At 39.9% G+C, this 144,179-nt stretch overlaps 1 protein-coding gene across 2 annotated transcripts; it reads left to right on the forward strand.

Annotated features, from left to right (window-relative positions):
* The first annotated feature begins 8,431 nt into the window (after positions 1-8,431).
* Positions 8,432-71,792, forward strand: SPAG6 (sperm associated antigen 6). Of its 2 annotated transcripts, XM_032349605.1 has the most exons (11): positions 8,433-8,616; positions 8,713-8,808; positions 24,932-25,098; positions 28,597-28,780; positions 48,400-48,605; positions 49,492-49,665; positions 50,837-50,989; positions 53,682-53,873; positions 63,499-63,615; positions 68,033-68,178; positions 70,810-71,792. In XM_032349605.1, the coding sequence occupies exons 1-11, from the start codon at positions 8,592-8,594 to the stop codon at positions 70,877-70,879; spliced, it is 1,530 nt and encodes a 509-aa protein (XP_032205496.1). In that variant the 5' UTR covers positions 8,433-8,591; the 3' UTR covers positions 70,880-71,792. The 2 variants fall into 2 exon arrangements, with proteins under 2 accessions (XP_032205497.1, XP_032205496.1); XM_032349606.1 differs by lacking the exon at positions 68,033-68,178 and having other exon boundaries at positions 8,432-8,616.
* The last annotated feature ends 72,387 nt before the right edge of the window (positions 71,793-144,179 follow it).

Below are 144,179 nucleotides of genomic sequence, written 5' to 3' on the forward strand. Positions count from 1 at the left end.
ACCACAGGAAAACGCTACAGTCTTCGGTCTATTTTGTCTACCACGAGTATTTAGCGTTTGTTCCAACATCACGTCCAATTACTTGTTATGCAAAAGTGGATGGAGCATTTCCCTCTCCATTTCATTTGATGAACCACATCAGCTCTTGGCAGTGTAGACAGAGTGGTGTGATGTATTTAAAAAAAAAAAAAAAGATTGACCTTAATCCTCAGGAATCTTTCTGCCTTTCCTAATATCTGTGGTTCTAGGACACTGATTTAATTTTTTTAAGCAGAAACTTTAGTATTTTAAACAGGTTTTTATTGAAGAAAAATCTTCAAAGTATCCAGGTATCCAGCACAGTATTTTATTTAGCTAGTAGGGTAACTTGGGAAATACGTGCATTGCCAAAATTTCTTCACTCTTGATAACTGTCCCTTCTTTGAATAGTCATTAAGTTAGCTGAGTGTTCTTCAAGGATTAAAATTTCATGTAAATCACAGATATGCTGAAATTTCTAAGTTTAAAGCGCCTAGAGGACAAGCACCTGTCTTATAAATCTTTGTGTGCTCCAGAGTCCTTTTAACACAACTCAACAAATATTTAAATTTCCAGAGGATTCCAGAAGTTCGACAACCCTTATTTTTTTAAAAAAAAAATTACTAATAACTACTATAAAGCTTGGATACCTTTAATGAACTCGGTAAAAAGCTTAACATTTTTCCAAGCTAGTGCCATTAATCATATATTCTCATTCATGCATATTTTTACCTAATTTATTTCAAATGTGGTAGGTTGTACTAAAATTATCTGACAAATGTTTCCAGAATTCTAAGGAAAATAATAAATTGTATATAAGAACTAGTAACTTTGGTATTTTCTCACTTAAGTGTCTGAGAATTGGTTAAATAGCCATATGCAAGATGAGATTTTAAAGTGGCTTTCATAGTTTCACATGGCACAAGCATGACATTAACTTTCTTCATAATTCAACAGGAATACTTAAGGGGCTAGTATGGGATGTTGCAAATCTATCAAGGCAATCAGTGCATCTTGAAATATCCTTTTTAATTTAAATCAGCTTTAAAACATACTGAAAGTAGTTAATATGTCTTAATTATATCTGATGGTAAACTTAAACCAACACACATCTTCAAATGACTCTTAGGTATGATGTTTTAAAAGGGGTTCACTTTCAAGCTCCACAAAATGTCAAGTTCTTAAATAAGACAGTTTACTTCAAAGAAGAAAGTTAGCACTACTTGGTTCCTGGAGGCAACATAATGACCTGTAGCTAGCCCAAACACCCCACCACCACCTTAAAAATAGGAAAGCAAGGCTTTAGTGAAAAGTTCCCTTCTACGGTCTTTCAGGAAAGAAAAGCTCCAACAACTTGCTCTGGACCAAGTTAAAGAGATTATCTCCCTTTTTCATTACAACTGTGTCTTTCAGTGAATTGAAGGATAAGATCAAAGTGCATTCATATTCATGTGAATTATCGCTATTGACTTGAATAATGATGGATTTCATTGTTTTATTTAAACTGAAACCAGGAATGCTGCTTTTGAGTCTACACCCCTAAGGCTGTAGAATTTCTTCTGTGAGGACTCAAAAACCAAGCAATTAGGTCTGACAACCACGTCATTTCCATAATGTACTTCCGTACAGAGGGTTATTTATTGGAATTGGTTACATTTCTATAGAATCTTACCACGCAATTTTTGACTCCTTCCCAACCTTCTGGGTGTGGGGGAGAAACCCTAAGTTTAATAAACATACTACCAAAATACTTAAGTGTAAATCGTACTGGGAAGATAAAGTGATGTTGAGAAAGCATTGAGTTCATGAGTCAGAAAATTAACGTTATCAGTAATTAACTCAGGACCGTGTTTTTGCATTGAACATGATTCATTACAGTTTGTTTTCTAATGTAACTGAAGAACTTGGTCAGAGTAAGCTTGGGAAAATGTGTTTACCAGCTGCTTTCTAAATATGCCTCGTGACATTTTTTCCTTTGGAGAAAAAGGTTATGAGATGCAAAGGACCCCACTCACTTTTACCAAATGCTCATTCTACTCATTCACCTATTAAAATTCTTATCATTCTGGAGGACACCCCTAAGGAAATTAATTACAATAAAGTAAGTTTACAACAGAATAATATAAGCATTCTTTAAAATAGACTTAAAAATGTATTTCATGGACTTTAATATACCCAATTCATATAGGTTCTCTAAACTGAAGGAGAGACTCTAGTGCAATGCAGTCTACTATATTACCATGGTCTGCAGTGGGTTCTGGGGATATCCTTTCCCACAAAGATAACTGATACCAGTTTCTTGGTATCACTCTAAGTTCTTGCCTTACATTTAAAGCATCATGCATAAGCATCACTTTTAAAAATCAATGTTTTTTAATCTAACTGTGCTGTGAGAAGTCTCTATCTTCACTGTCCCCATTTGGTGTCCATAGTATTGCAAGACACTCTTTAAGCCAAAAGTTTGCTAGTAAGTTTGTTTCTATTTGGGATTTGGCCATAAACATTCTGGCATTATTTGTATACTTCTAAGTTTATTTGTAAACTTTCAAGAACTTTACTCTTGATTTATAAAATGATAAGCAATCACATATTCTTTCACCATAGGCTCTATTCACTTCTAGAATAAAAAGCATTTCTTTATAATTCATTTTCTATCTTGCTAATGGGAAAGGTACTGGTATTTTCTTCATATAGGTGGTCATTAATCTTCCATGTTATCCATATGAAACCTTTATTCTTCACTTAAAAATAAATATGGGGTAACGTCTGAGTAAAAGGCAAATTAAAATAACCCAGCCTTAGCAATATTCAGGTTTTTCTCTGGAAGTTCAAGAAATAAGATGACAGGAGTTGTATTTTATAGCTTACTCCGGCTAACGAGAATGCAAATTTTAGTGCAATTATCTCTTCTTAAAGAATGAGATGCTGTGCCACCGCGTCTTACAACCTAGTCTATGTTTTAGCGGAGCTCACTCTCAGCTCTGATAATCTCTGTAGGGGAAACCGACAGGCAGAGTGGATAAACAGCCTATGCCATTTTTGTAAAAGCAGAAACCTTGAACTTTTTCTCTCATTACTTTTGCAGTATTTTTGAGGGGTCAGAGCATACAGTTAGTTATTCTTCAGAGTAATCAATGAGCAGAAGTTTTGGCTCCGGACTTGATATAACAAAATGACGTCAAAAATTTTAAAAAAATGAGGCTCGCACATGCGCAGTGAGGTATGGCTTTTTTCCCCCCCAAATAAGCTTTTGGCTCTTCCACCGGCCTCTGGGATTTGGCCTGCACCACGGGCTCTACGGAGCTGGCTGAAGTAAGGTGGTGCAGGGTTCCCACACCCCACTCGTGGCAAAAAGAGTCCGAACGTCCTTGCTCCCCGCAACGGGGGCGGGGGGAACTCCCTTTAGAACTCCCGGTAGGAGAAAGTCAGGGAGAAGCAGGGCCGACCGGAGCGGCCACGGCGAGTTTTTCCGGCTGCGCCAGCGCTGCGGGGCCTCGGCTCCGGGGTTCAGGTCTCCGCCCGCTCCCGGCAGGCCCCCGAGAGTTGGCCACACCATTCCTGGGCCCATGGGTCAGTCGCACCGCGCGGAGGTTCGGCCGGGACCTCTCCGTGAGAGCCTGTGTGGCGGTGCGGTTCTTGCTGGAAGCCTGGCCCGGGGAAGCAAAACGAAAGGATAGAGGCCTTCTTTTTCCTGCAACCTGCCCCCCCGCAGACGCGGGTTCTGCTAGACCCGCGGCCCCTTCCCTCAAGATACCCGGGCCCGCGGCCCGCGGAGCTGTGAGGATGCACACAGAGTGAGACTCCCCCCACCCCGCCCCCACGTCGCTCGCACCCCTGGGCTTCGCAGCCGCGGAGCGCGCAGCTGGCCCCGGGAGGCCCCGCGGTAGGGAAGCAGCCGCGCCGAGCCTGCGCCGCGCTTCCGCACTCGCGCCCTCGGGCGGGACGCCCCCGCCTCTTCCTCCCGCCTGCACCCCGGAGCCTGATTCCCCGCGTCCCCTTTTCCGCCTATCTCAGCGATTGACGGCGGGGCCCTCGAGGGCTTCTGAGCCAAAATACGGCCTGACCCCAGCCCCAATCGGTTCCCGGCTCCCCCTCCCTCGTTAGAAACCGAGCAGAGGGGCTCTTTGGAGTTAGAGAAATTGGGACTAAAGCCGAGAAGGTCCCGGAGTACTGCATTCTTCTTTCCCCCTAGGACCCCAACACCCCATCAACGCTGAATACAGTTGCCTGCCGGGACCAGCGCCGTCGAGCCGGGAACCCGGCGTCCACCCGCCTGTGTCCAGTTATGCGGTGCCAGCCAAAAACCTTCAGCTCCTGGCTGGCGGAGCAGCGGCGCAGCCGTGGCTGGACCCGCACCTGAGGGGTGCATGGGCCGAGTCCTCCCAGGTCCTGGACCGCATGCAGGCGGGGTGGGCTCCTGGGGTCCTTTCCTACGTGACACTTTACATTTTTGTCTACTGTAGCCCGTTCTAATAAAAAGGTGGTTTAGAACTGTATCTACCTTTTCTGAGACAAGTGCAACAACACCAAGATTTTAGAGATGGGGGAGGGGCGCATGTTGAGAGGGAGTGGCTGACAGACATCTATGCCAGGGCGCTTAGAGTTTTCTATCTGGTGATGCGGGGTTTGGGTACAATTTTTAAGGAAAACTCACTTCCTTAAAAAAGTATTCACATCACGCACACACACAGGTACACACACCAAGCAGCAATAATTTGTTCTTTTTTAATGCATGTCCCAGTGCCTATTTCAGAATTCTACATTAATAGCATCCATTTTTAGTATCAATCACTTTGTGCTATAGGGTACCTTTGGAAGCGAAATTATTTGTGCATGCAATCCCCCTAAGCATTGTTTACTTTGAGAGTGGAAAAGATGAGTTCAATCTTTGCATCCATTGAATTACTGGAAAATAAAACATGTACAGGTGTCTCCTTAGAACTTTGGGCCAGTTCCATCACCGTCATCTTAACATCTTATCGACCTTAACACTAAACCTTAAGCACTTTAAAGTTTAAAATGCAAAGAAATTATTTTAAAGGACTTGAAAAAACGAAGAATAGGACATAAGACAAATACAACCCAAGCATAGAAATGTTAATCTTCCCTTCCTGGATAGGACTGTTGGAGTATCTTCTGCAGCTGACAGACCTGATAGCACAAACGAATGGTCTGCTGAGAACTAAATGCAAAATCCTGATGTTTCTCCCCAAAAGAGTGCCAAAGCAACATTTAAGAGTCATATGTTTGCTCCCATCATTATAGATAATGTTTTGAGTCCACTAATTTGGTTATGGGGTATGTAGTGTTTTTACTTTTAATTCAAGTATGAAATATAGAGTTGTTACAATAATTTTAGATTTGTTTTTTTGCAAAGTGATTATTGTATTCTATAACTTAAATAATAATTACATTCAATTGGCAAATGAATGCCTATTTAAATGCTAATACTATATTTTAATTATTTGGGGGAGGAGGAAAGGAGATTTCATATCTAGATAAAACCCAGCTAATTTTTCTCAAAAACAAGAATCCTTTTATTATTCAAGTGATGTAGATATTCTCATTTTCTTCATGTTGGTTACCCTATATCCCTTGTCTTTGCTTCCAACGCACTTACATGGTTTAGAGCAATTATAGCTCTTAAAACACAGGCAGGTGGTGGTATACACTTGTTGAATGAATTAGTACTTTGTTTACAAGTCTTTCTCCCACTGGATTTCATGTGCTAGAAGACAGGCACATTCTGTTATTAGCCAAGTGTCTGGCATACTTTGATACTTAATATGTGTTTGGCTTGATAGAGGAATATATATATAGACTTGATTCACCTCAACAATTTTTAAAATGTGTATGTTACTATCTAATCAGCACATGTAAAGCCTTAACTTTTAAGTTATTCAGCTAGAAGCTGAAGAAAAAAAAATACATGTATGGTAAAATTAGCAAAATTTCTTTTAGGCATATGTAAAATATATTCCCATGATAATGAGATTTTTCTGAATTCCCAAACCAGATTTTAGAGAAGTAGAACAGGATATTTAAACTGGCTTTATAAATGTTGCCTTTTTAAAGTCTAATTTTCATAAGTAAAAAAATTAAATGCAAAAGTGATTTTAAAGTTACACGTGGCTAGCTTTCTACAAAAGGAGCCAAAGTCATCCAAACAAATCTTTTATAGAAACACTTTTGCAATTTGTTCAGATAATGTGTTTCATCCTCAATCAAATGTATATTTTAATAGGTCAAGTACATTGTACAATAGCTGGTACTTTAAGAATAGTAATCTTAAATAGCACTTTAAAAAGAACCCTGAAATATCCCTTTAAACAGTTTTCTTTCTCACTACTTGTTACAGTTGTATATGTGATCATGGGGCATTCAATTAACTTTGTAAAACAGAATGGTATTTTACTTTGAAGTTAGTAAATTGAAAAGTGGGTCAGAAAATATAGATTGGCTTTCTTGTCAGTAAAAGTAATCTGCCATTTTTTGTATTTGAATTGCTGATAAAGATAATTCATTATATGTATTATAATCATTCTGCTGCATTTTTCTATTTAATTTTAAATACTTTTTCCCCAAAAATCTAGAATAAAGAGCAAAGATCTAGCTTCTTTAATGTGTCCAATTTCAGATATAAAGTAGGAATCCTATATTATGCTTTATCAGGAATACAATTTAACCCACAGACATTGTTAATGATAGATATTCAGAATCTATTGTTAAAAATAGTTTACATACCATTTGAACTTAGGTTTTTAAACTTTGCAGCATTCCATAAGTAGACCTGTATAAGTAATATGTTTATAGGTTTAGACATCCTTTCCACTATCAATCTCCTATCTCAACACTTTTAAAGTAGAAAATCATAGTAAAGCAATTACTAAAAATGACAGCTTGGGTAACTTAGGAGTGTGAGTTGTTCAAGGACTGAAACCAAATATGGAACCTCTTAGTTTTAAGGGGATTTTTAAAAAATTATTCAACAAGGAACTGAAAACAAAATTACAATGAAGGTTTTATTTGCCACTTTAATTATTTGCTCAATCTGTTTCCCCCCACATCTCTAAATGGGAACATACAATAACTTTAATTTTAAAAGACCTGTTTCCTTAGAGAAATGTGGAGATCATTGTGTGAAACGTTGGAGTTAGGGAAAGGAATTGTATTACTGGCTTCTGAACTGCGGAGCAGAAGACATGCACCTGTTCTGAGGGGTAGCAGGGACTTGACTGAACACACTTACTCCCCTATTTTATTGCTGGTCCATTCCCCAACTATCTGGGGCTCCACCAAATATCAGGATTTCATCAGAGAGCTCAAGTCAGAGTGAGAGCTTAAAGATTATTATATAGGACTCACTCCAAATATGAGAACCCGCTAAGTTTGCATAATCCTTTCTACTGAAGAAGAGATATCAAGAGGTTTCTTTCCTGTCTTGGCACTACTCAGCAGCAGCTGTGGCTATCTATTCCCTTGACACCTGGTGGAATTGGACGTTCTCATGGAGAAACACTTAAAGTTGACACCTGTCATTGAAACATTTGTACAGTTTTCAGGCAAGCTAGAAACTGGTGATAGACTAAGTACTTAATTTCTGCTAAAAGACTCTGGGTAAAAATTTAAACTTACAAGGAAGTCTGGTTAAGATAATGTGAATCAAAACTTTCCAGGTAAAGATTCTCCTTCCCTTTCTTTTGGAAATGTCATTTAGCAACAACATGAAGCTTAAGTTTAAATGACAAGGACAAATGTTTAAAAATCACAGAAGTGAGGAAACAAGCAAAGTTGGTGGTTAGGTAGAACAAAGTCACAGAAGACAGGACATTTACCATATTGTTCCCCGTCTACTTTTCTCATTGAATCTCTAGGAGTGCTTATTAAATCCTTTTAAAGCAATATGCCTAAGTTAGGAGTATAGTTGTCTTCACCCTCCAGGAATCCTGAAACCAGAATTGTCCGGTCCATGACAGCTGGATTAAAGGGGAAAACCCATTCGGCGTTGAGGACATTGACAGCGCATACTCTCAGATCACACCATGTGCTCTGGGAGATGTCTTTTGACCGTCTAAGCCAGGACGACTCCACTGACGTCGTTTGCTAGCCTCGTCGCGCTTTAACGGGTCTCTCCGGGGGTGAGGAGGAGCTCCCCCTCGCCCGGACCGAGTCCACGGCGCCGCCCGGAGACCTCGCGGGGGCGGGCTCGGTTTGCAAAGGGCCCTAGGCTCCCGGCGGACGCCCCGGACGCCCGGCAGGACCGACGGTGCCCGATTCTCGCGGCGGCGCGGCGACCCCGGGAGCCCCTGCGGGCGTTGATCCCCCGGGGCTGGCCGCCTTCGCCCGACGCCGGGTGCCGCGGCCGTGACGTCACGCCCGGGACCGGCCGTTGCCGCGAGACGGCCGCGTTCCGGTTCCGGTCGGTTGCCCGGGAGACGCGGGTACACAGAGAGAAACGGCTGCCGTCGGAGGCCGAGTCGTCGCCGCGGTCGCCCCCTCGGCGTTCTCGCAGGCCGGGAGCGGACGGGCCGCGTCGGCGCCGAGCTGGTCGCGGGCGGAGAGCTGCCGGCGCCATGAGTCAGAGGCAGGTGTTGCAAGGTGAGGCCCGGGGCGGGCGGCGCCCCGACGGGCGGGCGGCGGGAGCCGCGGGGGCACCGGGCCGCCTGCTCCTCCGTGTGTCTGTCTCGCCCGCAGTGTTCGAGCAGTACCAGAAAGCCCGGACGCAGTTCGTGCAGATGGTGGCGGAGCTGGCAACCAGACCCCAAAACATCGAGACGCTGCAGAACGCGGGTGAGTCCGCACCGATTCCGCGTGGCTCAGGGCCCCTCGAGCCGCTTGGCCCGTCGCTCCGCACCCCCGGCCCTGCCCCGCCTCTTCCTGCACCTCGGGCTCCTAGCCACCCCGGGTGCGCAGCCGTCTCGCCCCTTACCTCCTTCCCCACAGCCCGGCCTTCCCCCGGCTCGCTGTCGCCCGGCTCCCCAGCCGACTGAGCTTCTGGAGAGGGGCAGGGTGGCGTCGGCAGGACGGCGTCCCTAAGTTCTTCCCATCCGCCGCGGAGACCGCGGAAGCAATCATCCTTTTTAGCGGGTCTTTTTGGGTGTGAGGCCAAGAGGGTGAAGCTTCCAGATTGGTGTGAGAGGGGCCCGACATCCCTATTTCCATCTTTACCGCAACCAGGCAAATGTCAAGTTGAAAGTTAAGGCCAGAAGAATTGCCTGGAAGTCATTTTACGTGAATGGGAATCTACCTTAATCAGACCCATTTTATCCGGGTGCCCTTGCTTGTCACCCTGCCTTTGATCACCTTCGACTTCCTCACACCAAAGGAATTCCAGAGCGGTTGACACATTATTTCTCGCCTTGCATTAGTGAAAGGGCAAAGATTTGCTTGAATAATTTCTAAGACATTCAAAGTAGGTAAAGTGCTAGCCTTTAGAAGTTCTTATGGTGCTGTCATTCCCCCTCCTCAGTCCGAAATCATGCATACTCTAGAAAGAGGAAGAGAGAGTGTGTGATTTGCTTCTTATCAATTAACATAAACAGATGGAGAAGATAATGGGGGATTAAGGACGATTCCACCGCCATCTGAACTCAAAGTCAGGCAGCATTTCATCACTACTGTGTCATAAGAAGTGTTCAACTTGTAGTTTATAATCTTTAAAACTCATTTAAATTAACACGGAATTAAAAGAAATTTAAGGACACATTGACAGGGCAAGAATGTTTAGAAATAATGTTTGCTCTGGTTTCTTTGAGGAGAATTACTACTGCACCTAAATGAAAATTTTTTGTGTTGCTGAGAGGGATTTTGGTGTTTATTCTTTGTATGTTTCTCTTGGAGGGGAGTATATTTATAAAAAGTGTATTTGATAATCGTGTTTTAAAACTTATTTTGAGATAATTATAGATTTACATGTGTTGTTAGACATAATACAGAGATTCCTCTGTACCTCAAAAATGTGGCATGATATCACAACCAGGATATTGACACTGATAAAAATCCATCCATTTAATTCAGGTTTCCCCAGTTCTGCTTGTACTTACTTGTGTGTGTGTATGTATAGTTCTATACATTTTTATCCTGTGTGTATCTACCATCACTATACTTAAGATACACAACACTTTCATTACTGCAAGGATCACTTTTATTGTCCTTTTATAACCACACCTACCTTCCTCTTGTCCCTAACCCTGGACAGCCACTAATTTATTCTCCTTTTGGAAATTATAAGTTGATCATCTTTTGTTCTGCAGTTGTTTCATGTGGATTAATTACCTTTCTTCTGCATGTATGTATGTGCTTACGTGCATGGATATATATACTCCCCAAACTACCCAGAACAATGCTGGACACAAGGTTTCATATGTATAAGTTTATTAAAGAAAATATAAATTTATTAGAGCATATTACATTTTTAAAATTCACTTAACTTTTAGTTCTTCCCCCCACTCAGTCCTACTCGTCAACGGCTTTTGTGAATGAACACTTATTATTTACAAATATTTAATTTCTGAACTATAGGTAAACAGCTAAACTAAAACTTTTTAAAAGATTTTATTTATTTATTTAACAGAGAGAAAAGGAGAGCCAGAGAGTGTGCACAAGCAGGGGGAACAGCAGGCAGAGCAGGCAGAGGGAGAAGCAGGCTGTCCGCTGAGCCCTATGCCTGACTCCATCCCAGGACCCTAGGATCATGACCTGAGCTGAAGGCAACCGCTTAACTGACTGAGCCACCCAGTCATCCCTAAAACATTTTTTTAAAGGGGAAAATGAGGGGCGCCTTGGTGGCTCAGTTTCTCAGTGCTTTTGGCTCAGGTCATGATCCCAGGGTCCTGGGATCAAGCCCTGCATCGAGCTCCCTGTTCAGTGGGGAGTCTGCCTCTCCCTCTCCTTCTGCCCCCTCCCCTACTTGTTCTCTTTCTCTCTCAAATAAATAAAATCTTAAAAAAAATAAAAAGGGAAATGACTGACATTTAAAAAAAATTTGATACTGTAGTATGGGGGTATAAGTAATACTTAAGATACAGGATATCACGTTTTAGTATAATGGTAACAGGTTATCTCTTCCTGTAAGTGTACAATGTAGAATGTAGTGTGGAATTTAATCAATCCAAACCATTAGGCTAAATGATCACCAAAGTATAAGGGACCTACATGTGACATCTTGAATAGCCACCTATTTCCACTTATGGTCTGGTTTATGAAGGAATTGAATACAATAGTAATATAACAATGTTTTGAAGTTGTCTGTACTTGACCAATGTTGACAGAATGCTAAGATTTTTCTTTTCTTGAGGAACTTATTTCAACATATTTCATGTTATCTAGATTTGATTTAAGCACGCCTTTAATAATTTTAAATAGATATAGCTAATGAATATTCCAGTGTATTCTTTTGATTAGAATAATCCTTCAGCTTTGTTATGAAAACTTAATAGCCTATAAACTATTGAAATGGTTTGTTCCTAAAAAAAAGACAAAACCAACATGGATTTAAAAATACTTTTGAATGAGCCATAATATGGCTTTTTTCAGTCAGATGACTTCATTTTGATAACATAAAATACTAATGCATTTTATTTCTGACTTTGACATACTCTCTACATCCCTGGGAAGGTTTTGTTTTGTTTTCTCATTTATCTCCCTAATAAACTGCTTAAGTAAATATGTATCATGGATCTGAGATCAGGGGGAAAACATTTTCCATATAGGCATCATGATAAATCAGTAATTCACTTGTTAAGAATTTTTTAAGTCATTCACTGTGAGAGGAACCTCAAAGGTGAAAATTACCAATGGAGTTTTATTTCATTTTAAACCTCTGATCTTGTCCATTATATTTTTGATGTGCTAATAAGAATATTTGCTTTATTACATATGCCCAAAGTAATTACTAAAGCAAACAAAGCATTGCATGATATCACCATCAGAGTATTTGGACAAAAGAAGTTTGATTTCTAGCCAGAATTGTTACTAGAAAGAACAGTGTAAAATGTGTCTATAACCTGGAGTTATTTTTTTCTTACTGAGGTTTTACTCCTTCTAAATCAAATATGTACAGGAATTAAAAAGTTTAGTGTTTGTTATAAAATCTCTTTATGCACCCTCCAACCCTGTACTCTTGAACCATTACATCTTGCAGCTATTTAAAAATAAATTTTGATACGTTCCCTCTTTTAATAATCAGTAATACATATAATGCATTGTAAATAGTAGAGATAATACATTATTACTTCTAGCATTGTAGAATTTCAGCAAATAGAGGTGATTGTTTAGTTATATAATGTAAGTAATATGTTTTGTGGCATATTGGACAATCAGGCTCTCCTAGGTTGTTTAGAAAATCTTTTATAATAAGCTAATATTAAAAAGTCCAAGAAATTTGTTTTTAAACTGTTTAGCTATATAAAATGAACTTTCTGAAGCAGCTGTTTGTGTAAAAAAAAATTAGGGTAAAATTTAAATTAACACTTTGTAATATTTAACATAAAACCTATAGCAGAACAAAAAACATGGCTAAGCACTAGAATAGTAGGGAGAGAGAAAACTGCATAACCCTTTAAATATGCATCTCTATGAAGCCAATTTGCAAATTTAGGCTATTTAATGAGTTTACAATTCAAGAAAATAATATACACTGACAAAATTATCTTAAGTTACATGTGTCTGGGGCAGGGTGAATGTGTTCAGATTAATGATTTAGCACCTCAGTTTGCTGAGAAGGAAAAGTCTGTGGTAAGCATTTATAATATATTTAAAACATAGCCTGGTAGATACAAGTACCATGATTCTCTCACAAAACCCCACTGTTCCAAGGGATATTGAAACTGAAAAGATAATTAGTAGAGCAACTTCAAAAAAACTTAACCAAATATGCTATTTAAATTTCATGAATATAAAAGGAATCTTGGACTTGTGAATGCACGATAATTAAAGTACTGATCTTTTTTTAAAAGATAGGGATAGTGGGTTTTATATTTTGTTTGTTTGTTTTACATATGCTTCAGCGGAAAACATTTGAGGGAACTATAAAAATTCTGAACTTGTATGCACCTAATAATATGTCCTAAAAACAAGATCATTCAGAATTTTATTCTGTGTTCCCAATCGTTGTTCCTGCATGGACATTTATAATATAGCCAGGGCTAGGATGTTCTTGTTTTCTTAGGGAAAAACATGATGATTAAAAAGGGAAAATCTAAGCTATGGATGAGCCTATAAGAGTGGGACTTAGAAATGGCAAGTTTGTGTGGGTTATATTTTAATGTGACAATTTAAAGTTTTTGAAAAGTTATTTAAATTTACTTCCTAATCCTCTTCACGTTTCAGTGTTTTTTTTCATGGCTTTTGCTCCTCTGACTAGAACCTTTTTTTGTACTTCTTTGTCTAATTAATTTCTACTCATTCTTTATGGCTCTGTTTAGATGTTGATTCCTCAGGGAAATCTTCCTTGAGCCCTCTCAGTAAGTTAAGTCTCTTGATTTATGCTTTCCTTGCTCCTAATATTTCTCTTTCATGATACGCATTACAGTTGTCATGATTTAGTTTCTGTTTACCCCACAAACTGTAAATCCCATTCCTAGCATAATTCTTAGTATAGAGCAGATATTCAACATATTTAAATAGAATGAAAGAAGGAGTAATTATTATTTTTTAAGATTTAATTTTTTTTAAGTAATCTCTATCCCCAACATAGGGCTCGAACTAATAGCCCCAAGATCAAGAGTCACATGCTTTACCAACTGAGCCAACAGGTGCCCCAGAAATAATTACTTTTCTAAGTGTTTTCACATCTCTTAAAAAATTAGATTCTTATAACAGCTCAGATAGATAGAATAGGTATCTTCCTTCTTTCTTTCTTTTTTTTTTAAGATTTTATTTATTTATTTGACAGACAGAGATCACAGGTAGGCAGAGAAACAGTTAGAGAGAGAGGAGGAAGCAGGCTCCCTGCTGAGCAAAGAACCTGATGCAGGGCTCCATCCAAGGACCCTGGGATCATGACCTGAGCAGAGGCTTTAATCCACTGAGCCACCCAGGTGCCCGAATAGGTATCTTCTTAAGCCCAAGAAAGGCTAGATAGTTGCCCTCATCACAGAGTTAGTCCTGGCCAGACTGGGACTAGATGTTTAATTGCTGTCTGACATTGCACTCTTTCTCTGTCACCTTGTAGGTATTAGTTAGCTATTTCTAGATGGTTCTAGGAGTTCCTAATGAATCATAATGTTAACCTATTAAAACAAGTCATCTCTTTAGGCTTTTGGGTACCAAAGGCTATCTCATAATTGTGTGTAATTGGCTTTTGAGGTGCCCTTGAAAACCATTATGGGAGCTTGAGTGAAGGCCAGATGCAGAGAACTAACTTTAATTGATAAGTATCTGGAGGTTTGAGGGAGTGGGAGTTGTATTTAGGGCGTACACTGGACTCAGAACTCTAGAGGACCTTCAGCTTCCTTTGACTTCTGAGGAAGCCTTATCAAGCCAAGAGCTCTTTAAAAGGATCCAGGGAAAAGTGTATAATCCACTGGAAGTCTCAAACTCAGATAATACTTCAGAGAGTTGTTGGACTGAGTCCCTGCTGAGATCAGGGAGAGTGCAGGGGAGGCTTCCTCAGAGCGCAAGGTAGTTAGCTGCCCTGTGACTGCTTTTTTTTTTTTTTTTTTTTTAGAGCATGGGGGAGGCACTGGATATTTGTTGGTTGATTTTATGTATGTCCCTTTGTTTTTTACTTAATCATGCTTTGTGTGAATAACTTTTACTCCATGTTCATTGAGGTCTGAACTTTGGGATTTCTTTTGAGTAGATGTACTGGCCCTAGCAGGAAGTCCAGCACCACCCTTGAGAAAAAATTTGGTCTTGCCTTGTAGTGGGTGGGATGGCCCCTCTGAATATGTCAGACTTCCCTAATTTTCAAAGTGACATACTGGTTTTGCCATATACTCCATCCTTTTTGTCATGAGGGTGGCTCAATTTTAAAGTTATTTTTTATTCAAGGGGCGCCTGAGTGGCTCAGAGGGTTAAAGCCTCTTCCTTCAGCTCAGGTCATGATCCCAGGGTCCTGGGATCAAGTCCCGCATCGGTCTCTCTCCTTGGTGGGGAGCCTGCTTCCTCCTCTCTCTCTCTGCCTGCCTCTCTGCCTACCTGTGATCTCTCTCTGTTGAATAAATAAATAAAATGTTTTAAAAATAAGTTATTTTTTATTCAAGTTTTGTTATAAGTCTAGGTAAAAAGAAGTGATATTTGTGGTGTATGTATGTGTGCATCTGTCTTCAAAGAAAATTATTTTTATCCGCTTTTCTGTATATTCTATTCCTGTGTCATTAGAATCACTAGTAAGATATATATAGACTAGCTTACATTAGTTTTCTATAGAATTGTCTTTGTAGAATTAATCTAATAATATGCCCTTTTTTGAGGGCTTATTAAAAAATACATAAATTTCCCTATAGCTTCTTTAAATCTATCATCGTTGCCCATTTTGATGTTAACAAAATGTTTTTTATATAAAGATACTCTCTTTTAGCCGACCAATTTTTATTAATTATTATGTGTCAGGCTAGGCCTACTTATGAAATTTCATGAAAAAATTTGTCCCTACTTTATTTCACAAAGTGGTTCCCTTTTTACTTTTGCTTCCAAGAAACTCAGTGATATGTTTAGAGTTCAGAATTGCAGCAGCTATTCTTAACCCATATTTTTGATAAAATTATTAGTTCCCATCCCTCTACTATATGGCTCTTTTTTTTTTTTTTGAGATTTTATTTATTTATTTGACAGAGAGAAAGAGAGGGAGCACAAGCAAGGGGAGAGGGAGAGGGAGAAGCAGATGAGCAGGGAGCCTGATGAGGGGCTCAACCCCAGGACCTTGGGATCATGACCTGAACTGAAGGCAGACCCTGGACAGACTGAGCCGCCCAGGAGCTCCTACTAGATGGTTATATCTTTGTGTATATATCTTTTAGAGAAAATTATCTCTAAAATTTTTAGAGTAAGTAGAGTATGAATAAAATATTTTATGTGAAGAAAGAATTTGATTACCTTCCAAAAGTGACCACTTTAAATACTAACCATGAAAACTCTTGGAGCAGATAATCCTTTTATAATTGCTATATTTATTCTCTACTTACCCCATTCATGAACATTCCAATTTTCTGCAGGCAGGTGGGTATTATAGGTATAAATCATCAAAGAGAAGTCACATTGACAAAAGAAGACAGGACTAATTTAATATTTGTAGTTCTCTAGAAGACTTCCAATTAAGATACAATTGTATCTATTTGGGGTACTACCAGGTAAAGGGTCAGTTTAAATGACCCATATACCAAAAAAAGAAACATGAACCTGTATTAACCATTGTTATTTTGTTATTTTTTATTTTTAAAAAGTTTCTAAAAAATCACCTTATTGAGATATAATTCACCTACCATACAATTCACACATTTAAGTGCAAAATTCAGTGGTTTTTGGTACACTGTTAATTTTTTTAGTACTCTTTTTTTTTTTTTTTTTTAATTTAAGAATCTCTACACCCACCATGGAGCTTGAACTCATGCACCTGAGATCAAGAGCGACAGGCTGTTTTCACTGAGCCAGCCAGGCACCGTAATGCATTGTTAATTCCTTAAAATTGTGATAAAATTTAACAACATTTGCCGTTTTAGCCGTTTTTTTTTTTTTTAAATTTTATTTATTTGACAGACAGAGATCACGAGTAGGCAGAGAGGCAGGCAGAGAGAGAGAGAGGAAGGGAAGCAGGCTCCCCGCTGAGCAGAGATCCTGACACAGGGTGGCTCCTCAAGACCCCGGAGCCATGACCTGAGCCGAAGGCAGAGGCTTAACCCACTGAGCCACCCAGGCGCCCCCATTTTAGTTGTTTTTAAGTGTGTAATTCAGTGGTATTAATTACATTCCTAATGTTATGCAGCCAGCACCACTAACTCCAGAACTTTTAAAAAGTCACCCCAAACAGAAGCTCATTTTGTTTTTATTTTAACTAAAATTTGCCTAAAAAGAGAAAATTGCACATCAAATTTCACAATTTGTTCATTTATCATTCAACATTTATTGAGGGTCCAAGGGCCAGATGGATACTTAGATGCTGATCGTGCAAAAATAGAAGGCATAGACTTCTTAAGCTTCCTTAAGGAGCTTATTTGCTGAAGGAGCGATATGTAAATACTGTTTGATAAGTGTCTATTGCATAGACATATGGAGCACACATGAAGGGTGCCTAACTCAAGCTTTGGAGGGGTACTTTCATGGGAGACTTCCTGAAGGATATATTATCTGGCTGAATTTTGTAGGAGTTAGCTAGATGAAGAAAACTGTATTCAGGTGGAGGGAACATTATGTGCAAAGGCACAGAGGCAAGAGGAAAGGTGGTGCTTGATAGAAAAGTCGAATGTTTAGATAAGGCAGGAGCCTCTTGGGATAATAGGGCTACAGAGGGGCCAGGCAATGGCTGGAGAGGAAAACAGGTTTACTTCTGAAGGACCTCATCCAAAGTTGGATTGATCCTGGAATTGATAGAAAGCCATTGAAAAGCTCTTATCAGAGAAATGAAGGGATCCATTTTGTGTTTCTGAGAGATGACTTTCACAGCAGTGTGGACAATTGATTGGAGGGAATTAAAACAGGATCGGGAAGACCCTGTGCCCATATTTGTTATAGCAGTCATGCCACTTAACAGATGTGTAGGATTTGTGACTTAGTAGAATGGGTGGGGCAGGTGAGGTGAGGGGAGTTCAGGGGGCCTCACAGTCTTCTGGTTGCCATTCATTAATGGAGAAGAGATAGAAAAAGCGGAGGAAAATAGTGATTTCATTCCCTAATAGTGTTGAAGTTGAAGTGTCTGGGATATCTACGTGCCAGTGACTAAAGTGAGCGATTTGTCTATGTAGGGCTCTGGAGCTCACGAGAGTGATCTTGGCTTGGAAAGAAATGTTTGGACATGTGGAATTTACATGTTCCTTTGAAAACTATTTTAAAGGTCCATCTTATATTTCTTCATGTTATTATAAACATGTAAGTTCCAATCATTTTATCTAAAGTATCATGTGAATTGAGCATGCCATAATGTTTGTGATCTGCGTACTTAGTTGAAATCTCACATATAGACAGTGGTGGCTATGACCTAGTCAGATAATTGCACTGGAAGAATGAATGAAATTTTGGTTTAATGCAGTAATCATGGAAGAGAACTACAGTAATGTTAATGGTAGAATTAAGTGAATTCAACAGATTATACCCTTTTTATGCATTTGAAACCTGGCACATACAGGCTATTTTTCATTGGCAAATGGACTGTGATTGATATTGGGGAGGAGAAACAGGAGGGCATAGATGCTAGAGTTATAAAATATTATCTATTTCCTAGGATTGTAATGAAGATTGATTGGTTAATATTTTAAATTTCTTAGGGAAGTCCCTGGTACATGATAAATGCCATGTAAGTGTATGTTAGATCAGTTAAGAAATACCTACTGTGGGAGGTGCTTTGGTGTCTCGGTCAGTTAAGGGTCTGCTTTCGGCTCAGGTCATGATCCCAGAATCCTGGGATCAAGCCCCTCATCAGGCTCCCTCCCACTTTGCATTTCAGGCTGGTGTGAATTTATCATGGCTTCTTCAACAGTCTGCAATAATCATGCATCTTTTGTCCAAGCCAGAAACTTGGAAGTATCACTTATTCCTCCCTCTTCTTTACAGTAATCAATTTGTCTTGTAAATATCTAGACCTTTCACTTTTTTCTTTCCCTTTGCCGTTAGTATTCTCCAGCCTATGCTCACATCTGGCCTACATTTGTACAATAGCTTCCTAAGTGGTCTTCCTGCTTCCCAGGTTGTCTCTTTTCACCCTTTCTTCCTAGGGTAATCAGTGATCCTTCTTTACAAAGTACAAAAACACTGACGTTAATGTTCAGATTAATTTCAAAATCCTTAAGATAGTTAACTGGGCTCTTCAGTACTTTTGTCTCTGTTAATCTCCTAGCATTCTTTCCTGACTCTGCTCCCCTCTTGTACTATGGTCATACTGCATTCTCAGTTTTGTCAATGTATCAAACTCTCTTGATTCTGAGCTTCATTAATACAGTTCCTTCTGGTTGGAAAACTCTCCAGTCCTTCTCTTCTACATTCCCTCCAGTCATTTGAGCAGACGATCTGTGATCTGCCTGAGAACCTTCAGATCTCCACTTAGATGTCCCTTTCACCTTGGGTGCCTTCCTTGTGTCTGTCAAGGCCTAGGTTGGATGCTCCACTGTATATTTGCAAAGCACCCGCTACTTCCCTTTAGTTGCATGTATCATGTGTTACATTTATTCATTTCTCTTGACCACTTTATAAGTTCCTTGAGGTCAAGGATAATTGGGTTTTCAATACCTTGTATTTTTTTTTTAAGATTTTATTTATTTATTTGACAGACAGAGATCACAAGCAGGCAGAGAGGCAGATAGAGAGAGAGGGGGAAGCAGGTTCCCTCCTGAGCAGAGAGCCTGATGCAGGGCTTGATCCAAGCACCCTGGGATCACAACCTGAGCCGAAGGCAGAGGCTCCAACCCACTGAGCCACCCAGGCGCCCCTGTACCTTGTATATTCTTAACAGATATTTCTTGAACAATGAATAATTATTCATTCCATAGTAATTCTAAAATACATGGTAGAAAGGGGGAAAGGGGAAGTTATAGAGTATTTATTAGGGGACAATGAAAAGTTCTGGAATTGATAGTCGTGAATGTTTGATCAATTGTACTTAATGCATACCTTATTGTACACTTAAAAATGGTTAAGATGATCAATTTTGTTATGTATATTTTGCCACAATAAAACAAAAATTTTAAAGATTAAAAAGCAAGGTGAAGAGGTATCCACAGTAAGCAGAAATCTTTACGAAGACTTATGTGGATCCAAAGGCCCAGTTTGCAGGTACCTGTTTTTAAAGAAACAAAGTTGGGATGTTAACTATCTTTATAAAGCACAGCAGATTGAGGTAATATGTATATAAACTACAGACATGTAATATGAGAATGGGAGTTTTTTGCTCTTGGAAATGTTTGATATTTCCTTCCTGATTTATGTCTATAGTTGGTATACACAATCAAAGTAATCAGGCCTATGTTGTGTTAAAAGAAATTAAAGAGTTGTGATTATTTTGAGGCTTTTTTATAATCTCTTCCACTAGATTATTAGTTTCTTGAGGGAAGGAACTGCCTTTGCTCAGGTGTGTAATGCTATTGCTTGCCAGTTGATAAACAATGATCTATTTTTCAAATGAATGTCTGGGGACAGGGTCAGCAAGGTTGTTTTGTTGTTGTTTTTGTAACTGGATTGAAATGTAGATATTACAAGCAATGTGTCCAATATTGGCACCGAACCAAGAAAGTAGAAAAGAAACTCAGAGCTATAAAGTTGGAGGGGAGAGAGATTTATCGAAGTTTCAGAAACACTTTCACACCATTTGATCAGTTTTTACAGAAGAAACAATTGTTATATAGATATGAGAGTATGATATGTAAATTATTATTTTTAATATTTGTACCTGGTGGCTTCTTCAATAGAGACATCACTGAGGTCACTAGCTGTCACTAGAGACCTTGCTTATCAGATATTGTAGTAGCCACTATTCAAAGTGCTGTAATTCATGGACTCTAAATTTTCATGCATTCATTCACCAAGGATCAATCACCATGGATTCCTAATGGACCAGCAGGTAAGGAAAAAATATTTTTTATGTTATATATGCTTCTTCTCTGCCTTCTCCCTTCCATGCTCCCTCAGTATTACCTTCCTTCCTTCCTTCATTCCTCTTGTATCATTATCTCTTATTTTTAGGATAGACTTGTAATTAGAATAACAAGGTCTCCAATGCTTAATCTGTGTAAGAGATAAAAACATGTCCTTGGGGACTGATACGTATGAAGCACTAAGAGGCAATTCAAGGGCAAGACATTTGGGCAATATTTTCTCTAATAAAGATGACCTATTCAAACAAAGATATATATTTTTTAAAGATTTACTTATTTTATTTTATTTATTATTTATTTCTTTTATTGTGAGAGAGAGAGAGAGCACAAGCAGGGGGAGTGACAGAGGGAGAGGGAGAAGCAGGCTCCCCGCTGAGCAAGGAGCCTGAAATGGAACTTGATCCAGGACCCTGAGACCATGACTTGAGCTGAAGGCAGATGCTTAACAGACTGAGCCACCCAGGTGTCCCTATTTGTTTATTTTAGAGAGAGAGAGAGAGCTTGAGCAGGGGAAGGGTCAGAGAGAGAGGGGGGAAGAAGCAGACTCCCTGTGGAGCACAGAGCCTGACAGGGGACTGGATCTCACAATCCTGAGATCACACATGAGCCAAAATCAAGAGTTAGAGGCTTAACTGACTGAGCCACCCAGGTTCTCCCAAACAAAGATATTTTATTATTATTATTTTTAAAGATTTTATTTATTTATTTGAGAGAGAGAGATCACAATAAGCAGAGAGTCACGTGGAGAGAAAGAGAAGAGGAAGCAGGCTCCCCACCGAGCAGAGAACCTGATGTGGGGCTCCATCCCAGGACCCTGAGATCATGACCTGATTCGAAGGCAGAGGCTTTAACCCACTGAGCCACCCAGGCGCCCCCCAAACAAAGATATTTTAAACTGGAACTTTAGCTTTTACTTTTTTTGAATTTTTGAACAGTCTTACTATGCTACTGTCTAAACTAAGGAATGTAGGAAAAGAATGATAGAACAGAGGCATCTGCATAGAGGCCTAACTTTGATATTAAATACAGGGATAAAAGGAAAGGAATTGTGTGTCATTTTACTGATCTTATTTTTCCGGGGCGAGATGTAGTGAAAAAATGGAGAAGAAAATATGTAAAGCAAAATATTCCTTTGAATGTATGGACAGGTGAAATACCTGTAAGGTGGTAAAATATTTTACTGCTAAAACTGCAAGTTGAAATTTTCCAAACTTGGGAGACTTATGGTATATTAGCTAAATACTATAACTAATAACAAACACTTATAATTAAAGTAAACATTATAGGCCCAGATAGATGAATTCATTCTTCAACTTCTTAGCATAGAAGTTCAAAGTTTTTGAGATTTAATTCAAAATGTCCAGGATGTATTACCCAGTATAGACTGATTTTCCAATTATATTTCAAAAGACAATAAGTCACTGCCATCATACACAGACACACACACACACACATATATATCAAATGAGGGGGAATAAAGAATAAAGGAAATACCAGAATCATCAGGGAAAAATAACATGAACCATAATTGTAATTGTTTTAAACTATTTGAAGCATACTTATTATACTTTATATTTTTTGACCTTGTTAATGTATTTATTATGAAATTCAAGTATATGTTAACAAATTTAGCTCTTATTTTTTAGATTGACTTATTTTTACTTAAAATCATTCATGTTTTTTTATAAAAATTGTTATATTCAGCAACAACCAAAATCAACCCAATTTAAAAATGAGCAGAGGAATGTGGTGCATAAACAATGAATTCTGGAACACTGAAAAGAAATAAAAAAATAAATAAAAATTTAAATAAAATGAGCAGAGGACTTGAATAGACATTTCAACAAAGAACATGTACAAATGGCCAATATAAGCACATAAAAAGACATTCATTGACATAAGTGCTAGGTAAATGAAAATCAAATCCAAGATGAGATACCACTTCATACCATTAGGGTGGCCATATTTCAAAAACAAAAGACAAAAAATAATGAGTGTTGGTAAGGATGTGGAGAAATTTGAACCTTGGTACTTTGTTGGTAAGAATGTAAAATGGTGTAGCTTCTGTGGAAAACAGTCCAGTTTCTAGATAGTGGTGCCGATTATACTAAGTTGTACATTAAAAAATGTTTAAAATGGTATTTTTTGTTATGTGTACCACAATTAAAAAAACTAAAAAAAGAAATCAAGTAATAAAGCAACTACAAAGAAGAAATCAACAAATTATTTTAAATCCAACCTTCTAGAAAGAGCCCATGTTAACATTTGCTAGTTATTCTAATACCTATTCTGTATTTTAAACTTTTTGTTGTGAGGTAATTCAGAAATTATCACTATAAAAAGCGTAGATAGTAATATTAGCAACACTTATGAGTATAGACTTGTTGATTTGCTGAACATGAGCTATGACCTAGCCATGAGTAGAAGTGCCGTGTGCCTGCAAAGTTAACCAGGATTCAGACTTGCAACTGTGGTCTTATGTAAGATGATCTCATCAAGCCACCCTAGCCATAAACACGATCACTAAATGAAATTGGAAACTGTGAAAAGCCATGGGTCACATCATTACATGTATCTATGATAAGCATCATTATTCTCTGCTTATGTTATTGGTAGTACTATTTATCTTAATTTGGTCTATCCATAATTTGGCTATTGTGGACATTGCCGCTATAAACGAATGGGCTAATCCTAAGTGTTATTATAAATGTTTTCCTTTTATTCTATTTCAAATGTTTCTGCATATAACATTATAAAAGCATATTGATAATATTTGCTTTTCTAGATCACTGTGGTATGTTTTTAAAGAAAAGATGTAATAACATCTAGTTGAATAGCCGCCTGCAAATTAAGTAAAGTTTAGAAAGTCAAGGGATGTTTTGTTCCAGTTCGAACTCTGTCATTACCTTTCTTGTAACCTTAGACTAAAACAGCATCATTAAAGCCCAAATAGCAGTTGACTATTTTGGATATTTTATAGTAAGACAAAGGTACTGTAAAGAGTTGGAATAGCTAGATGACTAAAATGTATTTTTTTTATCTCTCTTTCCCCACCTCCTCAACTTTCAGTATGTATTATTTATTTAGCAATTATTAATGAAGAATATCTGAATTTCTAACCGTGCTCCATTTTTTTATTAGTTCTGTGATGATTTCTTAACCTTTCTCGGCCTCCATTTCCTCATCTGTAAAATATACATAATAATAGGGCCAACTTCATAGTTTTTTTATGACAGTTCAGTGAATTAATATGGAAAATAAGTCCTTAAAACAAGATACATGTATAATAAGTCTCGATAAATATAAACTAACTTTTACTATTGTTGCTATGAGGATGATAGACCTATTATGTATTCAACCCTAGAGTGAATATTATACGAGCTAGTAATATAAAATACTAATCTCAAAGAATTTTTTTTTAAGATTTTATTTATTTATTTGACAGAGAGAGACATGGTGAGAGAGGGAACACAAGCAGGGGGAGAGGGAGAGGCAGGCTTCCCACTCAGCAGGGAGATCGATGCAGGGCTCAGTCTCAGGCCTCCGGGATTATGACCTGAGCGAAGGCAGATGAGTCACCCAGGTGCCCCAAAGATTTTGTTTCTTTGGAATAATATCAGCAATCTAAATTTGCTTCCCTTCATGAATGTGAGAACTTAGACTGTTGAAATCACAGAAAAGATCCAACAGTTGGAATCAGAGGGGGGAAAAATGAACAAAATAAACGGAAGACTCTGTAGAGATGAAAGGACCCAAACTGAGCCCTGAAAGATAGGGTTTGCAAAGGTTGGGGGAAACTATACCCAATTTCCTTCTACCCCTTTCCATATGCTAGGTATGCATTAAACTGTGTGTTCTACAGTCTTTCCCTGCATTCCTCATGACTGCCCTATCAGGTCACATAGTGACTATTTGCCAAATCAGGGATTTAAACTAACCTAACTCCAAAGCGTTTCTTGTCATGCTATGTTCTTGCTTTGATAATCACAGGTTGTATTATTCTTTGTCTTGGCCAGTTAGATGATTCTGAATATACCTCTAGTTTTTAGTGGATAATTTTTTTTTGTCTTTACTGATTTTTCCCTACAATTTTCTTATCTGCATATATGCTGAATTGTATATTTGCTTTTCCATTTAAATTTTGCTGATTTCTGTTCTTTCATAACTACACTCAGGTGTAATGTCTTTGCTGCGGCCTCTTCTTCTGGATGTGGTCCCAACAATTCAACAGACTGCTGCATTGGCTCTTGGGAGACTGGCTAATTATAACGATGACCTAGCAGAAGCAGTGGTGAAGGGTGACATTCTTCCACAGCTTGTTTATTCATTGGCAGAACAGAATGTAAGGTTTTTGAAAAAATTAATTATATATTTTTTTGTTTTAGATTTTTAAAAATCTGCTAGTTTGGGTACAGTTGCAAGCTTATAAGCATTAGAATTTCAGGATGTTAATACAAGCTTTAAGTCTTTGAACTGCACATAATAATACCTTTAGGGTATTTTATCTTGGGAGTGATGGGCAGCTTTTTTCCATTACTGTTAATATAAGAAAACAGATTATAAATTTTTAGTGGGATTATGTATAAAGCAGTATTTCTGTTTATGAGAGTCTTAAACCTGTAGGATCAGTCTTAGAGAGCTGTATGGAGCCTTAGGCAAATAAAAAGTTGTTTTCAGCAATCCATATATGCAGGTGAAATCTGGTTAGTGGAAACTGTAAGAGACAGTTTGGAAGCAAGGAGGGAGGGAGGGAAGCATACAAAAGGAAGGAGAATACATGTAATAGAAGGTTTGATAAAGCATTTTATACCAAGTATGTAAGCATGGCAGTCCTTTTAAGGGTCATCTAAGAGTGCCCCAATTTTTCCCCTTCCTGTCCAGTTCTACTCTATATTTCTGTACAGCACCACCTAGCAATAGCTAAGGACATTCCTATAGATAGGGTCTGTTTATTCCATTCTGTTAGTTTATGATAATTTAAGGATATATATTTCTTGACATATTTTTAAGATTAAATTCCTACTTGTGTAACCAAATGACAACTGATCCAACTTAAAAATGGGCAGAAGACTTGAAGAGACATTTATACACATACAAAGAAGATACACAATGGCCAATGAAGATGAAAAGATGTTCAGTGGCATAAGTCATTAGGAAATGCAAATCAGAACCACAGGAAGATATTACTTTACCTACTAGAATGGCCATGATAAAAAAAAAAAAAAAGAAAGAAAGAAAAGAAAAAAATAATGAGTGTTAGTGAAGATTTGGAGAAATTGGAGCCCTCGTACACTGCTGATAGGAGTGTAAAATGGCGCAGCTGCTGTAGAAAACAGTCTGGCAGTCAAGTGAAATATAACTACCACATGACCCAGCAATGCGACTCCTACTTAGATTTCCCCCCAAAATTGGAAACAGGTGTTTAAACAAAACTTGTACACAAATGTTTATAGCAGCATTATTCACTATAACAAAAGAATGACTGGATAAACAAAATGTTGGACATCCATATCTTGGAATATTATCAGTCGTAAAAAGGAATGAAGTGCTGACACATGCTACAACATGGATTAAACCTTGAAAATGTTACACTAAGAGAAAGAAGCCAGATACGAAGGCTGCATGTTGTATGAGTCCACTTATAGGAAATATATAGAACATGCAGATCCATAGAGACAGAAGTGGATTAGTGATTGCCAGGGGCTAGGGGGAGAGGAGAAAGAAGGGTGACTCCTTAACGTGTGTGAGGTTTCTTGTTGGGCTAATGAGAATATTCTGGAACTGGATGGTGATGTTTGCACAACACCATGAATGTGCTAAATGCCATTGAGTTATACACTTTAAAATGGTTAAAGTAGTAAATGTTACATATATTTTACCAGAATTAAAAAAAAATCCCAATTGTTAAAAATTTTGTCCTATTTTTATACATTGGAGAGTCCTTTACAGACTGTCTTATCTCTGAGGAGTCTCAGAAATTTTATTTTTCTTGCAGGTGTTCCTTTTGTTATCAAATACTGTTAGACTTTGTTCTTCCTGGACTCTTAGCTCCTTCTTTCCAGGGCAGGGTCTGTGTTTTGGTATCCGACCAAGAAGGTGCTCAGTAGATCTAAATGTGAATGAGTGTCCATTAGTTGTAAAGAGACAAAAAAGCGCTAGGGCAGAAGTGAGGAGAAAGTGAGAATGTGAGTCAGTATTCCCAGGCTTCTGTTTCCTTCATCTATTAGTCCTTTAACTCATTCCTCACAGGATTTAATCTCTTCTTTATGAGGTACAAAGTCCCTGGCGTAGCTTTTTTTTTTTTTTTTTTTTTAAGGCAATTCTTTTGGCGAGGAATGGGAGAGAAGAGAGGAATTTGGAGAAATGGAAAGTAGGAGAAAGGGGAAATGAGATCAGACAGTGTGAATTATAGGCATTGTAGTTAGCAGTGACTATCGATGGCCAGTAAATTGTGAATTTGAAAATTCTGCCATATAAACAGTCACCTTAGCTTAAGGTGATGACAGGAAATGTATCACCAGTATTTTTCCATGATTGTAAGAAAATAATGCAAAGCTACTTTAAAACTCTCAGTTTTATAGTAAGTTAGTAGATATTTGGTTACCGACATAAAATTAACCTTTATAACAAATATTTTAATATCTGTATATGTTAACATTTATGAAACTAAAGAAATAAATCAAAACATCATTATTGACATACAGTATTTCTTATATCATTAACATATACCAATTTTTGAGATATAATATGTTAAAATATACTTGATGTATTTTTTTCTCGCTCCTATAATCTTTGTTGTATCTTAATCTTTTAGCCAGAGTAAATAATGTACTTTCAAAACAGATGCCATAGTCACCTAGTCATTCTTAGTAGTCACTGTAAAGAAACAGAAGCTTGGAATCTATAATAGGGGGTTATCTCAGTTCTACTAATAAGGGACAGAGACTGTTACTGTGTCATTAGACTAATCTTGAAACAATAGTGAGTGTTATAGTCAAATACTTCCTAATACATTTAATTTTTTTAGTTATATGAAGAAAAACATGTTAATCTTGTGTTTCAGTTTTATTATTTCTCAATCTGATAAAATTTTGTATAAAAATTTGTATAAAAATTTTGTATATAAAATTTTGTATAAAAATTTTATAAGTGTGAAACATTACTTAACATTCACCTAACAGTAAGTCATTTGTATTTATTGTTTTAAAAAAGCATTTCCTAGAGGGGATAAATAACACGTCTCCTTGTTTGGTTAGTTTATTTACCAGGAAAGGTTTTGAAAAGGTATCACGGGTGTTTCGCCTTTATGTTTATTCAACAATTGGTAGTGCATTTTGAAACATGGTTGTTATTTCAGGATAACTTGGGACACCAAAAGATTAGTTGAGGTCATGAAAGGCCTACATGCTTAGAGACTGAGGGCAAGTAAAGGAAATGAATTTGTCAGTGGAAAGTTCTGTTGCACATGCTAACAATCTAAGAGTTCCCATGGGTCAAACAAATACTTCTCAGTGTGATACAGATACAGAAAATTTCATTATTTTATGAATTGGTAGGAAATACAATGTTTTAATTCATTTCATATAATTTCCAAATGAATGTTTCAGAATAAAACATTTGAAATGTCATTTAAGACATATTATTTCAGTTTAGTTACTGAACAAAAGCAGTGGGGAAACATCAAAAAATGATTTTGCAGGGTGTTTTTCATCCTTTGGATTTAAAAGCTGTTGAGCTTTATTTATATTAATGTCATTTTTATGTTGGTCTTGGTCTATTTTAACTTTTGGTTTTATAAGTGCCTAACTCACTTTGAGTTTTATCTATTTTATCATTGTAGCGTTTTTACAAGAAAGCAGCTGCCTTTGTGTTACGAGCAGTTGGTAAACATTCTCCTCAACTAGCTCAGGCGATAGTTGACTGTGGAGCACTGGATACGCTGGTGATATGCTTGGAAGATTTTGACCCTGGAGTCAAGGAGGCTGCAGCTTGGGCACTTGGATATATTGCAAGACATAATGCAGGTAATGGAGCATATCTGAAAACAGGATTATTAAAATTTAGATTTATTAGGTAAATCTGGTTTTGCTTAGTGAACTATGGATACAGTTTTAATGATGTTTCCATACATTATGGGAGATAAGTTTTGAATGATGGCCAAGTTATTTGGATCACAAATTTACAAAAACCTACACATTTCAGTCTTGGAAGAAGATATATGCAAATGACATATCTGATTAAGGGTTAATATCCAAAATCTATAAAGAATTTATCAAACTTAACACCCCAAAACCCAAATTATCCAGTTAATAAGTGGGCAGAAGACACGAATAGACATTTTTCCGAAGAAGACATCCAGATGGCTAACAGACACGTGAAGGGATGCTCACCATCACTCATCATCAGGAAAATACCAATCAAAACCACGATGAGATACCACCCCACACCTGTCAGAACGCTAAAATTAACAACACAGGAAACAACAGATGTTGATGAAGATGTGGAGAAAGGGGAACCCTCTTTCTCCAACAGTGTTGGTGGGAATGCACACTAGTTCAGTCACTCTGGAAAACAGTATGGAGTTTCCTAAAGAAGTTAAAAATAGAACTACCCTATGATCTAGCAATTGCACTACTAAGTATTTACCCATGGGACACAAAAATACTGATTTGAAGGGGCACACGTACCCTGGTGTTTATAGCAGCATGATTAACAATAGTCAAATTGTGGAAAGAACCCAAATATCCATCAACTGGTGAATGGATAAAGAAGATTTGGTATATTTCTGGAGGGAGATGGGTGAACAAAGGGGGGTAATTGGGTAGTGGGCATTAAGGAGGGCACTTAATGTAATGAGCGCTAGGGGTTATATACAAGTGATGAACCACTAAATTCTACCCCTGAAACTAATAATAAGTGTATATGTTAACTAACTTGGATTTAAATAAAATCTATAAATAAGTAAAATATAATACAAATCTACTAATATATATACATATATATCTTATGTGTACATATATAATGGAATGTTACTTGGCCATCAAAAAAAATGAAGAATGAAATTTTGCCATTTGCTCTTAAAAAAAGGGGGGGTGGCACCTGGGTGGCTCAGTGGGTTAAGCCTCTGCCTTCAGCTCAGGTCATGATCCCAGGTCCCTGGGATGGAGCCCCGCATCGCATCAGGCTCCTGCTCAGCAGGGAGCCTGCTTCCTCCTCTCTCTCTGCCTGCTTCTCTGCCCACTTGTAATCTCTGTCTGTCAAATAAATAAATAAAATCTTAAAAAAAAAAAGAAATTTTGCCATTTGCAGTGAAGTAGATGGAGCTAGAGAGTATTATGCTAAGCAAAATAAGTCAGTCAGAGAAAGACAAATACCATATGATTTCACTCATATGTGGAATTTAAGAAACAAAACATAAACATAGGGGAAGGGAAGAAAAAGAGAAGGAAGCAAACCATAAGCATCTCTAAACTATTGAGAACAACTGAGGGTTGCTGAGGGGAGGTGGGTTGGTGATGGGCTAAATGGACAGTAGGTATTAAGGAAGGCACTTGTGATTAGCACTGGGTGTTACATGTAAGTCATGAATCACTAAATTCTACTCCTGAAACCAATATTACACTATATTTTAACTAAAAATTCAAATAAAAATTTGAAAAGAAAAAAACCCTACCCATTTTAGTCCTTATCCTAGTTATTAGAAGAGAAATTTGAAGATAGAAAGAGACAGGTAGTGGGGAGTAAGGAGAGTGAGATATTGATGAATTCTCAAAGACGTTGGTAAATCGGTTTTCATGATAGGGGTGTTCTAAACCAGGCAGGAGACTTAGCACATGAATGAATAATGAACAATGAATAATAATGAAGAGATATGGACATGATAACCTTATAGAATATATTTGTATTGAGCCCATATTGGGTAAAAGGGAGGAGAAAGAGGAGTACTTCCTCTTATAAATTGACAGCTCAATGAAGTCATCAAGAAGGACATGGACCTCTTGAGTGAAGTTCATGCTGACACACCTGATTGGTAAAGAATATAGAGGGAACAAAATTGCCCCCACCACTTTACAGAAGTTGCTAAATAATATGAACAAATAATACAACAAGAAAATACAATTTTAAAACAAATCTATGTAAAAATGATCAACTTTGCTATTAAAACATCAGTGAAGATGTCTTTCCCCACTTATTATTTTTTAATAAAAATATCTTTATTTTTATTAAAAGTGAAAAAAGAGTAAAGCTGAAATATAGCCAAATGATTAAGAGCACTGTGGCATTAGACAGGATCTGAGTTTGAGTCCAAGTTCTACCACTTAGTTTCTGTATAACCTTGGACCTGGCTTTTAAACTTCCTGAACATTAACTTCCTCATCTGCAAAAGATGGTACCTAAAAGTGGATGTTTCAGAAATCTGTTGTGTGGGCGCCTGGGTGGCTCAGTGGGTTAAGCCGCTGCCTTCGGCTCAGGTCATGATCTCAGGGTCCTGGGATCGAGTCCCGCATCGGGCTCTCTGCTCAGCAGGGAGCCTGCTTCCTCCTCTCTCTGCCTGCCTCTCTGCCTACTTGTGATCTCTCTCTGTCAAATAAATAAATAAAATCTTTAAAAAAAAAAAAAAAAGAAATCTGTTGTGAGCTCAATGAGACAATATATGCAGAGCACTTAGACCAGTACTTGGTATATGGTAAATATTCAATAAATATAAAATTTAGTATTAATACTGAAGGTTAGAGAAGACGTGATGTTTATGGCTATTGGTGGAGGCATTACAATTGTTCAAAGTTGTGGAAGGCAGTTTGGCGTAACTAATCTAAGTCATGAAAGAGTTCGTGGTTACTCTAAAAAGCCTAGTTTGGGAATTCATTCTAAGGGAAGAATCCCACAGAATGAGAAACTTATATTCATGCAAATGTTATTATAGTATTATTTGTAATATCAAAACCCCTCAAATATTTGGCAGGACTTTAGCGGTTAAATTATGGTGGTTTTTACTTAATGGAATTTCACTTGGCAAATTAAAAAGATAATTATGAATCCTACATGGTAATACAGAAACATGATTGTAATGTAAAAAAAGAGATAAAATTATATATTGCAATATAATAATGTAAAATTCGTGTGAACGTCAATTACAAAGAAATACATGTTTGTGTTACCAGGGTGATAGAATTATGGATATATTTTCTTTGCTTTCCAGATTTTTCAATATATGTGTGTATATGTAAGACAATAGCTACCACTTATGGAGTACTTACTTTGTGCCTGGCTCTGTGCAGTATGCTTCTGATATATTATCTCATTTTGATTATAACTACCCATAGCATATGAAAGAAAATGGTACAAAAATAAATGGAGGAAGAAAACTATTGTCATGCTTAGAATGCTTCTGAATTAGTATATTAAAATGATTTCCTTAATATCTGGATTTTGGTTTTCCAAATAGGATCACCTTAGGACTATTGTTTAATATACGTTTATAGAGGAAACTAAGGCAGTTTTTCCTTTTTGAGATTCATGTATTTGTTTGAGAGAGAGAGAATGGGGGAGGAAGGGGCAGAGAGAGAGAGAGAATCTCAAGCAGACTCCCCACTGAGCGTGGAGCCAACAGGGGGCTTGCTTCCACGACCCCAAGATTATGACCTGAGCCCAAATCAGGAGTTGGATGCTTAACCAACTGATCCACCCAGACGTCACTAAGGCAGTGTTTTAAATCAGAAGCTGGTATCACAGGAAGCTGGTTATCATATTTAGTTTTGGGTTTTTGTTGTTGTTATTGTTCCTTTTGTTCAGAGGACTTTATTGCAAACAGATTATAACATGAGTATTTCAAAAGGTGCTGCAAAGGAGCTTTGAGGGACTGCCGTACAGATATACTCTCAGGCAGGTGCCTATAGATAACCTTTCTATATCTCCCTTTTGTTGAGTCTGAGGCTAAATGATTATAGTTCATAAATAGGATCCGTGTTAAGGATTTCATTCCAATTTCTTGCTATAATCTGGCTCTCACATGGGATTCCCACTGTAATTTCAATATTTCACAGTAGTTAGGGATCTGGGACCCAGAAGCTCCCAGAAGAGATTACTGCATAGATTTCTCTGAAGGAAAGGGAATTGATGCCCAGTAGGCAATAAAAGAAATCATCGTTCACATCCTGAATCAGTGAGAATAAAGGGTTTACCTCTAAATAACCTGATTTCTTTTTCAATGATTTCCTAAAGATACAATATGTTAGATTAATGGGAGGACCTTCATTCAGTGTTTTGTTCTTAGTATTAAAAGAATGTTTTATTTGGCAGTTCAAGAAATAGAACCCTTAAATGGAAATGCAAAAGAAATAAAGTATACCTTTAAGGGCAATAGAAGGAAAAGGTTTTGTGTCTAGGAAACAAAAATAAAGTGTGCAGTTAGTAGAAGAGAAAAATCAATAGGCACCATCTGTCTTGTTTTTATTTGAACAATTCAATTTCTGAAAGTTTCTTCTATGTGTAGATTTTAAAGCATTTTATATAATCAAAGGGATCTAGGGATTAACAACCCAAAATGGTGTGGGGTTTCTTTTCTTTTTAAACTCCGTATAAATCGTGTCATTAAATTTCTATGGTTAAATCACCAGTCACTGAATATTCTTGATTTAGGTACCTCTTACTTTGAAGGTAAATAAGATATTTCTTTATATTTTCTCTGGCTTTTTAAATAAAAGCTGAAGTGACTTCTCCTACTGGTTCTTCTTCCTTCTTGCTGGGTTCTCCCACTCCACAGCATTATTCTGTTAACATATTTACCTCATCAATGTCACCCTCTCTCATTGTTTCTGAGGATTATTCTTGCTTTTGGAGATACAAGGGATGAGGCACAGAGCTGTGTGGACCGGAAGTGTGAGGGGTGAGGAAGAAGGAACCATGGGTCTCTGCAGGTGCAGCGTTTCCATGTGGAGGAGCCCAGAGAGGCACTTCGCCCTCTCCAGGCCCTGCTCCCCACTGGCAGCCTTTCTCTTGGTTCCACACTGTGTAGAGTACAGCAGCCTCTCCAATGACCTTGTAGCCGGGGGTGTGGCAGCAGTGAGTGTAGAACTTGGGACTAAGGTGAGAGCAATAGCCTGGCTGGAGGGATGAGGAAGGAGGAGCCATACAAGGGTTTTGTAGGAATAATTTTCCACATTAGGGCTCAAAAATAAGTTTTAAGTGTTTCTTGTGGGAGCTTTGGCTGGATATGTCATCTCTTAGAAACTTTTGCTGTCTCAGAGTAAACTTTGTTCTCAAGCCTGGCAAAGAGGAATACAGTACATTTGGTTAGGTATTCTAAAACATTTTAATCATTAATATAATTGTCATATTATATAGATGAGGGAGCTGAAGTAGAGAGGGGAAATATATATTCTGGCCAGGCAACGATTTATAGTGTAACTGCTTGGCAATTACTCAAAATCTTTCAGAGATTCTTCCTTTTTATAGTGTGAGAAAGTAAAGTGTATGAGAGCCCATCATTCTTCATTTTAAGCTCCTTGTTGTATCTGAAAGTCTTGCCAGATACCTCTGTTTTTAATCCCTGATGGCTGGTTTCCACATGTGTGACTATCCTTTCTCCTATAGACTTGATTGATGTCCACAGGACTAAATCAAATGAGAGATTTCCATCCCAGCTCAATGGCAGTCAGGAGATGAGAGTGCCAAGATGAGCAGTGCTGACAGGAATTGGCTGGTTTGGACACTACAGAAACATTTAGTAGATTATATTCTGTTTGCTAAACAGATAATATAAAGAAAGAATCCAGATTGAGCTGGCCAGCCTGGTTCTTTTATGTCTTGTATAGAATGATGACATGATAAAAAGAAAAGAACATTTTAAAATTCAGAATTTTTGCGAATATTCTTCTCATGTCACCCATCTATAAATACCAATAGGCTAAATCATGTGGAACAGGCTTAAGAAGCAGTAATTAACTTTTGAAAAATCCACATATTCATGACAAATATCTGACATAACAAGGGACCTTGTGTTGTGGGAATGAAGGGGTGAAGGGGACTACAGCCTGGTAATGAAAAATTATTTTAAAAGCCCTGCAGCCAGCTGTCTTTACTGATGCCTGTAGATAATAATGTTGATTTTTTTTTACTGACTTTTTGTTTTTACAACTTCTTTCATCTTGGAGGGGTTGAGGAACACATAAGCATAGAAGCAAATGAGGTATATGGGATTATATGTATTACATGTTACACCTCTTTTGATCCTAACATTGATTTTCACAAATAAATCTTATATAAAGGTGAAGTGAAAATAAATGTTTCATCTATGTTCTTTCGGCATGGAAACCAAATGTGTGAAACAAAGTAACAGTGTAATTATAACTACTCATTTAACTAATCATTATTGTACTACTCTTTTAACTACATAACTACTCAGTGTAATTATAACTACTCATAGTTATCTCATTTGTTAGTCATTTTTAGGGTGTTTGTGCACTAGTAGAAGAAAAAATACATTGTCAGTTCTTCTGTATTTTTATTTATTGTGATTTTTAAAGTTATAAATTCTTGGTTGATAAAATCTTCTGAGGTTATTTTTGTGCATGTTCTTTTAGAATTCAGAATATAGAACAATACCATATAATCTTGTAATCTCAAATTCCCAAATCACTGAGACTATAAGCTTTATGTATGAGGCCAGTGAACAATTTCTTTATTGCCGCCATCATCATCATTATAATCATCAAAAAGTATCTGAGGCACTTATGTGTGTGTTACCGTGTCTTCAAAGTAAAATAATTTGACTAATATCTTATCTCTAGGATTTTACAGTCTAAGATAGAAAAATTGATAGAGAGGAGCATAAAAGTCATCTGCACAGCTGGGCACATCAGGCATTTCTTAAGACAGAAATACTATGCTGTCTTAAGAGTACATATATAGTATACTGGGTGATTCTAAGTTGAACCAAGTGAAAAATGAATTACGAGTGAAGCTTTTTGTACCATCGCGGGAAGGGAAATCTTTATATTATTCTTAAGAACCTAGTTACCTCCAGGTAACCGCTGGACAGACTTTGGGCATAGAAATAAAAAGAAGTGACATTGATAGTGCAGTTATAGGAAAAAGGAAAGCCCTCTACCCACTAAAATAGTTTGTCTACCTGATGCCACCTAATATTCTTTTAGCCTGAGGCTTTGTTTTCTGTCTGGTGCACAAGAAATGTCGCGAAATGGTGTGCTGAGTAGATCCAGAGAAGGGTGTTTTTATCCCACTAGTTCAGAAATAAATCAAGTTTAAACAGTGGATCATAACACATTTTGGGGGTTTGAATTTGGTTTATTTTTTCCAATCACTAGTGTATAAAACCTTCTAAAACACCTTTTAGATATTGAAGGGGGGAACTCTTTATTTACATTTGAATTTCTAGAAGTGCATTAGTCATAGCGTATTTGACTGAAATTCAAAAGTACTGCAATTAAGCATTTCACAAACATCCATGGACAAAAGAATTTCCTTCTTAAAAGCTTGGGATTTTGTTAGCATAAGAATCTTTGAGGGTGCCTAGGTGGTGCAGTCCATTGAGACTTCCCCTCTTGGTTTCTTGGTTTCTGCTCAGGTTGTGAGGGGTGATGAGGTCGAGCCCCATGTCACGCTCTATGCTCAGCCGGGAGTCCGCTTGAGACTCCCTCTCTCTGCCCCTCCCTGCCACCTAAAAAAAAAAAAAAGGATTGTACTTTGAAGTAAGCCATGTTCATCATCTTATTATCTTATAAATCTTAAAATCCATTGCCAACAGGGAAAATAGTTATTGCTTAATTACCATGTTATCGGGCTGATTTTGCAGTTAACTTTTGGCCTACTTTGCTCTCATCTGTGACTGTAGATGAATGAACCAACTTGCTCTAAAAATGTAGTGTAAGTTAATTGCATCAAAGCATTTTGCTCAAGAAAGGACCTCTGACCTTGAAAAGGTATTAACTGAAGTTATTTAACTACCTGTGCAATAATTCTATTACTAGCCATTTATTTGTATCTCCTTTGATTTTAACATGTAGTCACATGTTACTGTCACATACTTGAATGGGGACTAGGGGATCTGAGGAACTAAGTTGTTATCTACTTCTAATATAAATTTAAAAATTGATAAACTAGTGCAATTACTGGAGATTTTTTAGGTATGATCAAAGCAACCTGAGTGTAAATCTACTTTCTTAGCTATAGACTTTTTGAAATCTAAATACGGATTGAGTATTTCCAGTGAAGATTTAGCAGCCAAACTGAGATGTACCATAAGTGCAAAACACACACTAGATTTCCAAGAATTGATATGAAAAAAAGAATGTGAAATATCTCATTAAATTTTTTGAATATTGATTGCATGTTGAAATGATATTTTGAATATATTGTGTTAAATAATGTATTTATTAAAATTTATTTCTCCTATTTTTGCTTTTTAATTGTAGCTATTAGAATTAGCATGCCAGTGCTTTGTGTTTATTTATTTTTTATTTATTTTTTAAAGATTTTATTTATTTATTTGACAGAGAGAGAGAGATCACAAGTAGGCAGAGAGAGAGAGGCAGAGTGAGAGGAAGGGAAGCAGGCTCCCTGCCCAGCAGAGAGCTGGATGCGGGGCTCGATCCCAGGACCCTGTGATCATGACCTGAGCGGAAGGCAGAGGCTTTAACCCACTGAGCCACCCAGGTGCCCCGCTTTGTGTTTATTTGTTAAAAGGCGATATAGTGGTAATGCTATGGTCTTAAAAAGTCATTCATAATATTCATGTTTATTAATCATTATAACTGAACTGTAGTATGCAGTAAGTTAGGAATTTGGAACTAAAAATACTATTTGGGGAGAAGTAAATGGTGATTCAACTTTGAGCAGTCTCTTACTATATGTAAGGACTAACATGCACTTTATATGTAAAGTGACCAGACTGCCAGACTCACACATGATGAGACATGATGGTAGAGATATCTACTTATAAAATAACCAATTCTGCAGTCCATATTAGGTTGGTGTACATTAGTTGACCTACATGCAGTCACCTATATTCAATTGGTTTTGATTTAACAAAAATAGCAGTTTCACATGGTTTAACCTAAAAATAGCAAGAACTTCAAAAAATGTCAACACTCTCCCCCTTAGTAATTGTAGCTCTGAGCCGCTATCATAAGTAGATACAAACATGAATGTGTGTTTGTATAACCAGTGGAGTTCTAGCTTACCCAGTGGTAGTCAGCGTCCAAGATGCCCCATAGAGTTCCTTGTGTCCTCATATTCACACCCTTGTATGGGCCCCTCCAACATCATACCAGGATCGGTCTATGTGGCATGTAGAATACGGCAGCAGTGATGGCAGGTTACTTCTGAGGATAGGTGACCAGATAAAAAAGACTGAGGTATCTGTCCCAGGGTGGTTCTCCCTTTGCTGTCTCTCATTACTTGTTCTGGGGAAAGCCAGCTGCTATGACACGAGGATAGTTAGACAACCTAGGGAAAGGCCCATGTGGTAAGGAGCTGAGTTTCCAACAACCAGTAAGAAACTGGAGCTCCCCAAGTTTGAAGCTGCTGAGTTGGGTCATTTTTTACACAGCAATAGATAACTAATACATAATCTTAATGCACAAAGAGGTTCACTACACTGTACTTCATAATGGCCCAAACCATAATCAAACAAAACAATTAAATGTTCTAAAGCAGGGGAATGGTTTAGTAAATTATGGCATATATTTACTCAGTGGGATATTATGCAATTATTAAAATGTTGAGCTGAATTCATCCTCAGGAATAAATGTGGGCAGTGGAAGCCTGCAGGAAGCTTCTAGGAACCACTCAGAGGGAGTCACACCAAGAACCTTGGACCAGGGGTCACTTTTATAAAAGAACCTGACAAGCTTTCTAATCATCTGGTGTTTCATTTATCTCCCTTTTCTGTTTCCTCTTGTGGTGTGTTCCTGCAGAGAGTTCAGCAGAGCCCCAGCCACCCTTGACTGTCCAGCCTTCTCCTGCTGCCCTTGCCTGAGCAGCTCGAAGGCAGGGACTTAAAATTGGGCTGGAGCAAAGAAAGTGTGCCAGGGATGTCGCAATCATAAAAGGCACCCTTTCCACTTCAGTTTACTCTTTTTGAAGCAGCATGCCAAACTGTAGGCAGAGTGAAGCTGCAGCCGTGGCTGCAGTATTATATGCTCATCTAGCAACTGGAAAACAAAATGAAAACATTTCTAGGTACAAAAAGCAAATTTTGTAAAAGATCTGATTCCCAGTAGTTAATCATCAGTCTCTTCGTGGGTGGAGTGCCACGGACCCTCTTCGTAGTTTTTGCCTCCTTCTATTCAGCTTAGTCTTAGCTGTGAAGTCATTATAAGTTGAAAACAAAAAAAAGTGCCAAAATTTGGGTGTTTTAAAAATTGCTCTAGATCTTATGTTACCTATTAACTTCCAAGGCCATCCCCAAGTCTCTCATTTCCCACATTTCTCTTTCTCTTGTCTCCACTACTTCTCCTTAACCATATTTTGAAGCTGCTTTTTATACTTGAGCCCTGTAAGTGCGTCGTCCGTCCCAGCTGATTGTAATTTCTTACTAGGGCACCATTAACTCCAGATCAATGGCTTCCTTGACTCCCTTGACTTTTTAAAGGAGCCAGAATTATTTAACCTTCAAAGCATACGTATGGATGTTAACCCTTCATCTCTCAAACTCTGAACCCACATGTACAAGTTAGACCGATAGCTCTGAGGACTGGAGGGATGTAGTGTGGAAGTAACGAGAGCAGGAAAAATGACATCTGTGGAGTGGGGGAAATAAATAAAAATAATATAGTAGACTTTTTCATTATACTATGCAAATTCTCTTCCCACCCTTTTCTCACCCTGCAACTGGAGATGTCTGTCTCTCAGCTCAGAATTATAGAAGACTTGTTGGGGCGCCTGGGTGGCTCAGTGGGTTAAGCCTCTGCCTTCGGCTCAGGTCATGATCTCAGGGTCCTGGGATCGAGCCCCGCATCAGGCTCTCTGCTTGGCGGGGAGCCTGCTTCTCTCTCTCTGCCTGCCTCTCTGCCTACTTGTGATCTCTCTCTCTCTGTGTCAAATAAATAAAATCTTTTAAAAAAAATTATAGAGGACTTGTTACCTACAGAGGGATGTTGCCTCAGGTGTGTTGGTGAAGAATAAAGCCAGCTTCTGTGATGGCCTCTCAACCTCCAATGATGCCCACCTCCTCCTAGTCACATCCTCGTGTAGCCTCCTCCTACATTTTCTCAGTGAGATATAGCAGAAGGGATGGTATGTGACTTCTGAGGTTAGATTATGAAAGCCTGCAGGCTTTGTCTTGGATTCTGTCTTTTGGATGCCTGTCCCTCACTTTGGGGGAGGCCTCATCATAAGGAACCTATGGGAGGGCTCCAGAAATGGGGAGGATCTGATGAAGGCTTCTTCCAACATTCCTGTCAGTGTGCTTAGAAGCAGATCCTCTAGACCCAATGGAGACCTGGATAACTGCCCTAATGGACATTCCATTTCAACTGCAGCCTAGTGCAAGGCCCCAGCCTGAACCACCCAGCTGAGCTGCTCCCAGATTCCTGACCTACAGAAACCCAACATAGTAAATGTTTCCTGTTTGAAGCAGCTAAGTTGGTGTGATTTGTTATACAGCAATAGATAACTAAGCAGTAGGTTTACTGGGTTAGACTAAAAACAGGACAGATTCCTTCCACTTTGAAAGTGACATTCCCAAACTCATACTGGAGTACAGTCAGTATAATAACTAGCTTTAGCAATTGCAACACCGTATTTGACTTTTACTATAATTTTACCAAATCATGAAAAGTCTGATTGAATGGAGTAACTTTTATAACATAAGATTAACATCTTTAGTGTGTAGCCAAGTTTTAAAGGTATCTTTTACCTGCTTTACTCAAAAAGGTTTTGAAGTGATGATATATTTTACAACCAGATGCAAAAACCTCCTATCTTTAAATGGCTAAACAGAGAAATGATGATTCATGATGTTCTTTTAGTTTTTAGTTTAACTTGTCATAGGGCTTGGAGACTGATTAAAAATGGTGTTTGAAAAAATAATTTAAAAAGCAATAAAGTTAAAAGAAATTAGAGTTCCTGAGGTGCTCGATTTACCTATTGATTTCTGTGTTAAATTCATAGTATTTTTTTCCTTTTTTATTTTTGAAGAGCCTCTTCATTTTGAGTCCTTTTTATGAATTCTCCGGATAGATCACTTAACTTTGCTTAAAGTCTTTGCTCCTACATCTCCATTATGAGCAGAAAAATTAGCTAAGTATCATAATATATATTTAGATTAATTCTTTTTTTGCAGGCCAATACTTTTAGGTTTTCATCAGTTTATTGAAATTTGCTGCTGAAATTTTTATATTTTATTTTCCTTTAATTTATTTATTTTTAGATTTTATTTATTTATTTGACAGATAGATCACAACTAGGCAGAGAGGCAGACAGAGAGAGAGGTGGAAGCAGGATCCTTGCTGAGCAGAGAGCCTGATGTGGGGCTCGATCCCAGGATCCTGAGATCATGACCTGAGCTGAAGGCAGAGGCTTAAACCACTGAGCCAACCAGGCGCCCCTATATTTTATTTTAATTTATTTTATTTACAGTGGTTCTTTTATGACTCCAAAACATGACTTCAAGAATCAAAGGTAGATTCCACATCCAGAGCCTCCCACAGGTCATTTTACAAGGTATAAATTTTAAGCCCAGTGTTGTGAAGTGCTGGTTGGAAGCTGTAGCTGGCCCACGGATGGATGTGGGATGTGTTTTATTTGGCCTGCACTGTATTGTCTCATGGTGTTCTAAAAAAAAAAAAAAGTTGCCGACATTTAAAAAACCAGGTGATTTCACATTAAAAATCAGATTTCTGGCTTCTCAAAACATGATAAAATCTGACAGCAGCCGGCCTATGTTCCTACATGGCAACACCAGGCTCAAGCTAAGTCGTTGCTGCTGCTTTTAGTTGGTGCATGTACTTCTCCAGTTTTCTACTGCCCCTCTCATTGTTTTTCTTACACTCTCTGACTTCACTTACTTGAATTACTTGCCTGGGCCCTGTGGAGATTTGAGTTTACCATTCCAGCTTGAAACAAACAACCCGCCACAGCAATTAAGAGGAGGGGTCCAAGCCGCTGTGAGCACTGTAAAAGCAAAATCCCTGTTCCCTGACTTCCCTGTTTTACCTGTTACAGCCATGCCTATTATACACTGATGGACATTTCTGTCCTCTTCTAGTCAACATAAAGTCATTTCTAGTATTCCATTCAACCAATTCTAGATAGTACTAATTTTATGAGTGGTGGTGTTTTTATAAGTCCTCCCTTTATGCCGTGTCTTTTTGTTTTAAAATTAAAGTGTCTCCTTGATCCATTCATCTGTTGATGGACATCTAGGTTCTTTCCATAGTTTGGCTATTGTGGACATTGCTGCTGTAAACATTCGGGTGCACGTGCCCCTTTGGATCACTACGTTTGTATCTTTAGGGTAAATGGGAGGGAGACAAACCATAAGTGACTCTTAATCTCACACAAACTGAGGGTTGCTCGGGGGAGGGGGTTTGGGAGAAGGGGGTGGGATTATGGACATTGGGGAGGGTATGTGCTTTGGTGAGTGCTGTGAAATGTGTAAACCTGGTGATTCACAGACCTGTACCCCTGGGGATAAAAATATATGTTTATAAAAAATAAAAAAATTAAAAAAAATAAATAAATTTAAAAAAAATTAAAGTGTCTCGAGCATTTTTAATTTTTCTGTGTTAAAGGTTTTGATCCACTGAAGTTGTAATCCTTCACACCTCTTAGTAAGAGAGTACTACAAGTTCAGCCTTTATTTTGTTAGGAAAACATAAACAAAAACACAAACCCAGGTCCCAAGAACAGCACAGAATAAAATTCTTAAGAAAAGGCAACTGTGTGAGAAGCAGTGAGTTCTCACCCAAATTTTCATATTAAGAATATTCAAAGAACTTTATGCACATAATGCTCGTGGAAAGGATCATGGAAAACCTGAGAGAGGCAGAGAGAAGTGACAGGTGACCACTCTTGTCACAGTCCCATGGAGGACGCTGTTTTCCTTCCTTCACTCAACAGTGAGTATTCATGAGGCCCAACAGGACCAGCTATTCCCTTACTGAAAACAGCTGACCAGCAAGTCTGAGAACTGTATAGTTAGTTGTCTACATGTCTGCCGTAAATGACCTTCATTATTATTTATGAAAAAGAAAGTGCTATTGGATAGTTGTAGTCCCTCTGACAATTTGCAGTCTAAAAAATGATTACAAATGAATAATGCTTCACATTTTTAAAATATAATATTTTAACTTAAATGTAATAAGGGCATACATTAAGGCAAGAGGGCAAGTGTGAAAAAGTAAATGGATAATATTTCTATTATATATTAATAATTTTCAAAAGATTTAAAATTTTCAGAATGCTTAAAGGAGACATACATTCCCATCATTTTTTTTGGAAGATTTTATTTATTTATTTGACAGAGATCACAGGTAGGCAGAGAGGCAGGTAGAGAGAGAGGGGGAAGCAGGCTCCCTGCTTAGGCAGGGAGCCTGATGTGGGGCTCGATCCCATGACCCTGGGATCATGATCTGAGCTGAAGGCAGAGGCCTTAACCCACTGAGCCACCCAGGTGCCCCCTCATCATTTTTTAAAATAAGAAAATTCCCTTCATCATAAAAAATAAGCTAAAATGTTTATATTTATTTTTCCTTTATAATATAATACTAGTATAGTTAGCACAGCAGTAGCTGTATGTATGGACAAAAGACATGCTCACATTTCTTTTTAAAAAATTTGTAATCGCATCAAAGAAAATTTGCCAAATTGAGAAGAAAAGTACATCAGCAATAGTACCATCAATCCACTATAAATTCTTAGCATGTTGTTATAATATATAACCTTCTTTCTCTGCATTTTTCTTTGTATAACTACTAATCTTGTTATCTAACAGTAATGATTATGTCAAATGTTATTGCATAAGAGATTTGTTTTCTAAAAACTAATTTTTGAAGATTTATTTAAAATTTAAAATGAAGCTATTTTCAGGCACTAAGATAAATTTCTTGACTCACTGCTTTTCTTTGGTCAAAACCTGTAATGAGCATCTCAATCTGTATCAGTCTTGGATTTCATAAGTATCAAAATTAATTGAACAACCAAAACTCATTTTCAAATTACAGTTAGAAATGAACTCCATGAGATTTCTGTTACGGGAAGTAATTTTTAAATGTACCCGAATTTGTATGTGCTTTGGTTACCGTTACATTTTCCCAAATAGAGAAGTGTAGGACACGGGAAGGGGAGAAGCAGGTAATATGGGAAACACTGCCCTGCGTATGCTTTTCCCTCGCACTCCACAGCCGTGACTCCTCGCTTTTCCTTGGTGTACCTTCACCCCAAGCCAGCTCTGCTACAACAAAATAATTTTACTCTATTCTGCTTCCCCAAGATCTAGCCAGGTTTCTAGGACATAGTAAGCACTTTTGAACACCCAGTGACCAAAGGAAGAGAGGAAAAGATGTAAGTAGACCGAACATGAGAGAGGACAGGATTATACCAGGATATTTTTGACTGTAAGTTACAGAATATCAGATACTAATAGCTTAAAAATAAGGACATTTTAAATTTTACATGACACATAAGCTCAGAGTCAGGGCAGTTCCAAGGTTGGTTATGCAGCTGAACAGTGTCATGGAGGACCCAGATGTTTTTCATTTTTGTACTCAGCCATCCTCAGAATATTGGTGATTTCTTCCATTATCATTGCAGGATGGATGTAGGAGTTCCAGATGTCATTCATACACTTGACCATGTCAGCAAAGAGTCAGAGTTTCTTTCTGTATCTATGGACGACAAAGAAAAAACCCTATCAACAGATGCTTCTAGTTGACTTCTACTCATGCCTTGGCTGACAAAGGCTACTGGGTAGATACCAACAGTGACTGGCACAGAAATGCCAGAGGAAGCAACCATAGGGAAGGGGAGAAAGATATGCCATAGGAAAAAGAGGAGCAACAGAGGCAGGAGGAAATAATCTGTAGTAAGTGTAATGTAGTATGGTGTGCATTCTGTACACCTCCTGTATCCTTACCTGTACATACACTGCTTTATACCTTGGATGTGTATCAAGGTAATAGAATGCCATCATTTATAAAGAACACTGTGTTTCTTTCTTTTTTTTTTTAAGATTTAATTAATTTATTTGACACAGAGAGAGAGATCACAAGTAGGCAGAGAGGCAGGCAGAGAGAGAGGGGGAAGCATGCTCCCTGCTGAGCAGAAAGTCTGATGGGGGGCTCGATCCCAGGACCCTGAGATCACGACCTGAGCTGAAGGCAGAGGCTTAAGCCACTGAGCCACCCAAGCACCCCAAGCAGTGTGTTTCTGATCCTAGTTTTTATAGGACCATATAAATCTAGAGATGTGATGTATATGAAATCTTAAGTACAGAATTGGTAAGTCCAACCCATGTTCTTGGAAGCTTCATTACCTTCACAGTAAGTCTTTCTCCAGCCATCCCTAGCCTTCCCCTCATTTACCATCACTTCTCTGGAGAGAATAGAAAACAGCTGAGGCTGGGATACGGTAACAAGTCAGCAGAACAGAGTTTGCTTTCTTATTAACATTATAGAGTTCAGGAAAAGGAGGATACAGCATTCTAACAGTTATTCAAGGAAAGGATAAAATGCATGGGAATTACAAAGATAATAGATTTTTTTAAAAAAAGAACCTAAGTTTTTATTAACAGTAATTTTATTTTTTAAAAATATTTTGACAGAGAGAGCACAAGCAAGGGGAGCGACAGAGGGAGAAGTAGGTTCCCTGTTGAGCAGGGAGCCTGATATGGGGCTCAATCCCAGGACTCTGGGATCATGACCTGAGCCACCCAGGCCCTCCTATTAATAGTACTTAGGGGTGCCTGGGTGGCTCAGTGGGTTAAAGCCTTTGCCTTCGGCTCAGGTCATGATCTCAGGGTCCTGGGATGGAGCCCCACATCCAGCCCTGTATTTGATATCTGCTCAGCAGGGAGCCTGCTTCCTCCTCTCTCTCTGCCAGCTTCTCTGCCTAATTGTGATCTCTGTCAAACAAATAAATAAAATCTCTAAAAAAAAAAAGTTCTTTTAAACAGTTGTAGTTTACTGTACTGTACTCTTACCTCTTAGAAAATATAAATGAAAATGAGTAAACATACATAGATGAACTAATCTTTATACTCTCTCAAAATAAATGCAGCTCATCAGAGATCTCACTCAGTTTACAATAGGATTATATCCCGGTAAATCCATTGTAAACTGACAATATCTCAAGTTGAAAATGCATTTGCTACACCTACCTACTGACAGTGTAGCTTAGCCTAGCCTACCTGAAACGTGCTCAAAACACTTCCATTAGCCTGCGGTTGGGCAAAGTCATCTAACATAGAACCCAGTTTATAGTAAAGTGCTGAATATGTCAAGTAATTTATTGAATACTGCACCAAAAGTGAAAAACAGAATGGCTGTGTGGGTGCAGCATAATTGTAAGTGTATTGGTTGTTTAGCCTCGTGATCATGTGGTTGGCGGAGCTAAGGCTCGGGGCCGCTGCCCAGCATCACCAGAGAATATTGTGTGGTGTATGTATCACTAGCCTGGGAAAAGATCCAAGTTTCTGCTGAATGTATATTGCTTTTGCACCATCATAAAGTTGAAAAATATTAAGCCAAACCATCCTATGTCTGGACTGTCTGTGTTTATGTTCTAGGTCCCCTTAAATATGTACACATAAAAAGTTGATATTATCATACAACACATGTATAATTTGGACTGAGCTGAATTAAGTTACTATTATATTATCTTACTAATTAACATAAAATATGAAAATTGTTTCTATAAATTACATAAAATACCGCACTTTATGCTTTCTTTCCATTTCCCTTGGGTGGGGGTGGTAGGAGAGATACAGTAATCACCGGTTTCACCTGCTGTCTTATTGATCTTAAGGCAATTGCAGCAGAATCCAAGAGAAGCTTCTGAGGAATCTGTTATATTGGGAGGTTGAGATTCCAGTCTGTTGCTGTTGTCTTTTTTTTTTTTTTTTTCCAAACCATCGTCCTTTTATCTGCCTCTTGTTCTTCAGATACATATTAACTTCCCAATGTATTTCATATTTCACATTAGATTTTTTAAATTGAAATACAGTTGCTAATCATTGTAGCGTTAATTTGTAGAAGTGTGTCACCTGCACTAGAGTTGAATGAGTCTAGCGCCTATAACCTTTCATTGATACATGTTTAATAAAAGGATGAGTGAACCATTCACATGATACTAGAACTTCTAAGATAATTATAATAGTTAAAGGAAAACAAATATCAGACTCTATAACCTGTATTTTCTAACATTATTCCCTTTTAGAAAATGTGATATCACCAATCTTTTGAAAAATTGAACACTGTATTTTTTTAATTTTTTAATTTTTATTTTTTCAAAGATTTTATTTATTTATTTGACAGAGATCACAAGTAGGCAGAGAAGCAGGCAGAGGGATAGGAGGAAGCAGGCTCCCTGCTGAGCAGAGAGCCTGATGCGGGGCTTGATCCCAGGACCCTGGGATCATGACCTAAGCCAAAGGCAGAGGCTTTAACCCACTGAGCCACCCAGGTGCCCCTATTTTTTTTTTTAATTGAAGACTTTAAGTGATATGCTAAATAGATAGCTTGGCTATGAAGACATAAATTGCCAAGGCACTACAAATCTGGGAAAATGAGAACATAATTTGAAAGGAAGAGATTCTAGAAATGGGTATATGTGATTTAGTAAGAGGCCATGAATACAACGAGGGGAGAATCTGTAACTAGGTATGGTGTTTTATGCTTCTCAAAAGACATTTTTTGCGTATATATTTTATGGGTCTGCCCGCTTGTTTCCAATTCTCTGTAATTTAAAATGTGTTATTTTTATAGCTGTTTGTCTTGGACATGTGAACAAATAAACATGTATATTCAAAAGATTTTATTTCTGACATGGAATGGTTAAGATAAATTTATTCCTTTATCTTTACATTAACATTTGCATACAAAATATGTTGTTCAGTTGTAGATCTCATTTTATATGTACAGTGAAAATTCACCTTTTAATCCTGAGTAAGTTAAAAAAATCTTTTAAAAGTACTATAAGATGAAAAGAATTTAAAAATTGACATTATTGGCACAAGATTCATGTTAATGTTTACTCATGTAAATAGCACAAAATACTGCCTAATTAGTGTGGTTGGTAAATTTTTGGTACTTTAATTTTCTCTGTTATTGTAAACCATGCATAAAATGCTTGCCTATTGAGAAGTGCAGAATTGTCAGAGCTTAAACAGCTGACATCTGCTTACTCTCTTAAAAAAAAAAAAAAAAGAATAACAAGCCATTTCAGCCTAATCTACCTCAAATGTGTTCATGTAAATGGAGGTCCGTCTATTGACCTGTATTCTTTTCAGCTCAGGATTGGTCCACATGGTTTATGAAACCAGGAAGGCTGATTTGAAATGCAGATGTCGAGACAGTGAAGTACACCCTCCCCTTTTTTCTTTGCTGTATCTGTCAGGGTGAAAAATGGCTTGCACAAGGGTCAGTCACCCATACTCACTTAATTACTTTTCTTGGACCCACAGAACTGTCACAAGCTGTGGTGGATGCGGGAGCTGTTCCTCTTTTAGTACTCTGTATCCAGGAGCCAGAAATTGCTTTGAAAAGGATTGCTGCTTCAGCCCTCAGTGATATTTCAAAGCATTCTCCGGAGTTAGCGCAGACGGTAGTGGACGCAGGAGCTATTGCTCACTTAGCCCAGATGATCCTGAACCCTGATTCTAAATTAAAGGTACTTAAAAATAAAGTTAAAAAACAAACAAATCAGGCTTCTGATTACCTCAGAAAATAGAAATGTGTGTAGATTAATATTATGCATTTAAAAATAATTAGAAAATTTATCATTGAAAGCAGATATGGGTATGTTATGTATTTGATCTTTTAATATGTAAGCCTTATGCTGTAAAAATCAGACAGTGGACCTATCTGGTTAAAATATGTGCAACGCTGAAAACTAGAAGTAACACTGGTATTAACATTAATCATGAAAATAAGGAATTATGTAATGACTGAATCTCAGGGTTGGAAGACCTAAAGGTCTTCTAGTCTGCCACTGTTATATTTTAAGATTCCATGAAAATTGCCGTATTTATCTTAGCCTTTTTTTAATAGCTCCCTAAAATTTTTTGATTCTCAGCTAATGGTTAATTGTACTTTCCCATTCTAGTAGTTACATTGTATAAGATTCTAAAATTGTTAACATTAACTAAATAATGGTAAGTTCTTTGAAATGTTATCAGCATGATGCCAAAAATAAGATGCTACTTCTGCTTGATCCTTTTTGTACTATATGTATCATTAAGTAAGTATTAATTAAGAAATACTATCATCCAAAGGTCATATTCTTTGATGATCTGCATAGATAAGAGATTTAAAGAGTCCACAAAAGAATGAAGGCATTTAATTTGGGAATTAGGGAATTTAAGTTCTAGTATCATTTTTAAGTGTCTCGGTATAAGACTAGGAATTGACAGTCTCAAGACTCCTAAAGTTCTGTCAGAAAAGTAATTGTTTTTTTCCTTCTTATAAAGGGATTTGAGTGTGTATAAAGCTGTTTGAATCAGAACTCTGCAGCGAGCTCTATATCATGTATTTTTATTTTGGTTTTTGCTTAATAGCGTCAGGTCCTTTCAGCTCTTAGTCAGATTGCAAAGCATTCTGTGGATCTGGCAGAAATGGTTGTGGAAGCGGAGATTTTCCCAGTTGTACTTACCTGCCTGAAGGACAAAGATGAATACGTGAAGAAAAATGCTTCTACTTTAATTAGAGAGATTGCAAAACATACACCTGAGGTAAGTAAAAAAAAAAAATTAAAATTAAGTTTTAAAAATACAGTAATATTTAGCTAGTTTTAGTTTTTAAGCAAAACATCAACTTGTTTGCAGGGCTCAAGTGCTGTGCCACAGAATCTGGTTAGCTCAGGGCTTCTCATCCTCAGCACTGTGGACGTTTTAGACTAGGTAACTGTTTGTCGTGGGGGGGCTGTCCTCTACAGGACAGGGTGGATGGTCAGCAGCATCCCTGGCCTCTCCCCAATGGACTCCAGTAGCACCCCTGACCCTATCCTGATAAACATGTCTCCATATATGGGCCAGATGTTTCCCAGGGGACAAAAGGGTCCCTAGTTGTGAACCACTGGGTTATATCAATAGAATTTCAGCCTAAAATCTCAGTTTCTAATAATTTCCTGCTTTTGATTCCTAGACAGTGGGTGGCATGGACTTCTGTCATCCTTGTCATTCTGGGTCAGCTGGGAGTAGTGAGAGACAGCATGCCTTCAGGTCTGAAGAGACCACCAGGCTCACAGCCTAGTATAACCCCTCTGCTAAGTGCTTGAGCTCTCAGATGCTGAAGGAGAAGAGATGAAGCAAATCTGGGTGGATTCTGAAGTTGCATCTTTTTCTGTGTATATTTTGACTAATCAATTTCATTTCACAAAATTCATTCTTGATGTCACCTAGCGTCTTCATTTGGTTGAGATTTTTCAAGATTGAAGTGCAATCAGCTAGTAGTCATTGCTAGCAAAGGGGAGATAATTAGGCTAGAATGGTTCAAGTCTGACACTGTCTTTTAGCACTCAGTGATTAATGTGCTTCATATTCACACACTGTGATTGGGAGCTTCAGTGTTAACTGGTTATGAACTCGCCCTAGACTTGATGTCTAAGTGAGGAATTTTAACATCTATTGCAATAAGGATAAAAGTCGTGCTATTGATGCATGAACAACTGAACCCCAGAGTGGCTCCTTGCAATGAGTATGTCTGCACATTTGAAGTAGCAGGATTATTCTACTTAATCTATTCCTTAATGAATACAACAGTCTCACTAAATGATATTTCAGATTTCACCAGATGGTTTTTTAGGTCCTAAATTAAAAAAAAAAAATGGGCAAGGTTCAAGTGAGATTTAAAGGTAATCTCGTGCTTCATCGTCACAATGCTCTGATTCTCCTCCCCTCCTAGCTTTCGCAGTTGATCGTTAATGCCGGTGGAGTGGCTGCCGTGATTGATTGTATTGGGTCCTGCAAAGGGAACATAAGACTGCCTGGCATCATGATGCTTGGTTATGTAGCAGCTCATTCTGAGAACCTGGCAATGGCGGTGATCATTTCCAAGGTCTGTGCTTGTTTCATTTCCTCTGATTATTGCAGTGAGATGTACTAAGACAGAACCACACACGAATGCCCTTCCACAGAGTGTAAGATTGAACTGACCAGAGTGAAAGAATTATCTCAAGAAATTTTCAGCTTTTTTTTTTTCAAGGTTTGTTAATAAGTTTCCCAAAGCAATGCTTGAAGTAAGGTTTACTTTGCAGAAGTTTAACGTTTTTGCCAGTGTTTAATATTGACAAACTATCAACACTTCTGAGGTTTAGTATTATCTGTACTTAAATATTACGTATCTATCTCAAAGGATTGACTACATATTTATAGACATATAAAGCACACTTTGATTCAAAACAATTGTTATAGAGGCACCTGGGTGGCGCAATTGGTTGAGTGTCTGACTCTTGGTTTCAGCTCAGGTCATGATCTTGGGGTCCTGGGATTGAGCCCCACATCAGGCTCTATGCTCAGTGGGTAGTCAGTCTGCTGGGTGACGCTCTCCCTCGCCCTCTGCCCCTCCTCTGCCCCTGCTTGTGCATGCGTTCTCTCTAAAATAAATAAATAGATCTTTAAAAAAAAATACAACTGTTATAAATGACATGCCTGGTACTCATTTTCATTGTTCTCTGAGGTCTATACATTATCCCCTTTTCTGTCATTTGGGTAAGAGATGACAAGCCTAGCACATCCTTTCTTTATCTACCTTCTCTCCCTCAGCTTTCATGAACTGATTTCTCTTCTTAGGTGGAGGAAATTCAGAGCACACATCAGATAGTAATGTTTTTGTGTCCTTGCTCTAGGGATTTGGCCTTATCTCAACTCGGTATTAACCCATCATGGAGTGTAGCCTTGGCACATAGTAGGTGCTCAAAAAATATTTGTTGAATGAATAAATATTGATCTCCCAAAGAATGCTTCAAAGGCTGTATGCTTACAGTGTCTCTGGCAACCCTCTAGGGTGTGGGTTTCTTATCAGCATAGAAAACCTGCTGTGTGTTAAACAGAAGTGCGAGTTTTTTTGTTTTTTTCTTTTTTTATCCCTTGCTAATCCTCAGAATAAAAAGGAACCTCAGATCTTTATTTTCTACCAATTCCTTGATAATTCTTTGCTTCACTCCCTTTTTATCCTGCGCTTTTCCTTTTGTTCTTCTATTACCAAAGACTATGATAGTGACTAGAGCAGTAGTGCTTTCTGAAGGGTCGCCATGGGGATATTATTGGGATTTTTGATTTGCAGTTCTTTTGTGCATAGAAAGCTTACACATAGGAAGAAGGATGAAAGAAGCAATTACTTTTGCTTCCTGTATTTCTTCCCTCAACTAACCAGGAGGTGCTCCCCTCCTTTGGTCTAGGGTTGCCACTGGCCTCTCCCACCTAGTTTGCCTTTCAGTTAGTGAAGATTGGGGTGGTGGCAGCAGCAGTTTGAGGCACACCTCCAGGGCTGCATGATTCTTTCCTTGTCCTGTGCAGCCCCGTAAGGACCAGTAACCACAGCTTCCATTTACACAATACTTTATAATTCTCCAAGCACATTCATGTTCCTTATCTCATTTGATAGTCATAACAATGGAGACCCATAGGTCAGAATTTGGAGGGTGGGGATAAAAGTGCCTTGTCTTCCTCCTGCCTTCATTCTTGATATATCCCGGAAGTATGGGGTTTCTGGAAAGTTGCCTTATTCTGGAAACAGATCTGACCTTTTTTGTTTTGTCAGACACACATTTTCAGTTATAAGAAAGAAGCTGATGAAGAGATATGGCCAGTTTCTTTAGGCAGTTAGTCTTACTGAAAACTGAATTTTAAGGTGGACAAAGAGAAAATATACATAATCATTTGTTTTTTGCTATGGTAGCCTGACCTTTTGATACTGGCTTTTGTGATACTAAATTTAAGGTGATAATTATTATAGTCTCAAATTCATTACAAAATTATGCCTATATAGAATCTGGAATAATAATTTGATTTAGTTATTTGAGTCTTCCTTGGGAATATAAAATGTGGTGTATTTGAGACCCTTTAGTTAATTCTGTTTTTATTATTGAGATAAAATTGAAGCCTGTGCAGCATATAAGTACATGATATCTGGGTAACAAAAGTAATCATTGCTATTTTGATATTTTAATCATGTTAAAATGGGCAAAACTATCATTTAAAAGTTGGCCAAAATAAATGAAAATTATTTACTATTTCAGGAAAGGTTTTAGTGAATCTATTTCATCTAAATTTACTTAAATAGGGTTCTTGCTCATTCGTTTGATTTTGGATAGTAGTTATTTTGTTCTCAGATCTATTATACTTGGTAAAGGGCATTTTTTTAAAAAGGATTCTAAATTAACTTTTTAAACAAAGGACAATAAAAGGTTTAAAATCCTAAACAATTTTATTTTGTCACAGTGGAATCTAGTTTTGCCTGTAATATACTAGTCTGGGGCATCTGTTATTTGGTTAAATGCCTCTCTATTTGGGGAGTAAATGCTAGCAGAGATAGTTTAGTTGGATTGTTACAGACAATTAAGGTAAATTAGTTCTAGTCATTTTATTGACTTGAAAAATGACAGCCCCTGTGATGTGCTCATTTATTGAACCGTTTAGGAAAAAAGGGATCAAGGACAAAATGATTTCTTCTAATGTTTGAGAGACATGGAAGACTCTTTAATCCTGCTCTAGATTCATAACACTTGCTCTTTTGATCAACGCTGCAGGGTGTGCCCCAGTTGTCAGTCTGCTTGTCAGAAGAACCAGAAGATCATATTAAGGCTGCTGCGGCTTGGGCCTTAGGACAGATTGGGAGACACACTCCAGAGCACGCCCGGGCTGTTGCAGTCACAAACACCTTGCCGGTTCTGCTTTCATTGTATATGTCAACAGAAAGTTCCGAGGATCTTCAAGTAAAAGTAAGTGGTTAATCTTAAACAGTTGTACTAAGATTTGTTAGATTTGACTCATTCTTAAAAATACGTAATCTTAAATGTTTTCATTATCATTATGGGTAATATTGATTTTTTTAGTCAAGAAATATAAATATAGGGGCGCCTGGGTAGCTCAGTGGGTTAAAACCTCTGCTTTCAGCTCAGGTATTGATCCCGGGGTCCTGGGATCGAGTCTCGCATCGGGCTCTCTGCGGGAGAGCCTGCTCTCATCGGGAGCCTGCTTCCTCCTCTCTCTCTTTGCCTGCATCTCTCCTACTTATGATCTCTGTCAAATAAATAAATAAATAAATACATACATACATACATACATACAAATATATCAGAAGAACTGAGGTAGCTTTTCTTTGCAGTCAAATGCTCTACCACTGAGCTATACCCCCACAGTAGCTTTTCTTTGAAAATGGGTTATCCTTATCTCTAACAGTGACATATTTTAAAGTTCTCTGTAGGTGCATAGTGGTTTGTAAAATGAATGTCTGGTTTTTCATTCTATATTCATATTGACTTTCCTTATGGAATAGGAATTGAATAGCAGGAGTTTGGAGGTGAATTAAAACTTTAGTCCAGTTAACATTTAAAAACTGCGTCCAGAGGAATTTAAGGTGCTTTTGAAAGGCATAATGGTCAGAGGGTATTCCTGAAGCTATGATCTACCTCTCCTAAGTCTGTTTGATCATTTAATTGTATGTTTTATGTTTGTTCCTTAAAAGAAAAATGTCCATAAATTCACTAAGTTAAAAATTTTAAAATCATGTGTTTTTTTAAGAAGGAAGGTTTCTTAAAAAAATATTAATGGCTACGAGAATGATTCACAAAACATAAATTTAATTAGGATGGGTTTTTAAATAATTTTAGAATTTCAAAGAAAGAAAAAAATGTTTCCCAGCATAACTCCCTTAAGAAAACATGTACCTTTCTTTGAAAGTAGTTTTTAGAATTGACTTGGACTGAGGAAAGAGGACAGAAAAGATAATAATAATTCAAAATAAAATTAACAAGAGTAAGTTAAATGACATTTAAATTTAGTTAAAACAATAAATTAGCAAATAAGAAAGCACATTTGCTGAAGCAATGTTTTTATTTTATTTTATTTTTTGGTTTTCTTTTTTTTTTTTTTTTAAAGATTTTATTTATTTATTTGACAGAGAGAGATCACAAGTAGGCAGAGAGGCAGGCAGAGAGAGAGGAGAAAGCAGGCTTCCTGCCAAGCAGAGAGACCGATGCAGGACTCAATCCCAGGACCCTGAGGTCATGACCTGAGCCAAAGGCAGAGGCTTAACCCACTGAACCACCCAGGTGCCCTGCTGAAGCAATTTTAGATGGTATAGTAAGGCAGGAAGTTTATTTGAACTATATAGCTGAGGAACTCTGAAAGTTTTATAGTGAGTCATCTATTGGATTTATAAATTTTATAGAAATGAATTTATGTTTATTTGGTTATGTTTACAGGTTATTTTTCTATAGCTTCATTGAGGGAATTTCTAACATTAGCATTTTTTCAATTTTTGTAAGACTTTCTAGATCAATGACTTAATAGATTTGAGGCTTCCCTTACATTTCTCCACAGTGTTCAGTGTATTCCTTTGCAAAGTTTGGTAGAGAATAAGTTGACAATATGTTAAGGCTTTTCCCTGTTTAACAATTCTGTGATTCTTTGGCTTTCTGGTGAGAAACCACAATTACATTTCCAGTTTTGAGTTGTCCAAGTAAAACTGATTTACATACATATAATTTTAACTTATTTATGTAGTTCACTTTTGCCTCATATTTCTTTAACCCATTTATCATGCTTGCCTTTTCAACCTCCCTCACTTCCCTCTTCATTCCCGCCCACCCCCCTCGTTCCTCCTCCCTCCTTTCTCTGGTGGTCCAATGACTGTGGTCTCCTCTGCAGGGTCTCTGCAGGTATAAGCTGTGCACAAAATAGAATAGTAATCATATTCAACTTCTAGATTATCAGGAGGTAAATTATTAATAGTCTCTATCACTTTCAGATTCCTGTGTGTAACAACTTCTATTTTCCTTGAAGTTTTAGAAAATAAAGGAATATATCAACTATAGCATGAATAATTAATACTGGAATCAATAGTAATTACAGTTTTTTTTTAAAGATTTTATTTATTTATTTGACAGAGAGAGATCACAAGTAGGCAGAGAGAGAGAGGAGGAAGCAAGGAAGTAGGCTCCCTGTGGAGCAGAGAGCCAGATGCGGGGCTCGATCCCAGGACCATGGGATCATGACCTGAGCCAAAGGCAGAGGCTTTAACCCACTGAGACACCCAGGCACCCCTGATAATTACAGTTCGAGAAACTCTTGCAAATGGTGTCTTAGGTAGCACTAAATGCTTTTTATATACTACTAAGTTTATGTAACTTGGTTTTTAATGAATTATTATGCTGTTTTGTCATATAAATATCATAGAGTAAAATAAGTTTGAAAACTTCACCTTTTGAAGTAAGATCATTTTTATTGTGTTTAAGTTTAACAAAAGTAGTTTTACTAAAACATTCAGGTTTACTAATAAAAGTTAAGATTCCGTCTGTCTATATTTGATAAAATATTTACTTCCAGGAAATATAGTGGGTAGTAAATTAAAAAGTGGGATCTTTATTAATCATTATCCTGTCAGCAATCCTTCCAAGGCTTTAAGTCCATCCAAATATTTTCTTATTGTAGGGACTCGATTATTATTTTTGCTTCCCCAAGGTTTCTTGGATTCTAACGTTTGTTGTTTTAAAGGCTTTAGAGTGAAAGCCCAAGTCTGTTTGATTTGACATTATCTCAGTAGGGAAAAATGTATCCAAGAGCTTTAGGAACTGTCTAATGGTATTTCTCATTTGTCATTCTGTGGCAGCTTTCAAATTAAAGGCCATGTTGAAGTTCATTTTGTCCCAAAGGCATGTCAGCTTCTGTAAGCATTCTCTAATTGGTTCTGATCCAGGAGAACCAATGAGCAGTCCCTTGGAATTGCTTGCATGTTTTCACATAGCTTTATATCTGCCTGCGCCTTATTGAAAATGGGGGAAAAAAATCCATCTTTTATCTAATAAGCTCACCTACATATATTTGAATATTTTCACACAATTGCATTTTCATTTATTTTGATTTAGAGGCATCATATTGAAATGGTCTATCTTAGTTTGGCATTTGAGTAAGTTCATTCTATTACCTTAGTTATGAAAGTATTTCTAAGATTATTTGATTTAATAATTGTGTTCTTGTCATCATGGTTGCTTCCCTTCATTTTTTAACAGCTTTATTGACATGTAGTTCATATGCCATACTGTTCACCCCCTTAAAGTGTATAATTCAATGGTTTTAGTATATTCACAGATGCAACCCTTGCCACAATCTAATTTTAGAACCTTTTCATCGCCCCCCCAGCAGTCACTCCATACCTTCCCTGCTTAGCCCCAGGCAGCCATTAATTTACTTTCTGTCTTTGGGGATTTGCCTCTTCTGGACATTTCATTTAAACAGAATCATACATTATAAGTGGTCTTTTGTGGCTGGCTTCTTTTCACTTAGTGTAAGTTTCAAGGTTCACCCATGTTGTAGCGTATTTCAGTATTTTGTTCCTTTTTATTGCCAAATAATATTCCATTGTATGACTATACTACATTTTGTTTACCCATAGACCAGTTGATGGACATTTGGACTGTTTCTACTCTTTTGATTATGATAAATAATGCTGCTATGAACATATTTGTACAGGTTTTTGTGTGGATGTATGTGGATGTACATTTTCATTTCTCTTGGGTACAAACCTAGGAGTAGGATGACTAGGTCAAACAATAACTCTTTTTAATATTTTGAGCAACCACCAAACTGTTTTCCAATGTGACTGTACCATTTATATTCCCTCTAGCAATGTATGAGGGTTCCAATTTTTCCATATTCTTGTCGAGACTTGTTATTGCCTTTTTATAAAAAATTGTAGCCAGGCTAGTGGGTGTGAATTGGCATTTCACTGTGATTTTGATTTGCATTTCCTTGATGGTTAATGATGTTGAAAAATCTTTTCATGTGCTTATTGGCCATTTGTATATCTCCTTTGGAGAAATGTCTAATCAGACCCTTTGTCCATTTTTAATTTGGGCTATTCTGTTTTTATTATTGAGTTGTAAGTGTTCTTTATATATTTTGAATACAAATCTTCATCAGATGTATAACTTATGACCATTTTCTTCCATTCAATGGGTTATTATCACTTTATTGATCGTATTATACGTAGCAAAAATCTTTAAAATTGTAAAAGTTACAATTTATTTATTTTTTCTTTTGTTGCTTGTACTTTTGGAGCTTTATCTAAAAAGACTTTGCTTAACCCAAAGTCGTGAAGATTTATTCTGATGTTCACCCTTCCTTTTATTTTTAATTTTAAATTTTTGGGGGGGGGTCTTTGAAAGGAAGAGAAGGATCATCTTTTTTTTTTTTTTTAAGTTTTTATTTATTTATTTGACAGAGAGAGAGAATACAAGCAGAGGGAGAGGCAGGCTTCCTGCTGAGCAGGGAGCCCTATGGGGAACTCAATCCCAGGATGCTGGGATCATGACCTGAGTCAAAGGCAGATGCTTAACGTCTGAGCCACCCAGGTGCCCTGAGAGAGATAATCTTAAGCAGGCTCCATGCCCAGCAAAGAGCCCCATTCAGACCTTGATCTTACCACCCTGAGATCATGACTTGAGCCAAAATCAATAGATCCTTAACCAACTGAGCCACCCTGGTGCTGCACCTCCCTTTCCTTTTAATAAGTGTAACTCTTTGGGCCAGAATGCTTTCAGAGCAAAATTAACTTTTCAATAAGAAACATTCATTGTGGGCAGTTTTCATTAAAGATCATCCATTAAGGCAAGCAACAATGGATAAGTTTTGTTATTTCTTTCATTTTCTGTAAAAAACAATTGAAATCATACCAAGTATTTGCATCGTATTAACACTTTTAGTTTGTTAATTTCTATTCTTATGTGTGTCGAGAGATTAAAAAATAGTGTTGCTAGTTACTTAACGTGATTTTTACAATCTCTTTTATCAAAGTGGAAAGAGTCACTTTTCAGAAATGACAGAAAATGAATGAATGTAGAGCTTACATGCTATGATACTTTATAGGAAAACCAGGCTAAACCCAAGTTGCCCTGAATAGACAGCTCGTAACTCCTTCTGTGACATCATCATTTATTTATACATATCTAAGGATAAAGACTAACTACTAAATGCTATGACAATTAGAAAAATTCATAATTTGTTATTATTTCAAAGTAATATATTACTTGATTTACTGAAATAGGAGAATAAAAGGGTGTGTTTACCCCATATAAATTCTCTATGAAATTGTAAGAACTGTTTTATTTTGCTCAGTGCCTTAAATAACCAAACATAAGGCACATTTTCTAAAGGCTAATAAATTTTAAACCCAACATATGACATGATCTTATGTATAGAAAATCCTAAGGAATACAGACACACATGTACAAAATTACCAGAATTACTGAGAGTTCAGGATTACCAGATATATGATCAATATAAAAAATCTGTCATATTTTCATATGCTGGTAATGAACAATTCAAACATGTGTGGTGCCAGGCTGGTTTAGTCAGTAGAACATGCAACTTTTAGTCTCAGGGTCATGAATTCCAACTCTATGTTGGGTGTAGAGATTATAAATAAGTAAACTGTAAAAAAACAAATATGAAATTAAGATAATAGTTTCATTCACAATAGCATCAACAAATACTTAAGAATAAATTTAATAAGAAATATAGGCTTATACACTGAAAACTATAAAACATTGCTAAAAAATGTTAAAGAAGGTCTGAATAATGGAAGGACACTGCATGTTCATGGACTGGAAGATTCAATATTGTTAAGATGGCAATACTTCCCAAATTGATCTATGTATTCAATACAATCTCTGTCATAATCCCAACTGGCTTCCCTCCCCGCAAACTGGAGAGGCTGATCCCAAAATTCATATGGAAATGGCAAGGACCCAGACCAGTGAAAACAATCTTGTAAAGGAACTTATACTGCCCAATTTTAAAACTTACTACAAAGCTATAGCTATCAAGATAGTGTGGAACTTGCTTACATAAAGAGATATATATATATATATATATATATATATATATATATATATACCAATGTAACTGAATTTTGAAAGTCTGAAATAGACCCTTTTCTGATTTTTCACAAAAGTTCCAAGGCAATTTAATGTGAAAAGGATAGTGTTTTCAGCAAATGGAATTGGGACAATTAGAACATTCTCAAACAAAAATACTAATTTGGAACATTATACCATATACCAGAAGTAGCTAAAAATGGATCATAGATCTAAATATAAGGGTTAAGTGAACAAAACTCTTAGGAGAAAATGAACAAGTCCTTGAAACCTTGGATTAGGCATTTATTTCTTAGAAATGAACCTAAAGCTCAAGTGGTAAATGAAAACATTCATAAGTTGGGTTTCATCATGATATGCTTTAAAAGACTTCATTAAGAAAACCAAAAGACATGCCACAGACTTGAATTATTTGCAAATAATATGTTCAAGAAAGGTTTATATTCAAAAATATATGCAGAGCTCCTATAACTCAATAATATGAAGACAACCCAATTAAACAATGGGCAAACCATTTGAATAAACATTTCATCAGCAAATGATCCATCAGTATAAGAAAAAATATTCAACGTCATTAGTCACTAGAGAGATGTGAATCAAAACCTGCATCATGCCCACAAGAATGGTTATAGTTAATAAGACAGATAATAACAAGTGTTGATAATCATATGGAGAATTTTGAACCTTCTTACATTACTGGTCGAAATGTAAAATGTTGCAGTCCCATTGAAAAACAGTTTGGCAATTTCTCAAAATAGTAAACATAAATTTACCATCATCACCCAACAACTTCACTCCTAGGTATCTTCCCAAGAGAAATGAAAACATCTAAAAATATCTACACAAAGACTTGTATATGAATCTCCATAGCAGAATTATTCAAAATCACCCTAAGTGGAAACAACCCAAATGTTTATCAACTGGTAATGGATAAACAAAATGTGATAATATCTGTATAATGGATTACTATTTGACAATGAAAGGAATGAGGCACTGATACATGCTATAACATGGATGAACCCCCAAAACATTATACTTAGTGAAAGAAATCAGACTCAAAAGTTCCCTTACTGTATGATTCCATCTACATGAATTGTCCATATATAGAGACAGAAAGTAGGTTGGCAGTTGCCCAGGGCTGGTGGGGGTGTGACTACAGATCGAATGATGTTCCTTGTTGGAATGATGAAGATGTGCTAAAATTAGGTTGTGGTGATAGTTGCACAACTTTGTAAGTTTACTAAAAAGCCATTGAATTGTGTACTTAAAATGAATGAATTTATGGTATGTAGATTATATCTCAATAAGGTTGTTAAAAAAATCTTAAGCCCATGGGGTGGCTCAGTGGGTTAGCCTCTGCCTTGGGCTCAGGTCTTGAACCCAGGGTCCTGGGATCCAGGCCCCCATCAGGCTCTCTGCTCAGCAGGGAGCCTACTTCCCCCTCTCTCTCTGCCTGCCTCTCTGCTTACTTGTGATCTCTGTCTGTCAAATAAATAAATAAAATCTTTAAAAAAAAATCTTAAGCCCAGAAATTGACCAGTAAATAAAATCTTAACTAATATACTAATATTTCTTTCATGTTGGGAAATATAGCTGATTATTAATCATGAAATACATTCCTATCTAGAAGTCAATGTAGTAATAAATCACGTATATTTCCTTTTTTTTTTTTTTTTTTTTTTAAAAGATTTATTTATTTATTTATTTATTTGACAGAGAGAGAGAGAGAGAGATCACAAGTAGGCAGAGAGGCAGGCAGAGAGAGAGGAAGGGAAGCAGGCTCCCTGCTGAGCAGAGAGCCCGATGTGGGACTCGATCCCAGGGCCCTGAGATCATGACCTGAGCCGAAGGCAGCGGCTTAACCCACTGAGCCACCCAGGCGCCCCACGTATATTTCCTTTTTAAAAAAAAGATTTTATTTATTTGACAAACAGTGATCACAAGTAGACAGAGAGACAGGCAGAGAGAGAGAGGGGGAAGCAGGCTCCCTGCTGAGGAGAGAGCCCGACGTGAGGCTCAATCCCAGGACCCTGAGATCATGACCTGAGCCAAAGGCAGAGGCTTAACACTCTGAGTCACCCAGGTGCCCCATAAATCAAGTATATTTCTTGACAAAGGATAGTAAAACTCAGTAATCTGTAGGATCATTAGACTCTTTTCTGGAGTTCTTAATTAATAACTTGACAGTACATCACCATGGCATGGTGATGTGATCTGTGTGATACAATTAGTAGACCTTATCACCAATAACAGTTAAGTTAAATTTGCAGACCTGCTAAGGTCACCGTGACCCGAAGATGACTCACAAAGATATAACTAGGTATGCTGGGGATTGGTAGTTTAATTTCAATGTAGGTTTACTACTGTGGAAGAAAGTTGAGCTGCATTTCTTACATTCCTTATTTTATTTCATTTAGTTTGTGAAACAATATTTGAGGACAAATGTGCCAAGAGATAAGCCTGAGTCTCTGGGAAACCGTGAAATTAAAGAGCCTTTCCTCATAGCACAAATGTGATCAAAGTTTTTCCTGAATCCATTTGCCAACTGTAAAATTCATGATGTGAAAATCAAAATGCTCTTGGAAACAAAACACCAAAATGCTCTTTGACATTTCAAAAGCACTGCTAAACATTCATCATACAAGCAAAACCACACACAAAACACACACACACAAAACCACATACAAGCAGGTATGGAATTCCATTGGAAAACAGCTGTAGACAAACCCAGCTGTGAGCCTTCCAAAGTGAAGAGGACAGGCTTGAAGACCAGGACGCTGAGGCACAGTGAGCTATGGCCCGAGAGCTGGTTGCAGTCACATCAGGATCCTCCTTCTGTCACACCCGGAGGCACTGTGAAATACAGAGTGCTGGGGAGAGTGGAGAGGTGCCTGTGGTGTTGCTTGCGGGTGACACACTTCCTGTTGCTTTACCTGTGAATGGGGCAGTTTCTCCCATGAGCTATAGGAGCATATCTGCACATGTTCACCAAATAATGAACATAGTAGGATCTTCCTGATTATATACCTGTAAGCCATGAAACCTTTTGGAGAATACACAATGTTTGATAATGACTTTCTACAACAAACTAGTTTCTATTTGTTGATTGGAAGGAGTAGGACATGTTGGTTATCTCACAGTTTATATAATTTATACTAATAAAATATAATATATATTAATTTTAAGTCTATAGCTTTATGCTTTTTAATATTACTTTACTCATGGGTAATTTTAAGATATCAGTAATACACTGTATATTCTAAAATTTCACATGAAGACAACTGGCAGGGTATTCTATGATAAAACCAATGCCAGATAGAAGTTTTTCTGACAACTGTTTTAAACAATGAAACAACTGCAGGTTAGACCTGGAAATTCATTTCATTTTCACATTCTAGGAATATGAGGCATGGATTTTGGTCAAGCTTGATTGCTTCTTTGGTCTATATTTTGCTTTGTATTTCAACAGAGTAAAAAAGCCATAAAGAATATCCTACAAAAATGCACCTATTTACCAGCCCTTGAGCCATTTCTGTATGATGCCCCTCCCAATATCCTGAAGCACGTGGTTGGACAGTTCAGTAAGGTAAGAAATGCTCTCTTTTCTAGAAGTGGGGAAAGAAAATTTAAATGACTTGTTAACTTTTTTCTGTTGGGTCAATGTCTTCTGAAAGATGGGCACAGGCATTTACTTCTTAACTCTCACTGACTGTAGTGACAGGAAGGGTAACAAGTTAATAAAATTAACATGAGTTAATAAAATTCACATTTAAATGATTCACACTTCCTTCTTCCTCACATTTTCATTACAGCCTCCATACTGTCTTTTCCAGTGTTCTTGGGTAGTAGATAGTATATGAATCTATAAACACTTCATAATGCAGGTAATTTATATTCATAAGTAATTTAGTAGTTATCTGTTAATCTCACTTACTTGGGCACAGTGCAAAGATCTTATAAAGGAAAATAAAAAAGTTCACTGAATCATTTATGACAGAGTCCATGCACTTTACTGGAGATGCTTTCAGTCATTTGGAGTTTACTGACTTATTTTATGAACAGTTTTTTAACAAATATAGCCATCAAATTTCTTAGATCATTGCAGAGTAAAAGTAGTAAGGTAGAAAGGTCAAGCTGCTGGATATGGGCTTAGCCAGCAGGATCGACTGTTGATAGCAAAGGCTGAGAAAGAATGACTGTATCCCCACAGCCATTGATGGCCAGGGTGGCAACACTAAGCTATAAAGAACTGGTTACATTGTGATCAGGAGATTTGATTTAAGAAAATGGGGTCTTTGAAAGTAGTATCCCATAATGGTTATGGTTATGAGCTCAGGCTCTGGAATTAGGGTGCCTGGATTTCCCATGTATCAACTGTAATATCTTTTTTTTTTTTTTTTAGAGATTTTATTTATTTGACAGACAGAGATCACAAGTAGGCAGAGAGAGAGGAGGAAGCAGGCTCCCTGTTGAGCAGAGAGCCCGATGAGAGGCTCGATCCCAGGACCCTGGGATCATGACCCCAGCCAAAGACAGAGGCTTTAACCTCTGAGCCACCCAGGTGCCTTTTTTTTTTTTTTTAATATTTTCTTTATTTGTCAGAGAGTGAGCGAGCTCAAGGAGGGGGAGAGGCAGGCAGAGGGAGAAGCAGCCTCCCTACTGAGCAAGGAGCCCAATGCAGGACTCAATCCGAAGACCCCGGAATAATCATGACCTAAGCCGAAGGCAGATGATCAACATACTGAGCCACCCAGGCATCCCTACGACCTGTAGTATCTTTAGCAAAGTCTTGATGTCTGCAAACCTTAGTATGACTACCAATAAAATGGAGGTAATAAGAATTCCTATTTTATAAGGTCACTGTAAAGATTAAATGGGATATTATTTGTAAAGGGTTTAGCTTAATCCCAGGCATGTATTAAGCATTCAAATCCCCTCTCTCCACTGAAAAACCTAAAATGTTGTTTTTAAGAAATAAAACATAAACGTGGTTAAGGTTAATTTCTTAAAAATTAATAAAAATGGGGGCACCTGGGTGGCTCAGTGGGTTAAGCCGCTGCCTTCGGCTCAGGTCATGATTTCAGGGTCCTGGGATCGAGTCCCGCATCGGGCTCTCTGCTCAGCAGGGAGCCTGCTTCCTCCTCTCTCTCTCTGCCTGCCTCTCTGCCTACTTGTAATCTCTCTCTGTCAAATAAATTCTTTAAAAAAATTTAATAAAAATGAGTAGGGGGCAAATTCATGTGAATAGTTAGGTATAATGCTATATAAAGGAGGTGTTACTATTTGTATACTATATTTCTATAAACAATGAGCAAAAATTACATATTGTTACAACTTTTAAACTAGGCCCTGCAGTTATTAGGTCCATTTTCAGGTACTCATCTGAAAGATATTACTATCTGCTAATAGCCTTCAGTTATCTGTCTTCCATGATCTTCAGCAGCTTGGTTGGCTCCCAAGCACCATAGTCACGGGATAGCAGAAGGTTTTACATGGCTGAGGCTGCCTTGGGATATAGTTCTGGGTATCAACACTTGGGTTCTGTCCTCCCCTTCTAGGAAAATAATCAAACCTTTTTTCCCTCTTTGGGTACTAGATAAGAAATCGAGCAGCCAGTTTGGTCAACTAAAAGGGAGAGGGAGGGAATTGTTGAGTGGTTCATCTACAAGTCATCAGCTCTTGAAAATAAGTAGCTGACCTTATTTCTGAAAGCTTTATTTTATGGTCTGATCTTTTATACTACTGAGTGAGGTATTCTAGTTTATTGAACTCACTGTGAAAATACTAACCTGAACTGAGTTCAAAATAAATTACTAGAGTAAACCAGAGGGATTTGTGGATGTTAGACAGCCGAGATAAAATACAGTACTACAGATGATAGACTCTAACAAATGTGCCTTTGTTTTGCTTCAGGCAGAATTTTGTGTTTTTTTAATTTAAGGATACCAGAGCACTAGAAGGAGATGAGAAAGCAAGGCAGTAGGTAAAAAGACGTTAGTTTAGTGTGGCTGGGGTCAGAGATAGGAGGTAATGAAAACTCTCCAGGCCAAACAAAGTATTTAGAAAATATGTATCTGTAGGCTTATTTCACTTTTTAGAAATATATTCTAGTATCTTTTTATTTTTAAGAACGAGAATGCAAGTGTGTGTGTGAGCTCAGGGGCGTGGGGAAGTGCAGAGGGAGAGAGAGAATCTTAACCAGGCTCCATGCTGAGAACACAGAGCCCCATGCAGGGCTCTGTCTCACAACCCTGAGATCATGATCTGAGCTGAAATCAAGAGTCAGACACTTAACTGAGCCACCTAGGTGCCCCACTAGTGTCATCTTTTATTGTCCAGTTGATGTGTATTATCATTCTATTAGCAAGATCCTTTTGCAAATTTAAGTATTTGCTAAATGCCTACATGTACCTAATACTCTGTTAAACACTGGGGGATAGACCAAAAAAAATTAAAAAAAGATCTTCTTCGAAGAACTTTTATAATCTAGCTGGAAGACCAGACAAAGCAATTAGAAAGCACTTCAATGTACTAGATTTCATGATAAACTTTTTTTTTTAATTTAAAAAGGAATAAATAAATGCAATCTGAAGTATTCAGAGAGGCCTTCAACGGAGGAACTGCAAGGAAATAAAGCTGGTCTTTGAAGAAAGAGAAAGAATGGACAGGGAAAGAAAGGGTGTTTCTGTCAGAGAGCATAGTAGCAATGACCAAAGAAGGGAGCAGGGATTCCCATAATGCAAAACCACCCCCTCTCCAGGACCTTTCTCATCTGATCAGTGATTGCTGTCTTGCATAATTTATTTCTTCATCTCCACTGGCTGTTTCCCCTCAACAGAAGAACATCCACTGTCAAATCTAGTGACTTTTTAAAGTTCTCATTGGTTGCTTCTTAAAATCTTCTCTTGGAGAGTGCCTGGGTGGCTTAGATGATTAAGCATCTGCCTTCAGCTCAGGTCATGATCCCAGGGTCCTGGGATCAAGTCCCACATTGGGCTCCCTGCTCAGCGGGAAGCCTGCTTCCCCTCTCTCTCTGCTCCTCCCCCTGCTTGTGCTCTCTTGCTCTGTCAAATAAATAAATAAAATATTTTAAAAAAATCTTCTCTTGGATATTTGGATTCCTTATTTTTCTGATTTTTCTTGCCTTTTTAACATCTCCTCAATTTCCTTTTCCTGCTTAGTATTTTCTTTCATTTGTTAAACATTTATTGAGCATCTGTTAGGCACCAGGCACTAGAGGAATGAATGAATGTATAATTTCTGTCTCCAATGACATTTATGTGTGACAGACATAGAAGCTGACAGTTAAAATATTATGCAGCAGGTGCACTGACAGTGGTTCAACAGAACGCTGTAAGAGAAGAAAAGTTATCTACCTCATCCAGGGATACGAGGGTAGGTAGGAATGTCCCAGAGAAATTTTCTTAAAGGAGAGGATGCCTGGGCTGAATCTTAAAAGATGAGTAAGAGCCAAACAAATGTGGGGAGAAGCATGGAGGGGAAGGGCATTCTGGGAAGAGGAAATAGCATAGGCAAAGGCAAGAAATGGCCCAACATGCACCTGCTGAGCTTACTGAAATGAAATTTAGGATAGCGATTGGTAGGGAAGGAAGCTGGAGAGGTACTTAGGACCTGAGTCACAAAAGGCTCTCTGTCTGTGCCTGCTGAAGAATGTTGCTTTTAATTTTGTGGGTAGAGGAGAGACCCTGAATGGGTGTAAGCAAATGAGGGACACTGCTTTGCTTTTACATATATGAGTGGATCCCCATTACCTTTGCTCATGTTCAAGGCCTTTATTCCATTTCCACAACATAAAAAGCTAATACATTTCTAAAGAGACTACATTTTACTTCTAATCATCAGCAAATTTAGGCTCATTTTGTTATAGATATAGTGCACATAAATTCTCCTTTACACTTCCTCAGGTAGATTATTTGTTTTCACCAACTATAATCCCACTTAGAAAAGAAAAGCTGACATTTTTGTGTGCTTGACTTTTCAAGGTACTACCACATGACAGCAAAGCTCGACGACTTTTTGTAACAAGTGGTGGACTTAAAAAGGTTCAAGAGATAAAAGCAGAGCCTGGATCTCTCCTTCAAGAATACATCAACAGTATTAACAACTGTTACCCAGAGGAAATAGTAAGGTGGGAAAAATGGACTTTGAGTAGTTCAAAATTATAATGTAGTTTTTCTGTCTTTAAATCTAGATTTTATATCCACTGTGTCCAAGTGTGGCCTTGAAATACTCCATAACACCAATGTATACATTTACTTCTCCTGTGATCTCTTTTCCCCCACAAATTTAATAATGTTCAGATGGACACACACCTCTCCAAATCAAGCTGGAATATTGTTTGAGACATATCTATACTAATCCAATACACACGCTACCAAAGTGTGCCTGCATACAGAGTGCAAGTTAAATTAGCAATTTTTAATGTGACCATGATTTAGAAAGGGCCTGTAGATTCTGATTTTCATAGTTACGTGCATATTATTTTTCAGCCTTATGCTCACATTTATATAAACAGGAGTATTGCAAATAGGAAAGAGATGTTGAGTGGCAAAAAGAAAGTTACTATATTTGAAGAAAAAATAATGTTTGTGTTATGCAGGTGCCTCATAATAAAGTAATAGGAAGTTCTTTTCAAAATGTAGTTTTTTAAATAAGGTTGATTTGCAGAGCATTAAACCTAAGCCTCAGTCCTTATAAGTCTAAAGAAAAACTATACCACTGAACCCAAAATAAATAAAAGCAAATTTACCAAGAAAAGATAGAATGATTTAAACAACTGAATCTTGAAAAATGCCAGTAAAACATTCAGAATTAAAGGCCATATTTATCCATATTTGTCTAATAGCTTATTTTATCACTTCCAGTTCCTTTCAATTCAGATGCTAAATTTTATTAGAAATACTTACCTGTATTTGGACTATATAAAGTTTACAGTTGAAAAGGTAGATTTATAAGTTGTTCCAAAGACACCTGAAAGTTTTACCTAGGGGCACCTGTGTGGCTCAGTGGGTTAAGTGCCTGACTCTTGATTTTTGGCTCAGGTCACAATCTCAGGGTTGTCAGACTGAGTCCCATGTGGGCTGGGTGTGGGCCTGCTTAAAATTCTCTTTCTCCCTCTTCCTCTGCCCCTCCCCCCACTCATACATGCACATGTGCATGTGCGCTCTCTCTTTTAAAAAGTTTCACTGAAAATAACTGAATTGAATATCAGTTTATTTATTTATCTATTTATTTGACAGACAGAGATTACAAGTAGGCAGAGAGGCAGTCAGAGAGAGGAGGAAGCAGGCTCCCTGCTGAGCAGAGAGCCCGATGTGGGGCTTGATTCCAGGACCCTGGGATCATGACCTGAGCTGAAGGCAGAGGCTTTAACCCACTGAGTCACCCAGGTGCCCCTGAATATCAGTTTTTACATTTTTATTACAATTAAATACAAAATTCAGTTCTTTAGTCACACTAGCCATATTTCTAATGCTCGATAATCACATGTAGCTAGTGGCTACCACATGAAACAGCACAATTTTTTAAGTTTTTATTTTTCCAAATCTACTTCTTACCATTTATATAAAAATACCTATCTCATATCTGACACATTTATCAGACCTAGTCGGGTGAGGCCTGTTTTAAAATTTGTGACTAACTCAGAGAAACAGTTGTGACTTCCTCAATGAAAGAGTACTTCAAAGAGACCCACTCTTGAAGGACAGTTTTTTCAAGGGTAGGATGCCCTTAGAGGAGAAACTTTTTTAGGGTAAGTTTTATGTATGTATGCATGTGTCTTTTTAATTATGCCTGCCTATAAATACACTATTGAGAAAATACTGTTCTGTTTTGTTCACCTCCACTTGACAAATTGTAGGAAAAATTAGTGTAATATAAATTGTGAGTTTTTAAGTCAAAATCTGAGAATAAGTAAAGATTATTAACAAGGACAAAGCAAATCATTAGATTTTATCTGCACCTTAGGAAGTTTAATTGTTTTGAGTGTTTTGAAAAATTTTAGATTATACTTAGATTTTTTTGTTTATTCTAGAATGGCTGCCAAATTTTATTTGACATACTTTTATGTGCATATAAATTCTTCCCATAAGTATGAAGCATTCCACAGTGCATTAATCAATATATTTAATACTTTTATACTATCTATTTTATAAATGTTCAATTTATAAATAATACATTTTAGTACTACAGATGCCCCAAATCAATGAAAATGACTAATTTCCTAAGTTTGTATGATGGGATATTTGTAACCATTTATTAAATAGTTCTTTAATGTGAATTATACTCCCAGAAATTTTTGTTTTTATTGATGACCTGATCTGATTGAGATATATACTGAGAATAACCTGTAAGGCATTCAGAATGCAGTCATTGATTAGTAATGTCTAATTTATTTAAAAAGTCTATAAGCTATGATCACTAAAACAACATCAGTCATATGACATAATAAAAACAGTCTCTGTAATAAAATATTGTCATTGGATCCAAGTATCTTGCTTTGAAAAGACCTCTTCTGCGCCACTGCTTTAATAGCCCTTCAGTGTTTTGCTCTTTATCTAGCACAGTCTCGTGTGTTGGCATTCTTTTCCTTGAGAGTCTCTAACCCTATGCAGAGAGCATTACTGGAGCATAACTATTCAGAGTGTATTTGAGGTTTCACTGATAGAATTAATTTAGATAAATACTGTGTATTGAATCTTTTGTGCCTACCATGTTGAATCTTTTCATAAGTATCTAACAGAAAAATTTTCTCTTTCAGGTATTATTCCCCTGGATATTCAGATACACTTCTGCAGAGAGTGGACAGCTATCAACCACTTACTAACTAAGCGAAGTTCCATCTTTATTCTCTGATTCACAACGGAGTATTTATGAATGGCAGTTGTTAAAGCTCTTTCTAAATATTTGAACTCAGTACATTCTAGATTTATTCAGTGTGAAATACCTTTGGATAATATTTTCTAAACTTATGTAATACTTTAAGAAATTAGTGGCCTGAATAGATGAAAAACTACTGGTCATTTGCTTAGGATTTGCTCGCAGGGTAAATTTTTAGAAGACACTAAAGGGTGTTAAGGCATTTGTTATTGTTCTATTAAACCCCTCTCTACAGCCCCCAAACACTCACACCTCCAACTATATATAGATGAAACTTTCAGTTATTTTGGCCAGTTCCTCCTAGACACAGACAAGGAAAACTGGCCTTGCAAATTCCTCAGCAGGACATAGAAGGGAAATAGCCAAAAGAGGAAACTAATGACAGAAGTCCAGGGCACCTGAAGAGATTCTGATGCTCTTTACATCAATGCATTATCCAAACACCGGAATCTACGGATAACCTGCCAGGTTCTCCTAGTAACTTAGGAAGCTCTCCTTGTCATGCCAAATTTTCTAAGCCCTTTTCTCACCTCCCTGAAACTGTTCCTTATCTTTCATGGGGCTGAAGAGAGAGGAAATCATTATTAAGCATTATTCCACTACAGACATGCTTCCCATTTCATTGAAAGGTTTCCGAGTCTAGCCCTGCTCATGAATAAACAAGGAAGCAGGCAAATGAAATGGGTCCTTAGTATTCCTTGTCTTTGCTTCACTTCCCCAAGTTTCAAAAGCCACATTTTCAGGGATTTAAGAAATAATTTAAAAAGAATACAACCAGACTTAGACTTTGCATGCATTTTCACTTAGAGAGCTGAAAGGGGGTGAGAGGGAGTTTCAGTAAAATTTTAAATAAAAACAACATTCAAATCTTCTTTGCATTTTTTTTTCTTGTGGTGTACTTCTGACCTTGGGGATTACATGGTTAGTTGATGTGTCTGTGTATATGTGTGTGTGTCTTTTGATTTACAAGGACATTCCTTACAGTGATCTTCCCTGGAGGCCTAGAGAGGAGGTGACTGATAACCAGAGAGCCCCTAGGCCACAGTGCTCCCAACCCGGCCAGCTTTCAGGTTTCCTTCTTGGTTTTTTTTCCCCCTACCCCCAAAAAGAACCTACCCATCTATTTTTGGTATTTTCTGGATTCATCTCTGTCATTGTTTCCTAACAGTGCCTAACTTCGTTGCATCTTTTTAAATTAAACTTCATCATACCCAAGATCGTCCCATTTCTTTTTGCCTTATATCAGCCTAGGATTACTTGCAATATGACTTTTTAATACCTTCTGGACCCTACTTTATTTCTTTGCAGTAATTTCTTGGATGTATTGCATAAGAAAATAACTTTTATTCTCAGTTGTGTAGCTTTCCATTCTCTTCATGCCAGCCCAACTTCTCTTCCAAATCTTTTAACAATATGAGAAAATAAAGATAGTTTTCATGTTTCTTCCTTAGTGCAGTTTTTCTTCTATGGCCATATTGATGATGACAAAAACTAGTCTATCTGGAATGAAACCTGGCCAGCTCTTTTGGGAATGGTGACTTTCCTAATTACGATTTCTTACCATTGTATGTTGATGTAGTTGAAGTTTTTCACTTCATACATCATTTCATACCTATCAAATAGTATTAAATTGACAAAGAAATAAAATGTTTAATAGTGTTTAGATGAGTGCTATAGTTTTATCATGAAATTTGGAAAATATATGCTATGAAATGTTTCTTAATTTAAAATACTTAAAGCAAAATGAAGCTTGCTTTATTTTTAGAAAAGTCTACTGTGAGACTTTTTAAAAAAAAAAACTAAAAAAAATTTTCTACTGTGCTAGAACAAAACAGTGTCTCTCATTGATGATGTTCTCTTTTGATATCACTCCTGGTTTGAGTTTTTGACGATTCTCCAGGCAGACCAACACTGTCTCACTTCTCTCTCTCCCCCTGCAGTTGATATAAAATTCAACTATCATTAGGATATCTCATTTAGCTTATATTAACAGCACTTTATTTTTAGGACTTCAGATCAGGAATAGGATATTTGAATCTTATTATTGGTTGAAACTTATTATTCATACAGTTCACTTGTTATGAAAACAGGTGCATATCAGTGGTGTTTAAAATCTAGGTTCTAGTCTATTACATAGTAAGAGGTGATAATACTTGTTCAGCTTACTCATAAGATGCTTATGAATTAACCTCCAATGATACAGGTGACAGTTTTGTAAACTGCACCATTCTGTGCAAATTGGTCCATGATCTAAGGGAAATCCTGACAGTCAATAACAGATCACACATTTCAGCCGGCAACTGGGCACACCAGGCCACATCCTTTTAGGTAAGTGGAGTTGATACCAGATGATTATGATAAAGAAAAGCTACATTGTCTGCCCTCATGGAGTTTTCTAATATAAACACATTTGTCCAGACCCAAGGAGTAAAATACGCATGAGACGCTGAACACAAAACAGGCATATTTCTTATAAAAGCAAATGACATTTTCATATTTACAGGAGGTTGTCCTGTTTTTCTTTTCAAGTTTTGTTGTTGTTGTTGTTGTTTTGGGGGTGGGGGTTTTTTTGCATTTTTTATTGTGTTTTGTTAGTTACTGTACAATACATTAGTTTTTGATGTAGTGTTCCAAGACTCACTGTTCAAGTTTTTAATTCTAGTTGCTTTTGACCTGTTTTTCTAATCTTTTCCTCTCAAACTACCCCCTTAAAGGATAAAAGATTTGCTCATTTCTAATCTTTATTTGAGGTCCTGCTCATAAACCCTGACCTTAAACTCCTGGGTGAGACCATCCCCATTCCAAGTTATCAAGAGCTGACCTTGAAAGAATGATTTGTCTGTTTTCAAATTGCCAACTCTTTGATTAAGTTAGTTGATAGTGAATGTTGAGGCTGGTGGATACTGTAGCTTATTTTGCCACAAATTCACTGTCTAGAGAATATTGACTTGTGGCTATTCTGTTTCAGGGATTAAAAGGATTAAATGACAGTCATAACTATAACTATTCTATTTACTAGTCCATTAAGGGACTTTGAACTTCTAAAATATGATTTGTTTATGCAATTATCTTTCTAGAGTTATGAATACTTAGGTTTTTTTTTTTTAAGATTTATTTGAAAGAGAGAGAGAGAGAAAGAGCAAGAGTGGGAAGGGAAAGGCAGAGGGAGAGGGAGAAGCAATTTTTTAAGCAGTCTCCGAGCACAGAGCCCCACACAGGGCTCAATCTTACCATGCCCCAGATAACGACCTGAGCCAAAATGAGGTGATGCTTAATCAACTGCACCACTTGGTGAGGTGCCCCACTTATTTTTTTGTTTTTAAGAGGACTTCCTAGGGCATAAAATTAGGTAGTATTCAGTGATACTGCTTTAAAGAATGGTAAGTTTCATTGTATTTGAGTAAGTAGTCTTTTTAAAAACTTAGGCAATATAGGAAAGAATAAAGAAGCAAAAACATCACTCCAAATCTCATAACCCAGAAAATAATTGTCATTAACAAGCTGACATTATCCTAGATACCTCCCTGAGCCTTTATTGCTAAAAAAAACTTTTTTAGGAAAGTGTATTCATGGGGCGCCTGGGTGGCTCCGTGGGTTAAATAAAGCCTCTACCTTTGGCTCAGGTCATGATCCCGGGGTTCTGGGATCGAGCCCCGCATGGGGCTCTCTGCTCAGCGGGGAGCCTGCTTCCCTCTCTCTCTCTGCCTACTTGTGATCTCTCTCTCTGTCAAATAAATAAATAAAATCTTAAAAAAAAAAGGAAAGTGTATTCATGTTATCCATGCTATTTTAAAATAAAAAGCAAAAGATATAATACCTTGTTTCACAGAAAATGGAGGTTTTTCACTTTTTTTATTCATTGGGTCTAATAGGGGAAAGGTCTCCTTGGTGGTAAATTAAGGGTCAATGTAAAATATTTATAAATGAGCTCCCTTTATTAATGATTGACTAGTATTTGTGATAGAGATTTTTATCTTTTATATTTTTAGCAGACATTTTATTTCATAATTTCATAAGTGATTCTATGAAACAGACCATGAAGTTTAAAGTCTTTTCTTTTCATACTTGAAGTTATAACTTTGGAGAGGGAGACAGATAATCTTAAACAGAGTGCAACGTGAGGCTTGATCTCATGACCCTAAGATCATAACCTTAGCTGAAATCAAGACTTGGACATTTAACTAACTGAGCCATTCAGGTACCCCAAATGCCACAGAGATTTTAAATTGAGTACTATTTATGGCTTATCAGTTTTACAACACGGGATCAAGAATATTACACTGAAAATATATAATTTTGCAAGGTGGGTTGGTGTATATATTCATATATTAAAACTTATAATTTTTCCCATGTATACAGAATTGGTGGTAATGCACTCCTGCTAAAATTTATATTAAAGTATAAAATGTACACATTATCGATGGTATTTACTCAAAGTATTTTTGGACATAAAGAAGTCCAGTCCTTTGAGAACTACCGTAAACTATATTGACTTCTCTGCTTTTCGAATTTCTGTAGCACGTATAATTTAAATCACACAAATGTAATTAAAATCCCAAAGAGAATGTCATCATTCTCCCATTATTTTCTCTTCATGAACTCAAGTATGACCTTTTTCTTGGCTGAAAGAAAAAGGCACCCTGCACCGTGCTGAGCCTGCGGTAGCACTGGTGGGCGGCTGGGCTGAGCCTCAGGGCTGTGCAGCTCTCTGTTGGCCATGTATCTTCATGTCCCTATACCTTACTTTTCTGACATTTATTTAATTTATTTGACAGAGAGCATAAGCAGGGGAAGCAACAGACAGAGGGAGAGGAGCAGGAGAAGCAGGCTCTCTGTTGAGCAGGAAGCCCAACATGGGAAGACCCCAGGATTGTGACCTGAGCCAAAGGCAGATGCTTAACCAACTGAGCCACTTAGGTGCCTTTGACAGACCATCATTTAGTGCAGAAGAGCACAAGCTCTAGAGTTAGAGACTCATTTTAGAATCTCAAAACTGCTCTACCCTGACTCAGCGGCCTTCAGCAAGTTACCAGTAGTACCCATAGGATCCTGAGGATTAAACAGGGTGAATGAGCACAGGGCTTGGCATGTAGTAAGAAGTGACAGCACTAACTATATGGTATCTTTGTGTAATTAGAAAAAGATGCACTGTCCTCAAGACACTTTACTTTCATCTGGCAGAAATTGTTGTAATATTCTGATTTTTGGACTAAGACACTTTACTGCCATCTGCTGGAAAATTCTCTTAGTAAATATGCAAATCCATGATTTCTATGATGTGAACCACATCCCTTAAATGTGCAGGTGCCCTTGTGCAGTACACAACCTGCACAACTGTGCACATAAGTGCTCAGTAGGTCACACTTGCTACTCTTCTTTTCACTTTTGTAAATGGGGTTTGGAAGAGAATTCCAGATAAACAATGGTATTGTATGAAGCAATTTATTTAAAAGAAATCAAGAAGTCAAAGTCAATCTCTATGGATATTTCCTCTCTATTTTGTTACAAAACCTGGAAACATTTGAGCTTACTACTTCTCTTGCTTCCTACTTCCCACACAGAAAAGTATGTTCTACAGTAAAATCTGCAATTTAAGTTAGCAGAGCTACTAATTAAGCCATTATTCTGGTACTTATAAAAACCAAAAGACCAAATAGGGGTTGTATATATGCAAAGTCAAAATATGTTCTGGAATAATCCATATTGCATTTTAACCTTGATTTTAAAAATTGGTTCCAGAATATGACATCGTTACTGTAAGATGGTGGATCTCTCAAAAGCAGCTCTGCTGGGGCTCTGTTCACTTTTCTTCATCCCAGAACCTGGGCTGGGATATATGATATATGACTCTCTCTTCTAGCCAAATAGCCTTCATTAAAGGGATCATTGTGGGGCATCTTTGTACACAAAAGGCAAAAACTTGGCTCATTTTCATACTTAGCAGTACAGTCATGAAGATTGACTTCAGTAAGGAAAGGTTTATTGATAATGGGAACACACTCCCAAGATACAGGGTTTATCTCCTTGGCAAGGACCTAAGTGCTGGGATGGCTCTTGGAAGCTTGGAGGAAACGACTTTCCATAATAAGTGACTTCCCATAATAAGTGAAGTGGAAATGGTGCAACTGCCATTGACAACAGGAAGAAGATATCAGATGACTAGGAGGATAGATGTGCTGCTGCGTAATCCCTAGATAGGGCTGCAACCCTCATCCCTCAGCAGACTCTGTTCTAAGAGAACACATCATTTACCAAGATGGTAAGAAATGCACTCTTAAGGGGGTAACAACCATCGAGAATCTCAGTGGTAATGCTCTTCCTATGCCAGGGTTGACTGGTGGTGACAACGTTATAAAACTGAGCTCCTTAATGGGGATAATGGGGTCCTGAAGGAATAGAGGCCAGGGGAATACTTCGCTATCAGAAGCAAGGTATGTGCGATTATTGCAATGAGCTACAAAACTCGAGTGGCAACCAGGGATCCAATCCTGAGACAGCCATGAAGACATTTAAAGGAACTCAGTGTTTCTAGAGGTAGTAAGGGTATCACGTTATAAAATAAAAATAAATGAAAAATGGATGTTCAGTAGGCTAAAGACAGCTTAGTCACCATCACTTGCCCAGTTTCCAGACCTGAGTCAGGTCTCAGATCTGGAACCAGCTGACTGAAGGACAGGCTGGTCACAATGAGGAGGGAGACTGGAAGGACTCACTAAGTGTGTTCAGTGGCTTTTTCCCACACACTTCACAATACTGCCCACAACATTTTACTGGGTGACAGGACATTGCAGCAGGGCTAGGCCCCAGGGCAAGAAGCCCTGCCAGACCACTCAGCAGGCCTTGTGATATTAGAGGGATCTGTGGTGGGAAAAGATTCTGTGCAGAGTTACTGCTAATCCCAATAGGGGAACCACAGCATAGGCTTCTGGGAATTGGGAGCAAGGCCATGCCATCTATATAAAGAACTTTACACCATTTGAAAAGAAGTTCTTATAGACTGATGGCCCTGATTGAGACAGAGCAACTGACCATGGAATATCAAGTAACTTTGCAACCAGAGGTAATCATAGGCTAGGTTCTATCAGACCCAGCAGGTCATAATTTGGGTGGGCCCAGCAGCAATCTGTCATAAAATAGGAGTATAAGATCCAGGACCAGGCATGGGCAGGAGGGCCAGAGGGCAAAGTCAGTTGTTCCGGGTGGTGGCCCAGATCTCCGTGTCTTCTACCACTACTCTACTGGCATTCACAACTATGGGTTCACAAATAGCTCACAACTGTGAGCTACATGGGGATGTTTCTTATGGCTAACTGACCCAAGGGGAGAAAGGCCAACATTCGCTTACAGATGGGTTGGCTCAGCACAAGAGTGAAAGCCAAAGAGAGAGGCTATAGCCTACTTGGGGGACCCGGCAACAGAGGAGTGAGGGCAAGTTTCTGGTAATGCACCTGGTGGTCTGCTTTGTGTGGAAACAAGATTAGTTCAAGGTAAGAATATACACGGGCTCATGGACAGTGGTAAATGGGTGGCAATGGCAATTTTGTCTTGGAAGGAGAAATACTGGAATATCATGGATAAGGTATGGACACAAAGTGTGAAGAATACTGTGTCCCAAGTTCATGCATATCAAAGTGCCATTATCAGAAAGGCACTAAACAGTGTTCATGACCCAGCCAGGGACATCACCCAGTCTCCCACCAGCTACTGTAGTGCTGGCTCAATGGGTACTTGAGTAGCCACGGTGGCCATGAATGGGGCTTCAACTCACCAAGCCTGATCCAGCCACTGGTGCTACCAAATATCCATCCCGTCATTCAGAGAAATGGATGCTGACCTCCCAGTTCCAGCACCATCCCTCACAGCAATCAACCAACCAACTGGAGGTAAACCGACTCCAGTGGAACCTCTTTTACTCTGGAAGAAGCAGGTATTCATCTTATCTAAGAAAGAGTTTCCCTTTCCTATCCACAGGATCCAGCCAACATCACCATCTGAGAAGTAAGAATGTTTGATCTATTGATGCAAGTTCCCACACAACACTGTTTGGACCCAGGAGTACACTGGTAGAACGGCCTCTTAAAGACACAGTTGAGGCTCCAGCCAGGAAATTATCTATCTTGACATTGAGATGCCACCTAAATCAGTAACCATTAAATGGTACTGCATCCCCAAGTGGTAGAATATATGGGTCCAGGAACTATGGGAAAGTAGGTGGCATTCCCGGAGGTATATTTGGAAAGTTTGTACTTCCTGTCCCCAAAACTTTAGACTCTGAGGGTCAAGAGGTTTTCTTCTTAGAGGAGTAATGTTTCATCAGTGGACACAGAGTCCCACTGTGCTTTATACTATAGCTGCAACTCAAGTCACTTCAGTCTCCCTACACCAAGAGACCAGCAGGAAGGAAAAGAGTGACTACACTAGGAGAGATCATTGATCCTGATCCTCAGGAGAAGGTAGAGATCCATTACAGAATGCAGAGAGGGAACCATGTTTGGCATACAAATGATCCAGGGGAATCTCCTGATGCTATCACACCTAGTTTTAACAGTAAACAGACAAGAACAGAAGACATGATCTAAGATGGGAATGATGACCAGGTCTTAAAACTCTTGGAGATGAGGGTCTCCAAGACTCTACCAGGCAATATGCCTAGACTGACATGGGAGCTAGCTGAGGCAAATCTAGAATGGGTCATGGGAAGGAAATAAAGTATCAGCTACTGAAAGCTTGAGACCCACTGCAGCTGTAACAACTGTAGTTTTCCCACGGACCTGCTTGTAAGTTTCACCAGTAAGGCCAACCAGAATCCTAGAGTTCCGGGTCATTAGATGGATTAACTTACTATGAGAAACAGTTGGTGGCACACGAAAAGATGCTCAACATCACTCATCATCAGGGAAATGCAAATCAAAACCACAATGAGCTATCACCTTACACCTGTCAGAATGACTAGAAACAAAAGGACAAGAAATAGCAAGTGTTGGTGAGGATGTGGAGAAAAAAATAACTTTTGTGCATGGTTGGTGGGGAGTATAAACTGGTGCAATCACTGTGCAAGACGGTATGGAGGTTCTTCAAAAAATTAAAAGTAGAAATACCATAGGATCCAGTAATTCCACTACTGGGTAGTTACCTTCCAAAAATGAAAATATTAATTTGAAAAGATATATATACCCCTATGTTTACTGCAACATTGTTTACAAAAGCCAAGATATGGAAACCACCCAAGTGTTCATCAATATGTAAATCAATAAAGAAAATGTGGAGTGTGTGTGTATATATATATTATATATTTATATATAAATATATATTATATATTATATATAAATAATGTATTTATAAATATATTTATATATTATATATGTAATATATATTGTAAGCAAAATATAATATAAATATATTTATATTTTATAATTATTTATATAATATATAAATATATTATATATAATATATAATATAAAATATATATTTATATATATTATATATATACACACACACATATAAACACACACGCTGGAATATTACTCAGGTATAAAAAAGAATAAAATCTTGCCAATTGTGAAAACATGGATAGACCTAGAGAGTATTACGCTAAGTGAAATAAGATAAAGACAAATACCACATGATTTCACTTATACAGAGAATCTAAAGAACAAAACCAATGAACAAAGAAACACACAAAAAACAGAAATAGACCCATAAATGCAGAGAACAAACTGATAGTTGCCAAAAAGTAGAAGGGTGAAGGTCTGGGCAAAATGGGTGAAGGTGAGTGGAAGGTCCAGGCTTCCAGTTATGGAATGAACAAGTCACAGGGAGGAAAGGTAGAGCACAGGGAGTATAGTCAGTGGTACTTAATAGCGTGGATGGGGACAGATGGTGGTACACCTGTGGTGAGCACAGCCTAAGGTAGAGCAGTGCTGAATCATGGGGTTGTACACCTGAAACTAATATAACACAAAGTGTCAACTACACTTGAGTAAAACAAGAAAAGAAGCAGCAGTTGGATCTAAGCAGCACAAGGGATGGATGGTAATGGATGCTCCTCTACAAGGCCAAGGGCCAACGCACCCATTCCCCAGCTGCAGCTCTTCCCTAGGCAGATCTTTTCTAACCTTACCACAAATATGAATTGAATTAAATACTCAACCCACAACCGGAATGAGCCTTAATAATTTGCTAGCTCTTAAAATTAACACCTTAAGTCAACCTCCCCAAATTTAAGAACACTTAGGCAGCTAGTTTAAATTGGAATCAAACCAAACCAGAACATCAAATTTTCTTAGATCTAAACCCAAACCACAGTTTCAGACACTTTGCACATTTAACACTGCCTAGCCTCTCTTGGGCCTTAGTAGCTCTTGGTAATGAGAAGCTCCTAACTTACTCAGATGGGAAAGAAAACATTAGTTGTATTTCCAAAAGTAATTCCACACCCACGCAACATTATACCCACTCCCCCGCCCCGCCCCCCCCCGAGTCACATCCTACAAGTAAGTGACCCTTGGCTGTGGCTAATTGCAAAGTCATCTCGGTTCTCCTTGAGTTAGCCTAACAAAGGCTCTGAATATAAGGGGTGAAATCGTAACCTCGTTTATGATGTGGTTGCCTCACAGCTCAGGTAAAAATCTTTGGGTTTCTCATCCAGGGGAAGGGGTGGGGGTAGAGTAGGGGGGTAGTTAAACAGTATTCACGTGGAAATTTATTCTTAGAAGTCTTCAGACTGCTGCTCACAGGAGAGATACAGGCATGAGGTCAGGAACCATTCATCTCTGTATCCGACCTATCACTCAGCACGGCTGGCTGGCGCTCAGTAGATCAGTACATAGCGGGGCAGAGCTCCTTCGAGCCTTGCTGGGACTTTGGCCAGGACACTCGGGAAGCAGCCTGGCCGAGCGGGAACAGGCTCTCTCCAAGCTGCGCTCTGTCGGGGCTGCTGCCGTGCTGTTTACGCTGGGCAGTGGCATCTGGCTCTGTTGGCCACGGCCACTCAGCCCAGGCTAGTGCGGCCTGGAGTAGGTCTTCTCAGGACTTCAAGATGAGAGCAGAAAGGACTGAACCCATACTCAGAATAATTCTCAGAGTTTATTAAACCGTGTGAGCTCGAATACAGACTCCGTGCGTGTGAGTCAAACTCTACGGGGAATTTTGGGTTTGACAAAGAGAAACACTGAGCGGGAGCTGGTGGCTGAGTGGCTGATGCTGGACTTCGGAGGAACCCGTGGCCTCCCAGAGGAAGGCTTGGTGGGTCCCGTCTTCTCTGGACTCCCCAAGGTCCTGAGCATCCTTCCAGTAAACTTATACTTGGACTTAGGTTCTCTCTGGTTAGTTTCTGAACAGAAGAACAGAAGAAAAGCCCTGTAGGGGAAACCAGTGTCCAGCTTAAATGCTGGTGTCACCAAAGGACGCAGCGGGGTGCAGGCAGGGGAGCTGGATGGAAAGCTGGGGTGAAGGCTCCAGAAAGAATCCTCTTTCTTCAGCTACAGGCTGCACATGGACTGCGGACGGACCAGCTCAGCAAGGCCTGCAAAGGGCAGTGCCCTGGAAGGGTGGATTTTTTTTTTTTTTTTAAGATTTTATGTATTTATTTGACAGAGAGAAATCACAAGTAGATGGAGAGGCAGGCGGAGAGAGAGAGAGGGAAGCAGGCTCCCCGCTGAGCAGAGAGCCCGATGCGGGACTCGATCCCAGGACCCTGAGATCATGACCCGAGCCGAAGGCAACGGCTTAACCCACTGAGCACCCAGGCGCCCCGGAAGGGTGGATTTTAAATATTCGTCCTAAAAGCTGCGTGTCTTCTCTTCCTCTCCTGTCTGCCTAGGCGTCTCTCGGACAGTTCTCGGTCCAGCTCCTCGTTTTCAGTCTCCCTCCCTCAGCTTCGTTTCTTTCCAAGGTGTTAACTAACTGCCAATAAACGGGCCACAGAATTCTTTTGATTTCCAGGATTATTTCTCCGAATGACGGGCCGTTTTCATTGAGCCCGAGGAAGGACCTGGAACAGTGACGGAATCCCTGCCCCTTCCCTTCTCTCCATCTTCCCAAGCATCTCATTGTGAAAATGTGGAAGTTGAATCCTGCCGCTGGCTCAAGCCATTACCTTAGATGATTTTTACTGGCCCTGGCAGGAAGCGCGGGCTGAATTAGGAAAGGGAAGAGAGCTGTGAATTTAAGAGAAAACTACACCAGATCTGTGTGGGAGGAGGGAAGGAAGAGAGGAGGAATTTGGACCATTTATTTGCAGCATGTCTTACTGACAGTTAAATACAGTGGTTTGTTCTGTTTTCTGCCACTCGAGGGTTATTTAATTAAATTCATGACCTAGGATGCTAACCAGCCCCACATCTAAAATAATTGCTTCTCTGTTGGTGAGATGTAAAGCCGGGATTGATTTTCCCCTGGCCGATAGCTCTCCTTTCTGAGTCATGAATGTCATCTCCACTCTCCTCCCCACGTAATTTGATCTCTGTATTTGATCCCTATTTAGTAGTACACTTCGCTAAACAGATGTCTGAGTAATTAAAATCCCACATGGGCACACTCGTCCGTAAGTTACATCTATTTAATAGCCAGCTCGGAAACTTTTCACCCTCGGCTTTTCTGCCATCCTGGTGTCCTATGTCACTGGCCTTTAGCGGGCTTCAAATATTAGAGTTCCAGCCGGCTATGTTGGTTTTCCTCCATTCTCAGAGCCTCTCTTCCGTTTCTGACTGAATTTTCTCACAAATCCCTCATCTCTTTCTCCTTCAACTCACCTGGATTTTCTGCACAGTTTTCCACCAGCGTTCAAATTCTCATGAGATGAATCATCCTACATTTCATTCATGCCAGCACCCGCAATTAAAAAAAAAAAACCAGAACAATGTTGTTAAAACCATGGATTAAGAGAGCCTTTTATTTTTTTCCCTTGAGGCATAGCCAAATATTTTAGTTGAACAATCCCCGCATTTTTTTTTTTTAATTATTTGAGATGAAATACTGGAAACCTGTTTGGTTGCTACAGGTCACTGACTGAAATATTTTGGCCAAAAATTATGGATGAATGTGTGTTTGGAGCAGGAAAGGGAAGTTAGGAAGGACTTATTACATGGGATTTACTCACTTTTGAGAGATGATTTAGATGGAAATTTATTTATGAAAATATAAAGAGATAATGTTCTTAAGACAAATTTTATGATACCAATATAACATCATATAAAACTTGAGGTTAATACTGTACTTTAGAATTGGTAAAAAGACTTTCCCCTGTAGCTGACGGTACCTATTGACTTTAAGAATATTTTGAAATGAGTTTAGTATATATTGATCTTTTTTGATACCTATCAACTCAAACTTGAACAAAATCAGATAAGATGAGAGTCATATAGCAAAAGAATTCTTTATTTTCCTACTTTCAAATGCAGTTCCAGTGTATTTAACATGAATTATTTTATAAAAGTTTCTCAGAACATGCATGCTTCTTGTGAAGTTCCTTTGTATTTGCAACATTGCAAAATAAAAAATAATGAACAAGTTCAGAAGTTAACTAATACCATTTTGGTTATAGGTAAAGAAATTCTAAAAGTATTTATCTGAACTTTATTATCATGATCGTATTTAAAAACCAGGTGAAAATCCTATTGTGCAATGATAGCTTTGTTTGAATGGTTTACACAACTTCTAGCCTTGTTATCTGAACTAGCAAAGGCCAGGTACATAAACAGAGACATAAATTAACAACAGGATTCTTAGACCAGCAGTGACATGGAGTAGGAGCTAGTATTTCAGGAAGGTAGACGAGTTCAACATGATGGATGTGATTTCTTTCGCTATTTATCATCTAGCATCGTTATAAGCCTGATGGGTCCTGAGCTGGCTGTGCTCAGGATAACCTCCCCTTGCCTGTTCCCAGCTCCCTTCCCATTGATGCAGCTTGTACTTTGTTTACTTAAAGTTTAGGGCACTTCTTTCTCTGATCCAAGCCTTCTAAGGCTAGTTTTCCCTGCAGTCATTTCTTATCACATGCTCATCCTTGTTCTGCTGTCAGCTTCCCTAAGATCATTAAAAAAAAAAAAAAATTACTAATTCCAATAACCTATTTATTTCTGGCTTCCCACTGCCTTAGTGTAAACTATGGAGAGTTTTTCCTGACTTCACAAAGTAGTGAGGGTCAAATGAACTTCTGTGGATGAAAGGACTTTAAGGACTTTATTCGTGGTTACATGTGGCTGCAGAGCTTGGGCTCCAGCTCTGCCTGCCCGGCTCAAATACGATTTTCCAGCTGGGAGAACATTAGCAAGCTACTTAACTTTTTTGGACTTCAGTTTCCTAACGTGGGAAATGGACATTATAAAAGTACCTAAATCCTGGGGTTGTTTGGTGGTGGTTACATGAGACAATTCATGCATATCACGAGGTCAGAACATACCTGGAACAGTCCTTGTTTTAAGCCCCCTGTAAGTATTAACACAAATGCAGACGTCTCTTCCTGGGCCTTCAGGGACCTGTCCCCAATTAGGAAACGTGGAATGCTAGGCTATATCTCTTGGGGATGGTCTGTGACAGCTAAGGTTGCAGCAGGATGTAAGAATGCAGGCTGAGGGGCACCTGGGTGGTTCAGCGGGTTAAGCCTCTGCCTTCAGCTCAGGTCATGGTCTCAGGGTCCTGGGATCGAGGCCCCCATCGGGCTCTCTGCTCAGCAGGGAGCCTGCTTCCCCCCCTCTCTCTGCCTGCCTCTCTGCCTACTTGTAATCTCTCTCTCTATCAAATAAATAAATAAGCAAATATCTTAAAGAAAAAAAAAAAAAAGAAACCTGGCTGAGCATACATATAAACTGGCAGGTATTTTTAACAGCTGCCTCTTTCTTTAATATTGTTCACTTGCCTTGGCTTCTCCAATGACTGTTTCGAATGATTTGTTTACCTCGATATTTCAGTTTGCTGCCTGTTTGTACTTGCAGGCACAAAGATAAACCGTCCCTAATCTGGAAAATGGGGAGAGTAAGAGTAACTGCCCCTGGGATCGTAATGAGATAAGTCGAGTGGACCTCTTTCAGAGGAGTCAGGAAGCACAGTATTCTAGGGGCATTTTTGAAAAAGAGAGTGGGCAAAAAGCATTTGTAATCCAATTATCATTACATGAAACGACATGGAAACAAACAAAACAAAACATATAAGCAACAAAAGCCTAGCTTTCTAAAAATGGGATAAATGATTCTTCCAAATGAACTTTCTTCTCCAAAGTAGTTCCATCTGAAACCGTAATACATAAACACACAATTCACAGTATAAGAATGTTGCTATCACCTAAAAGCTGATAGGATTTCTTTTTTGAAAAGGTTTTTAAGGGTCTTGGTACAAATACGAACTCTGCCATTTTATGATAATTATGACAAATATCTTTCTACTTCTCAACTTATTACATGTAAGTTTTGATATAATAGATGTTCTCAATGCTTAAGCAAATATAACTATATGATGTCTTCCATTGTTTTTTTAAAATTTTTTTTAAATTTATTTATTTGACGGACAGAGATCACAAGTAGGCAGAGAGGCAGGCAGAGAAAGAGGAAGGGAAGCAGGCTCCCCGCTGAGCAGAGAGCCGGATTCGAGGCTCCATCCCAGCCGAGATCATGACCAGAACCGAAGGCAGAGGCTTCAACCTACTGAGCCACCCAGGCGCCCCATATTCCATTGTTTTGTGGTTAGTTTCTTCCCATCCAAAATCACTTATTCGCTTTTTTTTTTTTTTTTAAGTACATTAACAGCTTCATTTTTGCATTTGTCTCCTTACTCTATCTGGGATATATTTCAGTACATAGCATGAAATGAGCATCTAATTGATTTTTTTTTTCTCCCAGATGACTGGCCAGTTTTGCTAGTACCAGTTATTGAATAATCTATGTTCTCCTCATTGCTTGATGTGTCATTTATTGGTATGTTGAATTTTCTTTCATGGCTCTCTTTTCTGAAATATTAATCTATTTGTCAATCTTTTCTCAGTAGTTCAAAATCATTGTAATTATCACAGTTTTATAGCATGTATTAACATCTGGTGCAATGAATCTCCTGTTACTACTCTTCCTTTTCTAAGTAGTCTGGCTACTCCTATTTTTTTCCTCCAAATGGAAATTATTTTTTTTTTCATCTTAAAAAAAATCCTATTGGGATTTTGATTAAAGTGGCAAATAAAGGAAAAGATACGTTTCTCTAGGACCATAATAGATTTCTCAATCTATTCAAATCTTCTTGCTTTTGTGTTGTGTTTGTTTGTTTTTGTAGAGACCCTTTCTAGTTCTTGCCAATGTGATTTATATGTAAATAGATCTTAAAAAAATACATATATACCAATAGGTTATTGCTGGATCACTGAAAAATTTACTGATTTTTAATACTTGTTGTTATGACAGCTTTTCAATCGAGTTTCTTGAGTTTTCAAGGCAAAACTATCATCTACAAATAAAGGTAAGTTTCTCCTGCTTTTCAATATTTTACTTATTATTTGTTTCTTGCCTTATTACAGAATTATTTCAGCATAATTTTAAAGAACAGTGCCGATAGCAGGCATCTTTTTACCTGATTTTAATGAAAATGCCTCTCATCATATCATTAAGCACTGAAATTTTAAAACACACATAAAAGTAGACTGAATAGTAAAATAAACTCTCATGTTCCTGTCACCTAGCCTCAATAATTATCAGTGTTTTTGCATATACTCTTATGTATATCATATAATCTTATAAATTAATCTAGCCTTCCTAGATGCTAATTTGCAAATATCTATCCAAAAATGGGTCCACCAATTCCATTGCTAGGCATTAATCCTACACCAGCACCAACATGCAGAGGTATTCAAGAAGGCTCACTGTAACTGTATATAATTGTGAAAAACTAGACAAAATGCTCCCAGTAAGTAAGTGAAAAATTATGGTATATTCACTAACTCAGCATTATGTAAAATTTTGGTAGACCTATGGGCTAATGTGGAAAGATGTCCAGGGTATTTTATACGATGAAAATAGCAAGCACGTAACAATATGTAGAATGTGATTTTGTTTTTTTTCAAAGGGGATGGTCATATGCTTTTATGTGCAAGGAAATTTCTGGAAGGATATGTAAGAAACTGTTAATAGAAGTCACCTCTGGAAAAGAGAATAAGGAGTGGTAGTAATGGGAGGTTGAGGAATTAATTTTCTTTCTCTTCTTCCTTACAATTTGAAAGTCTTACCCTTAGAATTATTATTTTTATAAAACTTTATTAAAGGATATGATGTTAGCTATTGGTTTAGTATTTGCCAGGAAGTTTTAAAAATTTATTGTTATTATCAGGAGTGTTGGTTTTTTATCACCTATTAAGATGACAGGGGTTTTCATATGTGGCCCCAATGTATGATTTCTTACTTTAATTATGGTATTATTAAAATACCTGACATTTCAAGGACAAAATCTACCCGATCATGTTAAAAATTACTAAGCTTCATTGAATATAATTTGTTAATATTTTCTTTTTTTTAAAGATTTTATTTATTTTTAAAGATTTGAGAGAGACAGAGAGAGCATGTTGGGAGGGGCAGACAAAAAGGAAAGAGAATCCTCAAGCAAATACTCTGCTGAGTGTGGAACCCAATACAGGGTTCAATTCCGCGACCTTGAGATCATGACCCGAGCTAAAAGCAAGAGTTGGACACTTAACCAACTGAGCCACCCAGGCACTGTCAAGATTTTGTTACTATTATTATTTTTTTTTTTAAGATTTTTAAAGATTTTATTTATTTATTTGACAGACAAAGATCACAAGTAGGCTGAGAGGCAGAGGCTTTAACCCATTGAGCCACTCAGGTGCCCCAAGATTTTATTATTTTTTTAAAGTAATCTCTACACCCAGTGTGGGGCTCGAGCTCACAACCCCCAGATCAAGAGTCACATGCTCTATCAATGGAGCCAGTCAAATGTCCCTGGTTTTGTCATATTTTCAAGGGGAATTTTGGCATTAAAATTTCTTATGAATTTGTATTTTGAGTGTACTTTTTGTAATATTTTTGACAGGCTTTACATAATTATATTTACTTCATAAATGGGTTAAATTGTTGTATTTATGTAGTTAGAAAGGGGATTATACTTGTCCTTAAAAATTTGCAAAGATTTGCCCATGGGGCTGAGCCTTTTTTGATTTCTTCTCTGGTTTTGATCTACTTATTTTGTTCTATTTCTTGATTCAGTGTGGGTGATTTATGTTTTTATAGGAAAAAAAAAACAGCATATAGCTAACTACACATAGTATTCTCATATAATTAAAAAAAAAAAACACCTTTCCATAGCTATTATGTCTCCTTTCTAATTTATACCTTCTCTTTTTAAAAAATAGGTTTGACAGATATTTCCCTGCTTTCTTCCTATTTTTTACAAAAAAAAATACTTTTGGAATTGGTCAATAATTGTGTTTTTTGTTTGTTTTCTAATTCACTGATTTCTGCTTCAATGTTTCCTTAATTCTCCTTTTCTCAAAGTTAATTTAAGCATTACTTGTTTTTGTTGTTTCTTGTTGAATTTTCTCCTGCTAAACAATGTTACTAAGGTTGGTCTGGTTTCAAATGACTTTTGGGTATTTCTAAAAGTTAAATATAATCTCAGAAGAGGAAGATTTTTCTATCTCTGATGGAATGATGTCATTTAAAGAACTGTGACTCAGTCTCTTGTGGCAAATTTCTAAAGACTTTTTTAAATGTTTGAGTAATGGAAATACAATTGCGGCAAGCTTATGACCTATTCTGAAGGGCCCAATGCCTAGTTGTATATATAAAACCAAATCCTGTGCATTTGCTAGAACATCATCTGCCTTTATATATTTGAAAAGAATTAAGTGCTAAGACTTAGAGTAGCTCGCATTTGCTTAATGGGATGTTGTCTGATATGGCATACTGTAACTGAAGATATGTTTAAATGATTTTCTGTTTTGTGAAAATGTGTTTACATCCCTTCCGTGTATAGCCTGGCTCCATATTTGCTTGTAATTGAAACTAATCCTAAATAGAAATGCAGATTTTTCAAATATAAAGGTTAAAAATTGTTCACATGACGACAAAATTTTCTCTACAAAAATCAATTTACTATGATGATGTAGATGATGGCAGAACATATTTTCTTTTTTTTTTTTTTATTTCCAGCATAACAGTATTCATTATTTTTGCACCACACCCCGTGCTCCATGCAATCCGTGCCTTCTATAATACCCACCACCTGGTACCCCAACCTCCCACCCCCCGTCCCTTCAAAACCCTTTTCAGAGTCCATAGTCTCTCATGGTTCACCCAGAACATATTTTCTAAAATAATTTTTTAACACTCTGATAGGCCACATTATAAGCAATAAAAAGAAGTAATAAAAAATACTGTGCCAAGAGAAAGGCAGATTTGGAAGTGTGACCTTTGCCAACACATGTAGCAGAAGACCATCAGATCCACGTGTTTGTAGACTATGTAACAGTATTTAAGTGATCAGGAAAGGAAGAATTTTGTGGTCAAGAAAGTGGAAATGTCTTTTTTAACATATGACCCTGGCCAGTCCCATCTCAAGTAACTATTGATCAAGTTACAGATGGTTGGCAAGCCAGGTGGGAGGGAAGAAAAAGATCTGACAAAGTTGCAAAACACAGGCCACAAAGCAAGTGGCTATTATCATTAAAAATACAAACTTACTGAAGTTTTCAATATTTAAAATAATGCAAAGACAAATTGTTTTGTAAAGCATTCCAGAAAAAGTTGCTTCAAGAGGTTTTACATAAAATTTTAGAGAAGACAGAACATGGCTTTAGGAATAAACCAAAAACTAACTAGACACCTCCCCAATCTAGTAACTTCATGATTATGATGGAAAACATTTTTTGAATATATATATTTGAAATACACATATCTTTCTTTTGCACCTACATGCATTTCAAGTTTTTTAAGTTTTTAGTTTCCAAATGTTTAAAACATGTGTCTGTGCTCTAGGAATTTACTTTGAGACATTAGGAACCAATAAATGGAAAAGCAAACTTTTATCTCTACCAACTTTAAACAAAGGCATGTATATATAAATTTATGTATTCAGTATTGGTCTTAACTGGTTGCCTTTTAAAGTAGCAGTGTAGGGTTAACAAGACAGTAAGCCAGAGCCGAAAATAACCCTAATTTTGTTTGTTGTTATGGCTGTGAAATTTTCAGTAAAGCACAGACCTAAAGCCCAAATGCTGCTAAAGGATTACCTAGAAAGTAGAGCCTGAGGCCAAGTTTAAGTGCTAAGATTTTATTAGGAGGTACAATCCCAGGGCAGCAAGGGTAAGGGGAAATGCAAAGGAAGCAAATACAAGGCAGTACATCACTGAGCTGAAAACAACTTCACAAGAAAGTAGAGCTGATTGCTCAATCCCAAAGGAAAGCTTTCAGACAAACCATACAAAACGATCTTGAGACCTACGGAGAAAAAGGGGGAAGAATTTATATGCTGGCTACTTCTTGCTTTCTGTCCTTTTTGGCTCACATTTGCCCCCTGAGGCTCTAATGCACCACTCTTCTGCGTATGCGACAGGACCTCTCCAGGCTATTGCCTGGGACGCAAGAGCCTGTGGAACCTCAAGCTTTTTCTCCTGAGTCTGGGACTGATGGGAGAAGCCAGAGGCTCCTACCTCAGAACCGTGTTATGGGAGGCAGCGCTGAAGCCGGACCCTCAACCTGGGGGAGGCGAAGCTAAGAGGAAGCCACAGAAGCAGAGGCCAGGCCGCTGCATTGAGCAAGAAGTTAAGTTGGGGGGGGGGGCGGTGAGGGTGGGACTGAGCAAATCTAAGGAGGTGCATAAACTGGGTCCGGTATAGTGTATCCTTCTAGGACTTGAGCTAGTCCTAGTGGTAGTGGTCACTGATTCTTACGGGAGGAGGAGCCCTTTAATCCAGAAAGAGCACACATTGAGGTCCTAGATCTTGTAAACTAACGCGTCCCTTAATCCTCAACTACCTCTAGCAACTACCTTAACTGTTCCCCACCCTCCTTTTTTTGACATGTAATTTAGATATACCACAATTCATCCATTCAGGGACAACGGTGAGATAAATTTTGTCAACTAACTTGTCTTGTAACCAGCACTCCTATCAAGATGCGGAATTGTTCCATCACGCCCCAAGAGTTGCCTTCTGCTCCTTTGCGTTCCATCCCAAGCCCACTGCCTTCCGTCACCCCAGTTTTGCCTCTTGCAGAATTTCATATACCTGGAATCATACAGACTAAGGCCTTTTTGTGTTTACTTCTCCCCCATAGCACAACGTTTTTCAGATCCTCCATGGGGCTCCATGCATGAAGAGTGTGTCCCTTTAATTCCCATTTTGGAGAACTCACTCTGAATGCTAAATATGGGGCATTTATCTCACCTGGGATCCTCACCACCATCCTGCTTCCCAGTGGAGGGACCCAAGGCTCAGGGAGCCCAGGTGGAGTTTGAGAAGGGGCCCCAGGCCTACGCCCAGAGGTCACTCAGCCTGGCGGCTCCGCACAGCATGCTCCGGCGCCCGGCCGGTGACACCTGCTGTCCAGCTCCAGCGGGCAAATGGGGCCTGGCCTTGCACAGGCTGGGCCAGACAGCTCGGGACTTAGGCCCCGCGGAGACCCTCCGATGTCCCAGCCACCGCCCCTTCGGCCGTCCCCGGGGCGGCGTGCTCCAGCCGAGCTGCCAGCCTGGGACCATTTCCAGGAGCGGAGGGGGGGCCGCCGCGGAGCGCCGGAGCCACCGCGGCTGCACTGAGCTGAGGGCCGCGCGGCCGCGTTTGTGCGGAGGCGTCACGGCGAGGGCTCCCGATCGGCCGCGTGCCTGGGCGTTTCACCTCGCGCCGCCCGGACGTTTCCCTCCGCGCGCGCGGACGGCGCTACTTCCCGCCACGGCCTCCGGGCCTGGGAGATGAGAGGCGGGTGCCGAGTCGTCGGCGTGAGCGCGGCGTCAACCGTCGCCGCCGCGCTGCCTGCTCCGGCCTAGGGGAGAGGGCGAAGCGCGCGGGTGGCACGCCGCGTCCGCCACTTCCAGGGCTGGCCGCCACGTCCCTGCCCCCAGAAAGGACGGTGGGCCGGAGTCGTTCTCTCCGCCTCCACGTCCTCCTCGCTGCGATAATATCTGGAGACTTCATTTTAGGGATGCAGTGGAAACAAAGATGATGGTGTTTTGCCCTGTGGCGTGGAGCGGCCCGCCCGCCGCTATTGTCTGGCTGCCTGACGGGAGCAGCAGCGCTATTTTTCTTACTCGGAACGTGGTTATTCGGGGGCAGCGGAGGGACTTACAAGGAGGCTTTGTCTGCAGTAAAAGAGCTGTTGCGAAACGGCCTCTCCTGAATGGCCGCCGGGCCGCCTTCCGCGGGGACCGCGCGGGGCACCGCTGGCAATTTTTTCCATATCAATTAAAGGAAAAATCTGCATTTTCCTCCGCACGTTTTCATTCAGATTTGAGCCCTAGTGTCTGCCGCCCGTAAAGAGCTACCATCCGCCTTAATCTCCTTTAATATTTTAGTCTTCAGCTACTCTAAAATTTTTCATGTAACCGAGTGGTTTGGGGACCCTTAGAACAGTCTTTGCTCGCTCAGAAATAATTGGAAGACTGCGGAGGTGGGCGATGCTCACACACAGGGAGAGCCCGCGTTTGTTTTGTTGAACCCACCCGGGGGCCTCCGACGCAGGCCCTGACAGAATCAGCGGGGCTGAGGCTGAGGAGCGAGGAGATGGGGGGAGGGGCGGGAGGGAACGGGGGCGGGGAGGGGCGGGAAGGGGGGGCAGGGCTGTTGAAGGTTCAGGTTATTTGGGGATCCCAAAATTGTGTGGCTTTTTTATGAATATGCAACGAAAGTGCCTGGTGGGAGAAGGTGAGGGGCAACTGGACGTAAGAAAGGGGCTTGCGGTCAGCTGAGAAACCTCTATTGTGTGATCACACAACAACCCGCCATGACCAGAGAGGGGAGCAGAGTCTGTTCTGAGAGCACCAAAGTTTGGATTTTCCACTCGTTCCCGCTTATCTCCCATACTCCCTCTTTTATTTCTCTTCAGAGCATTTATACATAACCACCTGATAATGTGTATTTTACGCGTTTATTGGCGTCTCTCCCCACTGGATAGAAACCTATTGGGAGCTGGGAGTTTACTGTTTACTGTTGTTCCCTGGAGCCTAGTATGGTACCTGGCAAAGTACTTGGGGCTTTGTAAATATTTACTGAAATCAGTGATTACCAAACAGACATGGCACGTGATTTAAAGGCATCGGGAGAGAAACAAACCCGAAAGCCACATGACACAAGGAAAACCGATCTCTTCAAACCTGCTCTTTTCGTTGTGGAGCAACAATTGATAAGGAAGAGCCAAAAGAAGGTCACACCACCATTCCATTTTCCAAAGAAGAATAGGAAAATAAAAGAGTTTGCACTTCCAGGTCGCTTTTCCTTCATTCTAGGGATTGATTTTCTGAGGTGAGCCTACCAAAAGTCTGTGAGGAAAATGAGGCCCTTTCTTACTATTCCTGTGTAACCCTCTGCACATGCTCACCTCTGTCTGGGAGTCTGATGAGCAAGACATGGGGCTTCCAGACATTCCGAGCACAAGGTTTTTTGTCAACGTTCCATAAATATTTTTCTGTTCTTCAGTCTTTATGTCATATATAGTACACATCTGGGGAGTGTGTTTCACAGGAGAATTAGCTGGCTAAATCCTTTTTACTACCTGAACACCCTTTCAAAAATGGCCCCGAAGGATGATGATTAATAAAGGATGGGTTAGGTTTTTTTTTTTAAAAAATATTTATTTCACAGCGAGAGTGTGCATGCGTTCACATGAGGGAGGGGTGTTTGCTAGTGGGTGAGTAAGAGGAAAAAACACTCTGTGCTGACAGGGAGCTGGTGCAAGGCTGGACCTCACTACCCTGAGATCATGACCGGAGCCGAAATCAAGAGTCCAGTATTTAACCGGCTGAGCCTCTCAGGCTCAGTTTTGAAGGAAGTGAAAGTGCAGTGTTTGACAGTGAAGAGAATCAGAATAGCTAGCTCCTTTGAGGAATTATCCCTGTCTCAACCTCCTTTTCTTTGGAACTTTGGTTAGGAAAGGACCACAATCATGCCTTGGGTAGGAAAGTTTATAATGCCTGGCAGAGTATACCTATAAGGTTGGAAAGTTTCTTCATAAAATATAAATTTAAGATTTTATATCAATGCCTCAGTCATCCAGTAATCATGGCATCCTGGTATGCAAAACCAGAGGTACCTTGGGAAAGCATTCATTCATTCAACAAATATACTATGTTTATTGACTATTGTCTGTCAGGCATTGTTCCAGATGCTGTAGAGATAGCAGAAAAACAAAACAAAACCCCAACAAAAATCTCTCCCCTGTTTTATATTGTTCAACTTCCAGATCCCTTCTTTCCATCTTTTCACTGCATCTTTTAAACATCAAGTCCCTTTAAAACCCTAACTTTTGGCCAAAAAAATCATTTCCCAAATTTTCTTTTTATGGATATAATTTTTTAAAGTTTAAAAGTGACTTTCCTGGATTCCTCCAGTTAGCTATGATACAAGTGAAGATAATTACTCCCCAATCAGCTTTCACCCTTCCATGAGAATGTTTCCTTCACCTACACTTTATCTGACCATACCGATCTTATAGTAGCATACAATAGAACATAATATGGAGAATAACAATATTAAATTTTTAAAAACAGAGGTATTCCTTTCTCAGAATTTTATTTTTTTTAGGGTGTAAACTAAATGCTGTTGTAGAGACTCAGAAAATAAAATGAAGAACAGGTTTTTTTTTTTTTAATTTATTTATTTGACAGAGAAACAGCGAGAAAGGGAACACAAGCAGGGGGGGAGTGGGAGAGGGAGAATCAGTCTTCCTGTTGAGCAGGGAGCCCGATGCGGGGCTCCATCCCAGGACCCTGGGATCATGACCTGAGCTGAAGGCAGATGCATAATGTTACCCAGGCGCCCCAAGAACAGGGTTTTAGTGCACAACATAATACCGGTAAGAATTTCAAGCCTGTATTATCATAGTTGTACTAACTCTGCTCTTCATCACCAATTTTCCTTAAATTTTCTTCTTTTCATTCAGTCTAAAATCCTCACACATAGGAGTATGGCTTAACTACTAACTATGGCCTTCACATTTAAATGTGTTATAGTTCAAATTTGCTTAAACGTTCTTCTGAACTATCCTATGTTCCTGCTCTTTCTCTTCAGCCTGAACTGAGGAAGCAAACCTCCTCTCTGTCCTTCCTTTCTTCATCTTCCTCCCCACCGGTTGCTCAAGCCTAGGAATTACAGCTGTATTCCCCAGTGTGCTTGTTTTTCTCAACCCTGGTTAGCATGTTAGAGTCACCTGGGAGACTTAAAAAAATACTGGCTTCTGGAGCCTGCCCCTGATCAATGAATTAGAATCAGTAGAGGTAGAGTCTCAACACTTGCATTTTTATAAAGCTCTCAAGAAATGTGAATGAGGGCGCCTAGGTGGCTCAGTGGATTAAGCTGCTGCCTTCAGCTCAGGTCATGATCTCAGGGTTCATGGGATCGAGTCCCACATCGGGCTCTCTGCTCAGCAGGGAGCCTGCTTCCCTCTCTCTCTCTCTGCCTGCCTCTCTGCCTACTTGTGATCTCTGTCTGTCAAATAAATAAATAAATAAATCTTTAAAAAAAAAAAATGTGAATGAAAGCCAGTCTGAGAAACAGTGCAGTGGGCAGCTCAAGTATCTAAGGCAGTGTTTCTCAAATTTCAGTACTTCAGACTCACCTGAAAAGGCTTGTTAAAATACAGATTGTTGGGGCGCCTGGGTGGCTCAGTGGGTTAAAGCCTCTGCCTTCGGCTCAGGTCATGATCCCAGCATCCCAGGATCGAGCCCCACATCCGGCTCTCGGCAGGGACCCTGCTTCCTCCTCTCTCTCTGCCTGTCTCTCTGTCTACTTGTGATCTCTGCCTGTCAAATAAATAAACAAAATCTTAAAAAAACAAAAACAAACCACACAGATTGTTAGGTCCTTATACCCAGAGTTTCTGATTCAGTAGATTAGGGGTTGGGGCCAAGAATTAGCACTTCACTTCTAACAAGTTTACAGGTGATGCTACTGCTGCTATCATGATATAGCTCCCCAAACAGGGACACCATAAAACAAAGAAAAAGAAATCAGAAAAATTGTATTTGCTATTTTAAACAAAGCTTCAAAGTTAACTATCATGGTGCAGATCAGAAACTCTTGGGCTTCTTTACCTTTATTTTATGGTTTATAAGATTTTTGATTTAGGATTGTATTTAGGGAGAGAGGTGTGACTCCCATAATTTTTCCACTGCTGGGTGTGGCTTCTAAAAATCTTAAGCCTTAAGTCTCCCACGAACTAATGCATCTCTTCCTGTAAACCTCAGCTTTCATCCTTCCGTGAGAACATTTTCTTCACCAGATTTTACCTGAGCATCACAAGTCATAATGGCCCACAACAAAACATTATATAAAGAAAAGTAAGGTAAAACACACACACACACACACACACACACACACACCCATATACACAGGCACATCTCTCATTTCTCATTAAGACAGAAATAGTGTTTATCTTGTCTTCTAGGCAATGGTGAATGTATCTTGTGCGTTTAATTCTATGACAGAGAACTTGACACATGGAGGGCATACAAATATCATTGCAGAAGGACTGTCAGAGTTATGGAAATGAAAAATACTTTTGCTTTCAAATAACTTTCCCATCTGTTTTCGCAGTTTATCTTCCCTCTACCAACCCATGAGATAGCTTATATGGAGAAAATCAGGTGCAGGAGGATTTTAAACTTGCCCTGAACCATACATCTCATTAGGTATGAAGTGAATGCTCTTGGCTCTCAAACTCGGCATTCTTTTCTCTAGAACATGCTGTAAATCAAATGCCAGACAGTGAATCTGAAGGGAAGAGGGAAAGAATTTGAGATTTTCTTTTAACCCTGCAGAAGTGAAATCTAAGAAAAACTCAAAACAACAACAACAAAACCAAAACACCTTACAATTTTCAAGCCCACGTAAGTAAGAGGGTTATCGTTTAGCTAGCATGTAGTGCAATTTATGAAACTTGAGGGAAGAATAATATGAAAAGGTAGCAAGACAGCAAGGACAGACCTCAAGGGCATTATGCTTAATGAGATAGGTCATGCAGAGAAAGACAAATATTGTGAGATCTCACCTATATATGGAATCTGAAAACAAAAAGAAAAACAAAAAAACCCAAGCTCATAGAGAACAAAGTGGTAGTTGCCTGAGGGGGTGGGGGCCCAAATAGATGAAGGGGGTCAAAGGGTACAAACTTCCAGCTATTAAAATAAATAAGTTCTGGGGATGTAATATACAGCATGACAACTATAGTTAATCATACTATATTGTGTATTTGAAACTTGCTAAGAGAGGAAATTTTAGAAGTTTTCATCACACACACAATTCTGTAACTGTGTGTGGTGATGGATGTTAGCTAGACTTATTATGGTGGTCATTTTATTTTATTTCATAGTATATCAATTTTGAATCTATGTCTGAAACAATGTGTGTCAATTATACCTCAATTTCAAATAAGAAAAGGGAGTAAGAGAAATGCAAACGATTTAAGGTAAAACATTTGCATAGTTAGCAAATAGTCCAGGGGTCGGAAAGAAATCTGATTGACCTTTAAAGAAAGCAGGGCAGAAGACTCATTGTTTCAATTAACTAAGTTACTGAAGTTACAAGCCACCCCCAAATTCCCTGACTTAACAAAGACCATTTTATTTGCTCACAAGTCTTTGGGTTGGGAATTCAAGCAGGGCTCAGTGAGAATGGCTCTTCTCTGCTCCATTCTTGACTGGGGTACCTCAACTGGTGCTAGAGATCCAAGGTGGCCTTATCCCCATGTCTTGTTCCCCTCCACGTGTCTCTCCTTCCCTCTCCCTCTCCGTGTGGTATTACATAATTTAGTAGCCTAGCTCAAACATATTTACATGGTGGCTGTCCTCCAAGGGGGTAGAAGGGATCACACAAACATTATTCCGCCTATATTCTTTTTATTTTTTTAATTTTTTTTTATTTTATTTATTTATTTGACAGATAGAAATCACAAGTAGGCAGAGTAGCAGGCAGAGAGAAAGAGAGAGAGGAGGAAGCAGGCTCCCTGTGGAGCACAGAGCCTGATGTGGGGCTCGATCCCAGGACCCTGGGAACACGACCTGAGCCGGAGGCAGAGGCTTTAACCCACTGAGCCACCCAGGCGCCTCTATTCTGCCTATATTCTATTGGTCAAAGCAAGGCATAGGGCCAGCATGGATTCAAGAGATTGAGAAATAGATCCTGCTCTTGATGGGAGCAGGATCACATTGCAAAACAGATGTGGTTATGCTGAGTTAAAGAAGACTGGCACAAAAGAGTACATTCTGTGTGATTCTATTTATATGAAATTCTAGAAAAGGCAAACTAATCTAGAGTGACAGAAAGCAGCACATCACTGGTTGCCTGGGGCTGGAGGGTGGAGGTTGGCAGCGAAACGGCGTGAGGGAACCTGTTGGGGTGATAGATATGTCCCGTACCTTGATTGTGGTGGTGTACACATAGGTGTATACATTTGTCAAAATGTGTGCACTTTATTATGATTATTAGATAAAGTTTTTTAAAGAACAGGAAATAGGAAGTAGGAGGGACTGTTGTGATTATTCTCAGAAATAATCTACTGTACATAAAAACTTCGATCTGAAAGAACATTTGAAGATTATTTGGTTCAATATCTTCACTTTACAGATAAAGGAAAGTGAGGTCAAGAAAGAGGAACTTGCTAGTTAGTAAAAAAAAACCAGAACTGGAACCCAGACTCCTGACCACAGGCTTCCTGTCACTCCTCCCCTCCCACAGCTTCTTAGAAGGTTGGAGAAAAGGATGCCCTGAGCCTCTGTTTTCCTGAGATTCACTTATATGTGGGTATATATGGAAATGAGGACTGGACTACGAGAGCTGTCACATCCCTTAGTACTCTAGAAGTTTCTAGGGTTCAGTAGTCAGCATGAAAAGTCAAGAGCAAGGGTTCTGTGCTCTGTTTCTAGTTTTGAGAGACTATGGACAAGTTCCTGTAACTATTCCATAAGTCGCTGTCTAAAATAAAGGTGGATGGAGCAATATTTATAAATAGAACTGAGCACTGCATGTGTGGGGGAGGATTTGGACTATGTCACAGCACCTGTTGTCTGCCATGCTATCTTTGGGTTATCTAAGAGGTTACTGGTGGGAAAGGACAAGGAGAGCTATGGAACTATTGAAACATTATTTACTTAGGTTTTTCCAAGTTAACAAGACCACCTTTTAGGCTGAGGTAATAATTATTGATAGCTTTCATAAAGTGCTCCATAGAGTAAGATAGAGTTGAAATAATAATACATAGTTTTGCAACCTATAGTAATAGGGAAACATCAAAATATATTTAGAAAATTTGGAAAGTGGACACTGTCAGTTCTCTATGTTTAGTATACTGTCTTTCCCCAGAAAAAAATGAATTCGAACCTTGTCCAAAGTGTCCCAGACATTTATCAGATGTGTTCATCTGATAATGCTCAGTGTTATTAAGTAATACCCTCTGATCTTGGGCAATTACACAGAGAACTATGGACTTCAACTATGGATGGAATCTGGACTTTTTGCTAACATCAACTCACCTTATTTTTTTATTTTAAAGATTTTATTTATTTACTTGAGAGAGAGAGAGAGAGCACGAGAGGGGAGAAGGTCAGAGGGAGAAGCAGACTCCCCACACAGCTGGGAGCCCGATGTGGGACTGCCACCCAGGACTCAGGGATCATGACCTGAACCAAAGGCAGTGACCCAACCGACTGAGCCACCTAGGCACCCAAATCACCTTTGAAAATAGTCACCAAAACACTAAAAAAAAAAAAAAAAAAGAATGATTCAACAACAAGTTTTTTTTTTTTTTTCCCAAAGAACATCGCTCTGATAGATTTCTGAATCTTGGGGTTTTTTTGTGTTTTTTTTTTTTTTTTAATTTATTTGACAGACAGAGATCACAAGTAGGCAGAGAGGCAGGCAGAGAGAGAGGAAGGAAAGCAGGCTTCCTGCAGAGCAGGGAGCCCAATGCGGGCCTCAATCCCACGACCCTGGGTTCATGACCTGAGTAGAAAGCAGAGGCTTTTTAACCCACTGACCCACCCAGGCGCCCCTGAATCTTGGGTTTTTCTTCATTTTAGTTTTAGATGGTTATTATCTCCCCAATTTTGTGATACCTATTATCTTTTTTTTAAAGGTGTTTTATTTATTTATTTTCTTTTAATTCCAGTGTAGTTCACATATAGTGTTATATTAGTTTCAAGTGTGCAATATAGTAATTCATCATACATCACCCTGTGCTCACCAAGACAAGTTTACTCTTAATCCCCTTCACCTATTTTACCGGTCCCCCCAACCCACCTCCCCTCTGGTAACCATCTGTTTGTTCTTTGTAGTTAAGAATCTGCTTTTTGGTTTGTCTCCCCTTTTTCCCCCTTTGTTCTCTGTTTTGTTTCTTAAATTCATGTATGAGTGAAATCATATGGTATTTGTCTTTCTCTAACTGGCATATTTCGCTTAGCATTATATTTTCTAGCGCCAGCCATGTTGTTGCAAATGGCAAGAATTCATTCTTTTTTTAGTGACTGAATAATATTCCATTGTGTATATGTATATGTGTGTGTGTGTGTGTGTGTGTGTGTGTGTGTGTGTGTGTGTGCATAGTCCATGAGCAGGCAATGCCTTCCCATTTCTTTGCATCTTCTTCAATTTCTTTCAACAATGTTTTCTAATACCTGTGTCTTAAAAATTACTATAAGGTAAACAACATATTAAATGAAGGGACACTGCTTTGTGTCTTGAAGTTGTGGTTTCTGTCTCAAATCTGCTGATTAGAAGGATCCTGTTCTTTCACAAACTTGAAATGTAGTTTCAGAATAACTCTCCCAACCCAACACTAATGCCAGGCGGAAAGTGAGGCCTTTATGCAAACAATTCAAACCAAAGATATCTACTCTTGTTTGGATTACCTCAGCTGGGCAGTGCTTTGATTCTGAATTGATTCCCCTTTGGATTAAGTTGGGTTAAAGAGGGAAAAGCAATGCCATATAAGGAAATTAGCCGAGGGCTCTCTCAGAGTTTAACCTTCAGCAATCCTTGAAATTTACCTTGGTTTAAGCCAGATTTTCTCAACCAAAGACCTTTTTAAAAATTACAATTCCAGAGGCACCTGGGTGGCTCAGTCAGTTAAACATCTGCCTTTGGCTCAGGTCATGATCCCGGGGTCCTGGGATCCAGCCACATATTGGGCTCCCTGCTGCAGGGAGCCTGCTCCTTCCCTCTCCCTCTGCCCCTCTCCCCTGCTTGTGCTCTCTCTGTCTCTTTCTCAAATAAATAAATCTTTTTAAAAAAGTTAAACCTCTGGGGCGCCTGGGTGGCTCAGTGGGTTAAGCCGCTGCCTTCGGCTCAGGTCATGATCTCAGGGTCCTGGGATCGAGTCCCGCGTCGGGTTCTCTGCTCCGCGGGGAGCCTGCTTCCTCCTCTCTCTCTCTCTCTGCCTGCCTCTCTGCCTACTTGTGATCTCTCTGTGTCAAATGAATAAATAAAATCTTTAAAAAAAAAATAAAATAAAAATAAAAAAGTTAAACCTCTTTCTCAAATAAATATATAAAATCTTATAAAAAACTTACATTTCCACTCCATGGCTGCCATGTTTTGAAATAGCTGGACTATATAACATGTAGTGTTTATCATTCATATCCTTTGTAGGCTTTACTCAGATATGTGGTGCCCATTTTCTTAAGTTTTTATCAGTAGCATTGGGAAGCCCAAACAGATCTCCAATCCTACCTCAGGAACTCAGAAACCCAACATGACATGAAACTCACAAGGGGGATGAATCAGGACTCTCATTCAGGTGAGATCCCTGCCAATCCGGCTCTCACTTTCCACTATCACTGCTGTCCTTCTAGAACTGATGGTTGTTTTAATTACCTCCTATTCATACCATTGGTGAGGGAGGGATTTACCACCCTAGAGTTTTGGGGAATGCCAAACACACATCTGACACTGGAGAGATGAGTTTGACAGCAATTTGTTCATCATCTATACTGACAGCCAGGGAGAGGAGGGCACCACATTCAGGGCCGGTCTTCCCTGGGGAACAGAATGAACAACCAGGAGCTGTTGGGGACAGACTTACTTGTAGTCTCAAGAGGGTGGGGTGCCCCTGGCTCCCATGGGAGGAGGTTTTCGACTAGTTTGAATTTCGAGGGCTCGGAGGGAACCGAAACCCAGTAACAGGGATAAACAGGAGTGGCACCTGATCTGTTTGATAGGGAGGGTTGTTTGGCCAGGGCACCTTATCCTCTGGAGCGGAGTGGGGAGGGGAACTTGCATGTAGGTCATTCACAATATCCCAGTTTTCCCTAGATGTCAAGACATAAATAAGAGTGGGCCTTACTTTTAAACCTTAAACCACAATAGTAAAGTCAGGACATTATTTCTAGATCACTATCTGTAATACCCTCTGATAACCAGGAGAAAAAAAAAAAAGAGTGAGGCAAAGGATGCAGGCCACCCCTTTCTAGCTAATACTTTCAGTTAGTCACATAGCAAATGTTTACTGAATATCTTTGTGTGCCTAGGCTAGGCATGGAGACTAACAGGTGAATGGAACGTGGTCCCGATACTGAAAGAGGCAAATGGAACAGAAATGGAGGTTCTAAGCAGATAGTCACAGTGAAGAGTGGTGGGCAGAGAAACAAAGATCTGTACACATGCTGTGCGAGCACTGGGATGGGAGCAGTTCTTCCAGCCTGGACACAGTGGAAGGCTCCATAAGGACAAGGGGCAGTGGCTCCTCAGCTGGCCTTAAAGGATGAGTAGAAGTTGGCCAGTCAGAGAGGGGAGAGGTGGGAGCGATCAGCATAACCAAAGGTGAAAGTGATCACAGTGGGTCAAAATAAAATAAGATAAAAACAGAGAAGGAGGCAAACCATAAGAGACTCTTAACTGTAGAGAACAAACTGAGGGTTGCTGGAGGGGAGGAGGGTGGGGGCAGTGGGCTAAATGGGTGACGGGCATTAAGAAGGGCACTCGTCATGAACATTGGGTGTTACACGTAAGTGATCAATCACTAAATTCTACTCCTGAAACTAATACTATACAATATATGTTAAATAACTTGAATGTAGATAAAATCTTTAAAAATTAAAAAAAAATGAAAGATAAGAAAATAATGGAAAAAAATAAAGTGTCAGGTAGTCCAGCAGGGGTTGGAGATAGGGGATCCTATGTGGTTAGCTCAGGATTTGAGATGGGGATTGACACCGTGTCAGAGAGGGCACCCTGGGATAATCAGGAAATTTGTGCCAGGAAGGCTGCCCTCGGACATTTCTGCTTCTCTTACCCCTACGTCCTACATTTGCCTCCAGTTCTTTCTACTCCAGGCATCTTCTCATATTGGCAGAATCAGACTCTGTCCTTCTATTAATACAGGCGGGAGGGGGGAAGGAAGGAGGAGGGGGAGATGAGAGATGAGAGGAGATGAGAACGGAGTGCTAAGGGGGCTGAGGAAATGACAAGAATAAACTTTACTCACTTGACCTTCTTCCCAAAGGCTGTCTCAGAACACAAGTATAGAATCTTATGCCCGTCCCTGAACCTGCCAAAGGCCGCAGCCACAGGCCAAGGCTAGCTGGGCACTACCCAGAGTTCATCACGAGTGCTCAGATCCCCTGACCTTTTATCTCCGCTTACTCCTTCTCTGTTGCTCTTGAATCGTCTCCATACACTGCTTCTGCTCCCCTTGAGCAAGACTATCAACTCTATAGAAGCCACAAACTTCTCTAGACACTGAGAAGGAAGGAACTAGGAACTGGTTTTCCTGACGTAGAAATAGGAGAGAGTGAGCTAAAGATATTTTAGGCAGTTTGGGAACAGTGCCATCAGTTTTCCTACCTTAGGTAGATCTTTGAGCTGTACTTATTTTCTTATATAATTTTCTGCCTTAACCTGTGCTGATCTCTTAGATTAGACATGGCTTCTTCTTCCTCTCTTCCTGTGTTCTTTTTTTTTTTTTAATTTATTTTTTATTTATTTTCGGCATAACAGTATTCATTATTTTTTCACCACACCCAGTGCTCCATGCAATCCGTGCCCTCTCTAATACCCACCACCTGGTACCCCAACCTCCCACCCCCCCCGCCCCTTCAAAACCCTCAGATTGTTTTTCAGAGTCCATAGTCTCTCATGGTTCACCTCCCCTTCCAATTTCCCCCTAAATCCCTTCTCCTCTCTATCTTCTTATGTTCTTATCTGGAAAACTCCTAACCATCTTTCAAAACCTAGTTTGAAAGTCACCTCCTCAGAGAAGCCTCCCTTGGTAAGTTAATTTCTACCTCTTTGGGGCTTCTTTAGCAGTTATCTTAAAAACACTGAACACACTGATTAAAATTCTGTTTGCATGCATTTTCTTCACTCTTATCTAAATTCCTGAGGCATCTTTGTTTCCATAGCAGCCCTCCATCGCAGACACATAGTAGGTATTCAGTAACACTTGAATGAATGAAAAGGGATGAAAGCCAAAGAAAACACTTAAAAACTATACATATGGATCAAGCTTCCGACTACCAATTTACAGAAAACAGTACAGAAAAAATGCTAAATGCCACCCAAGGATACAATCAGAAAAACCTTGAGAGAGGAAACTTTAGGACAAACAACATAGTTTATTGAAAAATAAATTGCAAGGGTGTAAAAGAAGGATGGAGGAGGACCGAGAATTTAAAAGAGACTTAGAAGATCTATCAGCCAACTGCGAAGCAAGGACTTTATTTGGATCTTGATTTTTAAAAATATTAAATTATGACATGGATGAGACTTTGGAAATTTGATCATTGACTAGATATTTGGTGACTTTAAGGGCTGGTTATTGTTTTAGATGGGGGAATAGTGTTGTGTTTATTTGGAAACAGTAGACTGTACTTTAGAAATAAGTACTGAAATATTGATAGATGAGATTATATAATGTCTGGAATTTGCTTCAAAATATTATAGGTGGGAGGAAGTGGATGGGAGTGTGAATAGGGCAGGGTTGGCCTTGGGGTTGGTGGTTGCAGAGGCTGAGCAATGGGCACAGAAAGAATCACCATATACATATTTTAGTGTAAGCTTGAAATGTTTATAGCATTGTTTACAAAAAATAGAAAGTTTTTTTTTAAAAAACCTTATGTTTCACATTCACATTTTATGGTACAATAACGATTTTATTTATTTATTTACTTACTTATTTACTTATTTATTTATTTAGAGAGCCAGGGGAGGGGCAGAGAGAATCTCAAGCAGATGAGGCACTGATCATGAAGTGAGGAGCCCCTAACCTGAGTTGAAATCAAGAGTACGATGCTTAACGAGCTGAGCCATGCAGGTGTCTCATATGGTACCATAACTATTTTAATAACAGAATTAAAATGATTACTTCTCATCTCAGTGTGAAAAGTTTTCAAATGTAGTGTGTGCATATGTGTGGTTTTATTATTTATCTGTGCTAGAACATTTTCTAAAGGAACATCTTTATTTAAAAAAAAAAATAAGGGGCACCTGGGCGGCTCCGTTGGTTAAGCATCTGACCCTTGGTTTTGGCTCAGGTCTTGATCTCATGGGTTGTAAGATTGTGCCCCACATGAGGCTCTGTGCTCAGTGGAGTCTCATTATGATTCTCACTCCTCTTCCTCTTTCCCTTCCCTACCCCTTTCATTTTTTTTTTTTTTTTTTTTAAAGATTTTATTTATTTATTTGACAGAGAACACAAGTAGGCAGAGAGGCAGGCAGAGAGAGAGGAGGAAGCAGGCTCCCTGCTGAGCAGAGAGCCCGATGCGGGACTTGATCCCAGGACCCTGAGATCATGACCTGAGCCGAAGGCAGCGGCTTAACCCACTGAGCCACCCAGGCGCCCTCCCTACCCCTTTCAAATAAATAAATAAATCTTTAAAAAATTAAAAATTAAGTAAAACCAGTTAGAAAATAGAGACTTTATATTTAGACATTCACTCTTTTAGCCAATTTGTAGGCGCACACATTTCTTCAAAGGGCTATCTGTAGTGGTAACTAGCTTAATCTATCAACTAGTAAGCTGAAGCATTTTTAGTATTATTACCATTTGCAGACAGCTTTTAGTTGCCAAGCAAATTTGGGGAAAAGTTTTCTAAGCAGAGTCACCAACAACATTAACAATAAGTAGATTTTGAAGTTTGTTCACTTCCACAAAGTCCAAAGTTCCATGAGTTAAACAGTGAGTTTCCAAGGGTGCTTATCACTGTGGTTAAACAAGGCGTGGTGATACCCTTGAGAGCAGTGCTTTTGAGAAAACATAAACTTCATTTAATCAGTTTGTACAATATTGGTTACTTAGAATCTTTTATTATCTGTATCTTCAACTTAACATTGCCCTAGATGATTTTTATGATAAATATCTTCTTCTTTTTTTTTTTTTTAAAGATTTTATTTATTTATTTGACAAAGAGAGAGATCACAAATAGGCAGAGAGGCAGTTAGAGAGAGGAGGAAGCAGGCTCCCTGCTGAGCAGAGAGCCTGATGCAGTTCTCGATCCCAGGACCCTGGGATCATGACCTGAGGGGAAGGCAGAGGCTTTAACCCACTGAGCCACCCAGGCGCCCCATATGATAAATATCTTCTAAAGTTTAAAGAGTATGTATCAAAACTTGTATTTTCTTTTGTTAGTCTTGCCCAGTGTAATCTGAGGATGAGGGGGCTCATTATCCTGAACCACCCCCAACCCAGAACTCTCATCCTGTGACATGTGGACACTGAATCAGTTGGTCTTTGGAACTGATGGTTGCCATTGAATGTGCACATTTAATTGATATAACAATGTTATATGTAGAAATTTAATTAAAATATTTCTGTTTAATGAAAAATATTTCTTTTAAATGTATCTCGAGATTTTTTTTTAAGGTGTGTGTGAGTGTTGCTGTATAACTGGAAGTAGGGATGGAGGGTAAGAACCAACCCTTATTGAAAGTCTACGATGCCAGCTAACACGCTAAGTGCTTTTCAGATATGGTTGCATTTACTCCTCCCAATTGACAGTCAAGAAGAATTTTACTATTTCCACTTGAAGACGAGGAAGGTAAAGCTCAGAAAAGATAAGGAACTTGGCCAAGGTCACAGAACTTGTAAGCAGTGGAGCAGGGAGGGAAATATTACTTACCTTGGTTTATACTCTTTTCCCCTGTGCTCTGTTTATTTATTTTCACCTCAAGATTGTGAGCCTCTCAAGAACAGTATTTCATTAATCTTTGGGACTTCATGGTTTCTTGATGCAAGTGGATGTTTAATAAATATTTCTTAGATAATCTCAGCAAATCATTCAAGTGTCAGAGTCGTACAGCCATAACCTCCTTAGGCCTGGAGTTTAAGGTGATTTGCCCATATTTCCCAAGCCTACTTTTGGGCTTGGCTATGTACAATTATCCAATAACCACTTAGGAAAAATATTTGAGAACACAGCTGAAGGCATAAAGCTATATGAAGAAAAAATGGGGAAAGGAATAATGCCAGAGGCCAAGTTCAAGCTTGAGAAAAAGTGATCTAAATTCGGAAAATGACAAACCAACCAGAAAGGTTGAGGCAGCTTGGGCTTCACTATTCATTCATTCCTGCTTCAGAACAAGTAGAGAAATTAACAACCCACAGAAGAAAATTTCTAGAACACTGAGACTACGTCAAAACACCTGAGGTTCTGGAAGACTGAATTTTCAGAGATAAAAACACAACCAGATCATTCATTGAACTCCCTTCCCTCAACCCACAGCTGTCTGCCTGACTTTTTCTGGCCATAAAGGAGTTTTTCCCTGATGTGACCTCATCCAGTATCAGTGCAACCTCACCAGAAATGAGGCATCTAGGGGCCCCTGGGTGGCTTAGTCATTAAGCGTCTGCCTTCAGCTCTGGTCATGATCCCAGAGTTCTGAGATTGGGCCCCACATCAGGCTCCTTGGCAGGAAGTCTGCTTCTCCCTCTCCTTCTCCCATTCCCCCTGCTGTGTTCCCCCTTTCGCTGTCTCTCTCTATATAAATAAATAAAATCTTAAAAAAAAAAAAAAAAAAGAAATGACCCATCTAATTCAAACTGCCTTATGATTTGACAAGCACGATAGTTAATTTTATGTGTCAACTTGACTAGGCCATAGGGTGCCGGATATTTGGTTAAACATTTTGGATGTGTCTGTGAGGGTGTTTTAGATTAGCATTTGAATCTATAGACTGGATAAAGCAAATGGCCTTCCCCAGTATGAGTGCGCCTCATCCAATCCACTGACGGCCTGAATAGAACAAAAAGGCAGGGGAAGAAAGAATTCTCTGTCTTTGAGCTGTGACATTGGTCTTTTCTTCTTGCCTTCAGATTTGGAATCAGACCGGAACTACACCCTTGGCTTTCCTGGGTGCCCCACTTGCAGACTGTGGATCTTGGGGCTTTTCAACCTGCATAATTTTGTGAGCCAATTAGTTATGACGAATCTCTACCCCCGCCCCCCACCATCTCGCCATCTCTGTCTCTGTCTCTTTCTCTATATATTCTATTGGTTCTATTTTTTGGAGAACCCAGACTAATACACCAGGTGAGATGTTAAATAACAGCTAATAATATTATCTATCACTTATTATGTGTATGTTCAATGTTTGCTAGGGGCAGTATTAAATATTTTACACAAGTTATCTAATTTAATCCTCCGAGAACCAACTGAAGACGCTCAGGAAGCTATGATTTTGCAGATAGAAGTTTCAAAAACTCGTCTGTTGAACTCTGAACCTCCGTTGTGTTCTCAGAGGTGTTATGCCAGGAAAGGATGGCCAGGAGTGTCAGGAAAGTAGATTTGTGTTTAATGACTTCTTGTGGCAAAAGTCTGTAAGTATTCAGAGTTACCAAGGAGCAGTATCCTAGAAATGTAGAGAGAACCATGAAAGCCATAGAGGGGCCCAGCAATGCAGGGCTGGCCCAAGACGCCCAAGGGAATCTTTAGCAGAAACCTAGTATTTAGCATTCAAAATACAAAGCCAAAAAGTAAACTCACTTTAATTGAGAGTCTGAATTTTCAGAGAAAGGAAACTCACTTTTAAGGAGATGGAAAGTGAGTAGGTGAAACCATTGGAAATTTTGCCTCACTGTTTCTAGCACCTGCTCTTCTACGTCTAGACACAGAGCACCTCCCTGTTTCACTTCCTCCCTGATCCAGTTGGCTGTGCCCAGCATGGTTGGCTGCCAGAGACCCCCTCCCAAGGCATCAGGGTTTCTTATTGTAAACTGTGTGAGGGCAGGTCCAGGATTCCTGACAAGGCTCCAATGCGGGAGCCGCTAAGCAAATATCTGTGAACTGTCCCAGGGATTAGAGTGCATGATGCTACGGGAGCATCCTCAGTGAGAACTAGGGCTGTTTCCAGAATCTCCTCTCTCTCCTCTTGCCAAAGGAGCTCAGCCAGGAATGCGTGGGGACTGTGGTGGCTATGATGTCACGCTAGTCCCTTCCGCACTTCTCCTGCAGACAGATCGACCTGGCCTACGAGGCCACGTACAAGGAGAGGCTTAGCCTTCCCCAGTGTCGTCATTCATAAGATTCTTTATTTTTACTTTTCTTAAAATGTTCTGTGGGAGAATGGCTAGAATGAGAAAGGTGTATAATATCAAGGGTTGGTGAGGATGTGGAGCAACTGGAATGATCATACTTTACATACTCTAGTAGGAGGGTAAAGTAGTGCAACCACTTTGGAAAATTGGGAACATCTACTTTTTTTTTTTTTTTAAGATTTTTACTTTATTTATTTGACAAACATTGATCACAAGTAGGCAGAGAGGCAGGCAGAGAGAGAGAGAGAGAGAGAGGAGGAAGCAGGTTCCCTGCCAAACAGAGCCCGATGCAGGGCTCAATCCCAGGACCTTGGGATCATGACCTGAGCCGAAGGCAGAGGCTTTAACCCACTGAGCCACCCAGGCACTCCTGGGAACATCTACTTAAAGCCAAACACAGAAAGCTCTATACCCAGCAATTCCCCCCTTAGGCGTATAGCCTACATGAAAGTGTGGATGTGTACTAGAATCCTCACAGCAGTATGCTCTATTAGTCCCAGACTAGAAGCAGTCACAAAGTCTATCTACAGCAGAATGGATAAGAACTCATGGCAAATTGATACAAGGGGATACTACACAGCAGCGACAGGAAACCTTAGCTGTGTGCAACAGGGTACATCAACGGGGTGGGCAAAGAAGTGACGCACAAGAGAGGCCACACCATATGATTCCATTTGTATCAAAGTAGATGCTTCTATTAAAATACAAGAACAGGGGCGCCTGAGTGGCTCAGTGGGTTAAAGCCTCTGCCTTCAGCTCAGGTCATGTTCTCAGGGTCCTGGGATCAAGCCCCGTATCAGGCTCTCTGCTAGGTGGGGAGCCTGCTTCCCTTCCTCTTTCTTCCCTTACCTCTCTGCCGACTTGTGATCTCTGTCTGTCAAATGAATAAATAAAATCTTTAAAAAAATAAATAAAATACAAGAACATTCTCTAAAGATAGGCTAGCCTGCTATATTAAAAATCAGGACTGGAGTTAAGCGAGGGCAGGACTGGGCGTGGTGGGGCCCTGTGATATTGGTAACGTTCTGCTTCTTGATAAAGCTGTTCATTACACAGGTTTGTATTCTTGGTGGAAATTCATCAGGCTGTGCACTTAACGATCTGTCTCCTGAGCCACTCAGGAGCCCCAGTGATCCATTTTAAATTAATTTTTATGCAGGTGAGGAAAGGGTCAATGTTCATGCCTTTGCATGTGGATGGCCACTTGTCCCAGCACCATTTGTTGAATAAATTTTACTTTTTTAAATTCTTTTTTAAAGGTTTTATTGAAAGATTTTATTTTATTTATTTATTTGAGAGAGAGAACGAAACGGAGGCATAACTGAGGGAGAGGGAGAAGTAGGCTCCTTGCTTGATGTGGGGCTTAATCCCATGGTCCTGGGATCTAGTCATGTGTAGGGCTCCCTGCCCATTGGGGAGGCTGCTGTTCCCTCTCCCTCTGCTGCTCCCCCTGCTTGTGTTCTCTTGCTTTGTCAGATAAATACAGTCTTAAAAGGAATAAAAAAAAAAAAATCTGTATGTATGTTACAGATGCATACAATTTACCAAAAAAATGCAGAGAGTGAAACTTCTCTTAAAGAAAGTCTTTAAAATCACGAGTTAACTCTAACATTGTTTCTTTACCAGAAGAAGTGAACTAAATTCCAAAATCTTGTAGCACTTATAATATGCAAATATCATGATGCTTTTCTGTGTTATTGGAAATGATCAGTCTCAAAGTTTTTCTGTAGAACAATAGTTTATGGTTCAGAAAGGAACCTATTGGCTAGCATTTTTGTAGGCTGCATTTAGTGAGAAGCATATGAGTCTCATCAGCCTGAAACTACTTTTAAGGTTTTACTTCCTTAGAATAAAACTGATTGCCACTTTGTTAAGAAACAGTAACAGGAGCGCCTGAGTGGCTCAGTTGTTATGTGTCTGTCTTCAGCTCAGATCATGATCCCAGGCTCCTGGGATCGAGTCCTGCATTGGGCTCTCCACTCAGCGGGAAGCCTGTTTCTCTCTCTCCCACTCCCCCTGCTTGTGTTCCCTCTCTCGCTGTCTCTCTGTTAAATAAAAAGAAAGAAAGAAATAGTAAATGGGCCAGTTTCTAAAGGCAAATAACTGATAATTTTTCATCTTTCAGTTTCCTAATAAAACATGGGAAGTTGAAGAATTCCTGACATCAGAGTGATATTATAACACACAACTTCTTAAAACCACAAGTAAACTGATACCAAAAGTGTCCCCTGACTCTGTAGGCCTCAGGAAGCAAACACACATTTTGACATTCATATCAGTATATAAGGTGCATTCCAGGTGCTCGAAGGGACTTGTGACTGTAATGCAACAGGATCAGTAACGCTTTAAATTCCGACTCTGGCCATACACTGTTGCATGCAGAGTGCAGATCAGTACGCTAAGTATAGATGAAAACTATACCTATAGTTTTCTATACCTGCTAGGTATAGATGAAAGATATAGATGAAAACTCTAGTAACTGAAACATAGAGAGAGCACTGAAATTCAGCCCATTTCAATGTTCTTTCTTTCCCATCCAGTTGAATGGTAAATCTGTTTTCAGAAGCAGATTTCTTTCTTCCCTGCACTTACAGTCTCCTCCTTGGATGTTTTGTGGACTAGAGAAATCAACTTCAATCCCAAGATTCCGAGTCAACTTTGTAAAAGGGGTTTCCTTTTAGCTCCATGTTTACAGAACCCTTAATATGTTCTTTCTTTGGGCCTTATAAAATAAAACTAGTAGGGATAGTAACCACCACAACAATAAAAATAACAGCTAATAGTCACATGATTTTTTTTTTAATGTGCTTAATTATGAACTTGATTTAGTCAGTTTGGGCTGCTCTAACTGAATAAGTACCATAGCCTGGACAGCTTTAAGAGCTAACATTTCTTATAGTTCTGGAGTCTGGCAAGTCAAGATCCAGGTGCTGACAGATCTGGTGTCTGGTGAGGTCCCTTCCAGTATGCAGATGGCTGACTTCTCATTGCATTTTCACCCAACAAAGAGCAGAGAGATAAAACAAGTTCTCTTAGGTGTTTCTTGTAAGGGCACTAATCCCATGCATGTGGGCTCCATCCTCATGACCTAATTATCTCCCCAAAGCCCCACCTCCAAATACTATCCTATCAGAGGTTAGAATTTCAACATATGAACTTTGGGGAGATACAAGCATTCATGTCCATAACAGAACTGTAGTAGGTATTTTCTATCTAGTAAACCATTTAATCTTACCAGTAACTCAGGCAACAATTAAACTATCATCCTCATTATTTCATTTTATAGGGGAGAAAATGGAGGCACAGATTGGTGAGAAGATTTTTCTGAGGTTATGTAGCTAGTAAGGGAGAGAGTCAGGAGGCTGTGGACCTCATTATACCTCATTATATCCTCAACCTCCATTATACTTTGGATTCACCTGGAGAGCTTTTAAAACTCTAATGCTTGGTCTTCACCTGAAGTGCGCCCCTCCCCACCCCTTGCCTGAATTCCAGATTCCACTTTCATTGGTCAGAGCTGTTCTTTCTTTCTTTTTTTAGATTTATTTATTTATTTATTTGACAGAGAGAGAGAGAGAGAGAGAGAGAGAGAGAGAGATCACAAGTAGGCAGAGATGCAGGCAGAGAGAGATGGGGAAGCAGCTCCCTGCTGAGCAGAGAGCCCGATGTGGGGCTCAACCCCAGGACCCTAAGATCATGACCTGAGCTGAAGGCACAGGCTTAACCCATTGAGCCACGCAGGCGCCCTGGTCTGAGGTTTTTAAAGTATTCCTTGGGCAAATTCTAAAGAGCTGCCAGGGTTGGGTCCTCTGGTCTGGGGCCTAGCATCTTAGCATCATACTATGCGGTTCATGAGAAGTCCCTATGACTTTCCCTCCTGGGCAACAAACTGGTTAAAGGGACAGTCAGTGGAAGGAGAAGTCTTGTGAATGAAATAATGACTACCCCTGGGCATTTAGCTAGCCACAGGGTTTTAGGCAAATGCATCAGGACTTACTTTTTTCCTCTGCAAAGCAAAGGTTTTGAACTGAATGATTTCCTGGTTCCTTCCAGTGCTATGAGTCTATGAAATCAATATATTAAACCCTTGATTATCCATGAGTGGATGATCCACGGAAAATGTTTAATCCGAGGACTAGCTTCCTTCAGTCAACCTTCTTATCAATTGCTGTATGCCCAAGGAAAGCACACCAATTTTATTTTTGGCCCACGCAGAACATAATGAGGAAGGAAAGAATCACGTGTGTTTGCATATGTGTACATGTGAAAACCATTCAAAAGATAAATTAAATGATTTGGTGGGATTATCTGCTGTTTTGGATTATCCACATCACTGCCCCCTCCAATAGCGTTGATAATTGAAAGTTGCCTGTAGTCTGATTGCTGACAGCTGAAGGATCCATGTTGCCAAGGAAGCTATGGCCGTATGCCAAGTAACGACCTGATTAATTATCCTTTTCTTTGTGCGGCCCCGGCTCTCCATACTCTTCCCTCCGCAGAGTGGTGTCCAGTTTCAGGAGCGTGGAAAAGAACAAGTCTCCTCAATGAACAGTCCCTATGTCCTGAGGCATAAAATACATTAGAGTGATCTTTCTTACTTCCTCAGGTCCTTTGCCCCACTTATTGATTAGACCGAAGACAATAACAATCAAGGAGTGTTTGTCTAGTCACACTGGCTTTGCTCAAGAAGGGTTTTGGCGAAAACGCTCTTGCTTCTTTAATCTGATGCACACACAGGGAGGTGGCCCAGAAGAGCATGTCAGAGGCTCCAAGATAAGAAAAACTACCATGGCCAAGGGGCTAAACCTTATTCCCAGTGACTTTATGCTGACAAGATGTAAAAGAGTCATTCTCTTCAGTGTTTTAGTTTGGGGTACCATATGGAGTCTTGACACCCTTTTCTAACGCCATTTTTAAAGAAGTGGCTTCCAGAAGGTATTAAATAGACACTGGGCTTAGGATCGCAGGGCACACACATTGATGGTGGGGGCTGTGTCCCCTGCATCATGTTCCCAACCCCCAAAGGAATGGCAGCAATGGACAAGAGCCCACTCATATTTCTCCACACGCATTTCTCCTTGGCCTGGGCTCACCTAAGGGCTGAGGGGTACTTCGTGCTATGCCATTTGTGGACTCCAAAGGCTTTCCCTGTCCACGACTCAATCAGGGCTGTCAGCAAAGAGCCCCCCCGCCTCTCGTGCTTGAGAGACCTGGTCTGGCACTTTCCGGGGTGTGCCACCAGGGGCCAGCTCTGCCCTGGTCTGTTGGGGCTTTCAGGGCTGGGGCTCCAGGGCTGGCCTCTGGGGTGTGTCCACTTAATGGTGGGAAACAACCCCAGGAAGAGGGTGGTCCTACTCACCACCAGAACCAGAAGCCCACAGGCTTTCCATGGGACCGCCAGACCTCAGGCATCTACGCCATCTGAGGCCTGGCTTTGGCTCTGTGGTAATAATTATTTCATGGAGAACCAGTCCAATTTTATATACATTTCAAACAAATATTTTAAAAGCAGGATCTTATCCTGGAGGCAGCTGGAGGGGGAGAAATTCCCTCTTAGAACTTGAGCTTTGAAGTGGATTCTGCCAGATATCTCACTCCGAGCTTGTCGTGAATACAGCTATCAACTGATTTGGAAGTTTGTCCTAATGGGCTGGAAAATACAACTTTCCTGTATGGGGTGGCTTGATGAAGCCACTATTTTAAAATCATTGCTTTATATGTCAGTTATGTCTCAATTTTTAAAAATGGTTAAAATAGTAAAAGATAGTAATAAAACAGTAATAGTAATAATAAATAAAACCATTGGAGTTTCCCACAGAGCGCCCTTCCAATGAGATCTTTTCAGACACAACCAGCATCCAAAACAATGTTTCTATTAATAGAAAAGGAAAGTTCTTAGATACCTGGACACTGGTTTAGGCTTAGATTCGTGCCTAAACCACATACGCAGATTCCTCTAGTATCTAAGCCATATGGGTACTTGCGTTCACTGTCTGTGAATGTCTATAGATAGAATTTATTAGCTTGTCTTAATACCTTTCTTTCAAAGAAGAATTTAGCTTTAAAAAAACCACATTGCTTTTTAAACAATAATATAGATTTAAAAAGAACTTTAGTCTAGCCTAAAATTGTTTTGCTGGTCTGTGCATTCCACAGATTTATTGGGAAGTAAGATACTGAACTGATGTTTTCTTTATCTACTCAGTAAATTGCTTTATGACTTTACCTATTGCTCTAAGAATATTTGTTGAAAACCATGGAGACATATTAAGTTTCCCTAGTCATCAAAGGAATGTAAGCTTAAACTAGAAGATTGTGACTTTTCACCCATCAAGTAAATTGTCACATTAGCAAGGAAATTAATATTGCCACATACTGCTGGTGTGACATCTAGGACCATATCCTGACACAGAATTACTTTTAAATAGGAGGAAAGGCTTAGTGCACAAAGTTACTCAGCGCAACTCCAATTTATATTAATAAAAAAATGTTGAAAAAATTTAACTATCTAATTGCAAGGGAATGGTCGAATGGCCATCTTGCATTTTAAAATGGCTCTAATGAAAAACATTGAAAATATGTTGATATACAGATAAGTGAAAAATCTATACCTGGGTATGGACACCCACTCCCATGTTTGTTTGTTTTTCTTTTTTCTTTTTTTAAGATTTTATTTATTTATTTGACAGATAGTGATCATAAGTAGGCAGAGAGTCAGGCAGAGAGAGAGGAGGAAGCAGGCTCCCCACCAAGCAGAGAGCCCGATGCGGGACTCGATCCCAGGACCCTGAGATCACGACCTGAGCCGAAGGCAGAGGCTTAACCCACTGAGCCACTCGGGAGCCCTGTTTTAATTTTTTCTTAAAACAAAACAACTTAAGTATAAAATATGTTTCTGGGAGATAATCCCTACTGCCCTCCTTAGACAAAAGCCTGAAATTTAAAACAATTCCCAGCTAGGCCCAGCGTCCCCTCCAGCTGCACATGCACACTGTTCCCCATTGTCAGACCAGCCTGCTCTCCAATGCATCCTGCCTCCAGGCCTTTGCACTTCTTTGCTCTCTTTGCCGGGAAAATGCTTCTTCCCTTCCCCATCTTGGTGCGCCCCTAAGTCCTGCTTGACGAGTGTTTTCTGTACTACATAGCTAATCAGTTAAGGTCTTGCATTCTGCTCTAGTTATTTATGGTCTTTCATTTTTCTTCATACTTATCCAGGACAGAAGATGAAACGTAGGAGGCATATGATTATTTTAGCATGTTTACAAAACATACTCTGAAATGGATTTCATGAACAAACCAAAGAGTTATGGATGCCCAGCTCCCTAGCTGCAGGTCCCAGGGAAACTTGCAATCAGTGCTTCATTCCAAAAGTGGAATAAAGTTGTATTCAGGGGCACCTGGGTGGCTCAGGTGCTTAAGCGACTACTTTCAGATCAGGTCATGATCCTGGAGTCCTGGGATCCAGTCCTGCTTCAGGCTCCCTGCTCAGTGGGGAGTCTGCTTCTCCCTCTGAGGCTCTTTCTCTCTTCTTCTTTCTCTCAAATAAGTAAAATCTTAAAAGAAAAAATCATATTCAAGAAGTCTTAACTCATGTTGTATAACAAATTAATGCCTGTGACTTAGATGTGAGGTCACAGTCTCTGCTATTATTTCTGTCTTGTGAGAAGAAAAATCCGGAAATGAAGTAGCTGCCTTGTGAACCTGCGCTTGGGACACTGGCTCCCCCACAACCCACAAGGCTCCCCAGCCTCTGCCCTGGGCTTGGGGCCTTGCGTTTATCCCCAGACTGGACCCTGGTTCACATCAAATAGACAAACCCCAGGTTAGTGGGAAAAAAGGATGGCAAGTATCTTTCAGGCGGTCAAGATAACACAATGAAAATAAAAATGCTGTCTGAATCTTCTGTGATTAGAAACATAAAGGTCGGGAGCTGGGGTAGGAGGCATGACAGTGACTACAGAATGTCCCTCAATATTATTTCTGACGATACGAAATCAATTTACATTTAATACATTTTAAAATAATCAACCCACCCATATTAGTTGATATTACTAACGAGAGCTGAAATTGAATCTTAATGTGGTTCATGATCATATTCAGCAGAGGTTTTATTATTTCTAAAAATGCTTCATGTAATCACAGTACTTTATCACTGAAAATGCCAGGTTTTGTAATACAAATATATTAGATTCATAATTAAAATACTGTTGTCTATTAATGCTACCACAGCATTTTCCCCCAAGCAGACACTTAAAGGGAAAAAAAAAAAAACCTTTCAAGGATGAGTGAGCTCCTTTTTTAGGAGAAATTCCTCCCTACACATGCTTTATTTATTAATACGATCAATTCAGAGAACAATAAACTGTAAGAATGAGTGTTAATGAGGCCGAAGAGCGCAAACTGGAAATCCTCATCACCTTGCCCAAACTGTGAAATAGTCCCTCCAGGCGACCCCTCTCTTCTGTGGGTTTAAAGTGATATGGATTCCGGAAGTCTCTAAGCGATGTGGTCAGAGTCATCACAGGAAAAATATAAAGATAGAAGGAAAGTTCCTTAAAAGTATGATCAGAATAGCTTTTTCTACGATTTACTCTATGGTTTAGGGAGGGCTGAGGAGCCTAGTCCCCACCTGATAGCCAAAGGGCTCTGGAGCACGAGGGGATTTCCACTCATTCGCTGTAACTGGCCAAGCACAGGGAAGCGTGTGGACAGGACTGAGGCAGAAGTGGACCTAGGCAGGAAGGGTAGTGGAAAAGGGCTGGATATTCCTCCAGCTATCTCTGCCCTATTACCTAGTAGGAGCTTGAAAAATTAAAAGGGTTTTCGGGTATGGTGCTCTTGAAAAACAACAGTGCATTTCCCTCATGCAGCTTAGCGTGGCTGGCTAGGTGCCTCCAGTGAAAAAAAAGCCAGACTTCTAGGTTTCAGGGAAACCAGGCCTTTAAAGGCTCATAATATCCTTACATTCTTGTATAACCTGTTTTGCCACCCTTTGGTTGAATTTCCATGAAAATTTTGTTATTGGTAAAATGGAATTGATAGTGCAGAGGCATCCGGAATTTTACCACCAAGAACTGTATTACCTGCCATCATGGAAAAAAGAAGTTATCATTTATTGGTTTTCTGCTTTTTAAGTGCAGAGCATCTGATCAGCAGGAGGGACCTGTACTGCCCCACATTGCTGATGTGTTTCTCGTCTACTGCCATGGCTCATGGCATTTTAATCAGGCATGGGGACTTCAGCAGCAGGCCCAGATGTGACTCTTGTTGGACTTTATGAGATATTTAAAATAGTCTAGGAGCACCTGGACAGTAGAATGTGTGACCCTTGATCTCAGGATCGTGAGTTTGAGCCCCCTGTTGGGTATAGGGTTTACTTAAAATAATCTCAGGACTCCTTCACTGTCGGGAAGACTCTTGACAAACCAAGGCTTGTTGTGTTGAGCAGAACCGAATCTGGGCAGGAGGAGAGGCTGGAGCAGCTGATGTCCATGCTGTGGGGGCCCGAAGGCTCTATGCACTTTCTGTGACAGTGGTCGAGGGGAAAGGTGGGGACTCTCCTGGTGCTGAGCAGGTCTGCGTCTGGGTTGGGAGGAGTTTTCCAGCTAGGTGGAAAGGGAAACCAGCTAGGCACTCCAGGGGACACAAAGGTTAACAGGAACAACACTAAGATATATATTTCCAATCTTTCCAAAAAGCTTAAGAATGATAAAAAGAAAACCCCGAGGACAGAAGTGTGTCCTTCAGGGTACAAGTGACAGACATGTGCTTAAAGAAGAAAGCCACATTATTGAGAAGGTACTATGTGCCAGACTGTATTAGTTCCTTTATGGGGCCAGGTTTTTTTACGATAGCATAGTGGGGATCACGCAGATTGCTCTCTTGCCTTGTCCCCACCGACTCATGGCTGAATGCCAGGATGAAGGGGACTGTAGGCAGAACAGCAACAGTGACAAGTGTAGCAACATTGATGGAAACATGTCACACGTACTGAGTGCCCCACCAAGATTAGGCACCAGGATTAGCCTTTTACAGGAATCAATTAGTTCAGTCTCGAGGACATCCCATTTACAGAGGTACTATTATGATCATTCCCATTTTATAGCTGGGAAAATGGAGACTCAGTAAGTTGCCCTAGGCTACAAAGCTAGAGAGAAGAGTATCTGAATCCTAAGTGGGTCTGACTTTGGAGCTCTTGCTTCTAATAATTAGACTGGATAAATGGGAAGGGGAAAACATGAAGAGCTGCCTTCACTAAAATTTCCATGGAACACAGAGAACTAAAAAGGCAGTCCCAGTGGCCATGGAGGTGGAGGCACACTCAGACGTAACATGGAGCCTCAGTTAGCCCCATAGGGACTGAGGCAGATCCTGCTTCTCCCACTCCCTGCCATCCATGACAGCCTGCGGAGAGCTGGGCCAGGAGAGGAGGAACCATGCACAACGGACATGGAAACCAAGACAGCTTGCGCTCTCTCCAAACATCCCTTCCTCCCAAAACCTGGAAGTGTCTGGGAGGAATCTGGGAATCTGAGGAGAGGGCTGGAGTTCTTGCGGAGCGAGGAGCACTGTGTCCTGAGAAATATGAGAGGCTAACTATTGATTGGACACTGTTTTTATTTCTAAGCTGGTGGGCCTGGGAATGTGACTGACATTTACAGTAGATGAATAGTCTGTGTGTTTGGTGGATAGGTCTTGCATCTTTTATGTAGGTATTTTCTGGGTTGGAGTTCAAGCTTCTATCATGGGAAGACTTCACCTGTTTATTCATGTAGGATTTTGCAATGTGTCAGGTGAGCGTCAATGTCTGTTTTTTATGATCATGCAAATATCACTATGAGATACGGATCTCCTTCACGAAGCCCTTTAATTCCAAAGGAAGCTCTTCTTAACAAATCCTTGGCATGTTTTTCTTAGAAATGAGGAAGATGTTCCACTGCTATTTTTAAATCTTTGGGTTGAGTATGTTCCCAGCGTTTTAATGCCTTTGTCTAATACTGACACGTCTTTGATTTAGTGGGTTTGAAGCCTATCTAGGCCATTATCTGTCATTTGACTGCTTGGCCATCAAGTAGATTGCTTTACGATCTGATCTGATTGTTATAGACTACCAGAGTAACCAGGGGAGACTGCAAGCCAGATGGTTCTTAACGGGTTTCATTTTGTCGCTGCTCTAGGGCTTCCCGTGGCTCCCCATCGCCCTTTGGGTTCACTGAGACTTTGGCCTACACTTTTATTCCTCTCCCTTACGCAGGCTCCTCCCTATGTGTACTGCATTTCATGACTCCAGGCCCTGTCTGCCTCACACGGTGGGGAGCTTACAAGGAGAAATGTGCTTCACTTCCCATAGCCAGCCCGCCGTGGCAACTAAACGCAGACATGTTCGATCAATTTGTAATTAACATACCATTCAATGGCCTGACGGGCATCAGGCATTCTGAAAACCAAAGACAGGAATTGGAATGACCGGTTTCAAGGGTGAAAAGGAAAAAAAAAGCTTTCAATAAGGACTGTTCACATGTGTCAGCATTTCTACCTGACAGAAGAGAACGGAACAGAAGCAGCCTCATGAAAAACAGCCTGTTCTAAACCACCGAGATATATTAAAATACACACCAGCACAGACGTTCTGTCACTTTAAAAATGTTTTGAATCCCTGATGCCAAGCGGGATGCTGGGGACTTCTTGCAGCCAGCACCAAGTGTTGGGAAAACATAAAAAAACAAAAAACAAAAAAACCTCTCTGTGTTGACTCAGCCAAAATAAACATTTCATTACTCCCATAATAAAGGCAACTTCTTGATTGAGTAGATGAAATCCCAGGTAGCTAGCGTCCCAGGTTGTCCTGCGTAGGCAATTTTGGGAGACACCTCACAGTCGTGAGCATGATAAAGTATTGAATTCAGTGGGCTGGAGGGAGGTTGAAGGAGAAAGACAGCAACGAGGGGTTAGTGTAACAGGCGCTCTCAGGGAATGTGATGGGCAGTTAAACCCAAGGACTAGGCCGCCATGGACTAGGCGCTTACCGGCCATGCCCAGACGCTTAAAATTAAACTAATTGCTGAAAATGTGAGAAGACTGTGTCCAGGGGACATGCAAAAAAAAAAAAAAAAAGTCAGACTGGTTTGTAGAATTTTTTAAAAAGAAGAAAGGAGGGAAGAAGGGAGAGAGGGAAAGAGAGAAAGGGGCGGAAGGAAGAGGAAAGAAGAGACGGAAGGAGGGAGGAAAACAGGGAAAAGCAATGATGTAAGTGGCTTTGTAATCCCTACCTTTCCCCTTCTTGCAAATAGAAATCACCCATACATTCCTCAGATTTTATCTTGTTTCATCCTTATCAGGACCTTGGGACCATTTTTTTTTTTGTAAACAAGGAAATGAACACACAGAGGTTGAATGACTTGCCCAGGGTGATCTGGCAAACAGGTGAAGGAGTGGGGACGGCAGCCAATCCCTCTAATGATCAGAGCCAAGAGGGCCTGCTGTGTATCACGGAATGGACCCACATGCTTCCTGCCTCGGGTCCCTCCCCTCTCATGTTGCTGTTCAAGACCCCATATGGGATGTTTAGAGAAGATCTTTCCGAAGGCGGAGGCATGGACTTCATGATGCCCAGAGATCCCTGACCGCATCACGCTTCACTTATGATTCTAAAACGCATAGTGAGTCTTTCTGGAAATAGTGCCCTGTGCAGAAAGTTAGGAGGGCTCTGTTTCTTGTCCTTGACCAATTGTCATTCCCAAATATTGGGAATGGGCATAAAAGAAAAATCACAGATGTTCGCTAGGGGTCTGTCTTCCTAGGGAGATCTCACTGCTTGATAACCAGGGACCCTCGCCCAAGCTGTGCTGACTACATGTGAAGTCCAGTCACGGAGAGAGAGAGCTTTCAATGTAGGTGATCTCTTCCAGAAGTCTGTACCAGAGGCTCCCCATCCCCTAATCTTCTGGGCTCCAAACTTGGTTGGCATCTACCCCCTTCAGTCCCTTATGGTAAGCAGGGGATGGAGGCTCTTTGAGTATGTGGGATGGTTTCTCTCTCTCTGATACTCAGATCATTTCCTGAAGAAACCTGCTGCCATTTTGACTCTACAGTAATTTAATGTGGTGAAGAGTTGCCGTAGCAACCTGATTTCTCCATCAGGTTGACATAAATTCATGCTTGCCTGGTTTGAAAAGAAAAATTGGACGTTCAATCTCCACCAGAGAATTTATACATAGAAAGAGACAGTAGCTATGAATCCTGACCTTACTATTATTTTCTAACTTTTTTGTATGAGTTCAGACATACACACAAATAAAGACAGGTAAATAAGCCTCATGTGCCTACTGCCAGCTTTAGTAATGATCAGCATATGGCTAATGGTGTTTCATTTCTGTACTCCCTCCTTCTCCAGCCCCCACCCACTGTATTATTTTTACATAAACCCCAGCTACCATATAATTTCATCCACAAATATTTCAGTATAATCTCTAAAAGACAAGGATGCTATTTTTACCAAATGATCCTCACATGAATAATAAACAAAAGAACAAAGGAAAATTTCAGAATATAGATTTTGCCTTTCTCCCAAACCAAATTATTTAAACTGTATCTATGCCCTTTCATTAATATCTCTACCTCAGACATTATTTACATTTTGGCTTGAAATATAATAGAACTATGGGGGAACCTGGGTAGCTCAGTCAGTTCAGCGGTGGACTTCTGATTTTGGCTCAGGTCATAATCTCAGGGTCCTGGGATTGAGCCCTGCATAGGGCTTCCCACTCAGGGGGAGTCTGTTTCTCTGTCTCTCCCTCCTGTTCTTTCTTCCTGTGCATGCTCACACACACCCTCTATATTAAATGAATAAATACATCTTTAAAAATGTATACATATAATAGAACTATGTAGCAGGCAAAATTCTAAGTACTTTACATGAATTATCTCATTTAATCGTAACAATAACTCCGAGAGGTAGATACTAGTATTACCTATTTTACAGATGAAGAAGATAAAGCACAGTGAAGTTAGTAACTTGGCCATTATCTAACTCTTAGAATGTGTAAATGAGCAAATATGTTGTTGTCAGTTCCTAATCAGGGCTCGTCTGACCACTGAAATGACTGTGTATCAAGTTTACAACCTGCAGTTTATGAAGCAGTGCCTGCTTTGCATTTTTGCACCTACTCTTAAGACTGGATTTTAAAACCTTCTTGAGCAGAAACAGATCACTATAAGCAGCATACTAGGTGATTTGAGACTTTTCCTCAAGATTTATCCAAGAAACTATCCAAGAGGCAGTGCCATGAGGTACCCGCCGTGTTGGATAATGTTATCCCACTACTCACTGGCTTTGTGACGGGGGCAAGTAGCTGTTCTTCAGCTCCTGGTGTGAACTCTTGCCCCATCAAAACCTTGCCACATAGTATTCCAATTATCCCTGTATTGGTCTGTTTCCTTAGAGGCTCCTTGAGGCCAGGAGCCAATCGGCCATATGTTGATTTGGTTGTTTGTTCAGCATTGACACTACTGGACTCAGTAAGTAAGTAACTACTCAATAAGTAAGTTTTTCCAGCTATTGTAATTCTCTGAGTTTTTTATTTTTCTTTCAAATCAAGAAAATAATGATGTCTCCTGCAGTTACTAAAATTCAGAATAAATAAAAGCAGCTCTGTAATTCAGAGAAAATACAGATCTTTAAATCAAGGGGAAAGATGTTCTTGTTTGATTTTCTACTTGACCTGCCCACATGAACTTTATTCAATGTACCATTTTCTAGTGCCTTTACAGACATAGTTGGTCTTTGGAGTTTGTTGTAGGGAAAAGTAACAGCATATTATCTGAAGGTTAACATTTAATATATTAATATTTAAGATTCTTAAGTTGAATTGTCATTTTAGTTATTCTAGGTTTATAAGAGGTAGGCAAATATGCAGAACAAGAACTGAAAAGGTACAATTAAAAACATTAATCGAATGTTCATGTATTTCCAAAATATTTTCCTCATATTTAGTAATACAGTAAGAAGATCATCCAAATTTTCTGAGACTGTTCTGGTTTTAAATATTTGCCATATTGTTCCCACATGTATTTTCCAGATCAGATGCCAGATTTTGGGTTAGAAAATATAATTACTGTACACAATTAGCTATTAACAATATTAAACTTGTGCATTGGCTTGATATTTGTCCTTCTTACACAAGCTTGTGCTTCTTTCTGTATTTTATTCCAGGTGACAACAGATACTAGAAGTATCTCCTATGACGTGTGCTGGAATTAGAAGGAAAATGAATTTCTTGAGAGTGCAACCATATAGTTAATGCAGTTCAAGCTGTTTCCTGAGAAACAGAAATAATCCTAAGCAAGCACTAATATCATAAAATTGGAATTCTGGTAATGTGCTCTGCCCTTTTTGCTTAATATAAAAATGTAGGAAACAATTTAACATATATGCCACACTTAACATATATGCCACTCATCCCTATTTTCTGCATTTTTGTCAAGATTCTATAAATGGTATTTTTAGTACTAAAAGGTGTGTGTATTGGTGCAGCTCAAAATGAAGAGATCTGAAATTCCAGTTTCGCTGACTTCTTTGCTGCTGTTAAGAAATTGTTTAATTGGGTGTGGCTCACTTTAACTTGCAAAAATGGGATAATATTAGGAGTGTTCCTCATCAGAAAGGGGAATGAAGCATCACTAAAGTAAATGCGTAGGCATACAGACATGTGTCTGTGCTGTGATTCAGCATTCAACAAATATTTCATCAGTATTTACTCTTCTGCCTAAAAAATAGTCGTGGATGTGATTCCAGATTTTGGGGTCCTTCACTTCCTAACCCTATAGCCCTTGATTCGGTCTGGAGTCCTTTCTTAGCTCAAGGGAAAAAAAAACAAAACAGGCAACTATAAAATACACATGCTGAGTGCATAAGAAGTTTTGGAAACGGTAGAAGTCACAGTGATGGCCTCATGAGTGAGCAGGAGAGGAAGGTTGTCTGCTTCACCCTCATAGGCCTGTAGGATGTATTGATGCCAACAAGCTTGAGAACAGAATGCAACACCTCCTTGAATCTCCTGCACCCCCAAAGAGCTCTCCTGAGCTCACCCCGTGCTGGAAAGGCTCTGGCTCTCAATGCAGACTAGCAGCTTTCCCACAAGGCAGGACCTCCCACCAGCCTTTGATCCCAGACCTCTTCTCGGCTGGATCAAGAGCTGGAAGGGATGTTGGCCAAAAGTAACTTTCTGACAAATTAAAAGTGGCCCTTTGTCAGAAACAAAATTTAAAATTATGTTCCCTCTTGCAGTGGAGTTTTACTGTGCTAGTTTCCAAGAAGCAGAGTTTACCCTTGGGTTTAACTAAGCTCATGATGTTAGAGCAAGTCATTGACATGAGGCTGGTCTCATGTTCACCCTGATGGAAAAGTCAACGAAACCACAAGTCAGAAAGTGTTGCCTTCATTATGGAGGAAGAATGCCTTTTGTTGCTGCCGCCATTATAGGTCAGGAGAAACATAGATGCAGGTCTCAATTTTACCTAACAAACAACACCCAAAACTTTATACTGGTTTTTATTGATGCAAAATTATGGTTCCTGAAATAAGGGCCATTCCTTCTGCTATCAATCATTTTAAATGCAGGGATAATTCTCTGGACAATAGCATATTCTGTGATGGCTTGTTGGAAGAACTTGACCTTGAGAAGTAAAGTAACCCAAGACATACCAACTTACTCTAAAAAAAAACCTTGGCCTGAAAGAATTAAGTAATAGCTAAATGTATTGAGACTGTTACTTTGCAGGTCCTATGCAAAGGACATTGCATAAATTACCTGATTGAATCTTCATAACAAGTAGGAAAAGTACTAGTGTGGTATCCAGTTGGAGGTATGACCTTGCCAAGGTCAACCAGGTAGCAAGAGGGAAAGCCTGGCAGGATTAAAATTCCCCCTGTCACCTTAATGTCCAGGCCTTGCCACACTACCTCTTGGAAGCTATGAATTAGTCTCTCCCTCAACATCCACTCCAATTAGGCCATTTGAGTCAGCGAGAGTGATTTCTTTGTTCATAGCATTATGTTCATATTTTGGTTAATAGTGTGCCAAGAAGAATAAACAAAGGAATTGGCAGGAGTGAAATGTACTTATTATAATCCGTTTTGATGATTCTTAAGACTCCTTGAGAAATTTTATAATAGCTAAACATTTTAAGCTAAATAAAGGAACTAACTATAATGCTGTACATCCTTTATTTTAGGAATGGAATATGAGTTCAATTTAGTCATAAAATGACTTTCTGCAGAGTGAATGCTATTTTCCCATGGAAAACTGTAAGTCTATTTTTTACAGGAAATTATCCCAACCTAAAAGGATTAAGAGTATAGCAATGATCATATAGAACACTCCAGAATATCTTGTAGCCGTCTTTCATGTTTCCAAGTCAGGTATCACCTCTTCATTCACCCCATTCTCCTACTGTTCCATGTTCTCTCTTCGTAGATCATAGGGATTTCATCCAGGAGATTGGCTGATTTCTCAAATTCTTGTTTTCCTTTGGATTAAACATTGTACCTTCTAGAGCTGGGAATTGCTTGTGACGAGTGACACCCATTAGCCTGTCTTCTGACCATCCCTTCTTTGGAAACATTGCCCCTCATTCCTATGGCCACAGGGATGCGCTCTCAGCACTCCGTATAACCCGTTATGGCCACTCCCACATACCTCCCATCCTCTGACCCTTATAACCATCTGTAGACTGGAAATGTCCATTTGCACATTCCCTGAATATCTCAAACTCTTGTATCTGAGATCAAATAAGACCCTTCCTCCCCAAATCTGCCTTTTCTCCATGATTCCCTCTCAGTCAATGGCTCCACCATATGGAAACCTGGGATCTTCCTTCACTCTCTCCTCTCCCTTATTCCTCACATCCAGTTGGTAGCCAGCCTTTGCTTCTTCTTCCTTTGGAACCAAATCCCTTCTCTCCATCCACAGTCCATTCTCAGCTTGGCTCTCATGTTCCTCGCCTGGATCAATGCCACGGTTTTTCCTCAACACCCACATTAGGCATCGTGTCTGGGAGATTTTTCTCGCCTATCTGCACCCCTCCATGTGCTAGATGCCCCATCTGTTCACACAGAACCTCCTGCATCTCTATCACAACACTTGTCCCGGGAACCCTAATCTATATTTAATTTTGTATCTTGCCCTGTGCACCATAAGCCTCTTGAAGGTGGGGACTGTAACTGGTTCATGAATAACAGCCAGCTCCAAACAGCGTCAGGCACCTGCTTGCTACTCACTGATGTCTGTTGAGTAAATGGAGGAGACTTTACAGTTGGTCCAGTCTTCAGTGTTCCTGGGGGAATCTTATGGGGATCTATGCGTGATTACACAGCTTATCCACCTGGGGCTTGGATAGGCTGGCTAGGAGTTATGTTTCCTTTGCGTTCCTAACTCTTTTGTGACAATGAACAAGAACATAGCAACATCAACAGCAGTCAGCCCAGTGTCATAGGCCAGAAATTTAGGGATTGTTTTTAGGCTCTGTGAAGTAACACATCCATTTTCTACCTTACTGAAAACCAGCACATGATATACCACCTGACTACAGCAGCTAGTTGAAACTTAATAACAATAAAAACAATGACATTTATCCTTTCCCCAATGCTTTTTACATGCTTCCCATTCTGAGTGTTATGTATGTCTCATTTAATCTACACAATTTTACAAAGTTAAGAATTATCCCCATTTTGCAGTTGAGGGCACAGAGTTAAGTGACATGCTTAAAGTCATCTGCAAGCCTGTGGGGGCACCAGATAGGGCCCCGGCTAATTTCAGGGGCCACATTTGAGGGCCACACATGTGTGTGTCCTGAACCAAGGCACGGCATGACTTGTCAGGCTTCACTCAGCTGAGCCCTCAGCTGGTGAGTGACAGCGGCTGAAATACGAGGCATGAGCCTGTTGAATAACACAGATTTTTGTTTCTGACATCCTTTAGATTTAGATACGTCACAGTGTATCTAAATTCAGGAAAATAATTTAAAATGCACACGCTAGGTTCTTTAACCGTTTTATCTTTTCTCAGCTCTAATTAAAGGTAGACTTCATTAGAAAGGCATTCCTCCTCAAAAAATTCATATTCTCCCCCTCAGAATTATCTTTCTGGATGATATTTCTTCATATTATGTGGCTTGAGTAGGGATCAAGATTTTAATAATGTGTGCAAAATATATTTAAATTACTCAGATTTTTAAATCTTCTTTTGTTGTGGTAAAAGAATAAAAATCATCTGCTTGCTGCTACCCACACTTTTTGAACAGTCTTCTACCCTCATTGACACTTGGTTTTTACTTGTGGACTGGGAAAGATAATGTGAATTGTGTTGGCACAAAATGGCCTGACCTTAAAAAGCCAAAAATTTCTTCCGAGAGGCGGGGCCTGGAATTATTGACAGAAGTGTCCTCAGACATGATCTGCTTCCACTGAATGTGGTCAGAAGTTCTCCACACCACTGGGCAAATTTGTGGGTTTCTTAAAAATAGTTGTGCATGAATGGTGAATGGTGAAGAGGAGAAGCACGACTTTAAATTTTACATTTTCTCTCTGATGTCCACTACTCTGTATTACTAACCATGAAAATGTGATCCACTGAGCCTCTTAGCATGAAACCCTGCAGAAATTAGGGGAAGTTGGATTCTATTAGCTGAATACTTTACTCACTGATTAAAAATGTATGTTTGCATCAAATTCGAGGGGATAGAATCCCTGTTCAAATAATGTAAGACTTTTTTTTCCCCCCTATTTCCTAACATCACTTAAAAATATACCTTTGGGGTGATAGCATATGTGAAATTCTCAAGGACTTAAGAAAATGAGGAACAATTTTTTTACAATTAGGAGAATCAGCGATCTATGACAAAATTGCTGAAAAACAACTCTCCAAAGAGATGTGCGTGAATGAGTGCATTAGTTATTGCTTTAATATGAAGAGCTTCAAAATGAAGAAACTGTTTTCAAAATTGCTAAGCCACCCCAATAAGCTTCCCAGAGTGACTCATCCCCAATTTGATTTCTTAAGGAGCATGCCTGGACTATACTTTCCACAGAGAAGAAAATGTTCTCGAGTAGGGAATAATCAGTAGCTTAAATTGTGTCCAGAAGAAGATGAGAGAGCTAAATGATCAACAACACATTAAAATAACATTAGGCTAATAGCTCTTCAACATGCTTTGGAACTGAAAATATTAAAATATTAAGTTGGAGATGAAAGGTTGTGGGAGAATTTTTAGTAAATTGTGTACATATGTGGGAGAAGCTACACAAATAATCTGCAGCATTTGTGTAAGTGTATTTCCAATATAAGATTTGATGTTTACTACACAAAGGTGGATTGTATTAGGTGTATGCAATTGTTGAAACGCAAAAAACCATAATGTGAGGTCCCTACCTTTGCTATAGGTAAATTATACCTGTTTGAACAAATCTTCAAACTTTCAAGGTCACCAAAAGCAAGTCTGAGAAACCGTCACTGCCTAAGGAGACATGAAGACTAATGTAAAGTGATATCCTGGATGGGATCAAAGAACAGAAAAAGGAATATTTTAAAAATGAATAAAATCCAAATGAAATATGGCATTTAGTTAACAATAATGTATCAGTATTGGCTCATTAGTTGGGACACATGTACCACACTAACCTGAGATGTTAACAATAAGAGAACTGGAGGCTGAGTGTAGGAAAACTGGCACTTTTCTGCAAGTTCTAAAAATTTAAAAGCTTATTTTGAAAGATAGAAACAAGCAGGATAAGGGGTTGGGGAATGGCTAATAGAGCAGTTACCCAAGATTCTACTGCAAGTCAAGAAAATGAAAAAGAAAATACTGGTATACATGATCTATTTCAAGCAATAAGTGTAAACAAAGAGCAGGTGCTTTATCTACTGGAAATTAGCATGGACTAGATTACCCTTCTATCAGATCTGACTCTCCCCTGATAAAACTGAAGGTTGCCATCATTACATTGTTTTTAAAAGCTGGGCTCACGTTAAAAGGGGCTTTACACACATACATGGCAATGGACTGAAAAAACAGTATGGCTTTTATATCTGAGGCTGTATATTCTTCATGGTGCATTATCTAGTGCCACCGTTCCGCCCTGTTTCACTCCACCATCATGAGTGACACACGTTCTATGGATAAACAGCAAAAAATCATTTCGTGCCTGACAAAAAGGTTTTCTTCTCAGAAAACGTATATAGAGGGAGAGTGTGTGTGTAGAGAGAGATGGGTAAAGAAAACTCGCTTACAATGCCAACTCTGTCTCTTTGTTAAATACGCCTTTATGCTATAATCCATAATCATCATAATTAAATCCTGTCGATTCCTCTTTCCATAAACCGGGAGTCTTCCTCATCGTTTACCGGTGTCGGGGCCAGCCGGCCCTCGCAGCGGCTCGGATGGGCCGAGCACCACCGTGGAGCAGTGTCTGGCGCCGCCGCATCTGGGCCCGGGTGCCAGAGGCAGGTGCCCACGGGACGGAGCGGGGTCCAGCGGGGGAGCTCGCAGCTCCATCGGGAACACGCCGTGCGACGACAAATTCCTTTTCCTTCAGTTAACAGTTCTGGGACAGTGGCTGGTGGAGAGGCCCCGAGCCGACGTAGACCGAGATGAAGATGAGGAAGACCAGCAGTAAGAAGAGGCTGGCTGCCGCGGCGGCCACAGCGAAGAGCTCCATTCGCAGCGCAGCCTCCCGCCGCCGGGACTCGCCGGCTGCCTCGAGGCGCCGCGTTGCCATGGGAACCGCGGCGGCGCCCCAGCGGAACCCCGCGTTTATGACGCGAGAATCAACTCGCTCCGCAGCCTCCCCCAGCCCGGGGGCGAAGAGAGGCGCTAACCCCCTCCCCCAGCACCCGTGCGGGAAAGCAGGAATCGGACAACGGCTATACACGTGGCAAACACTCGGTAAGCCGTGCCGGGGGTGCCGGGAGCCGGCGCTGGGAGCCCCGAGGTCGGGTGCGCAGCCCCGGGTGAAAGCCAGTACCGGACCGGCCCGCGCGGACCCTCCTTTCCTGCCGCACCCGCTTGAGCCCCTGGCGTGGGGCGCGACGCGGGGCGCAGAGCGTTCCTCCCGCCGTCCCTGGCTTTGCCACGCCCTCGGACCCTGCTGGGACCGTCTCCCGGAGGAAGCTGGAGGTCCGACGTGCGCGTTTCTGCAGAACCTCCCCGAAGCGAGGGCCGCATTTAATCCCTCGCCCCTGCCCTGCAGGCTCTCGAAGTCGAGGGGGGAGCATCAACGACATCTACCCCGAGTCCTAATTATTGGAACATTTCCTAGCACGCCGTCTGTCCCCGGAGCGAGAAACATATTGCAGGAAGGCAATGTTTGGGTAATTAATAGACAATAACGGGGCTTCGAAACGCTAGCCTCCCTGGGTCGGGCGGTAGGCCCTGCGAGGTGCTCGGCCGCGCTCGGCAGCCTTCAGGGCGCACGGACGGCGGTTCCCGCAGGGCTCGTCGGCCTCGCGGCCTTTCACCGCTCCTGTAATTAGCAGAAACGCAAAAGGCGAACGATTCCCATTTTACCCACTACACTTTCTCCTCCTGGGTCACTGGTGAGGTCCCAGGCTCGGAGACGCCGGGGCTGTGCTCCGGGCCTGAAAAGTCCGCCCCCAGGGAGCCAAGTCCTGTCGCTCCCAGCTATAAATATTAATAAGCTAAGAGGCTCGGCATAATTATCTCCTTTTAATTGCAACTCAACCAAAAATCCATCCCGCTGCCACTCAGGCCCCCCTAAATCGGGATTGCTGGGTTTCCATGTCAAGAGATTCCCTTGGCTCCAAGCAGTTCTTTGTATCCGCCGCCCAACATGGAAACCATATGCTGCGCCTCTCCGCGAGTTAAAATCACCCTCGGAGAGATTCGAGCTGACGCCCTTTGGCTTTTCATCGGTCGCTTGCCCCCCTGGCCGCCCCGTGTCCTCTAGGTCTCTCCCCGCCACCAGGGGCCTCGCCTCTATTCGTTCCAGACCTCCTGTTACCGAAGCAGTCGTCTGAGGAGCTCAGCACGGAGGAGTGGCCCCTGGAGGGGGTGGGATTCACCCGTTTTTGATCCGAAGGCACCTGTGTCGGCTCCGGGGGACAGAGGCCTGCGGGTCGCAGAAGGCCTCGGCCCCGCCGCGCCCGCGCAAGCAGCCCTAAAGGGCTCCACGGCGGCCGGGGCGCTCCGGCCCGCAGGTCTTGCCTACCTGATGCCTCTCCGTGTTGGGGTCCCTCCGCCCCACCTCTCCTCCCTCCTGCTACTTCCCCGAGGACTGTTCCCTCTGTCCCCTGGCTGCGTGCTGCGCGCTATAGAGGAGGCCAGTTCCGAGGGGGCAGCTGCTCAGGGCCGCGCGCTCCCGGGGATGGAGGCTGAGGTGGGGGTTCGTGGGCTGGTGCCACTCGCTGAGCTTTCTCCCCACGAGGCCCAAAACCTGAGAGCCCGGGCGTGGGGTGCGGCGAGAGCTGCGCCCGGTAACTAGGCCTTCCTCGCCCTCAGGGTCGCGGACGGGTGGGCGCTAGGAGGCACCTGGGAAGGGCCAGGGTGCGGGCTCCCGGCCTCCCAACCCGCAGGCTTCAGTAGCTCAGGCCCGGACTCCCGCCCGCACCTCCACCGGGTGTCCCCAGGGCTTTTTCGGAGCCGAGAAGTCTCTCGTCGCTCCCTGGAGGAGGCTTTGCGGAGCTCAGATACCCGGGACGCAGGAGGAGGCTCAGCTGAGCTCGTCCTGGCAAAGCAGCGGACGCGAAGAGCCCTGCAGGGAGGACACACCGTCCGCGGGCTCCTTGAGAAAGCCCGGCTTTCTGCGCACCAGTCTGGTCGCTCTTAATAAGCAAACATCGTAGGCCAAGAGGAGCTGCCGAATTATTTCTTGCCCACTTACTTCTGTTGGAGTTTTGTGCCAACAGACAACTGCTCCACGCAGAGAGGTGCTGGCTGTCCACTCTCCAGGGATTATGACGATATCATTTAAAAATATTAATGTCCATTTACTTGATGCATGCCCATTTAAAGTGCATCAGGAGGAAAATTTGAAATGCAAAATAAGAATTTATTTAAAATTCCCACAGCAGTTAAATTAGTACCCATTATATTTCAGTTAAAATTACAGATCCATCAGGAAGGCCCAATTAAAAGACACTCTGGGCTCTGGAAGCTGAAATGTCAATTATCAGACTATGGTGGTGACAGAACTGTCCGCTGAAATGACAAAAACAAATCCACCTCCCAGTCGGATACTTGCACTGTAGCCACGAGAACCCTAGGCAGTTTCTGTAACTCTCCTGCTGACCAATGGAAGTCCTCTGTAAAATTTGCATCGGTTCCACACTCTGGCAGCAAATGTTTCAGTGGGTCCCAGAGCTGGGGCGACCCAATTTGGTGTTCAGGCTAGGAGGTCGGTGCTCCCACCATGTGGCACCCAGGTCACCTGTGTGGGAAAGGAGGCTGTAGCCGGTTGCCCAGGAGGAGGGGTGGGGAAGGCACGGGCAGCAAGACCCGCGGCGGTGGCAGCGGTGGGCATTTGGACTGGTGTGGGTTTTATTTTTTTGCTATTCCTGCAGCCTGCAGGTATTGAGTAAATATTAAAAGACCCCAAACTACGGAAGACCAGTGGGGCTGGCCTTCTCTAAAAGGAAATTCAGCTTGAGCAGCCTGGTTAATAATCAGGCCTAGAGCCTACATGGAGTAGTGTGTGCTTTATTCCACTTTTCTTTCTTCTGTGGTGGGTGGAGGCAGGCAGTGGTGGGAATGTGGGCAGATACAAAGGCCTCCTGTCCTTTGGAGCGCAGGAAGGCATCTGGAAATCTGTTAGTGGGAGTATTTCTCCGATTGTCTTAGGAGCTCTTTCATCTCGACCAAGAAGTGTTTCACAAGGCCTTTGGAAATTGTTCTTTGCTACTACTGACACTGTTGGGATCTCTCTCTCTCGCTCACCCCCTTCACACGCACACTCACAAATATGTCCTTTTTGTATTTTGTGTGCAACTTTTTAGCCGAATAAAGATCAAAGCTACGTACCGGCTTGTCTCTCTGAAACCCCACACACGGCTCTACGTCCTTCTGGCAGTAAAAGTCTGGAAGCTGTTTTTGGGTTCTGCTCACTCGGCCTCACCGCGCTCCGCCCCAAATGATGCAATGCTAGGACAGGACCCAGAAAGCTGCTGGGTCTGTCACCGGCTGGCTGAGGCCTGGAGGTACCAGACCAGACCAGACCAGAGGCTTGTTGAGTGAGCTTCCCGCAGCTCCTGGAGCTTTGACAGGATTCGCAACGTAACACCTTCCATTTTTATCAGACTTTAGAGCTGACAAACTTAGGGCTAGTTTCTTCCAACAACTTATTATCTGCATTTATAGATGAAGAAACTGAAATCTGGAGAAGTTAAGTGAAGGCCACCAGGAGAGAATGGGGCATCTTTTGAGTCTTCTTGCTAGCACACCTGTCACTTTAAGGTCAGCAGTAGACTTGATGAGCTCTAATTGGTATTTAACCTGAAATTCCCATTGCTTCTCCACTCTGTTGGGCAGGAGCTGGGTCCCACATATCTCTCAGCGGCAGAGAGACGAGTGCGTCCCAGCAAGAAACCGGGGACAGTCCAGGCAACAGAGCCAAAGACACAAGTGGGAGCCAGGCCTTTCCACAGGAGAAAGCCTTCTCACTGGCGGATGTTATAAAAGTAAGTGACGCCTCTCTTTCCAAAGGTGGAAGCAGGGCAAGGGATGTCCCCCCACGGTGATCAGTCCCTATAATTCTCCCCTTCCTTCCCTTCCACGCTGGCTTGACTCACTGGCTGCCAGCCGTGATGAGCAGGGCAGGCTATGGTCTGGGACAGGTTTTTTCCTCCTCAGAAGTTGCAGGGCGTGACGTTTATTAGCCCTAGACGCTCACCAACCTCAGACCTGTAATGCCTCCTGAATTCGATGTACCATAGACTCCCAGACACACCTGTCACTCGTGGCCATGATGACCAATCAAAGCTCCACCTCTCTCACCTGGTAAGGTCTCCAGAAGGTGAGCAAGAATTGAAGGTAGGCTTTCTCACGTTCGCTTTGGGCCCTTAACTCTAACTGTGGAATGAAAGGCTGTGTCCCTTGTTTAAAAAGATTCCCAGCTGTGGGACTCCTGGGTGGCTCAGTGGGTTAAAGCCTCTGCCTTCCACTCGAGTCCTGATCCCAGAGCTAAGTGAAAGAAGTCAGTCAGAAAAGACAAATAGCACCTGATTTCACTCATATGTGGAATTTAAGGCAGAAAAGAGATGGCCATAGGGAAGGGGGAAAAGAAAAAAGGAGAGGGAAACAAGTCATAAGAGACTCGTAATAGAGAACAGGGTTGTTGGAGGGAGGTGGATAGGAATGGGCTAGGGGGGATTGGTATTAAGGAGGGCAGCTGGGTGTTGTATGTAATTGATGCATCACTGAATTCTCCAGAAACCGATATTGTGCTGTATGTTAACTATCTAAAATTTAAATTAAAAAAAAAAAAAGGAATTCTTCTAGCTTTGTGATCTGTTTTTTACAGGGCTGGGACTAGGGTGAGGTGAATGAGGTATTTCCTTGTGCATAAGATTAAAGGTGGTGCCAAAAAACTCAGCAATCAAGAGAAATAGTTTACTGTAGTATTTTTAAAAATCAAAATTAACACCAAAAAATTAACAATGAATACATAATCCAAATTTTAAATAAGGAACCGTATTACTGACATTTCCTTTTGCCTCAAGCTACAGTATGGCTTGTCACGGCTTTTTTATTTATCTTAAATCGGAGGAAATGAGGAGGCAGCAGGAATAAAGCCAACTAAAATTGCTGTAATAAACCAGAGAAAGTAGACGTGAACAAAATGAAACCAAAAGTAAAATCATGCGTTGAAAAACTTAATGAAAGAATGAGAGGAGCGGCCAAATTAATACCTAAATAGCTTTTTGTCAATGGCAAGTAAACCTTATAAAGAACCGTTCTACTCTTAAGTTATTATTTTATTTTCAGTAATTCTTGAAAACCTTGCTGTAGTTCAAAATGTTTTTAGAGGCCTGTTTCCCCTAGCACTCTGTTTTTGTTTCTGCTTTTGTAACAGTACTTTGTCTTTAGAGTGCTGCTTATTTTTCAGAGCATTTTGGTATTGCAAATTTATTTCATTTATTCCTCTCACATTGAAAGTGTTAGATAAGGTATGCTATCCTTTCTCACAAAATGAATTGATGGGATTGTAAAAGAGAAGGAGGAGTTATTTTCTGAATGCCAGGCACTGAACTAAGTGTTCTACGTGTTTTATTTATTTCCCAGATACTTCTGGGTTATGGATATGATCAGCTCCTTTTTATAGGTCAAGAAACTGAAATCCAGGAGGATTGATTAATTAGCTAGTAAAAATATCAGGGTATTTATTTCCTTAAAATATTATATCATTGTTCTCATGCTTTGGTTGTTAGTAAAACCAAAAAGGGAAAGGCTAATTAGACTGTGAAGTTATATTCTAGCTCCAAAAAATGTTTTATGCCTCCATATCTGGTCAAAGCAACTCCAAGATTTTCTCTTTGCTTTTTTCTGAGCAGTCTATAAGTACCTAAGCCAGAATGCGTCAACTTTGAAAGGGCTAGTTTGATAGAACTGAAGTGTCTTTTACTGTAGAAATATTCTGAATTAAGTAGATGTAAATGATGGGGAAAATAACTTACTCTTTTTTCTTCACTATGCAGTGCATTTGTTTGGTTTATTAAATACATCGACCACAATGTTAAAGTATGGAATCGTTCTCGTGTGGCCTAATTTTAGTACATTACTTAATTTTTATAAATAGAAGTACGGCAACATTAGAATAACGTTTAATGGACCACAATCCCCCCACCCTCATACAACTGTTTTTATTTTTGAGACATCCATTCACGTGAATAGTTTCAGTAAGAGGAATCATATTATTTTATACTTAACATATTATCATATAAACATCCCATGATTACAATAGCTTTATACTAAGAAAATGGCTGCACAAGTCATTTTACTGATTTACTGCAATATAGTAAACCATGTATCTGAAAATGAAATATTAAGCTGTTTCCATTTAATGTTTTGCACTTTAATTGATAATGATATTAAAGTCTGCCACTTGCTAAACACTCACCCTGTGGTGGGAGCTATGTTAGGCACTTATTATTTTTTTTTTAAGATTTATTTATCTGACAGAGAGATCACAAGTAGGCAGAGAGGCAGTTAGAGAGAGAGGGGGAAGCAGTCTCCCTGCTGAGCAGAGAGCCTGATGCGGGACTCCATCCCAGGACCCTGAGATCATGACCTGAGCTGAAGGCAGAGGCTTTACCCACTGAGCTACCCACGTGTCCCTTAGGCACTTTTAAAGTGTAGATGATTTCATGGGGCACCTGGGTGGCTCAGTCGGTTGACTACCTGCCTTCATCTCCAGTCCTGGGATCCAGCCCTGTCTGGGGTTCTCTGCTCAACGGGGAGCCAGCTTTTCCCTTTTCCTCTCTCTCAAGTAAATAGACAAAATCTTTTTTTTTTTTTTTTAAGTGTATATGATTTCGCTTAAGCCTCATCCAGAAGCCCTAGAAAGTAGATTTTAATAATCTCATTTTACAGACTTGGAAACTGAGGCATGTCTTGGGGTGGCAGACCTAGGAGGGTGCCAGTTGCTATGCTCCCCGTGTGCTCTCAGTCACCATCCCAGTGAAGGTACCACACCCCTACCTTTAGTCCTTTATTATTCAATTTCCAGGGAAGAAAAAAAATCTTTAGGATTCTTCCTGTGCCCAGCCGTATGCTTTCTGCAGGGGTTGTAATTATGTATCGTCTTTCTACCTGTGAAGAAGAGAACCAGTCTTGCTTTCTACCTTAGTAGAAAGGTGTTGCTACTTTAAAGCTGATACTTGGGCAGGTATAAAAGTGACAGCTGTGGAGGGGTGCTCTAATGTCTGTTTCTTCCATTACAAGTGAGGACAGCTCTTTTTCAGATGTTTGCAAACGTGTCTTCTCTCTTATGTGTGAATTGTGGTTAATATATTTTGCCCATGTAGCTATTGGTGTCAAAATTTTTCTCATGAATTTGATCTCTGCATTTTAGACATAAAAATTCTTGTCTTTCATGGCTGATCCAGATATCCTCGTGGCTGGTGGTTGGACCTTAGAATGTTTTGTAGCCTGCATGAAAAAAAAAAAAAAAACCAGTTTCACGTTAGATGATTTTGCAGCAGGCCCAGATGATGCGGTGGTAATTTGATTATACAGTATTATTTATCAAAACTAACTGAAGTTGATCATTTGATGTTAATTAGGGGTGAATTTCCTCAACTCTAACAAGGCAAGCTCAAGCGGGGGTGGACTAGTACTGCATTTCCACCATTTTCTATCACCGGAGTCAGAGACACAAATAGAATCATGTCACTAAAGTGAGCTTATGTAGCCTTTATGTTTTTCTTGAAAAATAGTAACTTATATACATTTTAGTAGAAATTGGCATAGGCGGCTCTGACTTTTTAGGTTTTTAGCTATAAAAACATTTTAAAGCAAAGAATAGAAACAATATCTCATTCAGGTCAACATGAGGAACCCGGAAGGGCAGATTATGTTCACTCGGATTTACTCTTCACTTTTCTCTTCCTGTACTTTCCCAAAAGGGAAAAGAAATGTTTTTTGTCATCCTCCTCGGTAGTCTGCCAGGTAGCCTCTGGGGACTGCACATGTATATTCTCCCCTAATTATAAAGGTTTTTTGGAGGTGGAAATACCATGTGCATCTGAGTTGTTTTTTCTTAACTTACGGTATAAACTCTGACTCTGTACCTTAAAGTTATGCGTTTTAGCAGGTACACCACACACACACGCACTCACACATGCTAAATCCTTCAAAACTCATTCAAGGGGACGCCTGGGTGCCTCAGTGGGTTGGGCCTCTGCCTTCAGCTCAGGTCATGATCTCAGGGTCCTGGGATGGAGCTCCGCCTCAGGCTCTCTGCTCAGCAGGGAGCCTGCTTCCCCCTCCTTCTCTCTCTCAGCCTGCCTCTCCGCCTACTTGTGATCTCTCTCTGTCCATGAATAAATAAAAATCTTAAAAAAAAAAAATAACAAAACTCATTCACAGGGGTTTTTCCTTTCCTTTTCTTTTCTAATCTGTCCACAGGTAGTTACCAAAGACCACACAGCAGCCCCATCAGGTGGAGAGAAGTGGCCTGATTAGAAGGTGGTTCTCTCCCCTGCTCAGTCTCTCTCCCTCCCCGTCCCATGTGTGGTGTCCCTGCTGCGGAAGGGCCCACTGCTAGATTGTTCTGAGTTCTCCCACCTCCCCGGGAGCCACATGGGAAGCTGGGCTGCAGCCATGGGAAATTGGTGCTTTGTGTAGAGTCAGACAATCCCTCACTTTTTCCTTTTGGTTGTAGGAAAATATGTGGTTTCGGCCATCTTGAAAGTACTTCTGCTGTAGATACGCAGAGAACAAATCTAAGTAGAGAAAGAAGTCAGGTAAAACTGTGAGGCGCTGGGTGCTCACGGCCCTGTTGTCCTAATGGCCACTGTGAATGTTTGCCCAGCTACTCTGCCTTTCCAGAAAAGTGGCCGGAAGCAGAGGGCTCTTGTTTCTCTCTGAGACCATCAACTCTTATCAAAGCTCTGCCACCAACAGTGGGTTAGTAGAGTCCATCTGAAGCGCCTGCTGAGGCAAAATTCAAAAAATACAAGTGAGTTAGAACAGGTTATGGTTTACTTCCAACAGATGCTACAAAATTATTCAAAGCACGGTAGCTGCAGAAAACAGGATATCCTTAAACCACGAAGTCAATTTGACCCAAGTGGTGTCCACAAAACCAAGGAGTCAGTCCTGAGACAGGTTTGCTGCCAATGTTTGCATTCCCTCTCTGTCTGTCTGTCTCTCGTATTCTGATATGTTACACTATATAATCTATTTATTCTTTGGCCTTACGGCTTCCTTCTTTTGACATCATTACTGATGCTTTTCTTTCCAAACTGTGCCAACGAGGTGACTGCATGCCAAGGGCTTGAGATGTCTCTGTAAAAATCCCAACATTCACATATAAAAGCAACTTACACAGCTTTATTTATTTATTTATTTTTGAGAAGAGTCAGAAACTATGTCTTCTGCTGGGTGATGCCTCCTCCTTTCCGAGAAAGCAAATTTATCTCAAACCTATTTATTGTTTACATTTAAAAAACTTCACCTGATGGTTTTCCTACATGAAGGGAGAGAGACTCACTTATTGTAAAGACCCAGAAAAATCCTGCTGGAGGAAAAAGGAAATAACTCCTAATTCTTCATGTTTGAATTGAGCAGCCACTTTTTATTCTGTCAAAATAGTTGTTGCATTCCCTTGATTACATTTTCGCTTTTCCCATTAATGGAAGAAACTCACCAGCAGTTCTTGGCAGTTTTTTGTAGAAGATCAAACCTACTCATGCATCCTCTCTGAGGTCAAGTATGAGTCATTTTCTGTCACAGGTTTTCTTCAAAACAATCAAGCTTGAGTGTCATGGAATATAAAATGAGTGCCATATTGATTTAATAGTAGCTTTTAAATGAAGCGGAAGGATCCTCATTTAATTAATTCAGTCATTCATTCAGTAAACATTTATTGCATGCCCGTCGCACGCCCCTGCTGGAGAAAACCTCTGTCTGTCACTAATGCTACTGCTAAGCCATCATGGCTGCCTTTTTTTTTTTTTTTTTTTTTTTTAAGCAGTTGTGGAGCTCCACGCTGGGGACGCTACACCACATAATTTTATTTAATCTTTGGAGCACTCTGCCCGTGACTCACATTTTCAACATCAGGAAGCCGAGCCTTACATGGCTTATCACTGTCAAGCTAGTAACAGTGGAACTGGGGTTGGCCCCCTTTGGCCTAACTCCAAGTTTGGGCCGAGAATCACTTGAAGTCCCTGACAAGTTCTCCTTCAAAAGAATATTGAGAATGGACTGCAGATAAGAGAGTTGAAACTGAGGAATTTGGAGAAGTGTGAACTTAAGTCACTCTATGACCTTTACTCTCAGCTTGATTGTGGCTGCTGGCTTATTTTTAGATCTTATGGCTCCCTTTTGTTACCTGTTTATTTACAGCCATCACTCCTTAATTTAAAATTGTATTGAATCTCTTGTCTTGGTCCTCTAGTCAGCAGTCCCTACTGGTCTCTCATACCTCACAGCTTCCTAGGACTTAAGGAAATCTGGTGTACCACCTCCAGGGACCCCTCCCGTATCACTCAAGCCAGGCTACTCTTTCTCAACTTGGGACTTCCAAGCACATCCACGTATAATTTCACGGCTTGCTGCTCCCGGACTATGTTCCTCTTCATGACCAGGACAGGGTCTCTCTCATACACTTCTTTTGAATCTTCTCTGGTGCCTTGCATGTGGTACACTCCTAATAAAAGTTCGCTAAGTGTAGGAACAACACTTAGCTTTTGAACAATCACGGAGGTGAACAGGGCTGGATAGTTTCATGATGTGTTAAGTTTTCTGAGAATCGCAAGCCCTTGGCAGGTGGAAAAACTCTATGGAAAATCACTGTCAGTTTGTTAATTCCCCAAAGAGGCCAGCCTGAAAGAAATGAAGTCCACGGTTCATAAAGAGCAGATAAATGTTTTATATGGAAAATAAATTAGCAAATTCACTGTCAAATTCCTAATGGCATGGAAGCATGGAAAGTCACAGTTTAACTTCCTTAACAAACCTGTCACTGACAGCCAGATGACAGACTCTGTCAAAGAAACCATGTGTCACTTGGGAAACAGACTGCTCTCTGACAAACAGGATTCATTCCTGGGCCTATCTCCATAGATTGAAAGAAGAGTGAAATCTTGTAAAAAGCGTTTGTCATTTGACTGTACAAAAGTTTCCCTTCAATTTTGAGGGTATTTTGAAGCTGTGTAGATTCCCACCTATGAAAGAAGTGCTTGTCATGGGGGTCTTTTCTGGAAAGTAAAATATATTTGAAAATCTGCTTCAATTACATCATGTCATGTAGTTTGCGGTTTTGCTCAGGGTGAACACGTTATGAGTCAGATAAGGCAGGCCCAGCTCACTTCTTTGTCATGGAGATTTCCCAAATCTGCCCTTGGCTGCTAAGTGTCTTGTTGTTTGATCAGTGTAATGGGGAAGTAAGAACTGCCTCGGCTAAAAATAGGCCCACATATTCCCAGACGGTGATGGAGCAATGACGAGGTAAGGAAAATAGTACGCTGGTGGATGGAAATTCTGAGTGGGGTAAAGGGGCTCACTCACAACCTCTCTGTTCAACAAGCATTTATTAGGCCCCTACTGTTGGCCAGGTGTTAGGTGTTGGAGAAGTGACGTGAAGTTGATGTAGCTGCTGTTCCCAAGGGGACTGTGGTGGAGGAAACCATGTCCCATGTAGTGAGGAGCCATGTTAGATTCAGGTATCCCCAGCCCTTGAAGAGTTCTGAGAATTCCCTCTTGGAAAATCAACTTTACTGATTCATGACCTCTCACACTTGAAAAGTCACATGCTAACAGAATATCGATCCTTTTATTGCTGAAGAACCGGCTGCTGGTATCCCTGAGCAGCCCTACTGACTAAATAGAGCCCGCCATTTTGTTTTTCTTACTCAAAGGAAAC

This window comes from Mustela erminea, chromosome 6, assembly GCF_009829155.1.
Source record: "Mustela erminea isolate mMusErm1 chromosome 6, mMusErm1.Pri, whole genome shotgun sequence".
Lineage (NCBI taxonomy): Eukaryota > Metazoa > Chordata > Mammalia > Carnivora > Mustelidae > Mustela > Mustela erminea.

Bases quoted from the DNA above. Each gene is read 5' to 3' on its own strand.
- SPAG6 (XM_032349605.1), top strand. From the start codon at position 8,592: ATGAGTCAGAGGCAGGTGTTGCAAG. The intron at 8,617-8,712 runs GTGAGGCCCGGG...TCTCGCCCGCAG, and splicing joins TCAGAGGCAGGTGTTGCAAG to TGTTCGAGCAGTACCAGAAA. The intron at 68,179-70,809 runs GTGGGAAAAATG...TTTCTCTTTCAG, and splicing joins TACCCAGAGGAAATAGTAAG to GTATTATTCCCCTGGATATT.